Source organism: Siphateles boraxobius, unplaced genomic scaffold, assembly GCF_051911475.1.
Source record: "Siphateles boraxobius isolate OS27281-9 unplaced genomic scaffold, OSU_SipBor_1 3, whole genome shotgun sequence".
Taxonomy (NCBI): Eukaryota; Metazoa; Chordata; class Actinopteri; order Cypriniformes; family Leuciscidae; genus Siphateles; species Siphateles boraxobius.
In genome coordinates, this window is record NW_027508919.1 from 3,354,389 (window position 1) to 3,471,091 (window position 116,703).

Genomic DNA, 116,703 nt, shown 5'->3' on the forward strand with positions numbered 1-116,703 from the left:
TTGTTACTTTGTTACAATTTTTCCGCTTGATTTACATTTTTGTGCTCATATTAACTTTGTCAGCATGAAATTACCAAACAGAACTTCTCTTAGAACTGATTTTCCTACAATAGTGAGTCCGGGGGAAAAAAATAAAAAGAAAGACATAGATTTGATCTCTTAAAATACAAGAGTAAACATGATGAAATATTCAGAGACTGAAATATGAGATATTTAAGATGTGAGGCATTCTTGCTCACTTTAACAGATTCATGACTGACGGCAGATAGTTTGAAGTTGTAGTCCCACTCAACATCATTAGAAGAAAAGTTTCATAAATCGCAAAGGTCACAAATGCATCTGTTCAGAACAGCAGCATGAATATCTGCAGTATTAGGCCATATCCAATTGTGGTTATGAAATTCTGTTTTAAGGCCCATTATTATCTCTTTTATTAATAGAAGAACCCTGAATTACATGTATGCACATGCTTTCTCCTTCCTGCTTTCTGTCAAGCACCTTCACAGAAGACACACACACATGTAGCCTTATACTGTATCTGAACAGAAACAAGTGTATTCTTATCTCCTTAGACAGACCTCCTCGTTCTTAGTGGATTGTGCAAGACCCCCGCTGTTGGGGATTAGATCTTTTATGAGTATTGCATTCTGATGCACTTCCTGTCTAGCGTTAGCCGTCCTCTGGGATACAGGAGCAGCTTCACACTGCGCTCACAGTTGCGCCGCTGCGAGGTTAAGATGTTAAGAGAGCATGTGCTGCTGAAGGGAATCTTTGGCATTAAGCCCATAAAACCAATGTGAAGATGGACAACAGATAAAGATGGATCAATGTAATCTCACCTGTTGTGTCGCTCTTCTGCTTCTGGAAATGGATTGTAGGAACACGTGGGCTTGACAACTTTCTGAGAAGTTTGTAGAGATTCACAGTGTATGATTAGAGAAATCTCCTTTAAATTTGGAAAGGCTTGTAGATCCTGCAGGAAATTAATGATTATGACGGGATGCCCCACAAGATAATCTTGTGCAACTATGAAGGAGAGTAGGCTACAAACCAAATGTAGACTTCATTAAACTTAACCATATTTTTCCTTAGTACAGACCAAGCTGGTACAAATAACTTTTCAGTTAATAAGTGTGAATATTGAATTGGCAACCTCACAGGATGTTGAATTGGGATGACAGGAAGAGGATTTTGTTATGCGCTATCACTTCTGCATTTAGCCGGAGATGTGCTGCATCCCAATTCGCCCACTTATGCTATGCCCTAAAATTATGCAGGCTACTGTTTTTGTGTAAAAAAAGTACATACTCTTAAGTATGTAGCAGAAGAGTATGCAAGCTTTGGGACATAGGCCTACTACTTCGTCATAATTGCGTCTTTAATGGACAACTCTGTCGTTTGTTTACGTGCATCCTGTCACTGTTTAAACTGCCCTGTCAATCATCTTGTCACAATTAAAATCCTCCACATTCAGTTTAATTTAATTTCGCACCGTTCTGGAGAGAAATGTAGTAGCACGTTAATCTGCCACGCGTGGATCTTTCATGCAGAGACTCTCCTCTCGTGTTTGCAATTTGCATAATGATGCATTTAAAAGTTAATGACCAAATGTATCTTTACAAAAGTTCACAATGCTATTGCAGATTAAATATAATGTGGTTATATTGAATAAATATCTTTTCTTAAGGTTAGATACTGATAAATAGGGTTGGGAATTGATAAGAATTTAACGATTCCGATTCCATTATCGATATTGCCTATCGATTCGATTCCTTATCGATTCTCATTGGGTGAGGGAATAAGTACAAATGTGTTTGTTTGTATTAACTCGCTTTAATATCTGATCAGAAGACACAGCACAGAGTAGCCTATTAGTGGTTTGAACCTACACTGGTCTCATGGTTCGGTTCGATTACGATTATCATGTCATCGATTCAGTTCAATTCGATATCTCGATGCATTACGATGCACTGAATCCAATTTTCAATTTAACTTCAAAAGTGATGTGTGCGTGCCCACGCGTTTGTGTGTGTGTGTGTGTGTGTGTGTGTGTGTGTGTGTGTGTGTGTGTGTGTGTGTGTGTGTGTGTGTGTGTGTGTGTGTATATGTATGTGTTCGCCTGTTCGGGAAGTCGCACTGACAGAAACAGTGATTCCAGTTAAAGTTTCAAGAGACTAAAGTCTGTTTATGCCATTAAGAAAATGAAATTCTGTCAAATCAGTTTTGTTTTAAAGAAATGTTCATTTAAAAGCAGCGCTCATTCATCAGTGTATAATGTTACCCTGAGACGCACGCATCCGTCAACAAGTCCGTTGTTGAAGACGATCATCCATTTATAATCACGCGTAACAACACAGAATACTTGTAATGTGACCATCGGGTGCGGATACCTAAATCACATAACATTAGGGCGGGTGGATGATTTGTTTTCAAATCAGGTTGTTCATAAAAGTCGAAATGTGCCCAGATGTAGGCTTAAAGTAGTTGGAGCATTTTTAATTACTCACACTCGCGTCAAATGAATTGCAGGCTGTGTGGCCAAATGTTTCTGCATAATGGAGGTATGTTCCCTTTGACGAAATTGAAATTTTACAAGTGTTGCAAGTCACCGTATTTTCGTCTTTTCGCGTGAAATATAACCAAAACAACGTAGCGCGGGTGTGACGTCATGACACATTTGCAACGAGCGGAACCGATAACAGGAATCGTTAAGCAAGCATGCTAACGGTTCCAAGGAATCGGTTCACTGGGCACCGGTTCTGAAGAAGAACCGGTTCTCGATTCCCATCCCTACTGATAAATAATACCTCAAACCCCTTTATCTAAACCTCTCTACTTAACTGTCGGACTCACACATCGCCGTGTTCGTTTTTTATATTTATTCGTGTTTGTAGTTCTAATCGAATCCTCACGCGCAATGGGTTGAGGGCAATATTAGCCATTAGGGTGTGCATGAATCTGCACTTCAGATTCTATTGAATTTCGTTCAGAGTTGTGTGAAAGTTAATCACATTTTGCTTGTGTTTGTCTCTGCAGGTTACATCGTTACGCCAGTAGGTGGCGACAATTGACAAATCTTTATGAATAAAAGCCTTTATTCAATTGATTCAAGTTCAAAATGGTGATCCGTTCAGATTAGAAATGTGACTGTTTTTATGAGTGAGTCATTGCATCATTCATTCAGCCGATTTGTTCAACAATACTGATTCATTTAGGAACAAAACATATATACTGTGTGTGTGCTGCTGCTTGGAGACACAACGCTTGATCCTGCTTTGGCTTCATTCGAAATTATTGTCATTAGTAAAAATAGAAAAAGTAGACCTAACTAGCCACATAGTCTCTAAACTTCTTATTTATCAAACTGTTTTATAAAAACAAGTAGCTTAATATCTAATTTCCAGTCGTGCTGTTGTTTTATTGTCAAACACCACTTCTGCTCACGTGATACAGATTGATTATCGTATTAACTTCAATAATGTCAAAACAGTGTAAAAAAAAAAGCAATTTTGACTTTGCAATACTGTACAGCACTGCCAAATATCTACCACATTGTTCAGAATACTTTTTTATATATATATTGGCATGTGAATCGATTGATTGAATCGAGCTATAACCACATAAGTGGACTAACAATAAACATAATAATATCAGAAAATACATAGTCCATATGTTCTTTACGTTTTTCTGGAATGAAATGAAACTTTCTAGAATCCATTACACAGCAGAAGTTACATAAGGATCTTTGAATTTCACTGGATTTTAATTCTGCTTCTTTAAAATCAAATTTTAAAATTGCAAAATATAATATACATAAACCTTAATTGCACTGTAAATCACTTTGGATAACAGCATCTTTCAAAAGCATTAATGTAAATGCATCCTGTTTGCTACTTCCATTCAAATTCCGGAATTGGAATTTAAATTGAATTGGATTGGAATTTAAAAAAGTATTTGTTTGAATTCTGAATGGTCAAGAATAGACACATCACATCGAGCCTCATACCTGCCTTTTAACGACACTGAAAGAAAGACTTTCTCCTGTGACTGAGAAATGGTTACAAATTACGATTGATCAAACTCAAAGCCCTCCATTTTCTAACCTATTGAGTTTGATTTGCATCGCTCAGCTTTCACCCACAGCTGTGACCCATGTGGAAATGAGGGGATCAGCGATTAGCCAAGCGTCCACAGGATGTGGCCAGCAGGCACCGCAGAGAGGATGCTACGGCCGGGATTTTGGGTTTGTTCAATCCATTGCCATTCATCAGCTCTCATTACGGGGCCTAGCGGCTGGTGACCCAGCGATTCAGTGCCACAGTTACAGAACTCTTCATCCACCCCCATCTGTTCCAGTCCATTAGCTCCTGAGATGGGCCTGAGCCTGCGGTAAATGCTTTCCAGAACATTCTAATCCCACTCATCTCTGTGTCTCTCGTTTCATCGTACCAACACCACCACAGAGAGCCATTCCATCCCCATGACAACAGCGACAACAACCCCGCTGTCCAGTTCTAAATTCTTTTCACACAGAATTATGAATGGGGAGTTTTAAAATACAGTATGTATCAACAATTTGAAAGTCAATTGATTCAGCTTTATCCTGGCTGTGTGCAAAATATCCAGCCCGCTCTCATCCTTTGGCGTCATACATGTGACGCTTTGTACATTTCGTTGAAATCTTACGCACATGGCATCCTTTAGCATAAATATGAGACGCAGAACCCAAGGCGTCATACAGGTGACGCTCGTCTAAATCCAACGCACATGGCATCTTTAGCGTGAATATGAGACGCAGATCCCACGGCGTCATAACCGTAACCCTACCCCAGACCTAAACCTACCCAATTGTGTTTTCGAGGCAAGCATTGTTATTTCTGTTGCTCATACTTTGGTGCATAATTTTTCCTGCACAATATTTTTGCGACAGACATGACTAACTCGAATCAAACATTCAGACTTAAAACCTGAAGGTATAGTACATCTGGCAATTATAACTAATTATTTTAATAATTTAGCACAGTAATATATTTAAAAATGTTGATGTTTTTTTTTATTTGCCAATGACATAGGTTTAGTCCTCTTCCTTTTCCGAAGAATTATACAATGTCAAAAAGGTTAAAAAAATAAATAAAGTGAAAATTAAAAAGATAGAGTAGTTAAGATTTTTCTAAATAACAGTATTTCTGGCATGACATATGGTAATGGATTTGACAATGTTAAAATGTTTGGTCTTGGTGGAATAGATCTGCTGCGCTTCTGCTGCTCTTGATTAATGCTGCTGTTATTGATCCTGCTCTTGATTAATGCTGCTGTTATTGATCCTGATCTTGATTAACGCTGCTGTTATTGATCCTGATCTTGATTAAAGCTGCTGCTGTTATTGATCCTGATCTTGATTAATGCTGCTGTTATTGATCCTGATCTTGATTAAAGCTGCTGCTGTTATTGATCCTGATCTTGATTAATGGTGCTGTTATTGATCCTCCTGATCTTGATTAACGCTGCTGTTATTGATCCTGATCTTGATTAATGCTGCTGTTATTGATCCTGATCTTGATTAATGCAGCTGTTATTGATCCTGATCTTGATTAATGCTGCTGTTATTGATCCTGATCTTGATTAAAGCTGCTGCTGTTATTGATCCTGATCTTGATTAAAGCTGCTGCTGTTATTGATCCTGATCTTGATTAATGCTGCTGTTATTGATCCTGCTCTTGATTAACGCTGCTGTTATTGATCCTGCTCTTGATTAATGCTGCTGTTATTGATCCTGCTCTTGATTAATGCTGCTGTTATTGATCCTGCTCTTGATTAATGCTGCTGTTATTGATCCTGATCTTGATTAATGCTGCTGTTATTAATCCTCCTGATCTTGATTAATGCTGCTGTTATTAATCCTCCTGATCTTGATTAATGCTGCTGTTATTGATCCTCCTGATCTTGATTAATGCTGCTGGTATTGATCCTGCTCTTGATTAATGCTGCTGTTATTGATCCTGATCTTGATTAATGCTGCTGTTATTGATCCTGCTCTTGATTAATGCTGCTGTTATTGATCCTGCTCTTGATTAACGCTGCTGTTATTGATCCTGCTCTTGATTAATGCTGCTGTTATTGATCCTGATCTTGATTAATGCTGCTGTTATTGATCCTGATCTTGATTAACGCTGCTGTTATTGATCCTGATCTTGATTAATGCTGCTGTTATTGATCCTCCTGATCTTGATTAATGCTGCTGTTATTGATCCTGCTCTTGATTAATGCTGCTGTTATTGATCCTGCTCTTGATTAATGCTGCTGTTATTGATCCTGCTCTTGATTAATGCTGCTGTTATTGATCCTCCTGATCTTGATTAATGCTGCTGTTATTAATCTTCCTGATCTTGATTAATGCTGCTGTTATTAATCCTCCTGATCTTGATTAATGCTGCTGTTATTGATCCTCCTGATCTTGATTAATGCTGCTGTTATTGATCCTGATCTTGATTAATGCTGCTGTTATTGATCCTGATCTTGATTAACGCTGCTGTTATTAATCCTCCTGATCTTGATTAATGCTGCTGTTATTGATCCTCCTGATCTTGATTAATGCTGCTGTTATTGATCCTGCTCTTGATTAATGCTGCTGTTATTGATCCTGCTCTTGATTAATGCTGCTGTTATTGATCCTCCTGATCTTGATTAATGCTGCTGTTATTAATCCTCCTGATCTTGATTAATGCTGCTGTTATTGATCCTCCTGATCTTGATTAATGCTGCTGTTATTGATCCTGATCTTGATTAATGCTGCTGTTATTGATCCTGATCTTGATTAACGCTGCTGTTATTAATCCTCCTGATCTTGATTAATGCTGCTGTTATTGATCCTCCTGATCTTGATTAATGCTGCTGTTATTGATCCTGCTCTTGATTAATGCTGCTGTTATTGATCCTGATCTTGATTAATGCTGCTGTTATTGATCCTGATCTTGATTAATGCTGCTGTTATTGATCCTGATCTTGATTAATGCTGCTGTTATTGATCCTGATCTTGATTAACGCTGCTGTTATTGATCCTGATCTTGATTAATGCTGCTGTTATTGATCCTCCTGATCTTGATTAATGCTGCTGTTATTGATCCTGATCTTGATTAATGCTGCTGTTATTGATCCTGATCTTGATTAACGCTGCTGTTATTGATCCTGATCTTGATTAATGCTGCTGTTATTGATCCTCCTGATCTTGATTAACGCTGCTGTTATTGATCCTGATCTTGATTAATGCTGCTGTTATTGATCCTCCTGATCTTGATTAATGCTGCTGTTATTGATCCTGATCTTGATTAATGCTGCTGTTATTGATCCTCCTGATCTTGATTAATGCTGCTGTAATTGATCCTCCTGATCTTGATTAATGCTGCTGTTATTGATCCTGCTCTTGATTAATGCTGCTTTTATTGATCCTGCTCTTGATTAATGCTGCTGCTGTTATTGATCCTGATCTTGATTAATGCTGCTGTTATTGATCCTCCTGATCTTGATTAATGCTGCTGTTATTGATCCTGCTCTTGATTAATGCTGCTGCTGTTATTGATCCTCCTGATCTTGATTAACGCTGCTGTTATTGATCCTGCTCTTGATTAATGCTGCTGTTATTGATCCTGCTCTTGATTAATGCTGCTTTTATTGATCCTGCTCTTGATTAATGCTGCTGTTATTGATCCTGATCTTGATTAATGCTGCTGTTATTGATCCTCCTGATCTTGATTAATGCTGCTGTTATTGATCCTGCTCTTGATTAATGCTGCTGCTGTTATTGATCCTGCTCTTGATTAATGCTGCTGTTATTGATCCTGATCTTGATTAACGCTGCTGTTATTGATCCTGCTCTTGATTAATGCTGCTGTTATTGATCCTCCTGATCTTGATTAATGCTGCTGTTATTGATCCTGCTCTTGATTAACGCTGCTGTTATTGATCCTGCTCTTAATTAATGCTGCTGTTATTGATCCTCCTGATCTTGATTAATGCTGCTGTTATTGATCCTGCTCTTGATTAATGCTGCTGTTATTGCTGCTGCTGTTATTGCTGCTGCTGTTGATTATTGCTGCTGATATTGTGCCTGCTGTTGATTATTGTTTGCTGTTATTGCTGCTGCTGTTATTGCTGCTGTTGCTGTTGATTATTGCTGCTGTTAATTATTGCTGCTGTCATTGTGGCTGCTGTTGATTATTGCTGCGGTTGATTATTGCCACTGTTATTGCTGCTCCTGCTGATGATTATTGTTGTTATTGCTGCTGTTTTTATGGTTGTTGATTATTGCTGCTATTATTGCAGCTGCTATTTATTATTGCTGTTATTGCTGCTGCTGCTGTTGATTATTGCTTCTGTTATTGCAGCTGCTATTGATTATTGCTGTTATTGCTGCTGCTGCTGTTGATTATTGCTGCTATTATTGCAGCTGCTATTGATTATTGCTGTTATTGCTGCTGCTGCTGTTGATTATTAGGCTGTTATTGCAGCTGCTATTGATTATTGCTGTTATTGCTGCTGCTGCTATTGATTATTGCTGCTGTTATTGCAGCTGCTATTTATTATTGCTGTTATTGCTGCTGCTGCTGCTGTTGATTATTGCTGCTATTATTGCAGCTGCTATTGATTATTGCTGCTGTTATTGCAGCTGCTATTTATTATTGCTGTTATTGCTGCTGCTGCTGCTGTTGATTATTGCTGCTATTATTGCAGCTGCTATTGATTATTGCTGTTATTGCTGCTGTTGATTATTGCTGCTGTTATTGCAGCTGCTATTGATTATTGCTGTTATTGCTGCTGCTGCTGCTGTTGATTATTGCTGCTATTATTGCAGCTGCTGTTGATTATTGCTGTTATTGCTGCTGCTGCTGCTGTCGACTTGCTACTGCCAATACATACATAAACACGATGCTGTGAGCAAGTAAGACATGCTGCTACTGTACTAGATAATGTACTGCACATGAATGACCCCTTAGCAGATCCATACAGGTGGAGCTGGGGAAGGTGGAGAGTTTCTGAAAGTGCACTGCAACTGCTGCGTTGATGATGACCAAGTATTTGATAGTTGAGCAGCGACCTCATTGGCTACTGATACATCAGGAACCAATCAGCTGTTCTCTATAGAGAATTATGTGATTGCAAGCAGATTGAGTTAAGAACCTATCAGCCTGCGCCATCTAGAGTTTCATGACAGAACTTTGTATACTAAAATAAATATGAATATGATTTAAATAAAAATAAAAGTGACCATAACAAGTGTGTGGATTATGGATAAAATAAATAATGCTGCATATACTGTAAAGGGTTCAAAGGGATAGTTCCCCTGCAGTCAGGCCAGGAGGCTCAAGTGGAGTGCTGGAAGGGCCGGCAGCCGTGGCGTTTTGGTAGATATTCCCATTCGTCAGTCTAGACTTACTCGTAGTGACTGACGAAGGGGAACGTCTCAGTTACGTATGGTAACCCTCGTTCCCAGAGGAGGGAACAGAGACGTAAGTCCCCTCGCCACAGTTGCTGAGCTTCCGCTGTACGGCCAAGTCACAGGTCCAGCTCCTCAGCTGAAAAACAAGGACGCGAGGCACCTGCTGCTCATTATATGCTTACGCCGCGATGCACAGCAGCTGGTGGAATTATCGCATGCCTATGGCTCGTTTAGTTTCACTCGAAGTAGTTAGGCTCTCGCAAGCGACCCCCATTCGTCAGTCTAGACTTACGTCTCCGTTCCCTCCTCGGGGAACAAGGGTTACCATACATAACCAAGATGTTATTTACTGTAAATTGTTAAGTTATTTAGTCATTTATTTAACAAGTAAGATAAAAAAAAGTTAGCTCAAATAAATTCCGTCTCTTCCACTGAAGAGTATGCTGGATGATTAATCTCCCCTCATGTAAGGCAAATTCCTCAAATACATTCACACGCTTTTATCTATTAACAGAGAGCAGGTTTGGCATTTTCAATAGGCTGTGGCCATTAATGACACCATTAAGACAGCAAATCTGCACAGCCCACACTAATTTATTCATGAGCACACCAGAACCTCATCCTTTGAAATGTGCAATTGACCTTTCCACTGGCTTTCAGTACTAAAACAGCCGTTGTTCGACCACGGTAAGGCTTATTACATGTTTTAACACATTGGCTGCTGTTGTTAGGAAAGTATTCATTCATTATGTGACTGAACCCTAACCAGCAATGTAAATGGATCACAGTGTTTGAAGTGGAAGTGGGAAAGAAAATAATCTGTATTATCTGGCTGCAGGCATACAGATGAACTTTTTGAACAATGAACAGATGAACAAAGCAGCATCTGCCCTAATGATGCTTTCAGATTGGGTTTGTGAGCAGAATACTTCCACTCAGCCGCCCTCTCTCTTCCTGTTTAATCAGGGAGCCAAGTGAGGTGTGTGCTTGCCTTTTTAATCTGCCTTCTACTCCAGATAACTCATTTTGTCTCCCTGCAGACCTTACACAAGAGCACTGAGAGCAGATTGAGCACATGGTCCCAGCTGGGTAAATGTGTGTTGGGTTCTATTAAAATAGTGTATTGATCATTTAGAAGCAACTTCCCATTTTTTGTTTATCTAGACACTGTTTTAAATCACTCTTCCAAAATTACTTAGAGAAATATGGAAGAATGTGGTATTGTAATTTAAAAAACATAATAACTTTAGATTAGAATTAGGTAATGCGTAATGGTGCATTGCATTTGTTTGAGATTAGTTGTCCTTTATATCGCTAAAAATAGATAAAAAATGACTGCTTCATTTTATGCTCAATTTAATCAGGACCGTGTGTGTTTTTTATTAGGTAAAAATAATTAGTGGTGAATATAAAAAATTTAAAAAATGCACGCTCCTGGACTTGAATAATTTATTTCAATGAACAGTGTTATTCCAAAGGTGAACAAATGTTTCGCCATTTGTAATTTTTAATTGAAAATGTCCTGAATTGCTCTAAATTGACTATCCTTTTTGTGTGACATCAGCACAGCATTAGTGGAAAAAACAGTGCAACATGTTTCAGCTACTCCCCTTCAAACTCCTGCCGTGAGCTGTGACCGCCACATGGAGGTGCGTATTTGGCTGTTTTTCCTCCAAAAAACCCTGTAGAGGACGCATAAATATCAGAGGTTGCAGTTGTGTGAGAGGAATTTCAAATTATAGAAGGAGTGAAGAAACACAAAATGCAGTGTGCTGAAGCTCTGTTCTTAAAGTCAACATGAAATCAAAATGCAATGCACACCCTTGTTCTTATTGTTCATCATTCATTGGTGCATGATATTCCAAATAGAAAAAATTATAATCTTTGTAATCTTTTTTCAAAATATAATAACTTGCTCTGCCTCTCAAATGAATTTCATTTTTGCCCTCTTACTTTTTGTGATCCAAATCAATTCTCAGTGTCCTGTCCAACATTCTTTTGTCAAATCATATTTATTACTCAGAAATATGTCAGATTATGAAAGTAAAATGGGTTGCAAATGTTTTATTTATTTATATATATATACACATCCTTTTAAGGGATAATATTTTACATTTTATAAATATATGCTATGATTTGTATGTTGAATTTAACATTTACAATATATATATGCTTTTATATATATATAATTCAAAATAGCACCGACCTGCCGAGGCATGGACTCTACAAGAGCCCTGAAGGTGTCCTGTGGTTTCTGGCACTAAGTTGTTAGCAGCAGATCCTTCAAATCCTAGGTTGCGAGGTGGAGACACTGTGAATCAAACTTGTTGGTCCAGCACATCTGACAGATGCTCAATTGGATTGAGATCTGGGGAGTTTGGAAGCCAGATCAACACCTTAAACTCTTCATCATGTTCCTCAATTCCATTCCTGAACATTGTGTGCAGTGTGGCTGGGTGCATTATAGATCCACTTCCACTAGGGAACACCATTGTCATGAAGGGGTGAACCTAGTCTGCAACAATGTTTAGGTAGGTGGAACGTGTCAAGTTTACTTCCACGGGAATGGCCGGACCCAGGGTTTCCCAGCAGAACATTGCTCAGAGCGTCACACTCCCTCCACGGGCTTGTCGTTGTCCCATAGTGTTGAGGTAAATGGTGCACATGTACGCGGCCGTCAATGTGATGTAAAAGACAACGGGACTCACCAGTTCCGACGCTTACATGCCCTTTGTAGGCGATTTCGATGGTGAACATGGGTCATCAGGGGCAATCGCAGCCTCACGCAGCAGAGATGCACTGTGTGTTGTGACACATTCCTCCCATAACCATCATTAAAAAGTAGACCTTCTGTTGGCTCAGAGCAGACATCGTTGCCCTCGTGCATCAACACCCTGTAATTACATGAATTACCTGTAGCAGAACTATACAGGTCAACACATAAGCCTTGCCGTTTCAGAGATACTCGGTCCAGTCGCCTTGCCACAAAAAGTAGCTCAGATTTTGATTCCTGCCATTTCCCTGCATTCACCATGTTAATTACGAGAACTGATTTTTGCCTACCATCTAGTCTCCTAATCTACTATCTCTCTAATCTGTTATATGTGTTATATGGTTTGTGTGTTATATGCATATAATTATTTATTATATATATGTACAATTGCAAATATAGAAAGGTAGATTACCCATTATGAAATATGAATGGAATTTTGAAATGAAACATGAAACACTCACCTATCACATATATATTGGAAATGTTGTACAGTGTTCTAATAATACATATTTTATCATTTTAGCAACAAAAAAAAACAATTATTCATTTTTAAAGGTCTGCTTTTGAATCAGTTTAGTCAGAATCTCACTATATCAGACAGTGTAATCAAGCAACACATTTCATATTAGAAATGATGCTGAATTCCATTTGCGCTATAAGAGAGCAAAATGGATTAGCATGTGCTAATGAGTGTGTATGAGCCAAACAGAGAGAATTTAGGCCAAATCATTTGTGCTTGGCATTGGACATGGACGGCAAGCACTAAAAATCAGAGGCATCTTTCTAAAACAAGAACAAACAGGCAGTTAGGCCATCAGAACTACTAGAGAGCCGAAGAGACAAACACAGAGGACCCTATAAAATAATAAGTGCTACATCAGTAAAGTACAAGCCGCAAAATAATATCATTATCTCCTCTTCAAGGTTGTAGTGCAACTTTTGAAGGAGTCCAAATCACTCACTCGCTCAGACTGTAAAATAAGCTCGTCTATAGGACGACTTCTGAAGGATCAGATGAGAGACAGTCCTTCTGGGTTTGAATGAAGAGCGCAAGAGAGAGAGCAATCTGCCCCACCGCTAGTATCAAATGACCTTCACCGCGCAAACATATCCATCTGTTGTGTCTGCAAAGACAATGACAGACAGCCAAATAGTGCCTTATAATTAAGTAAAAATGAAGCCGACATCAAACACTTAACGATCCGTCTCCATTAATGCCTGTGCCGGCATTTACAGGATTTTACTAGCAAAAGCTCTGAAGGACAGACAACCAACCCTACATCTTTGAGCATTAATAATGCATTGACTGTTTAAAAAAAAAAAAAGACAAGGTGCAGGGTAATGTTTATAATGATAAATTTGCCATATTTACTATTCAGAAATGATGAATACAGTAATTATTTGGCATTTCAGCTGACAGTCATAAGATACTCTTTTTCAATAAACGAGTTTGACAGATGATTTCTGTAAACAGAAATTCAACACATTTACAAGCTGTCTGTCAAAGTTTAATACAAAGTAAATAGTCTTGGCATGCAAGCTCGAAAAGTCTTTTTTTACTTTCACTAATTGGCAAACATATTTCTACAGCATGCATTGGCTGATTGAAGTATTCATATGCTTTTACACAACGATAAAAACACCAAAGTGGACAAAAGAACAAGAACAATCGGCAGTAATTGCCAGGAAAATGAAAGCCATTCTCATCTAAATGTTGTCATGAAAGCTTTGGCTGTCATCAGGCGACCGTGATGGATGCCCCAGTCAGTGTTGGCACAGCATTTTATGAAACATGACATATGACCTTTAAACGGGAGCGTGTATTAATCAGAGGCTGAATGAATGCATGCAAACTCATTAACAACATTTGGCCTTAGCTACATATCTGATCCCTGAGCAATTTTTTCACATATCCATAGGGGCGATTTGAACACATTACAAGAATAAATTTGTATAATTAATAAAAATGTAGAACTGTAGAATTTAAAGTAGATTATAAAGCACAGCGTTTGAGCATGCAAAACTCTCAGCGTGGTTGCTATATTGTGTTTTGCTGTTGCTAAGGTGTTCTGGATGTTTTTTCTTAAGTGGCTGCTACAGTGTTCTGAGTGTTTGCTTAAAAGGTTAAAAGAGCCCACCCAAGTCTCTATGTTATTCCGGTCAATTTAAGTCTATGGCAGTGGTTCTTCTCAGCCAAGGGGACTTCAAGATGACTTAAAGGGTTAGTTCACCCAAATGAAAATTCTGTCATTAATTACTCGCCCTCATGTCGTTCCAAACCTTTAAGACTTTCGTTCATCTTCAGAACACAAATTAATATCTTTTTTACTAAATCTGAGAGCTTTCTGTCCCTCCATTGGCAGCTACACAACTACCACTTTGACGCTTCAAAAAGTTTGTAAAGAGATTTTAAAACTAATCCATATGAATTGATTGGTTTAGTCAAATTAGTTAATTTGAGATTACCTGCAAGAACCAATGAGGTTCATTCTCGTGTTACGCAGCACTTCAAGCAGTTTTGGTTTACCTTCTATGTTAAAAAAAACTTAATTCAATCTGTTCATCATATAAAGCATTCGAGTCTCTTCATACATTTTTTACTAAACCGCCCAATTCATATGGATTAGTTTTACGATCTCTTTATGACCTTTTTGAAGCATCAAAGTGGTAGTTGCGTAGCTTTTTAAATATATTATTTACTAAATTTAAATCATTTAAAAAATCCCTGTGATCATGAACAACTAGAAATGTAATGAAAAGTGTAAATCCTGAAAACCATTCAGTTATTGAAACTTCTGTAATTATGGATTTTAATTACGTAAATTGTCTTTATTTTATTATTATTCTCTATTTTTTCATTATTTTAAGATATTGCCATTTCTAGTTTATGTATATTAAAAAAAAATGTCATTATAGCAGAAATGTTATGGTGGCTTTGAATATTGTCTTCTTCAATCGGGGACCTTGGAGTAAAAAAGGTTGAGAACTCTCCATTTATAATTTTTTTTTCCTTTGGGTGTAAATCATAAGTCAAACCACTTTGAAAAGTAATAGCAGACCTCTTCTCAAAAAAACTGCACCATATGAGGTAACATTCAATTTGACATGCAGACATTTAAGTCAGTGGGGTTTAAACATCATTGGACACCACTGAATTTCATTATATTGAGGATAAAAACTCAGAGACACTTATTTTAAAACCATCTTCTTTTGTGTTTCACAGGTTCGGAATGACATGAAGGTGAACATGGTGAATTTCCATTTGGGTGAAGTATCCTTTTAATATTAATATTGTTTTAATACTAGTTCAGATACAGAAAAAACAACAATTTCATAGATAATACTGCATGTATCTTGCTTTGTTAATTTTGAAATGGTCTTCCTGATGCTATGCTATGAAATGTTTTTTGTATTAATGGGGACCGAGCTGCTTCGCTCAACACTGATCCAGGATGATTGACAGCTGTGTTAGCACTGCCCACCCATCATTTACATTTTTTTTCCACTGCCATTATGCATGCCTGTCACTATGCATCAGGCTACAATCAATGCTGTGTGTGTGCGTGTTTGTTTGTGAGTAAGATTATTGTGTGCAAGTATGCGTGCCATGCATGCATTGGAGTATGAGAGGGTGAGTGTGCACACATAGACCCTTTATCATTGATCAAAACAGCAACAATAATTCATCATTCAGTTTGGATGACCCAAGCCTCGCTATGATGTCATCCACCTGCAGGTGGGAGGTAGTGTGTCACTCTTTGGGGCTGTAGATTCACGTCATTGCTTGTTCTTGTCATTAATCCAGCACGGTGCACTGAGCCAAGCTTGAAAAGGCAGTGTGCAAACGCATGTGTGCCTTTGTCTGACTGTTTGAATCAGAGCATGTGAGTGTGTCTGAATTTTAGCGAGACCATTCTCGTCGGCAGATGGCCACCCGGAAGGGCTTCATCTCTGGCCTCATTGGCTGCTCACATCACAGGCATGCTGGAAAATAAACACACCTGAGCCAAGTTTCTCTCCCACAGACAGCAGCGAGAGCAATTGTTGTTCTGTAAACCACGTTATTGTGTCAGCATTAGTAACAATATGTGCGCTTTATAGAATAACAGCAAATAAACCCAGTAATCCTGTAAGATTTCTCCGTCTGAGGTTCGTGCAAGTAATAAGCTCTAATCACAGATCAGTAGGATAAATAAAAAAAAAATAGAAATATCCAGGCATATGGTGTTTATTAGACTGGATCTGCTTGCTTATGATTCTCCTGCAGTTTACACCACCTTTTTTGCCTTCCAGACTTATTGTTGAGTAGGAAAGCCTGGTGACACCTGGTCTGGGTGTTTGCTTGCTATAGGGCAAAAATAATCAGCATGTTGTCAGGCTGGAACTCAGCAGAATCTTTGGTGTCAGACGGGTGACGAGACACATGCTGTTCCTTTTAATTTCCTTTGTCAAGGCGTTTTCTTGGTCTGGGAATCAAAAAAAAAGTGTATTCTCATATATGCATTTCTTTTAAGGAGAAAGAACATGATCGGATGCAATGCATTATCGGATGCAATGCAGTCTTTTATGCTCATAAAGGCTTCATTTATTTGATCAAAGATACAGTAAAAACATTAATAGTGTGTAGTATTCTTTTAAATTAACTATTTCCTATTGTAATAAATTGTAAAATGTAATTTATTCCTGTGATCAAAGCTGAATTTTAAGCATCATTACTCCAGTCTTCAGTGTCACATGATCCTTCAGAAATCATTCTAATATGCTGATCTGATGCTCAAGAAACATTTCTTCAAATCATTGATTTGAAAAATCAATGACAGTTGTGCTGCTTGATATTTTTGTAAAAACTGTGATTCTTTTTTTAGGATTCTTTGATGAATAAATTGTATGAAATGTATTAAAATACATTTAAAACATAATATTTAAAACATAATTCATTTATTGACTGTCACTTTTATCAATGTAATGCATCCTGAAAGTATTTATTTCTTGCAACAAAAAAAAACAACAACAACAAAAAAAAACATTTTACTGACCCCAAACTTTTGAAAGGTAATGTACATAAATAAATTTGTGCACACCTTACCTTAAAATAGATAATCAAAATGTGAATCCTACATCAACTCTTTGGGCTTTCCATTGAATACCTTTTTATTTAAATACCCTAGTTAATATATTATATATTTAAATACAATTTAATTATGTAGTTGTAAATATGATTTTAATAGCACACTTGTGAGTCTACTAAAGAGTGTTTTTGAATTTTTCAAAATATTTAAAGGTTAAAGTATTTTTTCTATGCCATCTTAACATGCAGTTTATACAAATATAATCAGTGCAGTGTTATCAACAACATTGTTTTGTTTGTTTGAGAATCGTGATGATCCACCAATTGTGTGAGTTTGGGGCGGGACTATTTGTTTGACTGACCAATGGCAGACTGGAGGGAGTGTTTGAGGAAACTTGTTTGAAATCGGTATTTTTGCAATTCTGTTTGGAGCCATTAGTGTCAGAAACACAAAACACACCTCAGCTACAGAATACTCCTGTTGAAAGTCCTTTGGTGGGAGAGCAACTGAAGGTTGTTAAAAAAGTCCATGTAAGGTCTTCTGAAAACGACCTGAAAAGAAATTGCCAGCCAGATTCAAAAATAATCAGAAATTGCACAATTACCTCCTTAGCCCAGAAACATACTCTGTGCAAGTACATGAACGCAAATGCTTCTAGCTATGCAAGCTCAATTTCATGCACCATTGAGTTCTGAAATGTGTCAGAATGGAGTTTATAATGCAACACAAGTAGGCTACACGTTGTATTCACAGCATTGCCTCAAAGGCTGCAATAGCGGGCATTAGCGTAAACTGTCTGTTTATGGTCAGTTTTCTCTTTCACGTTGTGGCAGAGCAGATAGTCTTGTTGAGCAAGATAAAGTTAGCTAAACTGTCAATGTACTGTATACAGCCTGCTACATCTGGTTTAATGGAACAGCCATTTAAAACTAAATCTATCTTTTTGTTTGTTTTTTTTATCCAATTTTTGTATCTATATTTGACATTGTTGAAGCAGCTCTCTTCTCAGTCTCTCAGTAACGCTCTGTTTAGTTCCAGTCTCAATGAAGCCACTAGTTCTGAAAAGTACTCTGACTGGTCGGCTGGACTCGTGAGTTGTGATTGGTCAACCGCTTCGAGTGTTTTTTTTGGAAATGACCTCTATTTTTACAGTCTATGGAAATGACTCAACAGCTCACGCAACTCAATCAGGCCTCGCCCCCTTTTTTTGCATATATCTTGGGCGGAATCATTTAGAGGAATGTTTCCCTTCTTACAGTGTCCTTAAAGTGCAAAAAGTGATAAAGATATGGGATTATGAAATGCAGTGGATTCAGAACAGTGAGTGAACAAATCAAATTACATCATAACTAAGTGATCAGACTTGGTGTCAGAATATAATGTTTTGCAATGATTTGCACACACATACAGTATCCCCCAATATCACAATAGTGCAGCTGTCAGACAAGGGCTGGTTAATATAGTGTAAGGACATGAGAGAGAGAATGATAGAGAGAGATTATGAGGCGTGGTAAAGAGAGTAGAGGTCACTGATGGCTTTATTACTGTATTGTAATAAGAAATCACCCGAATGGAAAGAGGACATCTGCCATGGTGTCGTATAAAACCTTCATATGCGCTCCCTAAACACATTAGAGGATAAGCTTTTGCCCAACTAGATCCAATACAATGTTGCTGGAAATAACTTTTGAACAGATTATATTCTCTTTAATTTAAAGAGCCAATCAAATTGGAGTTTTGTGGCTTGAGGTCATGTACTGTATGCTAGTGTACTGCTCAAAATTGACCAAATTTACATGACTTGAAAATTCACCCTATCTATTTTTCAAATGCATGTTATAGAACAAATTTTGAATGATTCATTCATGCATATGTTTTTTTAGTAGGCTACACTGTGGCGAGCAGGACGAGGTCGAGGGCCGTGAGAGAGCGGGGCGAGGCCGGTGGCGTTACTACTGATTACTGGGGCGGAGCAGGGAACGGGGGGACTCGCTGCCGGCTGCCCTCGCCTGGAGGAGCCATCTCCGTCCGCTAGGAGGCGGAGGAGCGTCGAGCCGTCCCCCAACGGATGTCCAGTGCCATCGCATGGCACCGCGAGTGAGTCTCTCAGCTGGTTGAGGACCGAGCGGCAGTGTGTCCGATAACCGGACCAAGATTTTTTTCTCTCTCCTCTCTCTCTCGTCTCTGTCGCTCCTCATGCTTCCGTCTCCTTTTCTCTCGCCTCGTCTGTCCATAACCCCAGGAACCGCAGCCGCCGTGTCCGTTCCCCCCGGAGGAGGGGTGGGGGGGGAGTAGAGTGCAGTCTCGGGTGTCCCCCCGGCCTGCGAGGGGCTATGGGGATATGTGGCGAGCAGGACGAGGTCGAAGGCCGTAGGAGGACGGTGGCGTGATTATTGATGAGCGAAAGCATAAAAGGAGGAGCGACGACAGTGGAGATCGAGAGAGGATTAGGCCTGGTCTTATGTTGTGTTATGTTTTATTATATGTGACAGCTGTTGTCCGTTTAGTTTTGTATTTGTTTATTTATTTATTAAAGTTTGTTGAATGTTCTCGCCTCCTCCTTCCCATAACAACGAACTGTGTTACATACACTCAATCAGGTGTCGGGCATTTTTAGTGGTGTCCGAAGTGAACATCATTCCCTAAGTTTGTTCACTCTTTTTCACTCACAGTGCACTCTGATTTCGAGTGTACATTCAATGCGAGACGGTGATAGTGCGCAAATGAAATTAAAGATGGTGGATGGCAACACCGGAGCCGGCAAGCTTTACAAATGTTGGTGTACGTTTTTGCTAATTAAGTACATCTGTATGAAGATACTGTGAGGAGAAATAATACAGAGTTATTGATTTACAATTTTGCAAAATTGTCCTCGACAGAGTCCTCTCTGACGCAAGATATTTCCGTCAGTGTCTGAATTTGCTCACTTATTTTCATACCTTCTTCCCATACAGGACTCAAACATCGTTTTCTAGGGAGTGATTTCAGGCACAGCTAAAGACTTCTCTCTGGTGACAAGACATCTCTAATAATTTATCCTGCTTTAACCACTAAAAGCTCGCATTTATCTGCCTCCATTTTTTAGTGCGATCCCCACATCTCAAATTCCAATCAACAACCGATGCATTGATAGAACCAAGTCCCGCCCTGCGAGAAAAAGTTTGATTTCGTCCTTCAGAAATTGATTGGATCATAGGAAGTTATTGCTAGCTAAATGAAGGCAGATCTGAATGCCAGTTTGCAGTCAGTTGTGGAGGATATTAGTTCCACCTCCCGCCGAGACACGTGTCAGGAAGAGAACAGATGTCGTTACAAGGGGGAGGGGAGGGTAACGTTTTTGATTAAATATTACTAATATGAATTTAAAAAATATTAATAATGTGCATGGATAAATCATTTATAATAAGCACTGCAATATTCTATAAAAAAAACGGAATCGTCAATTTTGATTTCATGGGGACTTTAATGACTTTCAAGTGAATGGATGGCTAACATATGGCTATTTGTAACATCTGAGTGCGTCGAGGGTGAGACCAAACGGTAGGCATGCTTTGGGTCAAAAGAGTTAAGACCGATAACAGACACCTGTCAATCAAAGGTTTAGATCCACATGTGCAGAGAACACCTGCAGCCACTACCCTTCAGTTCACCTGTGACTGCAGCAACTGAAGCAGAACTGGCTCTGTTCCAAAACCTAGTCAGCTGCCTTGCTGTCTAATGCTTATATAGGCATAAGGCAACATCCTAATTGAAATGGAACCTCATAAGTGACCGATTTTGAATGCTCTACAAATCCACAGGACAATCAACTTTTTTTCAATCAACGCAATTAGAGTACTGCGTTGTTAGCAACATGGTAAGACCAAACTCTATTGAAATTAGTTTGGTTTTAACATGTTGTAAAATATAATGCAACACTATAGACATGTTTAAAGTTAGCATGAAACTGAAAACACGGTAGTCTTTACTTATGGTCAAGTGAAACGGGTTCTTGAACAAACAAAAAGTAGGAAGTTAAGCTTTTGATTAAAAAAGGCACATTATGATTTGCATGGATAAATCATTTATAGTAAACACAAAAATGTTCCATTAAAAAAGTAATGTTCATGCTGACATTTAGTTTTTTCAATGAACTTGTTGCACTGTATGATGGGGTTGGCTTTTTCATAATGCAAGTCACCATGAAATCAAAATAGCGAATTCCTATTTTTTAATGTAACATTGCAATATTTATTATAAATGATTAATTCTTGCACATCATTATTTTTGTATAATTCATGTGGCCCGTAATCTTTAATCAAAATAACTCTCTCTCGCAGTGACATCTCTTCTCTTCTCTGATGACATATTTACTGCCGTGAGGGCGGTGCAACGTGTCACTCACATGAGATCCACCAATAGCAATCCACAACCATCCAATCAATTCTCCATGGACAAAATCAAGTCCCGCCCTAATTTTTTTCTTGTTCCAGAAGATGTTTCACTCGGATATACGTCACAAAGGGGAATAAAAGACTTACAAATATTATCTTAATATTGTAATATTATCCTTAGAGCACAAGTTTTTGCTGTAATTGCTGTGGCTGTGTTGGCTTAACTGAATACATGAAGTTAACTAACCACATAATATAATTTAATGTATATGGACATTACTTTGAAACACTCATCTCTGGCCGATAACAGAATTCTTCCTAAACTGTAACATTAAAGGGTCATTCCACCGGTGGAGACATGAATATATGTAGTAGAATAGTATCATAAATTTCTAATGTGGGACATTCTTGGCCGATAAAGGCAGAAAATTACTTTTTAGTGCTTGTGGACTGTAGACTACAATCCCCATAGTGCATTGCAATGCTCAGTAGGCCACTCCCACTACTCCGTGCCGCCACAGTAGCTAGCATAACTGCAAGATATTTGTGCAGTGAATCTGCCACGTTAGTGGGGGAGAGAAATTCTTCGGTTTTGTTGTGGGGGGGAGGAGATATTGTTCGGTTTTGTTGACGTTGGTTTTGTACATGCGCTTCATAAGTCACACACGCACATTTACACACACACGCAAGGTCTCTCCCTCTCTGCCGAGCGCGCGCTACACGGTTTGGAGCTCGCAAGCTCGAGATTCCGGGAGATTTAAACTAATTTGCGGGCATCAGGGAGCCGCTATCAAAATGCGGGAGACTCCCGGAGCTTCCGGGAGACTTGGGATGTCTGCAATCTGCCCCAGCTCGAGCCATTGCGGGCTCCTCGTCCTCGTCTCGTCGGCTGTGGTGGCAGCAGCTTCAGCCGCCTCCTGTTCCTCCATAGCCCTCAGCTGCTCGTCGCTATACTGTGGCTCAAAGGTAGCCACGAACATCCGTTTCTACAATAACTTCGTCAAAATCCAGATCCTCCGTAATGCATCCGTCTGCGTATTCAGTACCTTCGTCCATATTTTCAAAAAGTTTCTGCCGGTGAAATCAAACGCACTGGCACTGATCTGTGATAGGTCTGTTAGCGCATTAGGTCCAACCTCCTATGGGCGGGTTTGAAAGGGTGGGAACTAGTGCTTGTAGTCTTCACAGAAATCCCCCCCTTTTACACTTCTTCCTACAATGACGTAAAATGACGATTTTTGCGTCATTGTAGGAGGAAGTGAAAAAGGTAAATAGAGGATTTCTCTCGTCTCAGGGGAAAATGAAAGGGTGTTGCACGACCATTCAATAGTATGACTGGATTTCTAACAATGGAAAGCTTAATGCAAATGGCTGGAGTGTCCCTTTAAAACAAGCATTTTCTGTAAAGCTTTGAGAAAAAAAAAAAATATAGTGAAAAGCGCTTTACAAATAAACCTTGAATTGCATTGAACTGAATTAACAGCCACAGTGCAGGTGTACATTATAGCTTTACATACTAGGGGTGTATATGATTTGCAAATGAGTCATACCAGCATGAGGGAAGGAGGAGGAGGGGATGAAGAAGTCTCCTCTACAGTCTACAGCTTCCTTTTTCATTTTTACAAATTCAATTCCGATTAAAGGAGTCATGCTTTAAATTTTCACTTCATCTCCCTTTGTCAATCCATCAGAACAAAAGCACCGTTCCACTTGGTGGAACAATTTTATTCACCTGCAAGATCCTTTTTTCAATATGTATGTAGGCCAGCAGTCTTTCTTTGGCAGGTCATTTGAAATTATCCACAGAATCTTTATCATCTCCTGCTCTTTCTCTGGCACGTGAAAACTCAACCTGAATGTGGCACCTTTTCAAGTAGAGCTCATTTTAGAGAAAAATACTTGTTTTGGGATTACATAAAGGAATAAAAGAAATGGCATATGAATAAAGCCATTCAGACATTTGATACCAGTGTTGATTCTACTAATTAACTACTAGACTTTTACATTTTCTGAAGGAAATGTAAGTGTTTGCACATGCTAAACTCACATGCACAATGCTTGAGTGTTGCTAGGGCATTGCTTTGTGATTTCTAAGGTGGTTGCTAGGTAATTATTTACCGTTCCCAAGTCAAAAGAGCCCATTTTATGTCTCAATGTGGCTTGGGTTTCTTCTTCAATAGAAAACATCACTAATATATTGCATTTGCTATAATTATTATCAACACTATTTTAATAATACCAAAATAAACACATAATTTTCAGTAAATATCACCATCTCTTAATGAAACCGGATTACTGTAAAATAGATTTTACTAAAAGGATGTTTGACGCCATCTATTGGAAGGAGAGACACATTACAAAAATACACAGGGGGACACAGCCCTAAACTTACAGTACAAGTAGGGTTGTAAACAAGATAGCCTGTTTATTTATGTTTTTACTTTGGTGTGCAAAACTTGTTAACCTCATATAAGAGTGCAATAGTCAACTGTGACAACCCCAAGCTCTAACCTCATAATAACAGATAGCTGATTGTCTGTAATTTGTGCATTTATTGAAACCTTTTGTTGCCTCACATTGTCCCGAGCTACTGTGCTTTTGAAGCTGCATGTGTCTTGTGTGCATCCAATGGATTTGTGGTTGTATATCCAGCAATGCAAAGCAGTTACATGACTAATGTGATTCTCACAAACTGACAACTGTTTATGCTTGGTTTAATAGCTGTCACATGCATTCTGTTTGAGGTCATCAAGATACACATAATCATAGATAAAAGGATTTGTCTTGGATATATTTCATACCCCTTGTATTTCCTAACAGCACTCCTTGTCCTTTGCCTCACATGCTGGTCATGAGTCCCAGCGTCGTCCCACTGGACTCCAGCTGTTCGTCGAACTGTCCGTTTTTTTCCAGGAACCGCGGTGTCACAGTCCATTTACTTCTGAAACATTTATTAGAAAGAGCTTGTTCGTTGATTCAGAATATTTTAAATAAATCCAAGTCAGACGTCAGAGCTTCAAGGTCAGAGGAAAAGAACCCGAAAGTGAGAACATGAGGTGGTGGTGAGAAATGGGCAGCGTTTTTTCTGAGTAATGAGGGAGGTTCTGGTATGTTATTTTGTAGATAGTCAAACATTAAGCAGCGAAAACCGTGAAAGACAGCTTAAACCGAAAGTGAAGAGGAAGTTGTTAGGTAAGAGATATTTGAGATAGCAACGCAACAACACTGGAAGAAATAAATCTCAGTAAACATGCACCCCAGTATGGAGGAGTTCAGTTCAGAGGATTCTGGTGTTCAAGATGTGGGACCTCAGCTCAACGGGCTGGTGGTCCGGATCCTGGAGACGATGTCAGTGCTGCTGGTGCGGGTCAGACAGAAGGTTCTGGAAATAGCTGTTCTGATCTGTGTGCTTCTGCTGTTGTTCTGGGTGGCTTTATTCCTCTACGGCAGTTTCTATTATACCTTTATGCCCACAGCCAATTTCATCACACCTGTCCACTTCTTCTACAGGTGAGATGTTAACAGTTACCTAGCAGGATACACTACCTTAAATCATTTTCTTAATCAGGTTTTCGTCTTGTTTTTCAGATTCGTATAAATGCAATAAGTTTGTTTTAGAATATACCCTATTAAATTATAATACACTCTTAAAAATGTAGGTTCCAAAAGGTTTTTTTTTACAGCAATCCCATAGAAGAACCATTTTTGGTTCCCCAAAGAACCTGTCAATGAACAGTTCTTTAAATAAGTTTTTTTTTTCTTAGTGTGAAGAATGTAATCCAAAGAAACTTTTGTACAATTGAAAGGTTCCATGGATGTTAAATGTTCTTCATGGAACCATTAATGCCAATTAAAGAACCTTTATTTTTGAGAGTGTAGATATCTTCTTAAAAGAAAAGATTTTTTCTTGCACAAAAGAAATTGTGTGTGTGGGGGGGGGGGGGGGTTGAATTGTATTATGTTTATAAAACATAACACAATTCAATAGAAAGAAAGATGATCGAGAGATTCTTCAAAAGTATCATATTTGATACTGTACATTTTAACAGGATGTTTGTTAAAGGATTAAGTATACGATGCACAACTTGAAAAATTTCTCACGGAGCACGGTATAAAAGTTATTCTTATTTACTTTATTAAAATTAGTAAATATTCGACAGCAAAAAAAAGACATGTGAATCGCGAGCTGAAGGGGAACGTTTTTAGAATGACACTAAAAGGCCTTTTACTTGCTAAAAAATTATAAACTATCAATCAGACGACAGAAGGCATGTAGTGGATTGTGTACAACATTTTTCAGTAAAGTTTTGATATGTTGATCATTTAAAGGCCTTAGAAATTTGCCTACTTAGAAAGTAGGCTTTCTAAGGTTAACTTGATACTTAAATATTGGGACAAATGTCACAGAATCAGCCTACATTCATCAGAGGGTTGACTGTAGTAGTTGTTTATGTCTATCATCTGTTTGTTCATGTCAAATGTGTTTCTGGTCAGCAGGACTGATTGTCCATCTCCTCATCACCCCATGTGTTCTTTCCCTGTGGCTAATGTCTCTTTACTGAAAAACGGAAAGCATCAGGTGACCATCCTTGATCTAATCCTTGTTTAAGTTTTTAATTTGAACATTGTAATATCCTTGCAAACTAATGACATAGGCCTATTACTATTCTTTATTATGTGAAACTGTGCAAAGTATGCAATAAGTATTTAAAAACACCAGCATGCTGCATTGTCGTCACACCTCATTGCATTTTTATCTCAGTGGTGTTTAGTTATGTTAAAAATAAATACATATTTTATTTTAGCATCTTAATCTAAATTTGGGGAAAATATTACTTTTTTTGGTGTTTTGATGAAATAATTAAGAAAGACATATGCTCAAAATCATCAGACATCACTTTTGGTTTATTCAGTCACAGTGCTCTACAGTGGGCTCAGTTTGTATACTGCACATATTCTGCAGTCATCGGGAGATTCCATGCATACATAATATTTGCATACTGTGCACAGTGGACATATTTCCAAAATAGTTTGATTGGTATGATATTTCATATATACCCCATGCTGTTTTTTGCTTTTCTCTTTGCTGCCTACAGGTAATGACGTACGGCCAGCCCTATCAGATCGCACTAGAACTGGAAATGCCAGAGTCTCCAGCCAATCAGGAGCTGGGAATGTTCCTAGTGAAAATCTCTCCTTATTCTAAAGCTAGTCAGATTGTTGACATATCAACACGTTCTGTAAGTGCACAAACTAGGAGGCAGTGAAACACTTGAAAATGTATTTGTCAAACAAGTAAATTGACTGCATTGAATTATTCAAAAATAATGCACACCCGAGGTGTTAATGCGGCCACAACGCGAAGCGGGTGTGCATTATTTTCGAATAATTCAATGGACTGTAGTCAATTATTCAGCTTATATATGATTATCACACTTCAAGACATTGTTCATATATTATTATATTTAATAACAGAATGTCGGTAACCAAACAGTTGATAGACAACATTGACTTCAATAGTATGGAAAAAAATACTATGGAAGTCAATGGGGCCCATTAACTGTTTTGCAACAGCAACTGTTGCAAAATATAGGTTCTCCAAGATGAGCTTTGTGAGCTTTCTGACCCCATTTAGAAGATCCTGTTTCACAATGCTCCAGCTGTGGTTTCATCTTTCTCTCTATCTCTCAGGCGATGCTCCATTATCGCTCCTCTCTTCTTCAGGCTCTGGGCACAATGGTCTTCTCCCCCATGCTGTTAACAGGAGCATCTGAGCAGAAGCAGTCAATCATAGTGGAACTGTACTCTGAATTCAAAGATAATTCTGTGAGTGATGATTCTGAAAACCCTAGCAACTGCATAGCAACTTACTAAAACCAACTTACTTACCAGAACACCCTAGCAACGCACTGGGAACCACCCACAACACTGTGCCGCAGATTTTAGTATACACAAGAGCTGTGTCTGAAACCGCTCCCTATCGACTATATAGTGCACTCAAATTCCATACACTATAGGGATTAGTGAATAAGTGAACGAGTGAGCAGTTTCGGACACAGATAAGAACTTCACATTTTCTTTACAAAGTAAAAAAAAAAGTTATATTAAGAGTGGAAATAAATCTACAATACGAGCTGTGGAACAAACCCAGTACTCAGTACAGTTGTCTCTTTTCTCTGTTTAGTACAAACCCATTGTTGGAGCTGTCATTGAGATCCATTCCCAGAATGTTCAGATCTACAGGGCGCGTCTGTACATCTTCGCTCACTTTACAGGCATTAGGTGTGTGTATTCCTGTATATTTACTTAGTTGCTTCAATAAAATCCTAACATTCTTCATCCAGGCGCGTCTCTCTGATCTTCACAGGTACCTGCTGTATCACTTCCCCCTGACATCAGCACTGATCGGAGTGATGAGTAACTTTACTTTCCTCAGTTTGATCACCGTTCTCAGTTTCCTGCAGTTTAATCTGGGTAGTCGCAGGATACCTGGAAAGGTGCGACGCTCTAAAATATCTATCTATCTATCTATCTATCTATCTATATATATATCAATCTATCTATCTATCTATCCATCCATTCAAGCATTCCATTCATTCATCCATGCTCTCTTATCTATCCATTTATCCAAATCATTCATCCACCCATGCCCTCTATCGTATCCATCCATCCAACCGATCTATCCATCCATTCAGGCTATCCATCCTTCCAATCAATTTATCTAGGTTATCCATCCATCCATTTTTCACACAGTGTTTTCTTTGCTTCAGACTGATATGCAACAAGAGGAAATGAATGAACAAGATGACCTGGATGATCAGTTTGAACCACAGGATGAAAGAAATGCACCAGGTGAGGTGGAGGTCATGTACTGTTTCAAACCAATTGTAACTGCTGTAATAAAGAAGGGTAAAATCCTAAAATGTAAAAATGAATTTTAAAAAATGAATTTTATACATATAATTATATACATAAAGTCATTTTAATGGATAGTTAAGCCCCGTTCACACAGACAGCGACATGCAGCGACAAAGCCATACGACTCCATTCATTTAAATGGAGCGCTGGAGATTTCCGGTGACAAGAGCGACGGTGACCGTTGGCGACAGAATGTGGGCGTGTCAAACGACGTGAGACACGGAGACACCAAGGGGGTAAGGGTACACCACCAAGGGTACACCATCAGCCGGAAACTGAAGCCTCGTGGGGGCCGCCATTGTAGCAGAACTTAACCTGCTGTTAGCATTCCATTGACTCCCATTCATTTTGGCGTCACATTGAACGCGAATAACTTTACATCTGAGGTGTCCAAAGACTTCATTTGTCCATTATTTATTTCTAAAGAAACACGACACTGTATAAAAGGCCCCATTACTTTTTATCTTACGTTATGGCCCCGTAGAAGCCGTTTTTGTAAAAATAGACTAACGATTGCATCATAACCACGCGACTTTCTTAACGTATAAAGAGGAGGAGAAGCTCGCAGGCAATCTTTTACTGTCTATGAGGCAATCGGGGGGACATAGAGGCATAAAGTCAAGGGAGAAGCCCATAGATAGAGAGTCCATAAAAGCAACAGGACAAAATATTTCAACAACGTTTTTGAAGAATTAGGTGATTCAGATTTGTCTTGGCACAGCTACTAGAAGATTTACAACTGTCAGTTGTAGAAAAGTTCAGAAATTTCAACTTTATGCAAATGAGAAGTGATTTTCGTGAGCGACAACGAATCGGAAAGAAGACGGAGCTCACGTCACCGGCTCGAGTGCAGGCGAATAGTATTTTATCAGTAATTTATCTACAGTTTATTTTCCATGAATCATGCATTATATCCATGTAGCCTATGTGGGTACAGACAAATCATATAACAGTTTTATATGATTTGACTGTAACCACATAGGCTATGGATATAATGAGATGATGCATGGAAAATAAACTGTCCACAGTCTCAGTGAGTTTAACGTTAATTCATACATTTATAGTTCGAGTGTTGTAATTGTATGATGCAAGTTTAGGACTGCTGCAGTTCATTTTACAGTTTCCCCTGCATTATGGTGACTAATGGAGACATGGAAATTTATTATTTGTCAAATTCGAATGACGTTTTAGTGATTTATGACAGTATGAGTGAGTTTAATTTGATTGATCGATCTAGTAAATGATTTAATCCACCGAACACTGGTAAAAACACTCTCCCAGGATACATACTTTTAATTATTTTGAGCCCAATTCCTAGTCAAATTAAAATGATAGGCTATATAGTTGCACTTGTGATGGTATTTTGTATATGGCCAGACGTGCAGTCTTCACATAACCAGTCCTTCCAGTAAAATGCGGAGTTTTTTGTGATTGTTGCGGGCAAAAATCCTTGATTAGGCCTATATTATAAACGCATAAACGCGTTTTTCTGGAGGGACAGCACTACGAACGCCCACGCGACTCGCAGTACAGAGACTAGTGTGTGAACGGAGCTTAAATCTATAGATTAAAATAACTCCGAGTAAATGGAAAATAAATTTGATCAGTGCACATTCAAATAAAGATAGCATCTAAATATGAAAGGCTAGTAGATAAACGTGGTTCATTCATGCCATTTCAAACCTTTCTTGATGTGCGTTGATCTAATTCTGTGAACAGCTACTACAACAGACTTGTTGGATTCCCCCATTTTTATGGAAAATGTTGACACCATGGAGTGCAATTCCGTGGAGTTGGAAGAATCCATTCCAGACAAGGGGGCGGAGGAGAGTGAAGACTCCAGTGAACTTGCTGAAGATGAACACATCTGTGAGGCTGGGGATGGAGAAATGATTTTGAGGCACAGGCATTTATCACAGGGCATGATACAAACTTCTCAAGTATTAACAGACACCATAGATAAAAATTACTCTCGTGTTGGTGTCTGTACAAGCTTCTAGAGAAGGAATAGAGCCATCTTCCAAATGAGAGTAAAGGTTATGAAAAGCAAAGGCCACCAAATTGACTTCATATATTTGGTAAGAATTTCCTCGTTTAAAATATATTAACTTTATGCTAGCCTGAAATAATCGCTTGTATGCCTGTGATTATTTCAAAAGTACCGGTAATCAAGACAAGCACAATTATATTACCACCATTTATTTTTACTCAAGTATTGACATAACCTATATCCAAACTAACCGTTCCAGAAGTATCCTTTGTTGTGGAAAATAATATAATATAATAATAACAACAACAACAACTACAGCACTGAAAATAGTGAGACTATAGTGAATAGTGTCAATAAATAGCCCAAGGGGGAAGAATGGCATTTGGTTGTGGCGTATGTCTGGAAAATGACATTATTAATTTGCATTAATTTACATGCATTTCTCTTGGAAACACAAAGACAACCAGAGAAATATCTATTGGTTGTGACAGTAGAAAGTGCTGAGGATATTACTTTACTGAAGGTTGTTTGTGGACATGTGACATTTATAATTATGAAAAAAAAACATACATTTTAATGTGAAAAAAGACTTTAATTTTAATGTAAAAAAAATAAAATGTTGAAGGATTTGTACATCATGTGTATACTGTCTTTAATTTACACTGATTTTACATATAAAAATAAATACTGTATTAAAATAGAGAATTTAATGAGAATTACAAAACTCAAAATGACAATTTGGAGCAAGATGTACAAAACAAGTAATAGAATCTATAGTTTATGGTAGATGATAGACAGAGCATGGTGCCAACTACACCAAAGTCATGTGTTCAATTCCCAGAAAATGTGCATCCATGACGCGGTTGCAAGAGTCAGTCACTGCTCAACAACAAGTGTGGGTCAGGCCTCGGCACTACCTCCAAAAGAGCTCATTGCCAAAAATGTTGTGGAAAACCGTGATGTCACATTATGCAAATCACTGCTGGAAAACGTTGACAGCAAGACTTTGAACTGGCATTGAGTCTTTGATGCTGTACTGCTGGATGGTTCAACTTAACACACAGGAGTGATGAAAGATTGGCAAATCGGGTACGTGGGAGTTGGTGCCTTTTTTTCCCCTACAAGTAATTGTTTTGAACATTGTTCCACTTAGTATATGTGGGCTATTTCCTGGGCAGATAAAGCTTGGTCTAGTATATTGTAGACCAAGGCTTCATATATGTCCAGGAAATTTTCACATGATGTGCCTCTTTAAACAACAATAGTTTATTGATTAGATGAATATTGTAATTTGTTATCTGTCTATTCATCTGTCTTCTTTAGGTATTTCTATTATGATTTATCAAATAATGTTTTTGTTGATCCCCCCCCAGATTCTCTTTCTCTAGAGCTCAAGATAACAAATCACGAGTTTCGTCTGTTTCTGATGAGAATTTCCATCTTAACGGCTTCATGAAAGACTTAGATTCTACTCCAGAAAGAATGAGCACATTGTCAGAAAAGAAAAGCTCTAGAAGGGATGGGGAGAGCATGAGAGATGCCGTAGAAGACCAGATGTTTGATTTCTCACCATCCCTGAACAATCAAAGTCATCATAACAAGAACACAGTCTTCAGAGCCAGACCTAAACTGGCTGCTGCTCACGCCGTCCTTTCTTCCAAGCTAGAAGAGTCAACTGGAACTCAGATAAATGCATATGAGGAAACAGAAGACACGAAACCAGAACCTCTGGAATATGTATGTGTGGATCTCCCACCAATACCTGGTGGAGAAATGACCAAGGACGAGGACGTGAAAGAGCAGAGAGTGAAAGAGAGGGTAATGGCTAGTGAAAATCTTGTTGAAGAGGGTTCAAAAGTGGCACTGAATGCAGCAACTAGGAAAAGCCTGTGGAGAGGCGAGATGGTTCTGAAGGAAAGGGTGCGGGAAAGGCTGGGAGGAGGACTGGAGAGTATCGATGAGAGTAACGAGGGAGAATTAAACAACAAACGAGTGCACAGGAAGAAGAGTTGGGGCTTAAAACAGAGAAACACACAAACGTTTGGGTCATCACGGGATAGAGATCCTTATATGCAGGGAAGCATGAAGAGAGATGGTGAGGAAGAATTAGTTCCCCACCCTGTTCTCTCTCGGGTTCTCCTTCACTCCTCTGCTTCATCCTCCTCTTCATTCAACAACTCCTCAGCAGAAAGTGATGAAGTCTTCAGCGAGAGTGAGGATACAGCCGCCAGGAGGCAGACAATGAAGAAGGTGAGTGGAATTCTGGGAAAGCTTAGAAAGCACAAAGTAATTTATCTTGATTCTGCAGAATCTCTCAGGATCAGTTAAACTGGTGTCAGGTTGAACTGCGGACCAACTGAAAAGGACTCTATTTTTTGGGTGCACTGAAATGTGTTAGACAATTTGCATGTACCATAACACAGCGTATTTGAATAAGTTATTTGCATAGTGCTGTAGACAGAAAGTAGCAAGTTACTGTCACATTTGAAATATTCCCAAAACAAATTCTTTTAATGTCATGAGTAACATGCAATATACTCCATAATGCATCAAGTAGGCTACTAAGTAACATCTTTGGGTTTGAACTGTTTCACCATTGGTAGGGTACAACAATAAACCCTTCAAGGTTAAAAAAGCATGCCATTTTATGAACAATGTTAGAAAATGAAACACAGAAAATTGTTTTTAGGGTACTGTCACTAAATGACCACGTTTTTCCCAGTGTCGATCTTGGAGAACATTTTTGACCATGATGCAGTGGTCCAAACGTACACAAAGCTCATGGATCCAGCTAGCTGGTCACCAAGGTACGTAGTTCAGGCTTTTCTAAAGGACACAGCATTTTGACCCTCACCATACCTTCACCATTTTCTATCAAATAACATCATGTTAAATTTAAAATGGGTTTGAACAATATTTTTGAACCAAGCAATATTTTGTAGACAAAATGTGTTTTGTGTGGTTTCTCTAGGTAATGTAAGGCTGAGTGAGGGTGGGGAGGTGCTGAAGAGGTTTTGCAAGGTGGAAGATGTCTGTCTTCAGGCCCTCATGTCTGACGTACTCTGTCAGTTTGTGCCTCATTATTTTGGGCACATCAGTCAGGACGGAGAGAGATACATTCGTCTAGAGGACCTGCTTAGTGGGCTCAAACATCCTGTCATCATGGACTGCAAAATGGGTGTCCGGTAGGAAGGGAACTAACATTAATTTGTTCACAATGTATAGTTTAGTACATCAAAGTGAGAGACAATACTTTAAAATAATTTTATTTTTGGGTATATTTTATAAAATACTGATACATTTGCCTGCAAGACTGAAAATCAATGTTGCACAAAAGTTCTGATTAGTGATGCACTGACATTTCAGCAAGTAAAACTATTCAGCAACTGGATCAGTAAAGAAATTTACAGTACTGTGCAAAAGTCTTAGGCACGTTAGTATTTTCACCCCCCAAAAAATGGTTTTAAACCAGTTATTGACAACTTTTGCTGTATGTCAGAAATATCAGTACTCCATGTGGAGCATAGCGGCTCATTGTGCATACAAAAAAAGAAAAGAAAAATTGGAAATGAAAATGTAAACTGATATTTCCTACTGGCACACTACAGCAAATGACATACATAACTGGTTTAAAACAGTAACGTGCCTAAGACTTTTGCACAGTACAGTATATCTTTTCAGTTATGGCTGAAATAGTTTTGGAGGGCCAAAACATTGAGCGAAACTGTGTCATTTAATTAGACCTTCTCTGATGATTTGTTTTGACCATGCCATACACTTAACGTGGAAAAGCTACAAAAGGGTAAACATGTCAGAAGTGAGGACACACTTCATTTGGACCAAAAAGGATGCCAAAGTAGCAATATGTAAAAACATTTAGGCTGCAATATCGAGAGACGTCTTGTTAAAAAACTGTACTAAGACTGGTTTAATGTATTACCTAAAAACACTACACCCTGAACAGAATACCAACTTCAGTTACCCGATTATACAAATGTAACTTTATATTTAGTTTTGGTTTTCAGCAAAATACCATTTTAGTTTGCTACTCTACTCTTCATTGACCATATAATCACACAATATTTGAACAATAATACATTACCAAATAGAATCTATGGCATTACTTGCAGGACATACCAAGAGGAGGAGATCATTAAGGCCAGAACCAACGCCAGCGTACGCTCTGATATGTATCAAAAGATGGTGAAAGTGGATTCGGCAGCTCCCACTGCAGAAGAACACGCACAGAGAGGAGTAACAAAGCTGCGTTACTTACAGTGGAGGGATGACAGCAGTTCCACCTCATCACTGGGCTTCCGCATAGAAGGCATCGTGGTATGAAACATGAGGCTAAAATAGTTACAAGAGAGACACTGTATGGTCATTTATTTAAATATTTTACTGTTTTTCTCTGTTTCTTTTTTTCAGATTGGGAATGGTAAAGTGTTACGAGACTTTTACAAAACACGCACAGAAGCTCAAGTGACAGAAACCCTGCTATCCTTCACCAAAAGCCAGGTTCACATTCTAGTGAGTGGACATAAAAACTCACACACAAATATAAACAAGTAAACATTCACTTGCTTCATTTCTGAAACGACTTTCTTTTCTGGCTGACATCAACAAGCCCTCTTATTTTAACAATAAATTAAACACTTATTAGTTCGAAAAAACGAATCACACCTAACATTTTATGTTCACATATCTTTCACTCCAATTACTTTCAAGAGTAAATTGGGTTGTGAATGGGGATTCATGTTGAATTTAAGCACAGTTTTAGTACTGTATGTTTTTGTCCCATATAACTTTTTTTCTATTATTCTACACCAAATATGCCTACTTGACAATATAATTGAAATATATATATATATATATATATATATATATATATATATAATTGCAGTTCATCTCAAATATATCAAAATATTCTTCATTTGTCACTTTGTGTATCTCAGGAGGCCTACGAATCCAGATTACAGGCACTGAGCGAAGCACTAAAGGAGTCAACCTTTTTCTACAAACACGAGGTTATTGCAAAACGTTAAACTTGTCTTGGTTTTCTTATACACTACATTATAGAGCTGTTCACTTTGAAGCTTTAAAAACCAGAAGAGAATTGGCATTTCAAGCCATGGACTTTCTTGTTGGTTTTAAAATGGCAAATTTCGATTCATGAGTAAAAAAAGTCGTATCGAGAGACTTTCACGTTTTGTTCTACAACATAAATTGGACCCAATTATACCTCAAGCATGAAATATAAATCTGCATTTAAAAAAACAAAAAGTTTTTAAATGGCCAAATATTTGGGAAAGGATGTGGGTTTCATGTGTTTGACGGATCACAGCTAATTTCACTCAATTGGAACCAAAGTTTGGCCTACGAATTACCTCACAACCGAACAGCTCCATTTTTCATCTCAGAACACAATTTATGGGAATTTTGTTACCTCTCTGCCTCTGAATAAACATCTCAACTTCTCACAGATCATAGGCAGCTCTTTACTTTTCGTCCACGACTGCAGCGGCAAAGCAAACATATGGATGATAGATTTTGGAAAGACCATCCCAACCCCAGAGGATGTCCAGCTGAGGCATGATGTTCCATGGGTGGAGGGAAACAGGGAGGACGGGTACCTTATCGGATTGACCTCCCTCATCTCTCTGCTGAAGGAAGCCATCAAGCAAGCAGGGGAGCAAAGCCAAGAGGAAGCACTTTGATAGTGACCTCACATAAACTCCAGTAAATGACACCAAAAAGACAAAATGATTTCACCTTGGATCCAACAATAGACAACCAAACTGTCAGGTCTATAAAGCTTTAAACAATTATAGGGACAACGTTTACTCACCTTCAAGTTGTTTTAAACCTGTTTGAGTTTCTTTCATCTGCTGGACACAGAAGAAGATATTTTTGAAGAATGTCAGTAACCAGACAGTTGACGGTAGCCATTGACTTCCATAGTAGAAAAAAAATACTAAGCAATGGGGAACAGAAACTATTTGATTACGAACATTCTTCAAAATATCATCTTTTGTGTTCAACAGAAAAAAGAAACTCATACAGGGTTGGAACAACCTGAGGGTGAGTAAATGATAACAGAATCTTCATTTTTTGTCAACTGTCCCTTTAATAGTATTAATAAAGCACTTCAGTTGCAAATGTTCTTGTGTAAAGCATGTTACTGTTTCTTTTTTAAATATTAGTCTATTAAATGTTTTATTTACTATAGTTGGTTCTACTTGTGTATTGCTTTGGTTTGATTCACATCTAATGGCTGTTTTATGAAACATCACTTTATTGCTCATATGTCACATGGTGGTTGAAAAAATATGGTTCAAAGCTTATGCGTTCCCCCAAGAAACGTTGTGTCTCGCCAAACTTTTGGATTCTTATGCAAACTTTGCATTCTCTCGGAAAACTTGTTGTGAGTTCGGACAAACACTTTCAATTAACTGTCCAGCTGAGAAAATATTCTTTGTGAGAGAACGCAAAAGTTTTGAGAGAGAACACAAAGCTTTCAAAAGTGTTACCTTGCCACATATGGACATCCTTAATATCTTAAAAATTGTTGTTGAGGAGAGATGAGTTATTAATTTTCCAAGCAATTAGGCTTACGATTTTCACAAGCATATGCGGCTCTTTACTTTGAAAGAGAGACCAGAGCCATATCTACAGAGAATTACACAGAGACTTGCATAGAGACTCTTTTGACTTGGATAAGCAACCACCAGCACCACCTTAGCAACTGCATAGTAACACTAATTACTAGTGCTAATGCCACAAAAACACTCAGAACACCTTAGCAATAGCCCACAACACAATCACATTTTCTTAAAATAAAAAAAAACTAGTAAAAAAAAATGAAACCCTTTTTAAAAAATCTCAAAGCGTAAAACTGATGGTTATTTTATTAACTCAGCTGAGAATAAAGTATGCATTTTAGATATTTTAAAATATCTAATTTATAGAATGGTTAAAGGTTGCAACTATATTTTATGCTTATAGATCCGTGCAAGACGATATATTTTTTGCTCTTGCCTGTTAAATATGCACGCTGACACGCACATGTTTTCGAAGCAAGATGAAGCTGCACATTTGCACAGAGTCCACGTGCATCAAACAGAGCAGTGCACGCGGTCGCGCGCAATTATACGAAATTGAGTCGGTTCACGATGACTCGGTATCGGGAATTGTACCCCAACCTGTCTGTGATGATAACACGGGTTTGCTCCAGTTCCTCAGGTAACAAAATTATCATGATTTAAGTCTTTATATGAACCGATATGATTTGGTGTCTTGTTAAACTATAGTACCGAATTGAAGTGGCACTCTGCATGATATTGATTGAGGCAGTGATTGACAGGTTTGAGCATGGTCTTCTGCTCATCTTTACATTTCTATCGCGTTTTCTAACTTTAACACGTTGACGTTGGTTATTTGGTGCAGCACCTCATTAAGAGGCCTTAACGTTACTGTTATTTGCAAATCCTTCACATTCATTGTGAATCTGGGTCAAATTAACCCAGTCTTTTGAACAGGATAGTCTACATGTGCTGGTTTTAAACGGTTAAAGTTAGATTACTTGTAGGACCGCGTGTAACGTGTTTCTGGACATGTATGTAGTTGCTTTTTACACCACTCAGCATCAACATTTTTTATAGTTCTTATATGTTCTTATTGTTAATGTTTAATTGTTAATTAAAAAAAAATCTTCCATTAATATAACATGTATTTGTATGTATAATATATTGATATAATTGTATGGTATGAATTATATTTAAATATTACAATCATATAAGTTTATTAATAATGTACTGTTGAGAAATTAATTGACGCTGAGAAATGTGAATGTTGGGAATAGTATTTTTCATTAACTTTTAAAACGAAATGATGTCTTTTAGATGCAATTATTTGTATTCTACTGTTCGTTTTTAGCTCTTTGCATATTCCCTATGTTTTTTTCTTTAAATAATAATATTATTCTCATTAAACACAGTTGTTTTGTAGTTTTATTATATAAGAAGCTGCTCATGCACACAACAGTAAGTTAAGTTCATGAACAACAACAACAATCTGCCTCTGCTTGAATCTTTCCCTCCAATTCCCTTAGATTCGAGTGGCTCTGCTGTGATGAGAGAGGTGTGGAACACTGACAGCTCATTTACAGGTAAAACTGAACCTGCTGCTATTTAGAGCTGAACTGAATATGCATTTGGACCCATATAGTTATTTTGAGTATTTAAAATATACTTACTTTAAAGGGATGGTTATTTCACCCAAAAATAAAAATTCTGTCATTAATACTCACCCTCATGTCGTTCCAAACCAATAAGACTTTCATCATCTTCGTAACACAAATATAGATCTTTTTGATTAAATCTGAGAGCTTTCTGTCCCTCCATTGACAGCTACACAACTACCAATTTGACGCTTCAAAAAGTTAATAAAGAGATTGTACAACTAATCCATACTGTATGAATTAAGTGGTTTAGTCCACATTTTCTGAAGAAACTTGATCACTTAATAGGATGAACAGATTGAATTTAGGCTTTTATTTTATATTTATTTTTTAACATTCATCTACTCAGTTGTGGTAAACGGAAGCTCAAGCATGCTTGCCTGACGAGCGAGAACCAATGAGGTTCATTCCCATGTGTTACGCAGCAAATTGGAGCCTCTGCAAGAACCAATGAGGTTTGTTCTCGTGCATCAAGATTCAAGCAGGTTCGGTTGAGCTTCTGTTTATGTTCGCTGATCAATGCTTATATGTGAATAAAAGCCTAAATTCAATCTGTTCATCATTTAAAGCAATAATTTTGGGGGAAAAAACGCTCAATTCAAACAACCTCTTTTTATGAACTTTTTAAAGCGTCAAAGTGTAATTGCGTAGCTGCCAATGGAGGGTGTGGTAGATTTTTCTTCTTCTGCACCTGACTCCTAATTACCTGTGGCGTCTCCAATCGACACCCAAGCGTCTACAGTCGACACTTAATAATATTTATACTCTAGCACTGTCTACAGTCGACAACTGGCTTCGAGTTGGACGACGTCTCGTCCCTTTTACTATAACACTTTCAAAGTGTCTAGTAAGCTTCCCTAACTAACTTGCTGCGCAGCATTAACTAGACAGACTCCAGACAATGGCTTCGAATATGCTTTAATCACGGCCGGAGAATCTCAGCAAAAAGAATACAAAAGTTTTTATAAAATGGGAGCATGGTGAAAATGACATGATACATTACATAATTTCCCTACAATTTTATTGGTTCTTCATAGGCAAACCCTTCTATTACTAAGTAGAATCAAACTCTGTTTTCTTGATTACTTCATTGTTAATCACAAGTTTTCAAACCTAGACATCTGTCTAGTTTAATTTCCCCTATTTGTTATTTATACACTCACACACTCAAAGTCACAAGTTTTCGACCAAATGGTTTGGAAACATTTAAGATTCAAAAGCATATGAATGTTGTTCCTGCAAGAAAAATAAATGTTAGTTATGATTCATTAAAAAATCCAACACAACGGACAGAAATCGTTCATATCATCAAAAAGATCTTAATTTGTGGTTACGAAGATGAACGAAATCTTTTGTGTTTGGAACGACATGAGGGTGAGTAATAATGACAGCATTTTCATTTTTGGGTGAACTAACCCTTTAAATTGATGTATTTATTTATTTCAGGTTTATTTAACAGGGACAATGCACACTAATAATACATAAATAAATGTATAGTGTGCCAGAATTAGCCAAAAGGCTAATTTTACATCTGCTGTCCCTGGACAGATCTAAATATGTCACACCTAAAAAAAAGTTTTTAAAAAAAGGATTGAAATAGTACATACAGGTTAAAGGGGTGGTTGATTGCGATTTCACTTTTTTCATTTTAAATAGTGTGTAATGTTGCTGTTGGTCTACATGTTCTACGATAATGAACATGTATAACATCCGATTATCAGTCTCTCAGCAAACAAACCAGCCTATAATCAACTAAAATTCACATACATTAATTACTTCTTGATTTGTCTAAGTTTAAATCTTTTAAACTTAGGATGATGTGAGAAGATACATGATAGATTTTTTTGTCACTCTCTCTTGAAGCTAATCCTCACTGTCCCCGTGCGTATTTGTCCCATGCGTATTTTGCGCTGCAACTGTGAGGTTTTTTTCCACTGCAACTTTCCTGGCTGTGCTAAACTGTGTGGTTACAAAGTATATTACAATGGCATCGAAAACAGCTCAGCCAATAATAATCAAGAACCGAAAGTGTCCGTTTTTATAACATGTGTTTTGACACTTTTGTCTGGCTATAGCATGAGAAAAAATGTAGCATTATGTTGCCATCAAGGCAACGTCTTTTTAAGAGACATCAAGACTCATTCTGCGCATGTTACAACAGTATGGCTTCATAGTAAAAGAGTTCAGGTACTAGACTGGCCTGCCTGCAGTCTAGACTTGTCTCCTATTGAAAATGTCTGGTGCATTATGAAGCAAAAAATACAACAACAGGGACCACAGACTGTTGAGTACTTTTAATTTACCAATAAGAAAGAAACTTTAACTTCAACAAATAGTGTCAGTTCCAAATCACTTACTGAGTGTTGTTAGAAGAAAAGGTGATGTATCACACTGAATGTATTTTTTACAAAAAAAAATAAAGTTTATCTCTTTGAACATTGAAAAAAAAAAATCCCCATTGCGGAACTAAATGGTAAATGGGCTGCATTTAAATAGCGCATTCAACAGACCCATGGTCACCAAAGCGCTTTAAATATTGCCTCACATTCACCCATTCATTCACTCATTCATACACCGACGGCCGTGTCATCCAGCTCGTTGGGAGCAGCTGGGGTTAGTTGTCTTCCTCATGGACACCTCGACACTTGGTCAGGTGGAACCGGGGATGGAACCACCAACCTTCCGGTTTGTAGTAGGGCTGCTGATTATGGAAAAAATCATAATCACGATTAATTTGGTCAGTATTGAAATCACGATTATGTAACACGATTATTTCACATGACTTTGGGAACGTGTTGCATTTATTAAAAGACACCTTTCAACAATTCTTAAATTGAAATCAGAACATTTATTGTACTTTTTGAACAAGTAAACAGACCTGCAAACTCACAAGTGGTGAAAAAGGTGACATGTTTACAAAGTAATTTGTTGTAGGGGGTTACCAGGGTGTTATGTACCTTTATAAAGGACAATTTATTAAACCTTACTAAATATGATTTATGTCAAATTCTTACATTTGATCAAATTCGCTTTTAATAAAAAGGGCGCAGTGGATAAGACACATGCCTTTGGTGTGAGAGACCCGGGTTCGAATCCACTGTGAGACACCAATGTGTCCCTGAGCAAGACACTTAACTCCTAGTTGCTCCAGAGGCGTGCGACCTCTGAAATATAGCAATTGTAAGTCGCTTTGGATAAAAGCGTCAGCTAAATGAATAAATGTAAAGGTGGCGGCAAGTGACCGTCTTAATAAATTAACCGAGTCATTTATTAAAACGATTCATTCAAAATAATGAATCATTCAGTAAAAAAACAGAGCTTAGTGTTACTTTTTCTTTTGTAACTATTTTCGTTGGTGAAATAGAACATAATCAGTCAATATTGCGTCTAAAATGTAAGTTTCTACATATAAACTAGGCTAACGTTACTTGTTTATTAAACTTTAAATTCAATGTAACATTTGCAATCGTGATATTATAGAACAGCCCTTAGTCGTGTTATGTTAACTATATCATATATTATAAATAAAAAACCTCAACATTTCTACCTCAGTATGTTTCTTCTGTGAGTTTTTGTGTGAGCTGTTAGGCTCATTTGTTTTGATTTCTCCACTAATGTCTCTCTCACAAACCATACACTCTCCCATACACATAGGTATACAGTTACTTCAATACAAAACAAAATCCTTCAAATGGCCCGGAGGTCTATGAACTCTCCCAGTCCTACTCATGATCCGTTCAGACCCTGTAACTGAACATGGTGAATCAGACAAAGCACTCAGATATTTCTGGGGAGCAACGCATTCCTTTCCACCATAATCTCCTGACTCCAGGGAAAGAGACTCAGGCTGTGAGTCCGAAATATTGCACAATGTCTGGTTCTTTGACCCAAGAGAAACAGGCAATGTGTAAGGCCGCACCCTATTGTAATGCACGACCTGCGCCGTCTCACCAGAGTCAAAAGGATCTACAATCCGGAAGGTCAGTCCCTGTTCCCCACATGAATCCATGACTTGGACTACTTTATACGGTCCCTTCCAATGGGGTGCCAGTTTCATGCGGCTCTCCACTGGGTTGTGGAGCCACACCATGGCACCTACATCATAGGGCTGGTGACGCAATCCAACATCATGGTACAGTTTTTGACGGTCGTGAGCTGCCTCACCGTGCATCCGTGCACTGCTAAAGGCAGAGTTCAGGTTTGACAGCAATTTGGAAACAAACTCAGCATGTGATGTTGACATCTGAGAGACAAGTGCATGGGTGGGTAACAGTAAATCAGCAGGGACTCGTGCTTCCCGACCGTTGGTCAAGAAGTAAGGTGTGAAACGAGTACTGGAGTGAGTCGTTGTGTTGTAAGCAAAAGCCACATGCTTCACATAATCCACCCATTCCCCTCCATAAGTCAAAAGAGTCTTAGCCAGTTGATCAATCAGGGTCCGATTAAATCGTTCAACCATACCGTCCGACTGCACATGGTAGGCAGTGGTGCGTGTCTTTTTAATGCCCAGCAGATGACAGAGATTCTGAACCACCTCTGACTCAAACTGACGACCCTGATCTGGATGCAAAGACTCTGGAACACCATGAATCAGAACATAGTCCTCAAACAGACAACGTGCTACTGTCTGTGCTGACTGATTAAGCAAAGCTTACAGGTTGAAAAATTTGGTGAAGTAGTCCTCGACAACCAGCACATACCGGTTTCCTTTCGAAGTCAGTGGCAGCTCTAAGATGTCCATAGCCACTCTTTCAAATGGCCGTACTGAATAGGACCCAGACATAGGTGCACAGTGGGCTGGAAACGGGCCGCGCCGTGTCTGACATGCCTTGCACTGCTCACACCATGCTTTGATGTCCCTGTACATAGAAGGCCAGTAACAAAATTGTCTTGCCCGTTCCCACACACGCTCTGAAGAGAAATGGGCAGAAGCTGGGGCCCCATGCAGCTGCAAAAGAATATCCGATATTAGAGTAGAGGGTACAACCATTTGGACTACAGGGCCACTTGTGAGGGGACAAAAAACTGAGCGGCAATACAGTCCATCAATTATAGAAAGAGGGTTGAATTCAGTCCAAAGCTTCCGTAAGCACTGAGAAGATTCTTGTAGTTTTCTCCTGGATGGTCTTTGGCAATTGCATCACCCAGCTCAACACAGTCTTAATATCAGGGACAGCATGCTGCATTGACCTAATGTCTGATAAGCTGTGTGACAAAACATTTATGGAAGACATGCAGTCTGAATTGTCATGTGAGTTGACAGCAGTCGCATCTCCTGCCGAATTAGTGACTTCAGAGGAACATGGAATGTTATCTGTTTGACTAGAACTCACCACATTCACTTCCAGTACCTCTTTAACACTGGCCTCTGCCTCGCTAGGGCCAGGTGTCTCAGGCCTGCGAGGAAGCGCGTCCGCATTCTGATGTTTTTTCCCATCTTTGTGTACAATGACCCAATTTAATGGATCGAGCTCCAGAATCCACCTCCCTCTTCTTCCTGTTGGATCATCATCAATGCAATGGACATACGCCGAAGCGCCAAGAGTGGTCGATGGTCTGTGATAATGGTAAATGAGGCAAGTCCAATGTAATGCTTGAATTCCCTTACTGCCCACACGATAGCCCACAACTCACGATCAAAGGTGGACCAACGCCTTTGCGTGGAATTCAATGCCCGGCTGGCGTATGCGATCACATGTTTGAGTCCATCTCTGTCCTGGGCAAGAACTGCACCGACGGCCAGGTTGGATGCATCAGTGTAGATATTAAAAGGCACACTGAAGTCAGGCAATACGACTACAGGACCGCATGACAACACACTTTTCAAAAGGTTAAACAATTTGTCACACTCAGCGTTCCACACAAAGGGCACATTTTTCCGACGAGATGGTTTAGTGGAGCAGCAAGTTTAGAAAAATCCTTGACGAAACGTCTGTAATAGGAACACAGTCCCACAAAGGCTCTCACCTCAGAAGGAGAACAGGGAATTGGCCAGTTCAAGACTATCTCTGTGTTCTTTGGATCAGGATGAAGACCTTTTCGAGAAACGACATGGCCAAGAAAGACCACGTGATCTCTGGCAAGGTGATATTTGCCTGGATTTAGTCTCAAACCAGCAGATTGTATTCTTGAAAACACCTCTTTCAGGCTAGACAGGTGTTCTTCAAAAGTTTTGTTATAAATTAAAATGTCATCAAGATATACCGTACAGATGTGCCACGGGAGCCCTCTGAGGACAAGCTCCATTAAGCGTTGAAATAGGCCCATTGGCATGGACCGCCACTGATAGAGGCCCTGTCCTGTGGTAAAGGCCATCTTTTCTCTGTCCTCTTCAGCAACTTCCACCTGCCAGTAACCATTAGAGAAATCTAGCGTGCTGAACCACACTGCGCTCGATAACGCATCCAGTGTGTCATCCACACGGGGTAGAGGATGAGAGTCTTTAATAGTCGAACTATTTAATCGCCTGTAGTCTACACAAAAACGCCATGTGCCACACTTCTTTTTCACCAGAACAACTGGTGACGCCCAGGGACTACAGCTCTCCTCAATGACGCCATCTTCTAACAGACCAGCCACTTGTTTCTCGATCTCAGCACGTTTTTCAGGGGATGCACAATATGCACGCTATTTGATAGGCGTCTACTCACCAGTTCTGATGCAATGTTTTACTATTGTACACCTACTGGAATTCCGTTTGGAGGAGCTAAAGATGTCATTGTATTCCAACAGCAATGCTGAAATCGCAGCTCTCTCAGATTCAGAAATAGGTGACTCATCCAACGACACAGGAGGCACAACCCTGGAAAAGGTTGCTGCAGCTACGTCAACCGGAGCATGAAACAGATGAACATCTGAGTCATCAACTGTTTAAAACTCACCCAGGTGCATACCCTGTTTCAATGAAATGTCCTGTCCAGTAGGATTTAAAATCCGAGCTTTTTTCAGTCCGTTGTGAACCATGGCAACTGTGTGAGCAACCACTAGACCGGAAGAATCCGCCACATTGGGTCCCAGATAGCCAACAAAGTCACTCACCAAATGGACTGCGTTGGGTGTACACACTTTAACTGCCACAACTGACTCACTGAGTGGTGGTAAGTTCATAGCGGTGGCCAGTGGCACGTTGCAGCACAGTGGAACAAAATCTTTGCTGGTAAGGAGAGGAACTGAGATGTCCCACAGTTGTAGCTTAGCACGGCCGAGATCCAGTAAAGCATGGTTCCTCAACAAAAAGTCCCAGCCCAGCAACACAGTCTGTGTGGTTTCTCTTAGCACATGAAATACATGCTGCCTAGACTCAGTTCCCAGCTGAAATGTTATTGTGATGGTGCCGAGTTTATCAAGCATTTGTCCATTCACAGCACGGGCTGACACATAGTCCTTTTTCAATGGCCGATTACGAAGAGTTGGAATTGACATTCGAAAATCGCTACTCATGAGAGATACACTGGAACCAGAGTCCACTTACATCTGAACCTCCACACCTTCAATTACACCTCTCACATACGACACCAGCTCCTGGCTAGCATCCACAATCACATTGATGTCTCTTGAAATAGTCACCATCATCAACATTGTCCATTACAAGGCCCACAGGCAGCATAGCTGGTGTTTGGGCCGCAACATCAGCTAAAGTCCGTTTCCCGGCCCATTGCGGCGCTCCACTCTGCCAGGAGACATGAAACGCACTCCCCGCTTTCTCGAGTCATCCTCATAGCTGTTCAATCTGCGAAGACCGGGGCTAGGGCTGCGTCTCGCAGGGGACTGAGTGGAGCACGAGGGTGGGCTGATAAACTGGCTCTGAAGCGATCCATAAACTGTCTCTGCCCGAAAGCCTCCTTAAGTCTTTCCTTTACAGCTGTATAGTCAGCCTGAACAGTTGTAGGAAGGCTGTCCCACAGAAGAAATGCTGCGTTTCTTAAACGTGTCGGCAGAATCCTCACTAGCTCATAATTAACCGACGCAGGGCCATCCCCCTCTGTGACTGCTCCGACGGCGACCTCGAACTGCCGCGCCCAGCACAGAAAGCTCTGCTTCTCGTCACCAGAGTACGGCGGGGGTAGCTCGATTTTCACGTGTCTGTTGATCTTGTCGCGGTCCCGTCTCGAATAGAAATCATCATCGCCTTTACACCACATGATGGCCGCGTCGACGTTGAACCCCCGCGTGCTAACTCAGCTAAAAACTTTCCACTGTAAACTAACTAGTTAAACACCCGTCGTAACACTGGACCACGTAAACGCAAATAAATCAAAACAACACCGCTGCCACCAATGTGACCGAGCGTCCATACAGGGTTCGCCTGACACTCAGAAATAAGAAAACAATAAACGATAGCAGTTTGAACACTTCTCCACTTTATTATATATCTCCTCAGATCACTACTTCTCAGAAAACAAAAACCCCGCGACCCTCTAGTACCAATTGCGCATGACCAATGCCTATCTACGGCAAGCCCCGAGGGGAAAAATACATTTCATACACATATACAACGAGCGCCAGTACATCCAGAATTAGTACATCATAACAGGATCCAACAAAGTCTGTTACGCTATCTATTACCGATCTCTGTTTACACTGAGTGTTTAAGATCAAAACCATCTCTTGTTTCGATCGGTCGGGCAAGTTAAACTCTTTCACTTGAAACTTAAAAATCCCCTTTTCCCGGACAAGCAGACAAGTGTTAATGTCGTTCCCTGTGTTCATTCTCGATTTGTTTCGTGCTGTAAAGCGGAACAGATGATCAGGTCATGTGCGCTCGCACTGCCGTTCGCTTGAACTGAGGCAATACAGTGATAGAGCAGAAAGAGATCGCGACAGCTCGAGAGACGTCTATGGTCTCAATCCAGTCTATATTAAATTAGCCAATTGTTATTGTGAAGTTTATTGTGCTTGCAATTTATGACTGTATAGGCTGAGAGGGTTTATGGCTTTGGGAGGGGTGGATGTGCGTGTGCGCGAGTCATTCAGAACACATGACAAAATAGCAAAACAGAACATGGCAAAATAATCGTTTTTACTCGATTGTATTATTTTGGAGATCGTTGGGAGCCGAAATTGAAATCGAAATTCGAATAATTGCACAGCCCTAGTTTGTAGACAACCTACATGAACCACTGAGCCACAAATATATAATAATAGATTATTATATTATTAAATGTCTGATCCTTAAACTGTAATCAATTAAATATAGCCTAGGTTGAAAAGTGTTTGCAAGTCTCATTGCATTGGTTTGAGACTAAATGAAGGCCCCAAAGACGTTCCTTCTACTATCATTTGCAGAGATAAAGAGCTGGCAAATCTCTCCTGTGTCAATTTGATCAAGTTTGTCTTGGTGGATATAGCAGACGCCAACACTGTTGACTCATTGTGGAGCGGAGTCGTGTTTTGAGGCTTCTTAAGGCACTGAAACTCCGTTCGGCTTCAGCTGAGGAGCATGGCACTTCAAGAAGAAGTCTAACCAAAGACTCTACTTGAGTGAAGAGAGCACGGACTTCTGGCAGCATAGCTCTGAGATTGTTTACTGCATCAGTGATGGTGCTAGATGGATATTGAAGTTTAAACATTGCCATCTGTACATCCAGGGAGTGGTGGTTAATTTCTGGGTAAAGACTGACAATATCTTCCATCTTTCCTTCGACTAGCACACTTTCCAACTTGTTAAGGGTAGCGAAGCTGCTCTGGTCAAGGCGCATGGTCAACTGTTCATCAACAGCATCTAATGCTTTGAAGTATTCCACTCTATACGCTGATTTCACGCAGCTATGGCTGGGCGGTATATCAAGTTTGTACAATATATCGATATTTTTTTCCCCACGATATGGAATGAGGCAATACCGTTTATATCGATACAGTAGTTTGATATGAGAACATCTGAAAAATAGGAGTACGCAGTGTGAGCTCCTGCAGTGAAAGAACAGTACAATTTGTCCTAAACATGACACAAGCTTATTAAGCGCTTCAAAATAACTGGTAAGATAGTTAACAAGTTTAAAGCAGCTTGCCCTATCAGATGCTCGGACAGATAGCCTACTGTTAGTGACTGAAAGATAAATAATGGCGCTGTTTAATGCGTTTGAGACGTGGTGCTTTCCTCAGTGCTTAACTTACATTTCACAGGTATATTCTCCATCTGTTAATGTTCAAACAAATCCAACAAATGTGTCCATTTCACTGTCAGGAGAGGACGAGCTTCTGCAAATGAATCTCCGCTAAAATTCAAGCTTCCATGAATGAGCGCCGCCGCGCGCCAAACAGACGAGCACAATAGAACAGTAGCGCAATAATTCTGACTAAAATACATATTACTAAAATATTTGGTGTTGGAGACAATAAATGTGCCATATGTGGAATTTTAAACCTACAAGTATATTTTTATGAAAGTGACCATTATAATGGGGTAATCAAATGCAGGCTAATATAATTGGTTTGTGCTTTTGTTTTTATTTTCATTTTTAGTTTAGCCTTTAGTCATTTTTGAAAACAAAAGCATTATTTTTGTTTTTAGTTTGTAATGTTACAATGTTAGAATGCAATGTGATTTTAACCACCTTTTTGCACATAATATATTGCATAGCCTACATTACATTCCCTATTTGTTTCCATATCCTTCAATATCAACATTGTTTGGATATCATTGAGCAGGATGTGAAATAAATTTTTTTTTTTTAAATAAATACATTTTCTTTATCCAAATAGAAAAACGTAGAAAGTACCGAGATATATATCGTATATCGCCATTTAACCAAAAAATTACCGAGAAATGAATTTTTGGCCATATCGCCCAGCCCTACACGCAGCCGCCATTTTGAAATCGACAGTGAGGCTCCGGTGGGAAGAACCCGGAAGTAAAGATAAACAACAATGCCTTGGACTACCAACCTGAAGCTGCTGCCGCGATTTACACTATTGGATGTTAATATCCAATATAGGATGCGTAGTTCGTTCCTGCTTCTTTTTTTACTTTCTGAATTATATATAAAAAAAATATTTTATTTATAAATTAATTTCACTGTATATAGTCTAAAGTATGAAAGACATGTATGTACAGTTTTAGAATAACTCATTTCTACATTAAACACAACAATACACCATCGCATTCGCGATCTCCTGTGATTAAAGGCGACACTTCCGGTTTTCTTCCCACCGGAGCCTCGCTTTCGATTTCAAAGTAACGGCTGCGTGAAATAAGCGTATAGTGCTCTTCGGTGGACGCTGATGTGAATTCTGCTGTAGGTCTCCTGATATGCGGCATCTGGATGGTCTCAATGCCAAACTCAATGATCATGTTACAGGCCATTGCATAAATCTGATGGAAGCTTTCTTCAGACCTCACTGTGTGTGCCTGCCTATCTCTTTGTGTACTACTGCTACTTGTTGTCTCCTGCTCTGCTGCCTAATGACAAATGCAACATTTCCATTATAGCATATTTCTCTTATTTCTTGTGGACATTTTATTATTTTCAATTTAATTCTTTGAGATAATAGGCTATAGGGTTCTTACTTTGTGTTTCAGTGCACTAAAAATGTCCTGATGTCTGTCTTTCTTTTTTCTGCCATGATGGTTGGCTGGCTGGCTGGCTACACACACACACACACACAGTGTTCAGGTTATTTACAGAAGGCGAAGGACTTTGTTCTACGTACAACACAGAAGCACTACGTGAACTCACTCAAGGCCCACAGAGAAGAAAACGAATAGTTGAATATAGTCGTTATTTTTGTTTTTTTAACGCACAAAAAGTATTCTCGTCGCTTGATAAACTTAAGATTGAGCCACTGTAGTCACTTGGACTATTTTAACAATGTCTAATAACTTTTCTGGGCCGGCAAGTTTCAATCCCTTAGAAGCCTATGGAGGAGTGATCCAGCTCTCAGATTTAATCAAAAATATCTTTATTTGTGTTCCGAAGATGAACGAAGGTCTTACTCAGTTGGAAAAACATGAGGGTGAGTAATTACTGACAGAATTTTCATTTTTGGGTGAACTATCCCTTTAACTCAAGCATATAAAATGCAATACATGATAATTCTCAAATACAGTAATCCTAGATACTATTTACCATGTACTTTATTAGTTCAGAATAACAGTAAGATAATTTAAATAAAAACATAACTAGGCTAGCTTCTACAGAAATATGGCTTGAATAATATTCCATTCTTCCTGATAAACATCATAAGTTGTTTGGCGTGGCTTGAGTGTATGTTTTTCATATCTTTTCAACTTTGTGTTATGTGTGTTTCAGATCATGGCGGCCGCTGGTTGGGGGTCCATCAAAATTGGGGGTCCGTCAAGGCTAGTTTCCACAATGATCCAGTTCACTTGCAGCATCGTGGTGGAGCCCCTGGACCGCCTTGGCCGGGACCCCGCAGCAGGTTTCAGAACGGATGTGTTGATGTGTCTGTGATGGGTAGTCAGTATAGGGTGTCCAAACAGAGATTGTAAGTGTTGTTGCAAATGATTCAGCTTCATAAATAAGGATTGGATGTATGTAATTTTTGCATGTAACTCTCTGCCCATGTTATGCTTTTCCTGCAGTATTCCATATGGACGTCCCAGTTGCAAAGGAGAGAGGCGAATAGACAGGATCGGAAATGCACACAGATTGGGAGCAGAGGATAAAGGGAGAGAAGAAAAAACATGGTTCAAAATGACAGTAAGAGTTCAGCAATAGTTCACCCGACATCATAATTTTTCCTAAATAAACCCCATATAATTTTGCTAATGATCTCTTTTTGTGTTTCACAAAGAAATAAAGTAGAATTGGATTGGAATGACATGATGGTGTGTAAAGGATGAGTAAACTAGTCCTTTAACATCATTGTTTACTACATCACAATAGAGTTAACATCATATTAACCAGTAGTAAATTAATTAGGTATTAAGCTCAGCAGCAGACAGATTTATTCGCAATAAGGTATTAAACCTAACAAGCAAAAGCCATTATTTTATCTGGACTCCTGATGCCTGTGTTGTTCATACTTTTGTTTCACAGATCCCAAATGGAAAAAAGTATGATAAAAGATGGCTGCTAACATCACTACAGAATCTCTGTCCCATCGCGTTTACTCCATTACACGTAAGTGATCGTAATGAAGTGAAGGTGTAACTGTATGTCCACTAGAGGTCAGTGGAGCTGTTTGTAATTCAGTTGTGTTTTACTGTATTGGTAAATGTTGAACATTTTAGTGTGTAATGTTGCTGTTTGAGCATGATAAATGTATGCAAAGTTAAAAGTCTACTCCAAAAGGGAGTTATTCTGTATATAGAGAATAACTCGCTTTTGGAGTATACTTGTAACTTTGCAAGTGTGCGCACTGTTTCTGAACTCCCCGAAACACCTCCATTGTAGTCTTGAGTTTTCTTCCAGGGACGTACGTGTCACAATATCCCTCATTTAAATAATTCCAACCCAAAGCATATGCAAATAAAGGGGGCGAGGCCTGATTGGAGATCCATTAGTAGTGGAGGGGCTCCATAGATACAGGAACTAAACAGAGCGTTACTGACAGACTGGGAAGAGAGGAGCTGCAACAATGTCATTGAACATTCAAGCATGAATATCTATTCTTGTAGACCACAAAATCAAGACTTTGAAAAAGGGCATAATCAGTGTTGGGGAAAGTTACTTTTAAAAGTAATGCATTACAATATTTTGTTACTTTAAAAAAGTAACTTATTCCGTTAATTAGTTACTTTTCATGGAAATTAATGAATTACATTATATAAATATATATATTTTTGGCAAATGTAAAGCCCCTTTCACACTAAAAGTGAACTAAATAAGCCTCAGGCTGAAAGAAATGCAAATAGACGCCTGTACACTAAAGGGTGCAATAAAAAATAAAATAAAAATTCAGCTGTTTAGCCTTTCTGGATTGAAGAAGAATAGGATGCAAGAGAAGAAGAATAAGATGCAAGAGAAGAAAGTTCAACACTTACTTCAGCCTTAAATAATTTTAAAAATGTGACAGAAATGTGGTGTTTATCTAAAGTAAATTTTGTTTCTTGTTATGGTTGAAGTGGATCTCTGAAGGTCAGCAGCAAAGGCATTGATTAATAAAGTGAGATTAAATACTAGGGGTGTAACAATATATCGTTTCACAATATATCGCAATACAAAAATGCAACAATATGTCTCATAGATAGTTCACCCATTAGGGTTCCAGACTGCGACCAAAAGAAAGTGTGTGATGAGAATGTGCGAGTTAAAATTTTATGTGGTCGCGTTTGTGCGAGTGCATGGTCATTTACTTCTCAGTTAAATTCACGCATGCACAACAGAACGTAGTTGTATCAGCAGCTGCTGCAGTCCGTAACTTATGTTAAAAATGAACGAGTACATCATGAATCCATTTTCCAAACCGTGTCTTTGACTTATCCTGAATCACTACAGTACGCCTATAAAAAAGTGTTTATATTCTGACTATTTTATCCTGGGGTCGGCTCAGCTGCGGAGTTGCCCAGTGCCTGTGTGACTCGCCATACACATTAACGGAGAGAAGTAGCTCCGGCTACAATGTTACTCGTCACGCGCATTGCACACTGATGGTGTAACGTGCCAATTAGGAATTCAGGAATTAAGGCATATAAAAATGAAAAGGTCAATTGCTGAATACTTTAAAAAACAAAGTGTGGAGGTCAAGGATGCTGGTGGAAAGGACGAGCCAACGAGCCAGCACACAGACACAACTGATGACGAGAGCACAGGTGCGGACAGGGAGGAACCGAGTGAGCAAAGTTTTTTGATTTGATAGTTAAAAGATTAAAACATTTTGCTAACATGAGGTCTTGTGTCATTGTCAGTTTTTTACATCAGTGCAAGACTAGGGTATGCAGATTAAGACTACTACTTAAGACACTATTCATCAGCGTGCATTGATTAATCCCATGGCATGTAGCAAAAAAAAAAAAAAAGTGCGACCAAATCATATGCTGGTGCGACCATCTGAGAAAGTTGGTAGCACCAGTGCAACCAGTGGAAAAGTTAGTCTGGAGCCCTGCCCATAATGAAAATTTTGAGTTTTCGTGTCAGTACTACATTAAACTCCTATATATAATGTTGAATATAATGTATAATAATGCAATGGGGTAATGTTTGTGGGTCCTGATAATGCCAAATGTCTGATGTTACCATGTAAAAGTGGCCTACATTATTCAAAATATATCTAGTCAGTGAAAGAGTGCAAGCATATTCATCTAAAATAATTCTGTATTTTCAGCTTCAGAATCATTAATATTTTTATTCTGGTGTCTTTATTGTCCTGTGCATTGGGTTTCCAACACCAAATCCAAGCCCTATTCATTCACACCCCCAATATATAATACCAAATTTAGCATTTTAATCAACAGTTCATTTTTTGTTAACCTTTAAGACATCATATGTCTTTAGACTATCGCAATAATATCGTATCGTGATATGTATCAAAACGTGACATGAGGGTATCGTTACACACCTATTAAATACATTAAGTATATTTGTGTAATTTAATATATTTAACTATTCCAGGTTGCGTAATATTCTGAGATTGCATTTCACTGTTTCTATTAATTATGTAATACTAAATCTGAGTGAGATGAGTAAATGGCTGCTCACATTTATTCTAAAACTACAATAGCCATCATGTTTACACAGCAAACACAATGCCTGTGAACTAACGATTTCTCTCAACATGAGGACAGGAGAGCTGCCAGTCAATAAATGGAAAAACAAAGTAACTTTACGTTACTTATTTGAAAAAGTAACTCCGACAATTTGTTGTAAATTAATAAAGTAATTTGTTACTTTACTAGTTACTTGGAAAAAAAGTAATCTAATAACGTAACTCAAGTTACTTGTAATGCGCTACCCCTAACACTGGGCATAATAGGTCCCCTTTAAATCACCAAATTACCAATACTTTGTTTTCAGTTGATGCGTCATATCTTTGTTTGTCTGGTTGTGTCTCTCTGTGTTTTTGTCTAGTATTCCACAGAGGGACAAACAGTTCATTTCTATCTGGAGGATGCTGCCACTGCCAGCGCTCTGTGCAAACTCTCACGCAGAGTTACAGACAGTGAAGGGCAGAGGGTACTGTACTGCTTCATGTATTCTTAAAAACATTCATCTTGTACTAATGGATCCTGAATTCCATGTTTCTTGTTTTCCAGGTGGTCGTGCTTATGAGCCATTGTTCCAGTCTCGCCTTCCTCCAAAGTGAGCTGAAACCACAAGATTTGGAACATCTAAAGGTCTGACCTACAGCTGCTTCTTGCTACGGTATCATTTGTGGCCTACAGGTGGCAGCTGTTCCATTCAGAGTCAACATGAAATGGAAATTGCAATAGTCTTTTCTTCCCTATTGTGACGTAAATCCAAGTGAAACAGCTTCTCGAAAAAAATGTTGAGTGGGACTTGATTTTGTCCATGGGGAATTGGATGGTTGTGGTTTGCTATTGGAGGATCTCATGTGAGTGACAGGCTGTCCCGCCCTCATGCCAGTAAACAAATCATCAGAGAAGAGAAGTCGAAGTTTTAATCTTTGATTAAAGATTATGACGGCACGTGAATTGAAAAAAAAAATGATGTGCACGGTTAAATTATTTATAATAAATGCTGCAATATTCCATGAAAACAAGAATTGTCAATTTTGATTTCATGGCGACTTTAACTGTTGCTATTCTTTTCTGCAGCTTTGCATGTCCAAACGCTTCGATAGTTCCCAGAAGTCTCTCAACCTGAGCAGCATCTGCACTGATCCAGGTAAAACTATATTGAGGGTTTGAGTGCTCAAAACCCTGACACTGCACAAAAAAGTTCAATAGATTCCCAAAGTCAAGATTAACACAGTTATCCATTTGTCAGAAATGAGTTGTGAGCTTTTCAAAATGAGAAATTAGATCTTTACTTTTCTTTTTTTCAACAGACTTGGTTTCTCATAATATTGAGATAATCTTAAACCGAAAAAACTGCATGCAATCTGTGATCAAAATCATACAGGAGAATATCCCAGAGGTAAGAATTGGTGTTTTGGGTTTGTTCAAATTATTAACCAGAAATATAAGAAATAGTAATACTCATGCTAGCCTTAGCAAATACCACTGATTATTCTCTTTTAAAGTGCATTCAACTGGGTAATGTTGGTGACAGAGTAGCTTTAAGATCCTCTACATTCACCATGATGTTTCGAGAAGTGTGTCAAAGGCCTGGTGTTCATTACTTCATAACCTGTTTCCTTCATCTAACCACCGTGAAGTATAAATATAGTAACTATATCTAATCCAGCCAAGCTCAGCCATAGTGTCTAGACAAAAATAGGAAATCAAAACATCCAGCTGGTGGAAACGTTGAACTATGCGGTTATATTTCTAGGGTAAACAGCTGTGGGTACGTCACGCTCAGATACTTATTCCAGGTGTCTCAGAGTGATATGGGGTCAGAGCTTATTAGCACATGCATGATAGTAGGGCCTGCCCAATACCAACACTTGTGGTCTTGGCCTCTTGACAGCGTGTACATGTGACAGGAAGTAAGTGCGCAAGAATGTCCCAGGTCGGAATAATGCTCAAAACTCATTGCCCTTCTCTATCTCTAATACCGCTTCAGAGCTATTTAAATTTTAACGTATGCCATTATTCATCATATTCAGGAACCCAATTTGGGAAACCCTGCTTTCATGTAAACAAACGTGTAGAGTTTGAAGGAACATTTTATTTCTGTCCCAATCTCTCTTTGATCCTTTACAGATGTTGTGCTTGAACCTGAGCAACAACAAGCTGTACAAGTTGGATGACATCGCAGAACTTGTGAACAAAACCCCCAACCTGCAGTCACTGAACCTGTCTCATAACGAGGTGAGAGACACTCAGGCCACTGCTATTACGCTCTTCTATTTACATCGATAGTGAGATACATTTGTTATATTATTAGCCCACTTAATTCTTTAGCTTCAATTTACTCAACTGCAAGCTACAAAGAATTTACTTCCAGTGTCTGTTTTACCTCATTCCCTGTCTGTCTGTAGCTGAAGTCAGAGCAAGAGCTGGATGTGGTGAAGGGTTTCAGGCTGGTGGAGCTGTGGCTGGACAGGAACCCTCTGTGTGATCACTTCAAAGATCAGACGTCATACATCAGGTCAGTACCAGTGAGCTGGGACAGACACTGTGAGGTTAAAGGTCAAGGTGTATATGATTAGCTGACAGATATACTAAATCTCGGTTCCTTATGAGACATAACAGCAGACCTGTTGGTTAAGTAACTATCGGGATGAATTCCTTCACAGGTTTTTCTTTGGACATCCAAGGTTACCGTGGTCTTGAAAAACTTGAATGTCTAATTTTAAAAGTGTGATTTTATAGAACTGTCATGTTAATTAATCAAATCTTAAAACACCATGGGAAAATTAAAATGAATATAATTTTTTTTATGCCAATCTCCAAAAAAGTTATCCGAGTAAATTATTACTTGCATGTATATATATATATAATTTTTTTTTTTTTTTTTTTTATATTACAATTATTATTTTATATCTGAAAGACATCCATGATGATCCACCTAATTTTTCAACATGGCAGTAAGCCATTTTCTGTGAATAATTCATTAGCTGCTATAGGGAAATAACTAGAAGAATAACAATGTGCAGTAAACGTTTATGACTATGATGATAAAAATAGTATGATAGAAAATATCAGTTTGCAATATCAAGCATCATAACTGACTTCTTTGTATAGGTAAAAAAAAACTGAACGCAAATGACAACTGAAACCAGACACATTCAAGTCACAAATGGCCGTGAACACTCTTACGCTAAAACTAAGGTGGATACTCTCATTTAGGATTGTGGTACAGATTTATAGCCTCATACAGTCCCCATTGAGGCCCACACTGTCTTATTGTACTTAATATGCCTGGCACATACCTGGCATTGCAGATGTTAATACATGAACACACATTCATAATTCATTGCTTGTGGTTGAATTCATCCGATTGGGAGTATCTAACATTTGGTGACTGTGGTTGAGAACAAATTATGAGTTTGTCTGAATAAATGAAGGCATGTCTGTCTTGTATGGCACTCTGTTCATCTGCTACCTGTATATGCGCATTCACATGTGCAAGTGTATGACAGACTGACAATCTCTCATTTCTGTTGGATTTTCTTTCTTCTCTCCAAATCACAGCAGCAGCATCCTATGTTGTTTCTGGGGATTTCTAAATCATTCCTCTATTTTGTCCCTCCACAGAGACATTTACTCTTCAGCAGCATCTGTTATACTTGAAGTTTATCCCAACCTTCATAAGAGAGAACTAAATTACTCGTTAATATAAAGAAAGAAAATATAATGAAGAGGTGTTAGTGAGGCCAATAGGGGCGCTCACCCTGTGGTCTGTATGGGTCCTAATGCCCTAGTACAGTGACTGGGACACTATACTGTTAAAGAGCACCGTCCTTCGGATGAGACGTTAAACCGAGGTCCTGACTCTCTGTGGTCATTAAAAATCTCTCTATGGGATACACATCAATAAAACCACAGCATCCGTCACAAATTGACAAGTTTGTTTTGGTTGTTTGGGCGCTTACATGGCTTTCATTTACAAAGTCATTTGAGAACTTGTCTGTCTGTTAAAGTAAAAATACGTTCTCCTCTTCTAGTTTAATGTTCATAGACAGCTGCAAATAATTAGTTTTTAGGTGAAAGCATTGCATGCTGAAAGTTATAGTCCTTTTTACTTTCAATAATAGTGTTTTTTTACACGTTGGGGTGTAGGTGGGTGAAAGCTACAGGTACTGTAAGTGATATTTGGGTTTAAAACTCTAAAAACTGAACCAATCCATGCAGAGAGTGTTGAAAATAGGGTTAAAACTATTTTGTCGGTGCTGATCTTGGTGCAATATTGTTTCTAAATATTTTATTTCATGAGTCTCTTGATCAAACACATTTAGGCAAATATTCATTGTATTTGCATAAAGAATAAACATAAATAAATTAGGAGAAATTACTTGAGTGCACAGGTGATTTTGGTGTGTCTGCTGTAATAATGAGGTGCATCACTGTTTTCCTTTTGTCTCCCGTGACAGTGCTGTTCGAGAGCGATTTCCCAGGCTTCACAGACTGGTGAGCTTTTTTTTTATTTGTCAGTAATGTTTTGAACTTACAGGACTGAATGTACGGTGCAGTTATTAGTGTTTGTCAGATATTAAGTCAGTCAATCATTGATTGCTCAAGGACAGGATGCTTGATTCCAGACTGGCTGCTAAAAGGAACACACACAGATTAAGTGTTATCAGACACTCTCCTGACTGGAATAAAGTAAACTTGAAATCAAAAATGTGCATGATTCATCGGATTATTAATTTGAACATTGTTTTTTCTTTGTAAAAATGTGAACTATCATCAAAATGTAGTCCCTAACAGTTGCATGATGTTAATAAAACATGCAGTTTTCTTTGTAATGTTGTTATTTCCATAGGACGGTCATGTGCTTCCACTTCCGATCTGCTTTGACGTGGAAACACTAACAAACATCCCTCCTTGCAAGGTAGCCTAGAAATCTGCACTGATATATTGACCTGAAGCATGTCGCTGAAGTTTTTGACTGGATGTGTCTGTAAAACCAATTCAGGGCAGCTGCTTTGTCTCCAGTGAAATCCAGGGTCTCATTCAGCGTTTTCTGCAACAGTAAGTGCTTGTGTGGAAATATTTTACTAGAGGTTTCTCTTAATGTTTTCTACTATAAGCATGCTTTTATCAGCAGTGATGTGTGTTTGTGTTTGTTTTGTGGAAGTTATTACTGTGTGTATGACTCTGGGGATAGACAGCGACTGCTGGAGGCGTATCATGATGGTGCCTGCTTCTCTCTCAGTCTGCCGCCCACAAATAATCCCTCCAGGTATAGTGTGAGCTCTATGTCCTTAAAAAACTACTCGTCGAGATTTGTTTTTAATATGCCATTTATCTGATGTATTACAAAATCTAACATAAACAGGTTAATATTCATTTCAAAATGAAAAGAAATAAATTACATTAAAATTGTGTGTATATATATATACATTTATATATATATATATATATATATATACATACATTGATTCATATTAAAGCTATAAAAGGTTATTCAGTCAAGACCCGTGAGGGATTTTCTTTTTTTCTTTTGTTGTTTGACAGACACTGTATTGTATGAGGCTTCTGGCACATTAAGACCCAATGCATGAATCCTATTGACACATAACCGATTTCTTTCCCAACTGTTTACGTTAACTTAAGTCTTAAGACATAACTGACTGTTAACATGAATACTCTCCAAGACAGGCATTTTGACATAACTGTGTATCTGACTGTTTGAGTGCAAAAGGCCGTGAAAGAGATTTACATTTACATGTATTCATTTAGCTGACGCTTTTATCCAAAGGGACTTCCAATTGCTATATTTCAGAGGTCGCACGCCTCTGGAGCAACTAGGGGTTAAGTGTCTTGCTCAGGGACACATTGGTGTCTCACAGTGGATTCGAACCCAGGTCTCTCACACCAAAGGCATGTGTCTTATCCACTGCGCCATCACCACCCCCACGTTAAATTCGGTATCGTATGCTGTCACGGGCGTGTTTTTTTTTTTGTGTGCACTTGACAGCGTGAGAACCACAATGAGTTGTTTTCTGCTGCTTATTGAGCTTAATAACTCTTTTTATCTCTAACTTTCGCAACTTTTTGAAGTAAAATATATAGTTTTTAATATATATTGTTTCATTATTTATTTTGGGGGTGAAATGTGACCCAGACTTTTGTTAGATGCATCCAAATTGTACACTTCTATTAGTGGGGAAGTAAATTTAAATTTTTACATTTAAAAACAAACATTTTTAATGTTTGTAAATGTGCAAAATTGTACAGTTTATTTGTGATCTCATTTCTTTTTCCTATAATTTTGCAGGTGCAGGTTGAAAGAATATCATAAACACAGCCGCAATATCAAGAAGATCAAAGATCCCTGTATGTTTCAGGAGAAACAAGCAATTTAGAGTTTACAATGTTAAAAACCATTTTATATTTGTCAACATCTTCTTCTTTACAGCCGGTCGGTTTCGCTTGCTAAAACGCACTCGCCTGACTCTGGTCGCCTTCCTCAGTGAGCTCCCAAAGACCCAGCATGACATGAATTTAATCAATGTTGATGTCAACACATACACAGTAAGTTCTTCAATGATTTTAACACTGTTATCACTGGAGCTATTTACAATTTTTGACATCTTGCTGTTTTCCTGTCTTTTCCATAGAGCACTTTATTAGTGTTCACAGTGAGTGGAGTGTTCAAAGAGGGTGAGTCTTGCTTGAACACAGTTACATGTCAAAATGACAGTGTGTTCATCTCAAAATGTTGATTTTCTTCTATTCAGTTGATGACAAATCAAGAGACTCTGTCAGGGCGTTCTCTAGGGTCTTCATCACAGTTCCAGCTCGGAATTCTGGGTAGGAAAAGCCAACAGCAAATCAAAATCGTGACTAGATAAAAACACTGTCTGCTTCTGTTTTGCTTTACCTATTGCTTAATATCTTATTCATTTACTGGCTTCTCCCTGTGGAGCTGTTAGGTGAATTTCACAGATTGAATGTTAACTGTCCAACAGCCAATTAAAAGAATCACTATTAATCACTTGAGCAAATATCCTCTTAATAAAACAGTTGATTTGATGCTATCTGTTGCATCTTGCAGCCTGTGTATTGTGAATGACCAGCTCTTTGTGAGGAACGCCACCTCTGTGGAGATCCGCTGTGCGTTTGCAGCACCAGCCCCAACCCTCTCGAGTAGCCCAGTGCCCACCATCTCTGCATCACAGCAGGAAATGCTCTCCGCCTTCTCTCAGAAGTCTGAAATGAACCTGGAATGGTCTCAAAAGTGAGCAGTGAGGAAAAACCATGCCCTTACACTTGTAGGTCTTAAAGTGCCCCTATTATGCTTTTTAGTTTATTAGCTTGCATTAAGTGTGATATAGCTGTTTGTGAATGTAAAAGGGCTGCAAAGTTTTAAAGATCAAAGTCCATGGTAAATGTAGGTATTTTCTCCCAAAAGAAAGAACCGATTCTGAACTGCCTGAAACGAGTCGTCAGTCTTTCTTCCTGCACAAACCTACCGGTATGTAGTTTGTAATTTGCATAATGCCAGCCTATGGTCTTCATTTGCTGCCCGTGAACAACCACTATATCGACCCTCAAACACTGTAGTTGTGGCTGGGGTCTGGAAGAGTTTGGTTCAACTTCCACTTTGATGCACTTCTAAAGGATGAGGACTTGCTGGAATTGATGCGGTGAAATGTATGCATCATTATTTATATCACTGTGTATCAAGTGCCGAGGAACCCTCCAGAGTTGAAATTCAGATGTGGTAATGAGCGTTTGGTTGTCTGACTGGCGCTGTAAGTGGTCATCCAATCACAACAGACTGGGCCATCTGACCAATCAGTGCAGAGGAAGCTCTCGGAAAGGAGGGGCTTAGAGAGACCTAATCCTTTATCAAATCGTTTCAAACACAGTGAGAAAAGAGCTGATGCTGCAATGTGTATTATGAAAAAGTGTTTTTTTATTTATTTATTTTTTTACTTTAGATGCATGTAAACCTGTTGTATGAGACCTCTAGAACAAAATTAGGAACCCTTAAAATAGCATAATAGGGGCACTTTGATTCTAGAACTAAATATGAATGTTTCTATGGATGATGTGGGAAATAGTAGAGCTGGGTGATATCAAAATCTCTGCTTTTGTGAATAGCATCATATTTTTTTGTTTCCGAGGATGTTGGGTTGTAAGTTATACTACAGTAGATATATTTGTGCAGTTATTAGTAGGACTGCTTTACATTATTTACAGGGGAGAGTCCCAAAAAATTAAGTACTTTCTATTTGAAAAATATTTAATTTAGAAACAGGCATTATCACATGGTTATTTAGGATATAATTTTTTTTCATTGATTTTCCAGTGAAAATACTATACTATACTATACTGTTACTTCGTATTTGCATCTACTTTAAAAAACGTACTAATATAAGATTTTGGTCATACCGCCCAGCCCTAGTCAATATTATCCCGATTCTGTTGGTAAAGCTTGTGTATTGCTGTTAGATGTCTGCAGGATAACGCGTGGGATTTTCACCGAGCAGCTCAGATTTTCACGGAACTAAAGGTATGAATTTGCTTGGCCGATAACAGAAATGACCGTTTTTAGTAAATGGTATGTAATATGTCCTCATTTCATTTCAGCAGTTCTGTGCTGTCAATAAACCATTTTTTTAAATGCATTAACTATTGAAAACCTATCTAGTTTAAAATTTTCCAAAAGCTGTCATGTTAACCATCTCTAAACTTGATGTCTGTCTTTGAATAGTCATGCTGAAAATTTTATTTGAATTCCCTCTTTGAGATCAGGTGATTTGTGAACATGTTGTAAATCATTACAGTTAATATATGTTGGTTACAGTGATCAGATATATAGTTTGAGGTGGACCGTGTATTATTGAAATCTTGTCACATCCATTTGAGACTTAAAAGCTAGTCATTCATCGTAATATTTTATTCTCTTTTAGGCTCAAGGAAAGATCCCAGAAGCTGCTTTCATAAAATGAAAACAACAAACAAACAGAAATATACATGAATACCTGTTTGCATGTACATAGTTTTATTTGTTGTTTAACAGGCACTTCATTTATGATGTCAAACTGAAATTAAACAAAATCTTGTTTTATATTAATTGTATAATTTCCTTAAAAGGGGTTATACATCAGGTTTGTACGTACTACAGCACTGTTTCTGTATTAATTTAAAAAAGCACATTTCTGTTTTAATTGTGATGTCTAAAATATGTGCTGCGCTTTTGTTGGTGTTGAACTAAATTTTCGCAGGAATAAAGTTTGTTTATTCAAGCTATTCTCAGCAAGATAATAATAAATCAATACCTAATTAAGTCTTCGCTATATTAAAGAAAGATCATTTAGATTATTGCTAAATATAACTCTGCAATCATGACAGAGCACAGGAGGAATATTTGGTCTTTAGGAATTCCAGATACCTTTGGGAACATGTGACTGAATTTATGTTGGAGCCAACAAGTGCATCACACATCCGACAGTGGCTAGTTGTATAAACTTTGCCTCTGTTAAGACTGTCTTAACTAATTTTACCAACTAAAAATCACTCAATGTAATCAATCTTACTTTTCTGATTCAAATTAGAACAATCTAACTTTTTATGCAATTGACTTGAAAAAATTAGGACCAGTCTTCAAGAAAAAAATTAGATGACTAACTTTTAAGACTAATCTAAGCATCTTATGCAACATGATGAACTCCTTAAATACTGTTAAAACATTTTGATTTGTTTGACATAATGGTCACAAAATCACATAATGATTTTTTTCATAGTTTAAGTCCCACTATAAAATGTGAGCATTGTAACAATACAAAATGAGTAGGAGTGCCCAAATGTTTTAATGATAGTGTAAGCGCTATTTTGTTATAGTACAGTGATGACATATAGCATACATACACTTGCATTATTACATAGTGTTTATTACATAACGCTATACACAGTAAAATATAAATAATATCATAAATCTACATAATATTTGGTACAAGAAGTTTGATTATTTGTATGACTGTTTCTTTTACTGTCTATGGTATGACTGGATGAGGTGTTGACCGTCCCAACATGGCGAACTGACGCCTCCAACTTCTGGCATCTTCAGTGCGCGCCTAGGTTACGTCATCACGCACTTTCGTTCAGTCTTGAGTATGAAAACAATAAACAACCCGTTGACCAGAGGAACCGTAGAGGACCTGTCGCATATTTGAGTGACATATATTATTAAAGACAGAACCGGAGTGATCATTTTCAACACAAAGAATCTCTTGTAAACTCTGCTGTGGACAAACCTACGTCCAAAAACGAAGAACCGGGGGATTTTGGTGTCAAAAGACAGGAAGTTATTTAACCCGCTTTTGTCCATCCTAGTAGGCTTGTATTCTTGTATTCTCACTTTCACACACTACCGAGGGGGGTTTAAGTCTGTTATGCAGGACTGGTCTCTTGTTCCACCACCTCTCAGCTCCCTCTCCCCGTCTGCTCTGGCCCTATGTCTCGGTGGCTCTTCCCCTGGTCGGGCTCAATAAAGAAACGGGCCTGTCGGTACCTCCTGCAGCACTATCTGGGCCACTTTTTGGAGGAGAGACTCAGTTTGGACCAGCTGAGCTTGGACCTGTACAATGGCAGCGGGGTCATTAGTGAAATTAACCTGGATGTGTGGGTAAGTGTGGGGTAAGACATGCCCAGGCCGGTTTCCTTGTCCCCTTATTGCCAGTGTTTCGCAATATCTGGACTTGAGTTTGAGATCAACACATCTAGTTGAAAGAGCACTCGTGTTTCCAAAGTTTTGATGACTTGTGCAGAAAAGACTGCATCTTAGTAAACCTTTGTCAATGTGTCTCGAGACCAGGAAGAGAATCTAAGTTTTGCTTTCACATTTTGAGTCTGCACACATCTGGGGCTTGGTGGAAAAGTTGAGAGAAAAACGGATTTTATTTATTAAAAAAAAAAAAGATTATAATAGATAATAACAAATTGATAAATTAACAAATCTAACATTATGGTAATTTATTTTAAATATAAATAGATTGTACACATTTATAATATAAAATTTTCCAGTGTATAAATTGTGTTTAAAAGTTATACAAATCAGTCAATATACTACTACCGGTATTTAGGCTAAGTAGTTAAAATTGTCATTCATATCAATTCATGTATCACCTATTTTCATCATAATGTATAGGACTGGCCTACAGGAAAGAACAGTTTGTTTAGTCTAATATTGTGTTGGTCTCATTATACAATGATTCATTGCTTGTCTTTGTTGAATAATACAGAAGATAAACAAATAATCGTTAATTAAATTACAATATTGGTTTAAAAAAATGCAATTAGATTATTTTCCAAATTCGTTCAGCCCTACTTTATAAATACAAATATATTTAATCATTTAAAATTTTAAAATAGGGGTCAATTGAACAAGGATTATCATATTTGGGGGCATGTTTCATGAATTAACACAACATCCTTCTCCTGTTTCACGGTCATTTTTACATCTTCTGTTCTTACATGTGATCATTTGACCTTCAGATTCACTAACTATACTCTTTTCAGGCAGTGAACGAGTTGTTGGAGTCGTTGGGAGCTCCGCTGGAGATTGTTGAAGGTTTTGTGAACACTATCGCAGTGACTATTCCCTGGGCAGCACTTGTGACAGAACACTGCACCCTTGAAGTCACTGGATTGCAAATAACATGCAGACCCAAATACAGAACCAGTGAGTTCTGTTGACCATTCTTTGTGGACTCGTTTGGTTTGATGCATATAGCCATATTTTATACAGGATTGAGTTACTGTTCAATTATTTGTTTTCTGATCTTTGTTAGACGGAAACTGGGATTCCCAAGGGTGGTCGTCATGCATGACGTCCAGCATGCAGCTGGCCCAGGAGTGCCTGAAGGACCCGCCCGAGGCGTCAGAAGAGCCGCCTGCTCCACTGGAGGGGCTGGAAATGTTTGCACAGACCATCGAGACAGGTGTGTGTCAGCTCTTGTGTCTAGTACATTTGTATATTTATTCATGAAGTAAAACTCTCCTAAACTTTCCTTGATCTTTGACATTTGTCCCAGGCTGTGGATTTTCATCCATATCTCTTATTGTTTTAGTTATAACATAATTTGTATGTATTTATTTCTATTTTTATTTAGTTTATATATTTAATTTAATATATATTTTTATTATTCATTTAAAACAACAAATATGTACATGTATTTATTTATATGGTTGGCATGGATAATATACTCTCAGCCAGTAATTATTACTAAATAAGCCTTACAGGGTGATTGAGATCCTGATGTGTGGCAGACAACCAGCTATTTATCAATTTATCACATGAACGTGTGTGTGTTTGCAGTCCTACGTCGAATAAAAGTCACCTTCCTGGACACTATAGTGCGAGTAGAACACCATTCCCTGGACGCTGAAGCCGGGGTTGCCTTAGAGATGCGCATTAAACGGTGAGGCCATGAACTCCATCCTGATGCATCTAGTGATGTATTTTGTTTTTGTCTATTTATTTATAAAGTATGATGAATTAATAGTGTGCTAGCTAATATATAAATGGGTCAGTATGATGTTTTAATGTTTTTGAGAAGAAGTTCCTCACCAAGGCTGCATTTATTTGGGGGGGATACAGTAATATTATGAAATATTTTTACACTTCAAAATAACTGTTTTCTATTTCAATATATTTTAAAATGTAATTTAATCCTGTGATGTCAAAGCTGAATTTTCAGCATCATTACTCCAGAGTCGCATGATCCTTTAGAAATCATTCTTATATGCTGATTTGCTGCTCAAGAACCATTTCTTCTTATTACTATCAATATTGGGAGCAGTTTTACTGCTTTATATTCTTGTGGAAACTGCTACATTTTTTTGTTAGGATTCTTTGATGAACAGAAACTTCAAAAGAATATTTTTTTGTAACATTCTAAGATCTGGTTTCACCAACAGTGCTTGGATTAAGCCCGGATTAGGCCTTAGTTCAAATAGGACATTTAATTCGCTTTTATAAACATGCCTTAGAAAAAAACTGGTGTGCATCTTGAGACAAAACAATGGCAGTGACAAATTTTAAGATATCTCAGTGCAAGTTGCTTTCAGTTAAAACAGCTCTAACATGCGTTTTTGTCTGGGACTAGTTTAATCATTGTCTGTGAAACCGGGGTAGATGTCTTAACTGTCACTTTTGATCAATTGATCAATTTAATCTAAACAAAAGTATTGTACTATGTTATTGTAAAAACATTTTTTTTCCAGTCAAAATACTTTGAAAAATTTTTTTTACATGATTTGAATCGATTTACAGGTTAAGCTAAAAATACTCATTGGCTCATGTGCAATCCATTGTTTGTGACCAAGCTGTTTTGTCCCCGGTGGTGGTGTGTGGTACTACAGGGTGGATTATTGTGATGAGGCTGTGAGAGACTCAAACCAGACAGTGCCTGTAGACATCCACCAGCCACCAGCCTTCCTGCACAAGATCCTTCAGCTCAACTCCGTACAGCTGCTCTACGAGACCCTGGGAGGATCACCGGTGAGGAAACTATAGACCCCTTTTGCGCTGACGTCACAATTACGTCACGGCGTTAGCTGGAGGCAAAACAAAGTGAAAACTGGAGGCGGCCAATACAAACCAGCACAGATTCGGCTACATAATAAGGATCTTAAATAGCTATTTTATTAAATGTCATCTTGTTGTGTTTCTGGATGCAAGAATCACCTACAGGATCCAATTTGAAATTTTATCGCATGATGTTTTCTAAATTATTGTGATTATTGGTGAATCATCTATGATTGTATACATTGTTGTGATTGATTGTGATAGACTTTTAAAAGATCCTGGTAAGAAAGAATAATCAAATATATAGTTAATTAATATAATTTTAATACATAAAAAATATTTTTATTTTTAGAAAATATTCACATCATTAAAATTGCACTGTAATGTCACTCTTTACATTGTCGTCTTCTGGCCTTGGCGCTGGGAAGGACCACGCAATGTAACGTTGCCACAAGTCAAGACCATTCATCACATAGTTATAGTCATCTAAAGATCTATATGGCCCTCAGTTTGTCTTTACGCTCGGTTTCTCTGTCAGGTAGGTGTAGAAGTCAGGCCACTAAACCGAGGTAACGTTAATCCTGTCAGATCGTCCATCCATTGACTGAGCGTGTATGGGTCGGCCAATCTGGTTCCGTCCGTTAAAATTAACTTTTACAAATAACAATCGCGGTCCTGGACAGTGAGTGACCTTGCACATTAAGATAAAATCTGGTTTTCTCCTGTCATTGTTAAAAAACAAGCCAACAAATCTTGCAAACTAGCATTAGTGAAGCGGCCAGAGGGATCGTTCTGCCTCCACCTAAGCTCTGCCCACACCGTCATCATGTTTACCAACTGAAAAGGGGTCTATACAACCTGTTAGTAAGTGGTGTTTACATTTAGTATGACTCCCCTTTTTTCTGCATTTCTGTTCTAGCTTGTGTACTAATCTAACTTTTACTTTAAACTTAAATACTGTGTACCACAAATATTGTTGGCTATTTTGATAAATCGCTTCTGATGTTCCTTATTTTGAAGGCGGTTTGGTTAAAAGCATCTGCTAAACGCATAAATATAAATGTTGCAATGGCAAGCATACTTTTCTGTAATGGACATTGTCATTCAACTCATCCATTTAGGGGCTGATTCATTCTGATGTCATGGTGAGCAGCAGGGAGACGGATAAGACAGATGAAAATGAAGAAGATGATGATGCCTCCGATGCCCCTCAATCATTGCATCCCACCCAGAAGCCCCCTGAGCCTCTGCTGATTGGACAATGCTCTGGATTCATAGAGACAACAGTCAAAATCAAACAAAATGAAATGCTGCCGGGGCCCAAGGTTTGTGTGCACAATAAGAAATAATAAAGCCTTTTGCCATGTTTGTTGTTAGATGTATGATGTTAACTAACCAAATAAAATGTATAATATTATAGCTGTATATTACTGCCATATGGATACACTCCATTTCGTTGATACACTCATGTCTGGCAGATAACAGAATACTTCCTAATTGTATAATTTAAACAAAGCAATTTTACAGAAAATGCTTCAAACTACTATATGTATTGTAAAAGGTGCTATACAAACTTAAAATACTGAATTGAATAGGAATTGTTATGTGAGATGGACAGTCATGTTTCTTTTGAATCAGATTAAATGATTAGATCATTGCTTGAGCATGCATGTAAGATTTTTATTAGTTCAATCCAAAAGATACATCTTTGTTTCATTGTTCACACATTTCTTTTTCCTCTTAGTTTGAGTTGGATGGGAAAGTAGGGTGTCTCCACCTGCTGCTGTCCCCCAGTCAGATCACTCAGCTGACAGACCTCCTGTCCTCCCTCTGCATCGAGACATCAGGTAACATGAGCACTCAGTTGTGTGTTTGGTCATCGTCTTTTAACGCGTTATAATTCACTGTCCCTTTTTAAATGTCTTAAAGTATAGTACAAATGAGACAAATCAACAATCATCATGTGGCTGTTTGCACCAGCATGAATTTAGCCATTTTCTTCAGTCATTGACAGTGTCCAGTGCTCTTTCTCTCTCTGTTTGTCAGACGGCAGTGGTGGTGTTGGTCTGTCTGGTGGGGGTGTTTCTAGGCCTCTGGGTTCTGATGATCTGCGATTGATTGAAGAGGATCTTAATAAGCAGCTGAACACAGAAATGTATGACAGAGACCTGGAGTTGGACTCAGAGCCCTATATCAGCACCATGGTGAACGGAGGTGAGGATAATCAATATTTTGTTGAGGTTATTATTGATGACTGATTATAATTGTGGGTATGTTCAGAATGGCATACTACTAGATGACTATTTTTGCAGTAAACTACTGGTCTAAAGTTTGGAATAATTATGATTTTTTTCTTTTCTTCAATGTTTGCGAAAAAAGTCTCTTATGCTCACCAAGGCTGTTCATTTGATCAATAGTACAGTAAAAACAGTAGTGTTGTAAATGTATTATTACAATTTAAGAGAACTGTTCTCTATTTGAATATATTTTTAAATATAATATATTCCTGTGATGGCATGGCAAAGCTCAATTTTCAGCATCATTACTCCAGTCTTCAGTGTCACATGATCCGTCAGAAATCATTCTAATGATGATTTGCTGCTCAAGAAACATTTATTATTATCAATGATAAAAACCTCTGGAACTATTTCTAGTTCTGTATTTTGCTAGAATTGCTTAATTTTTGTTTGTTATTCTGTGTTTTGATCTTGACCATTCTTCTGTCTCAGACATGTTTTATTCAATGGGTCCTGGCTATATGACCAGCAGTGTGCTGTCGACACGCTCTGGGAGTGAATTATCTGACAGCGATATGGAGTCGTCCATTCATAGCCAGAGCAGCCTGGCTCAAACAAACCCTCTGTCTACACAGGTCAGTGCTTATATGTGCAAAGGTGTTTTCTCATCAAGTTCAGAATGATTCATTCAGGTCTCCGAACTTTCTTTCAGAGAATGACAAAAAAAAATTGTTTTGTTACAAAAACATTTATACTTTTCTCTCGTTAAGTCGCATTAGATTTGCTCTATTGTATTTTGCTGTATTAAAAACAATTATCTAATACTTTAGTATAATTCATGCAACCTTTCAGACCACATATTAATTCAGAGACTACTTTTTTTAAATTCAGTTGCATAAGTAAATGGCACTAACAGCGCCAAGGTCATTGGTTTTATTCCCAGGTAATGCATGAACTGATAAACAGTATACCTTTATACAAGTCACTTTGGTTAAAAGCATCTGCCAAATGCATAAACGTATAATATACGGGGTTTAAGATAACAAACTTTCACTTGTACATACAAATAAATGTTTTAACTTAATATATTGATGTTGATCAAGTCCATGGACCTGTTCTGCATCAGCTACCGATGCCTGTATGTGTATGATTGGCCTGCTCTTTATGATGTGTCTCTTACAGGGTATGCTCAACTGTCCTCGTCGTTATCCTGTACCAGGATCCTTATCTAGTTTGCCTCAATGTAGCAGACCTCCAAGTATGTATCTAAACCTGTTTTAAACACACGTTGTGTATGTCACTGCATTCCATTAACTTTTTATTTTGCAATCCGTCAACTGTGTTTTCATTTTGTCCCCCAATAGAACGGTCGTCTCGAGACGGCCAATCAGAGCCGATGAAACCAGATTCGTTGCTTCGCCTCTCACTGGGCGGAGTCACCCTGACTCTTTTAGAGCAGGACCCACCTCCTGGGCCGGATGGGCTCTCCTCATTGGCTGAGGTGTCAAAGTTGTTTTTCCGTGAGCTTGCGTTCTTTAAGGACAGTATGTTCAGCGAGAGAGACTTTCAGAACCTGAGAGGAAGCTTTGCTAAAGCATGTGCCCACTCCCACATCAGGTACGACAGGAATCAACTGCTATGCTCACTGATTGTATATGTACGTGCTCGCACTTCTTTTGACTCCCTCTGACCTCTGGTCTTCAGGGTGACCGGTGCAGCAGTGCAACTGGCATGTGAGATGCGTAGCGCAGGGCGACACATCCGAGCCACGACCTCCGACCTCTCCTTCAGCAGGCTGGAACTGCTGGAGTGCCTGTGGGACTCGGGCGGTCCACAGTACACAGAAGTAAACAGCACATCTTCAGACTCTTACACCCAAATGCTATTATCTATCAGGCTTTCTGGGTTGGGTGATGGGTTCACATTTTAGGTGTTTTTAATTTTCATCTGAAGTCCACTCTTTTTTTTTACCAAAATCTGTCCTTATTTATATATTTGTTAATCTTTACTATAAAGTTCAGCAACAATCTTCCCAAACTTTTCATGAAAAATGCTTAAAAACCAGTTGTTGTCAAAAAAGAGACGTTTTAAAGCATTTCACAACTCTACCCATCAGTGTCAGCTTTCCTGCAGAGTTATGTTCTAATCCTAATTTAATCAAGGTTAAAGCTAAACTGCAGGAATGTGGACCTCGAGGGACCGAGTTGAGAATCCCTTGCTTTATAGACTTCCTGCATTTTTCTGCCAAAATAAAATAAATGTTGGATGTTTATCATTTTAGAATGAAGAAATTAAACAGTCATAAATAGTATTGTAAAATAAATTTAAATAAATGTTTACAGTTAAATATAACAATAGTTATTTTGCTTCATATTTTTCTTTAGAAGTAGTAGTAGTAATAATAATAATAACCATTAATAATAATAATTAAAATCAATTAAATGTAACTCATTAACTAATGTTAACGAATTGAGCAATATTGTAAAGTGTTACCATTTTATATGACCATTTTTCTCCCCTCTCTCTAAACCCTTAAAATTATAAAAAGCTTAGAATTAAATAGCTGCCATTTTAAGACTACATGTAAATGACTTATGATTATCATTGGCTGGCCACATACTGATCTAATCTTTGACTAATATTTGAACTCTTATTTCATGTAAAGTGCAGTAATGTCCTGTTTTTCATTAGATGTCCTCTTGAAACTCATTTGCTAAATCATTTTGTAGAAATATTTAGTTTAATTGTTTTCTTTTTTTTTTCTGTTGCACTCTGGAATACAATCTGGATGGTCAAAACATCCAAACGGCCTTATTACCAGAAATTTACAAGTTGTTCGCCAGATTATTACAGTGGTGTAATGGTTTAATATAGTTACAGCTCAGTAGCTTTGCCAACTGCTCAAGGATAATCATAAACAGATGTGAATACAGTTTGAGTTATGACAAGTCAGACTTGCAAATCCCCAGCGGGAAACATCTTGCAGGCTGATGAAGGTTCTGGAAGAGTTCTTTTGAAATGCATGTGTGTTTCTTTTCCCAGCTTTTGCAGTTCCAGTCAGCCGGTGTCTTCACGATGGGCACCACTGCCAGACCCTGTGCCCAGTTCCACCACAGTCTATCTGAGAAGCACATGCGTAAAGTACTGCAGCTTGACAGAGTCTTGTGGCATTGACTTGTGAGAAGTTTTCTTGTCTTTAATACTTTCGCTATAGGTCTATGTTAAAGTGTTCTTGCTGTTTTCTGTCGTGTAGAGTGGAAGCAGGCGGCGTGTGGTGCGCAGAGACAGCTCGCTGCGGGTCGAGCTCGGGGAGCTCAGCTCTGAGTTGGACCTTGACATTCTGGGCCGACTGGAGGACATCCTGCAGGCCCTGAGCCACTGTCCATCGCCACCACAAAGAAACACAGCACATGCTGCAGAGGTCACTAGATGCTCCTGTTCAAAAATAATAACCCATTCCTCACCAAAAAGGAATTCACAATGAAACTGGTTGTAATGTATAGTTTATTCCTCTCTCTTTTTCTTTACAGTCTCATTTGTTGGAGCTTCACTCTTCTCTCCAACTTCAATCTCCTTACGCCGTCCTGAAGGTCCGTTTCCCCATCCCTGACCTTCGACCCCTGGGGCTGAGGCGGCCTTTAAGCCAGCGGGCAGTGCGAAGTGAGATCTTGAGTCTGCAGATCTCTAATCTGGAGCTGAAGTCTCAGCAGGGGCCAGACGTTCAGCAGGATGGCCCCTGCAACCCAGGAGCCAAACTTACCAAACTACTAGAGGCCTGTTTCACCGATCTGCATGGTAAAGCATCCAAAGATCATTTATTCTATTCAGTTATCACATACACTACAATGAATACTTTTATTCAGCAAGTAGTGTGTCTCTAATGCCTAAGCCTCATATGCTGGGCTAAATGTCTTTTTTATTTTATTATTATTTTATTTTTTTAAATTCAATTCCCATTTACATTTTTTTATATATATATAAATGATGCTAGTCAGTGCACATTTTTCTAAAAGTAAAATATATATTTGCTGTTAGTTTCTTTTAGATTTTGTTTCTGTTTCACTCTGTTTATATTCTTTCTACGGTCTAGTGTTTAGAAATCAATGTTGTTTTCTTTATAAAATTTGATGTGTGTTTTAGGAGTGTATGAAGGCTGGGAGGGAGAAGCATTTCCCTGTATCCGTGTGCAGAAGAGCCCAGATCCGCAGAACCCTGATGGCATTCCCAGGTGAGTCAGTGAGTGTATGTGTGTCTGAGATTATGCTTTGGGTGAAATATAACACAATATGTTATACAAATCTTTATAATCTTAGCTCCCTCTCTTTTCCACCTGTAGGATTCAGGTGCGAGTGAATGAGGGAGCGGGATCTGACGGTGTGGGTGTGTGTGAAGGGGTGAACAGGGATCTGGGGCTGGGCTCCATGTCTCTGGAGAACCCATGTGAACTAAGAGAGAAAAACAGCTCTCCCTTCTCTTCCAATCGCACCATGTTTGAGACGGAAGAGGTATGTCCAGTCTGCCCTTCTGTCTGTCTTTCATTCATTCTTAAACTTCACTCATTCTCTGTCTCTTTCTCAGATGGTGATCCCAGCTGACCCAGAGGAGATGGAAGAGTTTCAGTCTCAGTGTATATGTCAGTGTCAGTATGTGGTTGATATCACGTTTCCTGTAGCTTACATCCTTCTGCCCAGTAAAGAGGCTTTTCTGAGCATCTATAACAGGTATCGCTCAATTCTTACACATTCAAAAGAACATTGATTTCAAATACCCTTTTCAGCATAAAATAACATTTTAGATTACATGCATGTTGTGTCAGGTATAAAATTAATTTTTTTCTATCTTTTTTTGTCAGCCAATCCTTTGTATTTTTCAAAATAAAATAGAAAAAAACTCTTTAACTCTTTCTCCCCAGGATTAATAATGATCTGTTGATGTGGGAGCCTCCTCCACCTCCTCCGTCCCCTCCTCCTGCTCCTCCTTCTTCTTTTCAAAGCTCTCGTAGTCCCTCGCACCAGCACAGGCCTGAAGAGGATGAATTTTACCTCTGTAAATCTGCATTCAGGCTGGGTCAGTCTTGATCATCTGTTTCATATTTCAAATTATTAACATTTTGGCTCAGGGTTATTTTACTATTACTACTATACTATTATATTGTACACTCACCTAAAGGATTATTAGGAACACCTGTTCAATTTCTCATTAATTCAATTATCTAATCAACCAATCACATGGCAGTTGCTTCAATGCATTTAGGGGTGTGGTCCTGGTCAAGACAATCTCCTGAACTCCAAACTGAATGTCAGAATGGGATAGAAAGGTGATTTAAGCAATTATGAGCGTGGCATGGTTGTTGGTGCCAGACGGGCCGGTCTGAGTATTTCACAATCTGCTCAGTTACTGGGATTTTCACGCACAGCCATTTCTAGGGTTTACAAAGAATTGTGTGAAAAGGGAAAAACATCCAGTATGTGGCAGTCCTGTGGGCGAAAATGCCTTGTTGATGCAAGAGTTCAGAGGAGAATGGGCCGACTGATTCAAGCTGATAGAAGAGCAACTTTGACTGAAATAACCACTCGTTACAACCGAGGTATGCAGCACAGCATTTGTGAAGCCACAACACGCACAACCTTCAGGCGGATGGTCTACAACAGCAGTAGACCCCACCGGGTACCACTCATCTCCACTACAAATAGGAAAAAGAGGCTACAATTTGCAAGAGCTCACCAAAATTGGACAGTTGAAGACTGGAAAAATGTTGCCTGGTCTGACTAGTCTCGATTTCTGTTGAGACATTCAGATGGGAGAGTCAGAATCTGGCGTATGAGAACATGGATCCATCATGCCTTGTTACCACTGTGCAGGCTGGTGATGGTGGTGTAATGGTGTGGGGGATGTTTTCTTGGCACACTTTAGGCCCCTTAGTCCCAATTGGGCCTCGTTTAAATGCCACGGCCTACCTGAGCATTGTTTCTGACCATGTCCATCCCTTTATGACCACCATGTACCCATCCTCTGATGGCTACTTCCAGCAGGATAATGCACCATGTCACAAAGCTTGAATCATTTCAAATTGGTTTCTGGAACATGACAATGAGTTCACTGTACTAAAACGGCCCCCACAGTCACCAGATCTCAACCCAATACAGCGTCTTTGGGATGTGGTGGAACGGGAGCTTCGTGCCCTGGATGTGCATCCCACAAATCTCCATCAACTGCAAGATGCTATCCTATCAATATGGGCCAACATTTGTAAAGAATGCTTTCAGCACCTTGTTGAATCAATGCCACGTAGAATTAAGGCAGTTCTGAAGGTGAAAGGGTGTCAAACACAGTATTAGTATGGTCATGGTGTTCCTAATAATCCTTTAGGTGAGTGTATATTCATATTTTGAATTTCAACTAATTTCAATTAATTGTCGTGGCAAGTTTAAAAAAAATTTCATTCAATATTAAAATTTTGTTTTAATAGTTTTAGTTAATAACTGTTCTGAATTGTGCTGTGTTGAAAATCCGTTACCTAATCCTTTACCTAATCATTAAAAAAAGATCCCCATTTGAAATTGCTGGTAAGCATCTCATTATGCTAAATTATCATCAAATATTGGATTCAATATTTTTGTCACCTTGCTTTCTTTTAATTAGCACAAGAGCTGACTGATCATAGGCCTCATTGATCTCAGCTTGATCTTGATTTCTTTGAGTGAAAAAAGTACACAAGCTTATTCACCTAAAAAAAACTGAGGTGCATAAGCTCAGATCAATAAAGTTACAAGGTGGGGAATATTTAAAATAAAATAAAAAGTTTTTATACACTGTGTGAGCAAAGTAAGTAAATTTAGTCCAATGCATTAACATTAACTAGCATTTTCAGAAAAAAAAAATCCTCTCTGGGTCAAAATGACTGAAATACAACATGAGAGTTAAAAATTCATTCCTAGTCTTTTCACTTATGCCAGAATCTGACTCTGAGGAAGAGGAGCCTCAGTTCTACTCAGCCAAGCAATCAAAAAGAAGGAAACACTTAGAGCCTCAGTCCAGCCACGCACTGAGCCTGCTCTGTTTAACAGTGCTGATTGGAAAAGGCCGGCTTCAAGCCATGACAGACAGCAAGGTAAATTAAATGAAACATTGCATGATACATTGGTATGGCTTTGGTGTAGAGTTTGAAAGCCCAAAATTTCAGAAGTAAACACAAATACCAGTAAAATTTAACTTTTCCAATTCAATTCACATTTCACAAATCCAATTTTGATACCATTTTAAGAATGAAGCTGGGCGTAAAGTGGACCTCTGTCATGGAGAACTAATTTTGGACTTGAAAGGGGGAAAGATTTTTAGTGTGACACGACACCAGAACAATCCCAATCTCAACTTCCTGACCATAGAGAGTAAAAGAGTGGAGCTGTATCATAAAGGTGAGCTGTTAAACCTGTTAGAACTCTTCCTGTAGTTTTTGCATGGGGGAAACTGTTCTGAAATGACAAATGATTTGTGTGTCTTTGGCTCTTTATACAGCGGAGGTGCCAGACTCCCCTATTCCTGTGAAACTGGAAATGCCCAGATTCACTTCCCCAGGTCATCTGGACCCTACCATTTACCCCACAGAGGTGGGGGTGAGCAGCGTCGGTGGCCGAGAAACCGGCGTTCAGATGCTGTCAACTGCCATTAAAATCACATTAGATCTTGAAAGGAATGTCAAGGTTAGTGCGTTTACTTTATCAGCATACATACAGCATACTTACAAAATGTAAACTATATTACCGCACAACTCTGATTTGCTTAAAGGTGGGGTATGTGATTTGGAAAACGACCGGCAGATTTTGAAAATACACAATTCAAATGGTCCTACCTTCTTTCCAACAATGCTGGCTCTGACTCCACCCATTCGAAGAACATGGACGCGCAATCATGCACGAGTGAAAACTCAGATGTGTGAGAGATTGTAATGACGATTTACTACTAATCATGGAACAGGCTTTACTGACGAGATGCGCATGCGTCACGAACTTTGAGTATGTGCACGAAGGGGCTCACGCGCGCTGGGGGGAGGGGGGTGTGGTACGAACATTTGATTGACAAACTTATTGTGCAATGATTCCAGGTGGTCTTGGAAATGATTGGCTGGAGTTTTTTGAGTCCTGCCCATTCCACAGACGATAAAATTGCTTAATTTTTATTTCAATGCTTCTAACTCAGTGGCTGTAAGTGGGTTAGGAATAGGATTTCAAGTTATTTTGAAAAAAGGGTATCACATACCCCACCTTTAATGTGACTATTAGGCATTAAGATATTATAAGCATTAGCCGCTTTTTAACATTTGTAAAGCTGCTTTGTCCTGTGTACTGTGAAAAGTATTATTTCATCTCCTTTTTGCCTGTCGGTTCTGTTAATAATAGTTGTTTGTTTTTTGTTTGCCACCCTTATTTTTTCATCTGATTTCTCTGTAGGAGTTTGTGGTTGCGCTGCGACTCCATGGTGCTACTTTACGACATCACATGGCGTTGACCAATCACAGCTGGCATGAGCAGGTACCTGTTGGGAACTAGATTAGATACGTACTTTAAACAGGCGTCTGGATCTGTCATGAACGTCTGGCTGATGTGTCTCTCTTCATTCTCTATTCAGATTGTTGATTTCCTTGATGTCATCGATGATGACATTTTAGGCTACACCCCGCCTGCCGTCATAACAGTTCTTCACACACACCTGGCCACCTGTGCAGTGGACTACAGGTATTATAGTAACACTGAATGTTTGGAGAAGTCTGACAAATGCTCTTTGTTCTTTCTGTCAACTTTCTTTGTCTTTTCTCCCTCCAGGCCTCTTTATCTTCCTCTGCGAGTTTTGTTTACAGCTGAGTCCTTTTCTTTATCCAGCAACATCATTGTGGACACCGCAACCTTTCACCTCAGGTACTGGTGACTGTAGTGTGATCCTAAACACTTGCACGAAAATTAATTGATTAGATCTAACCACTCTGATATCTACTTTTAGGTTTATCTTAGATGACTCTGCATTGTACCTGTCTGATCAATGTGAAAGTGATACTGTGGATTTGAGGCGAGGTACAGAACAAGCAGAGCTTTTAAAATCTGAATTTGCATTAATGTGGGTCACCTCTAATCATACTTTTTTTTTTAATGTGTCTCAGACTATGTGTGTGTATTAGACATTGATCTGCTGGAACTGGCCATAACGACTTGGAAAGGAACTGACTCAAGTAAACTGGTTAGTTTCATGCTAATCTTCACCGGCTTGAAGATTTCATAGCATTTGACTTATATTAGTTCATATAATAGTGACTTACAGTGCATTTTTTTGTAAAATAATTTAAATATGACCAGAAACATCACCAGTAAACATCAATATTTTAGGTTATTTATTTATGTAAAATAATATAATAATAATATTGCAGGACTTCAGCTGCTGCGTAAAATTTAATGTCAACTTCTCACAAATGCTTGTTTTTTTGTTTTTTTATCTTCCATTTTGTTAATAACTATCTGTCTGTCTGTCTTTATGAATATTTCCAGACTCAGCCGCTGTTTGAGCTTCGTTGTTCTAATAATGTAGTTCAAGTACACACCTGTGCGGACTCGTGCGCTGCTCTAGTTAACATGCTCCAGTACCTGGTCTCCCAGGGCGATCTACACCCGCCCCCTCGCCACACATCCCCCACGGAGATCGCCGGACAGAAACTTCTGGTGAGATTTGTCTTTTAAAGTTGTACTATAGCTTCTTTCCCCCTGCTTGTTTTCAACTCAAAAATGTCTGTCTTTTAGCTGTCAGAAAGTCCCGCATCCCTTCCGTCCTGCCCACCAGCAGAGACAGCAGAGATTAACCAATGCGACCTCACAGATGCCTTGATTGACACTGAGAGAATCCTTCAGGAAGAGACGCAAGATTCTGGTGAGACTTTCAGTTGTTTATATAGATCTAATAAATATCTAGAAAAGAACATGTAGAAATCAGTTAAAGGGACATTGTGTAGGAATTTCTCCCATCTAGCGGTGATATTGTATTTTGCATTCAAACGAATTGTGCTCTCCAGCGCCTCGCTTTTTCAAATGCGTGTTGCATCTACGGTAGCTGTTATGTACCAAAAAGCTATGACAGGATGTCTTCTAATAGCACTTCGTCGAGTTTTCCTTTCGGGTGAACCGGTTTGTTATTCAGGCCTGATAGCGCTCCGGCGCCACGCCGGATTTCCGGCGTACAGACGTGTCTGCAAAAAAAATAAAAAAAGCAACAGCAAAAGAAGCGGAGTTCGAACTTCGACCAATCATAGCGGTGGGTTCATTCCCCAAATAGCAAGCGGGTATGATTAACAGATGCGTAAGGCCTACCATTAAAAAGAGACTGAAAATCAACAGCAATAAAGAATCCCGCTCGATCCCGCTTCCACTCCCGCGGCCGCCTCTGACTGAGTTCATGAGCGAGGACAGTAGGCAACAGTAGTCACGGTACTTCTGACTCCTGAAGGTAAACGGGCTGGGGTGGATGTGGAAAGTTGAAGTATTGTATTGAGTTAACTTAATCTGGATTCTATTATCACACGGAGTGATCGCAATCGCATGGGTTATCTTAAAATACTCCGTCATTCATGTCACTCATATAAGATGAAGACATCATACAGCCATGCAAATTATAAAATGCTTAAGTTTTGATGAACAATAAATCTAAATAAAATTAAAATCGCTATGGCTTACTGATTATGAAAGTGCTGTGATTTGTGGATTAATTTACTGATAAGCGCGAGTCTGCAAACAGGTGTTTATTTATTCATTCTCAGTGTTGAGAAACGAAGCCTGCATTTGTTACGTTATTGTGTTATAATAACTAAAGTAGCCTACCTAATTATGTTACATAATAATTTTGTATGAAAACTAGCGCGTTATGGATGAGAAACCGTTGTATCAGTGCTGCGCGAGCTCTCTCTCTCACAAACACAGACCGCGCGCACAGAGAGAGATGATAATTGTAAAATGAAAATTGACGAAATGTTTTATTCTTGGTTGTGTTTTTGTTTCCTGTCAAAATGGCAGAAAGCATTTTTTATTATCCATCCCGTGTTTTTAAAATTCGTTAAATGACGGACGTTTTACTATTAACACAGCCCTATGTCAGATTCTTCTAACATATACTTGATATTCTTTTTAGAATAAGTGATTAGTGGTGCTTGCCAAAGGCAAGGCATCACTATTGTTATTGTGCATACTTATTATTAGTGTGAATGCTTTCAAGCATTCACACTATTGAAATCCAAATCTTTATTATTATTATTCCGTATTCTTCTGTGGTCGCTTTCAACTCCTCTCTACTTTGTGCTACAAAAACCATTCAAGTATCAAAATGTTCAGCTTTTCAAGGACATGTGTGCTATTATTTTTCTTTTTTATAACTTTTATACTTTTTAAATTATTAATCTTTTTGTGCATTTTTTTTAACATGTAAGTCAATGGAGAATTCTTCAAATCCTGCTTTATGCTCCTTCTGCTTTCAAAGCCCACTACTTCTGCATACTTTCAGCTATTTTTGTCATTTCAACTTTAAAATGTTGAGAAATCTTTAAGCTATTAACGTTGTATTCAACTTTTTGAAATCTTTTATACTTTTTTCACAATCTCTACTTTAGTCTTATGAAGTTTTTCAATCCGTTTCTCAGATTTTAATGGAAGCGGATGAGAGAGACTGTTCAGAGCTAGAGCACGTGATGTCATCTGCTAGAGTGAGCCAGCTTGAAAACTAATCGTAAAAAATAATTTTTAAATCGCTGGCCTGGCCACAATTTTAACTCTTCGGGCATGTAATTATACTTGAAACGTAGGTATTTTTGTTGTGCTTCCTCATGTGTGTTTAGTAAATCCCTCGGACTTACAGTTTTTCCTCTGTGTCCTTCCAAAGGACAAGAGTGACAGACAATCCTCCATTGGCAGCAATTATAAATTCAGGTCAAACTTTGGTCCGTAATGCTCTGATCACTAGTTTTTCAACTTGCCAAAGTGGTCTCTTTTTTCAACTCTATCCACACAAAAAATACATCACATCGTTCACAAAGGCCTTGTCTCGCTTACGGTCAGGTCATTTCGCCGATACAACCTATAGTTTTGTCTCTAGGGAGGTTTGTTCGAGGCCCAGTATCAGCGATTTTGCCCTCTGTCTAAATAGGAAAGCTGATTGCACAGGTGATGTTGATTAGCACAGATCAAAGGGGCACAGATCAAAGGGAGACACATAATTGGTCCTGTGTTCTGATTGGTGCACAGTCACTGAGCTCTTTTCTGAAGGAACTTTACAGGTTTTTGTTGCATTTATGCTTCTGCTTCTCCTGTTCTCCCTCCCTCTTTCTTTCTCTTTGTAACTAATCTATCTTTCTTTCTTTCTTTCTACCTAATCCTTATTTCTTTCTTTCTACCTAATCTTTCTTTCTTTCTAACTAATCCATCTTTCTTTCTTTCTAACTAATCCTTCTTTCTTTCTCTTTCTTTCTTTCTTTCTTTCTTTCTTTCTTTCTCTCTTTCTTTCTTTCTTTCTTTCTTTCTTTCTTTCTTTCTACCTAATCTTTCTTTCTTTCTTTCTACCTAATCTTTCTTTCTTTCTAACTAATCCATCTTTCTTTCTTTCTAACTAATCCTTCTTTCTTTTTCTTTCTTTCTTTCTTTCTTTCTTTCTTTCTTTCTTTTTTTTTCTACCTAATCTTTCTTTCTTTCTTTCTACCTAATCTTTCTTTCTTTCTTTCTACCTAATCTCCTTCTTTCTAACTAATCCATCTTTCTTTCTTTCTAACTAATCCTTCTTTCTTTTTCTTTCTTTCTTTCTTTCTTTTTTTCTTTCTTTCTTTCTTTCTACCTAATCTTTCTTTCTTTGTAACTAATCCATATTTCTTTCTTTCTAACTAATCCATCTTTCTTTCTTTCTAACTAATCCTTCTTTCTTTTTCTTTCTTTCTTTCTTTCTTTCTTTCTTTCTTTCTTTCTTTCTTTCTTTCTTTCTTTCTTTCTTTCTTTCTTTCTTTCTTTCTTTCTTTCTTTCTTTCTTTCTTTCTTTCTTTCTTTCTTTCTTTCTTTCTTTCTACCTAATCTTTCTTTCTTTCTTTCTACCTAATCTTTCTTTCTTTGTAACTAATCCATCTTTCTTTCTTTCTAACTAATCCATCTTTCTTTCTTTCTTTCTTTCTTTCTTTCTTTCTTTCTTTCTTTCTTTCTTTGCATTTCAGTTAAGCATTTTAAGCATTCACACGCATGTTCCGCAGGAAATGCTCTGTTTCTAGTTAGTGGTGCTTGCCTATGGCAAAGCAACACTATTGTTATCTCACATACTTATTAGTGGTGCTTGCCTATGGCAAAGCAACACTATTGTTATCTCACATACTTATTAGTGGTGCTTGCCTATGGCAAAGCAACACTATTGTTATCTCACATACTTATTATTAAGTTGGCTTGTGAGAGCCAACTTACTGATATTGTACTTAAACTTATTATTATTATTATTATTATTATTATTCTGTCAAAAATTTACAACTCTATCTCCTCCTAGAGCTTTAACTCCACATACTCCAAACTCGGCACAGACACTCAGACTGTTCTGACTCGGTATGCTATATCTTTTCTAACTGATCGGACTTACGGTTTTCCTAAAAATGACGATCAAAGTCGGAAAAAACTCCCATTGACTTAACATGGCGGAATGTTCAGATTTTCAAACTCCCCAACTGTCAAAAATTCAAATCTAAATACCTTGAAGCCCTAGACTGAATCAAACTGCCATTCTATATACTATATGAGCCATTGAGACTCATTTAAACTAATAAACTCATATATCTATGACACTTATCTATCTACACTTAAACTCTTAAACTCATAAACTCATACACTTATAAACTCATACACTTATAAACTCATGAATTCAAACTCTTATGAACTCAAACTCATAAATTAATAAACTCTGAACTCTTACTCATTTAAACTTATAAACTCTAAACTCATAAACTCGTACACTTATAAACTCATGAATTCATACACTTATGAACTCATGAATTCATAAACTTATAAACTCATACACTTATGAACTCATGAATTCATACAATTATGAACACAATCATTCTATCTCTCTTTCTTTCTTTCTCTCTTTCTTTCTAAATAATCTTTCTATATTTCTTTCTTTCTAACTAATCTTTCTATCTTTCTTTCTTTCTTTCTTTCTTTCTAACTAATTTTACTTTCTATCTTTCTTTCTTTCTAACTAATCTTTCTTTCTTTCTAACTAATCTTTCTATCTTTCTTTCTATCTCTTTTTCTAATCTTTCTTTCTAACTAATCTTTCTTTCTTTCTTTCTTTTCTAACTAATCTATTTCTTTCTAACTAATCTTTCTTTCTTTCTTTCTAACTAATCTTTCAATCTTTCTTTTTTTAATCTTTCTTTCTTTCTAACTAATCTTTCTATCTCTCTTTCTTTCTTTCTCTCTTTCTTTCTAACTAATCTTTCTATCTATCTTTATTTCTTTCTAATCTTTCTTTCAATCTTTCTTTCTTTTTAGCAACCACCCAAAATACCTTAAAACACCCTAGCAACACCATAGCAACCACCCAAAATGCTCTAGAACACCCTAGCAACCACCCAGAACACCCTAGCAACCACCCAAAATACCTTAAATCACCCTAGCAACACCATAGCAACCACCCAAAATACCCTAGAACACCCTAGCAACACCCTAGCAACCACCAGAACACCCTAGCAATTGCCTAGCAACCACCCAGAACACCCTAGCAACCACCCAAAATACCTTAAATCACCCTAGCAACACCATAGCAACCACCCAAAATACCCTAGCAACACCCTAGCAACCACCAGAACACCCTAGCAACTGCATAGCAACCACCCAGAACACCCTAGCAACCACCCAAAATACCTTAAATCACCCTAGCAACACCATAGCAACCACCCAAAATACCCTAGAACACCCTAGCAACCACCAGAACACCCTAGCAACTGCCTAGCAACCACCCAGAACACCCTAGCAACCACCCAAAATACCTTAAATCACCCTAGCAACACCATAGCAACCACCCAAAATACCCTAGAACACCCTAGCAACACCCTAGCAACCACCAGAACACCCTAGCAACTGCCTAGCAACCCCAGAACACCCTAGCAACTGCCTAGCAACCACCCAGAACACCATAGCAACCACCCAAAATACCTTACAACACCTTAGCAACACCATAGCAACCACCCAGAACACCATGGCAACCATCCAAAATACCTTAAAACACCCTAGCAACACCATAGCAACCACCCAAAATACCGTAGAACACCCAAGCAACACCATAGCAACCATCCAAAACACCCTAGCAACCACCTAAAATACCTTAGCAACCGCCAGGCAACCACCCAGAACACCTTAGCAACCCACTAGAAACACCCTAGCAACTTTAAATTACTTCAAACTATACTTCAAACTTTAAACTACTTTAAACTTTAAACCATTAAAACTTTAAACTTTAAACTTTAAACTACTTTAAACTTTAAACTAATTTCAACTTCAAACTACTTTAAAATTTAAACTAATTTAAACTTTAAACTAATTTAAACTTCTTCAAACTTATTGGTCCAAACTTTCACAAGCCAACTTAAAGTTTGTCTCGACGAACTTTTTCTAGTTCTTATTCTTCTTATTCTTATTCTTCTGGCCACTTTTTGACGCGCTACTCCTCCCGCAGTTTTTGTCACAGACCCACGAATGAGGCGTCAAAACGTGCGGCCTGTTCGGGAATGGTGTGCTATGACTTTTATAAGGGATCGGGGGTACGATGTTCGCCCCAGGGGCGAAAAACCGGCCGAAAAATCCCATAGACTTAACATTGCGTCAAACTTTGACGAGTCGTAGCTCGGAACGAGGATGTCGCAGAAACGTGTAATTTACCACATTTGAAGAGGCTGACAGACTCTGTAAGAACATACCACACAATGGGGTAAAAGTTGCACCCCTGGGGGGCAGGAGCTGCCCAAAGTTTCCCCATTGACTTACTATGGGCATTTCATGGGCCGTCCTACACCATAGAAACCGCTTTTATATTGAACATAACTCTGGATCACAGTGTCGTAGAGACAAAGGGGCGGGCTCATTTTACTCAGACAACCAATCAGTCTCTCAGGATCATTGTGAAGCTATCAAGCCACGCCCTAGCAACCATTTAGAGCACCTTAGCAACAACTCCCATAGACTTCCATTGAAAGAGATCGAAGGGATATCTCTGGACTGAATTGTCATAGAAACATGAGGGTGGTCTCGTTTGACTCGGGGCAGCAAACAGCCAATCATGAATCACCTCAACACTTCCTAGCCACGCCCTAGCAACCATTGTCGAGCACCTTAGCAACCAAAATCCAAAGAGGGATATCTTCCATTCTGAATGTCACAGAGGCATGGGAGTTGGTTTATATCATTCATACTGACAAGCAGCCTTTGGAGTTTCATGATTGGCAGCTGCCAAGCCACTCCCTAGCAACCAAACAGAGTACCCTAGCAACCATTTTGCAAGACCTATATCTCTGCATCAAAACATCGTATAGAGATGGGGGTTGGTTTATACATTCACATTGACTTTGGAGCTTCATGATTGGCAGCTGCCAAGCCACTCCCTAGCAACCAAACATAGTACCCTAGCAACCGTTTTGCAAGACCTATATCTCTGCATCAAAACATCGTATAGAGATGGGGGTTGGCTCTTTTTACTCATGCTAGCAAACAGGACTTGCTACATGCTAAACATGCTAGCAGTGAATAGCTACATGCTAATATTGATTAGCTAAGTGCTAAATCATGCCAATAAAATGCTACAAACTCAACAGTAACCATCTTTGACAACTACCAACCACCTAGTAACACCATAGCAACCACCCAAATTACCCTAGCAACACCCTAGCAACCACCCAGAACACCCTAGCAACTGCCTAGCAACGCCCTAGCAACCACCCAGAACACCCTAGCAACCGCCTAGCAACCACCCAGGATACCCTAGCAACCGCCTAGCAACACCCTAGCAACCACTCAGAACACTCTAGCAACCACCTAGCAACACCCTAGCAACCACCCAAAACACCCTAGCAACCGCCTAGCAACACCCTGGCAACCATCCAGAATACCCTAGCAACCGCCTAGCAACACCCAGGCAACCACCCAGAACACCCTAGCAACCGCCTAGCAACGCCCTAGCAACCACCCAGAATACCCTAGCAACCGCCTAGCAACGCCCTAGCAACCACCCAGAATACCCTAGCAACCGCCTAGCAACACCATAGCAACCACCCAGAACACCCTAGCAACCACCTAGCAACCACCCAGAACACCCTAGCAATGCCCTAGCAACCACCCAAAATACCCTAGCAACCAACCAGAACACCCTAGCAACCACCCAGAATACCCTAGCAACCACCCAAAACACCCTAGCAACCACTCAGAACACCTTAGCAATGCCCTAGCAACCACCTGAACAACATGAATAAGCCATATCTCAGCACCAGAACATAGTACAGACATGTTTGTTGCCTAGTATGCAATCATGTACCACACCCTAGCAACCGAGTGGCGAGTTTTGCCACTGCAAGCACCACTTCACATTTTCTTCTGGAAATGTACATTCTAGTTCTTCTTCTTATTAATCTGGAAAAAGTTTGGCGCGTAACTCGTCCCGCAAATTTTGTCACAGACCCCTGAGTGAGGCGTCAAATCGTGCGGCTCATTGAGGAGAGGTGTGCTATGACTTTTCTAAGCGATCGGGTGTACGATGTTTGCACCGCGGACGAAAAAGCGGCCAAAAAAATCCCATTGACTTAACATTGCGGAATGTTCAGAATTTCAAATCCCAACCGACTTTTTCACACACACAGACACAAAGGGCCTGACACCCCTGCATTTCTCTCCCTCTCTCTCTCCCTCAGAGGATTTATATTATCTAGCAGCCAATAAGTAATGGTCTAAAATCTTCATAGCCTCAATCTAGGCAACAATTACAGCACCCTAGCAACCGTAGGCCATAGGCACGAGGCCATACCAAAGGCACTTTTTAATAAAGATTTTAAGAACTCTATAATAACTCTATAGTAACTATCTTTTACTATGTTATAATAAATACATGCTGACATCACAGACCCCTGAGAAAGGCGTCAAATCGTGCGGCTTATTGAGGAGAGGTGTGCTACATCTTTTCTTAGAGATCGGGAGTACGGTAATTGCCCCTGGGGCAAAAAAGCGCCCAAAAAAATCCCATAGACTTAACATTGCAACAAACTTTGACGAGTCATAGCTCAGAAATCAGATTTCACAGAAACGTGTGATTTGCCACATTTGAAGAGGCTGACAGGCTCTGTAAGAACATACCTCACAATGGGGTAAAAGTTGCACCCCTGGGGGCAGGAGCTGCTCAAAGTTGCCCCATTGACTTACTATGGTGTAGGACGGCCCATGAAATGGGCCGTTCTACACATTGCATAGGGATTTTGTATTGAACATAGCTCTGGATCACAGTGTCATAGAGACAAGGGGACGGGCTCATTTTACTCAGATGACCAATCAGTCTCTCAGGATCATTGTGAAGCTATTAAGCCACGCCCTAGCAACCATTTAGAGCACCTTAGCAACAAGTTCCATAGACTTCTATTGAAAGAGATCAAAAGGATATCTCCGGATAGAAGTGTCATAGAAACACAAGGGTGGACTTGTTTGACTCGGGGCAGTAAACAACCAATAATGAATCACCTCAACACTACGTAGCCCCTCCCTAGCAACCATTGTCGAGCACCTTAGCAACCAAAATCCATAGAGGGATATCTTCCATTCTGAATATCACAGAGGCATGGGAGTTGGTTTATATCATTCACACTGACAATCAGCCTTTTCAGTTTCATGACTGGCAGCTACCAAGCCACTCCCTAGCAACCAAACAGAGCACCCTAGCAACCATTTTGCAAGACCTATATCTCTGCATCAGAACATTGTATAGAGATGGGGGTTGGTTCTTTTGACTCATGCTAGCAAACAGGACTTCCAACATGCTACACATGCTAGCTGTGAATAGCTACATGCTAATAGCAATTAGGTAAGTGCTAAATCATGCGAAGAAAATGCTAAGAACTCCAATAGTAACCATCTGTGACAACTACCAACCACCTAGTAACATCATAGCAACCACCTAGAATACCTTAGCAACTGCCCAGAACACCCTAGCAACCACCCAAAATACCCTAGCAACTTCCTAGCAACACCATAGCAACCACCCAGAACACCCTAGCAACCGCCTAGCAACCACCCAGATCACCCTAGCAACCACCTAGCAACCTCATAGTAACCACCCAGAACACCCTAGCAACACCCTAGCAACCACCCAGAATACCCTAGCAACCGCTTAGCAACACCATAACAACCACTCAAAACACCCTAGCAACCGCCTAGCAACCACCCAGAACGCCCTAGCAACCACCCAGAATACCCTAGCAACCACCCAAAACACCCTAGCAACCACCTAGCAACCACCTGAACAACATGAATAAGCCATATCTCAGCACCAGAACATAGTACAGACATGTTTGTTGGCTCGTATGCAATCATGTACCACACCCTAGCAACCGAGTGGCGAGTTTTGCAAATGCAAGCACCACTTCACATTTTCTTCTGGAAATATACATTCTAGTTCGTTTTGCTATTATTGGTCCTGTGACAGGACTCCTGTCTATTCATTGTCAACTATTTTCTATAAGTATGTTTGTATTGGCTAACGTTTATTCAGCTAATGCGTGTCCTGTTTAAAATGTGCAATGTTCAGATGCAAAGAGAGCACGGCACAAATAAAAGCCCTTTTTTCTTTTCTTTTTATGAAGTAGGCTATCATATTTGGATATTTGAATAACAAATTAAGTAGAACTATCTTAAATGTACAAATGTTTTTTTTTTTTTTTTACTGTTTTCTAGGGGTTTCTTAATTTTAGACTAGTAGACCAGGACACATTATTTTGCAATGCAATATTAATCATGAAAAAAATACATTGCAGTGCAGTGCAAGTGAAATTTAGGATTTGGGTCGAATTCAAAAAACTTTAGAAGTCAAGAATTATGAAGATATGCATGTGTTTGTGTGTGTCTTGCATTCTCAAAAAATATATGACAACAATATAAGAAGAGTAGAAGAACAATCGCTCATCACTTTGTGTCAGAAATTAGCGGAGGATAAACTCGCCCTTATGCATCTGTCCCAGGGAAAAAAGTTCAGGCTCAGGATTTTTTTCTACTATCACCCCTGGTTATTTCAAACAAACTGCATCTTGACAACGAACAAACGAATGTTACAGTATGAATAATTACAGTGCAATGCAGCCTTTTAAACTTGCCGGGGCAGTGAAGTGCCTCTCACTGCTCTGCTCCTCCGTTTCTGCTGCTTTCTGTCACGTGGCGCTGGCTCTGAACGAAAACGCGTTGGCCTAGTACCTTTTGACCCTCTCTGCTATTAGTTTTTCAAGATGGCAGAACTACATGGAAGCCTCCGTGGACCTACCCGTCACATGTATATAAAGATAATAAATTCTTCGTTTACGAGGATAAGTCAGATAATTGGCAGAGGTATTTGTAGACTATTGAGGACATATTTATGAATAAAAATATTGATTTAATGTCAAATAAAATACCTAAAAAACTACACATTGTCCCTTTAATGTTTTGTTTTTTGACTAATATTTTATAGATTTGAAAATATATAATTTTAGAATATATAAAGAGTTGAAAATATATCATTTTAGAATATATGAAGAGTTTGTGGTCGGTAATATGTTTATGAAAGAAGTCTCTAATGCTCACCAAGGCTGCATTTTTATGATGATAAATACAGTAAAAACAGAAATATTGTCAAATATTTTCACTTCTGTTAATTATAGGATGATTGTTGTTTGTTTGTCACCTGTAAGTATTCATCTAATTTTCTCTGTAGGAGTTTCTGGTCGCACTGCGACTAAATTATAGTTATATTATTATATAATATATAATATATATATATATATATATATATATATATATATATATATATATATATATATACAGAATTAACTATAATTAATTATAGTTATTATACTAGTTTGTGGTCGGTAATATGTTTATGAAAGAAGTTTCTAATGCTCACCAAGGCTGAATTTTTATGATAAAAAATACATTAAAAACAGCAATGTTGTAAAAAATTATCAAATATCATTTTCATGATTAAAAAATACAATAAAAACAGCAATATTGTGAAATATTATTACTATTTAAAATAACTGTTTTCTATTGTAATATATTTTAAAATGGAATTTATTAATGTTATGGCAAAGCTGAATGTTCAGCATCATTACTCCAGTCTACAGTGTCACATGATTCTTCAGAAACCATTCTAATATGATGATTTGCTGCTCAAAAACATTTATTATTATTATTATCGATGTTGTAAACAGTTGTGCTGCTTCATATCAAATGACTATACGGTCACTTTTGATCAATTTAATACATCCTTCCTGAATACAAATATTAATTTCTTGACCTTTGAATGGTATAGATTAATGGTTATTCAAATGTGTTTATTTGCCCAGCAGGTTCTCCTTCCATCCGGCGAGCCTCACCTGTCTCAGTCTATCTGTTCCCGGGAGAAGCCCCTAAGCTCCGCCCCTCTGTTCTAGAAGGGGAGGAGTCTGATATTGATGGACTGGTCACCACAGCTTTGGAAGCTCATGCTGATATTATGTCAGAGGAAGGCTCAGAGGGTTCCACCGACAACGATGATTTCTGCATCCTAGAGGCTCCTGGGATGGGCATCCCAGTATGTACCCTCATTTTTATTGTCCTTTTAAGTTGCTTATAAAAAATTTTTTTTTTTTATAAGAAAGACTGAAATAATATTTACTTTTTAATTACAACCTATTTTTTACACCTTATTTCTTTCTTGTCCTGATCTCTCTGATAGCCTAGAGACGGTGAGCCTGTGGTGACCGTGCTCTCCCAGGGTCTTATAAAGGTGCGGGATGGATACTACTCTCGGCCACGGGGCAGTTCAGATCTGCTTCGCGCCCCAGCCCGTTTCCCAGTGCCTCAGAACAGAGTGGTGCTCCGAGAAGTGTCCGTTGTCTGGCACCTGTACGGTGGCAAAGACTTTGGCGGCAAACCCAGCTCAGCCCATACACCACACAGCCATAAGTAAGTCTAGCAGAAGGTCTGAGAAGAGAGAATTTTTGGGTGCTTGGTTTGATTAGCTGGTCCGAACCTGTGTTCGATTGCTCCCCCCTCCCGCTGGATTGTGTTCACACTGTATTGTTTGATTTTGAACCACGGTACTTTTGCGTCATCAAAGCAGCAGCTGTTTACCCCAGTTGCTTGGCAATGATGCAGGAGAAGGTGGCAGAATGCATACTAGTGTTGCTCACCTCACTTTTATATTTTAGTTTTTAAACATTTGGTTTTGTTTCCAAAGCGTCAACACATAACAGCAATTGCGTCTATCTTCCGCAAATTTACTGCAAATGTTCTTACGGGAGTCGCATTTTTGCTGAAGGTGAGCAGAAATGAGAAATACATTCTCTCTGCTTGCAGTGTGTCATTCATGCTTGTCAGGAAAGTGAGTGAGAACACACACAAACCTACTGTTTCATCGAATCATACGTCATCAATAGCGGTTCACAATTTCGTGCAATTGCGTTCATTATCAGCAGCGAACCATACCAGAGTTTACATGAACCGTACCGCAGACAATGGACTTTATGGGGACTCAGGTACGGTTCTCAGATTCGCAGCCAAGTTCAGAAAACAGTGTTCACATCATCAAACGATTCAAACTCTGACCCGGGTGCGCACCAAAAGTGCCAGCATTAAAGCACCTTTCATGAATGCATGGAAACGCATGGAGCATTTTCAGACCTGTTAATTGTTAGCTTTTATTGAAAACAGGGATTTAAATTGTCGCAGTGTTGCATTGTCTTAAATCGGTTCGCTTTCACAAGGCAGCATTTCAAAGCGTACCAAAATGTGTTGATGAAAGTCTTATGAGGAAAACTTGTTTCAGAGATGAGCAATTACACAACATTTCAAAATGAAGAGGCTCATTGGTTCTCAACTGTGATAACTGATGTGCTCACCCACAGAATCTGACACTGCTGCTTTTTCTTCTAACGCATTTCCCATTATGAATTTTGAGTGCTTTCTCATCCCCAAACTGCTCCAGAGTACGTTTACAATCGGGCCAAGATTAGGCCTCCCTGATCAGGCGATCTCGATCTGATCGTTTTAGTGCGGATCCAAGTGTGCTTGCAGTATTCATATTTGCCGAACCGAACTAAGAGTCCAGGCGCTGAAACAAATGCTCTAAATGAGCCAGGTGAGAAAATTCCTCAAGGTTGTTTGTGTCTTTCAGGGTTCGCTCAGCTGCTCCCGGAGCCCGTGGGTCTCCCTCTCGTTCAGCAGTGCCCTCACGGCCCCAGAACTCTTGGCGGTGGGTTGGAGGAAGTGGGCGGCAGCACACACTGCTTATGGAAATACAACTGACAAAGGTATATTGTACTGAAATAAGCCATTTGAAGATTCAGAAAGCCTTGTTTCTAACTTCTTTCTCTCTCTTCAGGTCAGTTTCCAGCATGAGACGTACCAAGTGGTGACGCCCCCTGCTGCAGGACTGGATGCTGAAGGACCAGGACTTGGGGAGCAGCCTGTTTCCCGACAGGTGTTTATCGTCCAGGAACTTGAGGTGCGAGACCGTCTGGCTTCCTCTCAAATCAACAAGTTCCTGTACCAGTACACCAGTGAGAGCATGCCGCGCAGAGCCCACTCCAACATGGTGAGTTAAAGAGAGGAATAGGAAGAAATAAGGTCCTGTTTGTGCTTGTGTTCTCACCTGTCCCACTCGCTGCTGTAGTTGACAGTGAAAGCGCTACAGGTGATGCCTGAATCAGGTCTAGGCGGACAGGAGTGCTGTCTGAGAGTCAGTCTGTTACCGCTGCGTCTCAATATCGACCAGGTACACATTACTCATTGTATAAAAAAGTTTCAGCAAAGAGCAAATAATGTATTATGTCAGGTTTGGTAAAAGCCACATACAGATTTGTTTTCATTTCCCAGGATGCACTTTTCTTCTTGAAGGACTTTTTCAGTAGCATGGCCGCAGGAGTTAATCCTTACTTACCCGTTGACCCTGCAGCTGAGGGTAAGTCCGCCCCCTTTTTTATATTACTATTTAGGTTTAATTTATTTCAATTTCAGTTTTAGTTTTTAGTTTAGTTAAGTTTTTTTATTTCCAGTTAGTAATTTTTAGTGCTTCAACATTTCTAATTTTCTTTTAGTTTAAGTTTGTCATCTAATATTTACATTTTTATTTCAGTGAACAAAAAAAATGTTTTATTTAAATAAAATCCCTGATATGCATTTAAATTTATAATTTTAATTGCACCCATTTGTTTTTTTGTGTGTAATTTTACATTTATTTGTGTATTGTTGCCATTTGTGTGATCTTTATTTGTGATTTTCTGATGCCAGTGAGGACTGACGCTCCTCAGAAGGCTTCAGACGACACAGATCCTGCCTCTGGATTGGGCCATGATCTTGCTGCTTCTGTAGAAACAACCTTTAGTGAGCAGAGTTCCTCCTCCGCTGGCTCCTCGTCCTCCTCTGACCAACCCATCTACTTCAGGTAGAAGATCAATGTCCAGTGTAGCAAATGTCTAAATCAGAATGAATGTCTGTTCACGCTCTTTCTCTTTTAGAGAGTTTCGTTTTACCTCTGAAGTTCCCATCTGGCTGGACTATCAAGGAAAGCATGTAGTTATTGAGCAGGTTGGTGATCACCTATATAAAATAACCGATTCTTTATGTTCATGTGGTCATAAAGCCAGTTTATCTGTGTAGTTTGAGTGCTGAACCTTAAAACAACAACATAAGCTGTCCCACTTTTTCTGAATAATATCAGTGGTTTGTTTAGTTTAACTGCTTTTATAATTATGTACATCATCTCTGGTTTCATAGGGAACATTTGCAGGCATTCTTATTGGTCTGGCCCAGCTGAACTGCTCTGAACTGAAGCTGAAGAGATTGTGCTGTAGACATGGGTAAATGCTTTCGTTCACAAACACATCTTCGTCTTTACTTTTTGCTTGCATTACTATTTTAATCTAGATCTGAAAAGTGAGTTGTTGTTTTGTCTCAGGCTGCTGGGTGTTGATAAGGTGATTCAGTATGCAGTGAATGAGTGGCTTACTGACATCAGGAAGAACCAGCTGCCGGGGATTCTGGGAGGTGTAGGTCCCATGCATTCTGTTGTACAGCTCTGTGAGTATGATATGTCTTATTTCTGTGTAGTACTGTCTCGTCTCAAGTGCTCTGGCTTTTTTTTCCAGTGATGTTGGAATTGAATGGCCATGAGATTAACCTTGAATATTCAGATTGAATGCAATCAAGTTTCCTGTCCTCTGCAGTCCATGGTGTACGTGATCTGTTCTGGATGCCCATTGAGCAGTATCGAAAGGACGGACGCATTATCCGAGGTCTCCAGAGGGGGGCGGCATCATTCGGCACCTCAACAGCCTCTGCTGCCCTAGAGCTCAGCAACAGACTAGTGCAGGCCATTCAGGTAAATACACACATATAACCAATCATACTCAAACTACTGTTTATAAATATATAAATGTAATTAGGGCTGGGAAAAGATTAATCACGATTAATCGCATCCAAAATAAAAGTTAGTGTTTACATAATATATGTGTGTGCACTGTGTATAATTATTTTGTATATATAAATACACACACATGCATGTATACATATTAGGGGTGTCCCCGACTAAGGATTTTCATAGTCGAATCAGAATCGTCAAGTCTTTCCTATAGTCGACTAACAGTCGAATTGTGTGTGGGGTTGGGGAGGGGGCGGGGCTTTAACATTTTAAAGCCGCAATGTACAGAACATCACACAAAGATATAGAAGAAAATGTATAAAAACACAATAAAACTAAGAAATAACTTAAATAACTGCAGAAAGGCCACACTGCAGACAGAATAAATCGGCTAAATTGCCTGTACGAGCAGGCTCTAAGTACAGAGCGCAAGATCCATGCACCGAAAAATAATCAACAATTCATTTACAGAATTAAATTAGAACAGAATATACCTTTCTAATAAATAAAAATACAAAACGAAATAAGTCTGAATCAAGTCACAAGATCCAGAAAGTGCCTAAAGTGCAGGGTAACATATATTCAAAACACAAGCCACTAATAGTTAGATTAGATAACCCTGAGTGATCAATAAATACAATTAAAATAAAGAAATTCTTAAAATAATGAAAGTATAGCCAGAATTGTCAACTTTGTCTTTTTAACTGCAGAAACAACATTAAACACTAAACTCGATTGACAGTTTAGCTAAAACTGTTCACAGCATCCAAATATCAAATTAGAACCGGCTGAAATGTTTGTACCCTACCTGATCGAGAGAAAGAAAATCTAGTCTTTCAATCTGTCTGTGTTTCTGTGTCCGTTTTTTCAAATTGTGAGCACGGATAAAATACATTCTAAAACGCTTAACATGAAAAACGTTTAACGGCTTAATGTCATAAGACAGTTATATATTAAAAGATCAAATTCTGTATACACACCTTATTAATAAAGCATACTGTATAGCCTACAAAAAAGCAGATGAGCCCATAATATGAACGCAATGCGTTTAATTAAACGTTAATTTTCCTCCCATTGAAAACAGTTATAGAAAACGCTTTCCGTGACTTTCTACACATTGCGTTCATATTCTGGGTTCATCTGCTCATCTGCACATGGTTTCTCAATAAGATATGTACTACATAGGCCTACATTAAGCCACGTAAAAGTAGCCTACCTTTTAAGCGTTTTAAAAGCTTCTTTCACATTAAGCGTTTTAGAATGTCCCGAAGAAAAAAAACAACTTGTTAACGTTGGCCTGCAGAAGTGCGATCATGGTTTTCCTTATGCTAAATCCAGCCTTGGACAATATCCTTTCTGTTGGTGTGCATCCACACTTTAGATTTTCTTATCCCAGACATTTTTAAAGATTTAAATCCCTGCCGCAAAAACGCTCCTCTCTCGGTCACGGATCGAAAGTGAAACTTAAATCTGTCACGGGGTGTTTGGATTTATTCACGCACGTTAAAAATATTCATTAAAAGCTTCTTCCTTTGCACATTTGTATTTACAGCATTATTATAATAGGCTCCTATATTAACGTATTGACAGAAAACCGTTAGTTCTATGTGAAATCAGACATTGAGCACCATTATAACCTCTGCGAAGATTCGACCATGAGATTGGTAGTCGAATCAGGCTCCTCCTATCGATGCATCGAATCTTCGACTATTCGGGGTCACCCCTAATACATATAAGAATTTTTTTTTTTATATATATATATATAAAATATTTATATATAATATAAATTATAAATAAATATATACAGTATATACATGCAAATATTTCTTAAATATATACATGCATGCGTGTATATATATATATATATATATATATATATATATATATATACAAAATAATTATACACAGTGCACACACATATATTATGTACATACACTTTTATTTTGGATGCGATTAATCGCGATTAATCTTTTCCAAGCCCTAAATGTAATATAATTTTTATGAAAGTTGAATGTTTCTGTTTACCATGTTACTAGATATTTTTATTAGATTTTTCTTTTTGAAAAATTATATTTATATATTTTTATTAATTATATTTAATTATTTTATATTTTAAATGACAATTAATTATATTTTAATTATGTATATTTTATAATATTACTTGCTGGTTTTCCATGTTACTAGATATTTTTTATTTTATTTTTTATTATTTGATAGATTCTTCAAAATTACATTTATTTAATTTTATATTATATTTATGTGCATCATTTGTATATCATATTATATTTACCATGTTACTAGATGCACTGAATTCAGGTTTTTTCTTTATAGATATTTTTTAATTAAATTATTTATTATATTGGTATGTATCATTTGTATATCATTTATGTTTTTATTTGTGTAAAACATTTATAATTATATTTATTATATTACATAATTGTATTTTTATGTTAATTATTATATTTGTTGCTGGTTTACCATGTTACTAAATATTTTGCTAAATCTTTATTTCTAATATATTTATATGTATCATTTTGTATATCACATATATTTTGTTTTGTTACATGTTTATAGTTAAAAAAATGTATATATTTATATTCATCCTTTTCTTTTGCCGTTTACCTTTTTGCTAGATATTTTTAATTTAATATTTATCCGTCGCACCACACAGTTAAAAAAAACCAGCATAATAATATTAACCTAATGTATAGACCTTATGTAGCAACGCCCCTTTTCAGCGCTGTGCTCGTTGTCTTTGGTCTTCCGGTCTGTATTTTACAACGATCCTGCATATTTATAAATGAACGGCTTGTTTTAAAATCTTCCCTGTCTACTGACATTTGTTAAGTTATCTGCTTTGAACATTACAATCCTCATGATAACTTTCGTTAAGTTTACATGAAGTAAATCCACTTCAAAAGCTAATTACTCCTGGACAGCAATGCCATAGAAATAAACAGAGCGACCGCAAAAACGGAAGTTCAAAGACAATATTCTAAAGATGGCGGAGCCCTCGTTTCTCTGGCGCATAAGGTCTGTAAGAAGCCTATTTCCTGTGTATTTCTAGGCAACCGCTGAGACCGTGTATGACATCTTATCTCCAACCCCACCTCTGACACGTTACATCACTGAGGGACGCCCCACTCCCCGTCCCAGACGCACCCCTCAACCAGCTGACCTCAGAGAGGGTGTGGCCAAGGCCTATGACACTGTCAGAGAGGTACATGCCTATATCAGTACAAACATGTTCATCTCTGCGACTATTACATTTAATAAAAGTATAATATAAAGTGTTTTTGGCTATTTCAACTCCTCTTATTCAATTTGACATGCCGTCTTTGCTTTCCCAGGGTGTGATTGACACCGCTCAGACTCTATGTGATGTTGCGTCTCGTGGACATGAGCAGAAAGGTCTTCCTGGAGCAGTGGGCGGGGTTTTGCGCCAGATCCCGCCCACTGTGGTCCGTCCACTTATAGTTGCCTCAGAGGCCACTTCAAACCTACTGGGAGGAATGCGGAACCAAATTAAACCAGATGCGCGGAAAGAGGACTTCTTAAAATGGCGCACCGAAGTTGGCCAAGAATGAGATTGACAGGCGTTATTTGAGTCTGATTTTTGTTAGTATGAATGTGAAAGTGTGATTGTGAGTTCATCTGTGAGTATCAATGCAAAAACAAAGGAGAAAAAAAAAGATTATTGAACCATTTTTAGTGGCTTCCACATAGTTGCACACTTTGTTTCATGCAATGCAAATGTATTCCACTTGCACTTTTGCCAGAAGCGAGCGCTCTAGACCGTCAAGTGCAGCTCAGTCTCTTGTCGTATTGAAACGTATGCAATCATATCAGTCTGTAATTGTACCTGTGAGCTCAAGACCGGAAGTTTCCCCTCTCTGAAATACGCATTTAACATCTGATTGAATTGATACTCTCCCTCTGAAGTATTTCAAACATAATGTTGAATTTCTTATTTAGGTATGGTGAAAGGCTCATTAAATACATTGAGGTGGCCTTACCATACTTTTCACTTAACACTAGGAAAGTGATTCTTCTAGTCCTCTATCTTGATGTCTTTGTGCCATAATTGTACTGCATTGGCCTTTATAAAGATCTTATTTTAAACTGTCCTGTTTAACTCTTTCTTAAAGCCTAAACTAATGCAATGATTATTTGAGTGGTGCAATCAGTCCCAGAGTCTCTGTACGGGAATGATCACTCTCGTTTTCTCTTCATCCTCTCTTCTTTCAGAATGTGATGGAGAATTGTTGTCTCGTCTTTTTTCTTGGTGAATCTTGCAAAATGTCCAGGGCTGGGTTTCTCAAAAGCATTGTGAGTAAAATTGCTTCCACAATCTACTTATGCTTATGATGCTTTTGGGAAACAAAACCCAGGTCATATTTCACCTAAAAAAAAAAAACATATGTAATTTATTTAGTAATTCGATTTTACATAAAGAAAATGAAGCCTGTTTTAGAATTTCTTACATTGTGACATTATTTTCTTGGCAATTTGCATCTATTGTACATTTAATTCTCCTGATTCTCATTTTCAATGGTGATTTTCATTTCTGTTTTTAAATCAGCATAAAGGCAGTGCAACAAACACCCTTGTTATATATAAATACTTAATATATCATTATTTTTTCACACCAATTTTACATGCCAATAATGAGAATTGTAAAGAGAAATGTGCTAAATTGTCAATAAAATAATGTCACATTGCAAACTTTATTTTCTAAAATAGAATTTTCTTTCCTTTATTTTCGCAGTGAAATATGCCCAGATGTGATCTTGACAGATTCAGCCTTTTACCTTCTTATTTACTCCTAAATCAAAAATGCTTGCTTTCATCTCATTAGTTGCCTTCCTACATGTTTTAAATATTTTATTTCATATTTGTGATAATGGCTAATGAAATGTAAAAACATGATGTTGAGCATTTGATGTACTTGATATGCATGAAAAAGCGGTGGGCAGTTGGTCGGTTGACAAAGGGTGTGTGGGTAATGTTACATTCACTTATTTGTTTTTTGTTAATGGCATAACTGTGTAAGGGAAGTGAGTTTTTGCCGTGTGTTTTCATGTGTGTCTAAACAGTGTGTGTTTGGGTGAGTGTGTAAGGACATGCATGTTTGTGTATTGATGGTTGACTGGCCGGCTATGCGATTCATAGCTATCAGTGAGTTTCTTCTGTAATTACAACTATATCATACGCTGTAAGAATTACCTGTATAGTACCAAGACAATGTGTAAACAAATTAATACAAAAAAAAAAGGAATAAAAATGTGCATTTGAAAAATATTGTAATTGACTGTTGTAAATGTTGTATACACAGAGGCAATAATGGGATTAAAAAATCATTTCATATAGCTTGATAGGGCAGATTTCCATTTTACATATATGGCTCACAGTAAATAAATTAAAATGGGGTAAAATTATTTGGAGTCTGCCACTAAATATCCGATTATTTAAAAAAAAAGTCATAAAACAGTTATAAAATACAATTCATAATCAAACTTGTTATACAATGATATAAAATCACTGTTTTATACATCTTGTCCCTGCCTGACAGTCTGCCTTCATAATTCTGTTGATTCCTGCCTGTAAGTGTGCTAGTGTAGGTTTTTTGTGTTTACTTGTTACCCAACAGCTATTACAAAAATTATTTTTAATTTTAGTTAGGAGGACAGAATTCACAAACATGATAATTTAACAGTTTTGAACAAGAAGTTTGGATTAATTCTTCAGATCCACCAGATAAACGAGTTTGTGTAATTGTGCTTCGAACTCAACAACTCAGTCACTAATATATAGTCATATCATTACCGATTTTTATTCAACATAAAAACGTGTTTTTAAAAAATCTAGTCAGCTCTGAAATCACACCACATGCGGAACCAAATACACCGCACTTTGTTGCTCGGGGAGTTTGTTTTAGGGGTTGCACACAGTCATCGCGAAAAACGCATGTGGTTGTTATGCTTATGTTTGTAATTCAACGCTTCTATAATCATCAAACTTTCGTGCTTTGGTCCTGAAATATATCGCCACATACCGCCGAAATGAAGCTGTTAACGCATAACATGTTAACATCGCACGTGAAAGGCGTGGTTAAAGGATATCCACTTGTTATCAAGGTGAGATTGACGTACATTGTTTTCATTACTGGTTATTTGTCAGATAGGCATTTACACATCAATACAACATGCAGTAGTAATTTAATAGCACTTAAATGCTTTTTCTGCGGACTCAAAAATCAAAGTTAAAGAGAAGCTACATTTACATGTCAATGTATTTTTTTTTAAGCTTGCAGGTAACTAACGTTAATCTAAATCTTGACTGATCGCTTTTTTGAAGTAGTCCTGCAATCTGATAAATACATTACATGATGTCTCTGAATTACTATGACCTCGTAACAACTGTTTAAATGAATCAAATGGATAAAACATTTTTTTACAATAGTTTTAGAGCATGTCACACAACTGTCAATGATTGAAATGTCAACTGCCCAAATAAAGATATATCACACTGATAAACATGTCCCACTACCAAAATCCCTCTTTATGTTAAAATAAAGAAATTCATCAAAATTAAAATTTATATATATGGTTAAGTTTATGACAAATCTGAGTCTTGTTCTGTCTTGGCTATGAATGAAGGCAACCGAAGTGAAAGTGAATGAGTTGGAGTTCAATGCTCAGTTTGTGAGCCGGATGATCCCTAAGCTGGAGTGGAGCGCCTTGATCCAGGCAGCAGAATGGGTGAGTGAAGATACAATTCATACCAATTTAATTATAATGCATTAAGAAGGGTGAATTTGCACAACTTTACGGTAAGTACTGTTTAGAAAGCATGAGATCTTTGTCTGTGCGTGTCCCATTGCACCATTAAGCTGATGGGTGTTTTTAACAGCTGGGACAATCTCAGGACCTGCCCAGCACACTCATACCAAACTATGAAAATGATGAGGAGTTTCTGCGCAAAGTTCACAGAATTCTTCTAGAGGTGAGATGAACAGCCTTTTTGAAAGAACCTAATTTATTACACTCATAGAATAGAAAGTCATAAATATCATAATGTAGTTTCCTATGGATCATTTTCACATTTCTGAGGTTCTCAAAAGCAGAAGTCATAGTTCAGGAAACTACAACAAATATAATTTGGCCATTTCCATATCAAGAAATTGATTAAATAAATATTAATTTTGAGTCACTCCATCCTTCGTATTAGAAACAATCATGCAGCAGTGTTAACTAGTTTTCAGAAATGTTAATGTCAAGGTAAGTAAACAAAGTATATTGTTATTTTGTCATGGTCAATAATTCACAAAGTTTGCTGCTTCAGTTGTTGTAGTGTTGATTCACATTGTTTCTACATTATTGTGCCGAGTGACTAGATGCATTTGAAATAATTGCAAAAGGCTTCATTGGCAATTTTTTATATATATATATTAACATAAATATTAAATATTTGATTTAATGAACTTTGTTTTAGTGATTTAGTGCTAATAGCAGTGTTCTCTCCTCGCAGGTTGAGGTTATAGAGGGATGTTTACAGTGTCCTGAATCTGGCAGAGAGTTCCCCATCTCCAAAGGGGTTCCCAACATGTTACTTGATGAAGGCGAGTAGATCAAGCTGCTGCACCCATCCCAGAAGAGAAGATCTTCTAGACTGTTTATTGGAGCCAAATGTTTCTTTTAGATATCTGGATATCTGGGGTGGCGTTTTCTTCAAAGAAGGAGGGAGAAAAACACCATAATTCACTAGTTATTCTGATTTACACAGACATGTTTAACTACTTTCTCATTGAATTTGGTTACTATGAGAATTTACATGATGTCGTTTCTGTTATTTGTGCTTTGTAAAATATTAAATAAATTTGAGAGTTAAATTAAGAGTATTAATTTACTCTTAACTCTTAATTTTACACTTAATTAAATGTACGACCTGTTGTTGCGACCTCCTAATAATAATAATAATCTTTATTTTTATCTTTAATATTCTATTATATATATATATATATATATATATATATATATGGAGAGAGAGAGAGAGAATTCAAGTTTAAACATTTTATTATATATGGAGAGAGAGAGAGGGAGAGAATTCAAGTTTAAACATTTTATTATAATATTTGTTTAAATATTTGCTTGTCATTTCAAGTTATGGAAATTGAGATGAAATAATGCTGATTTGTCTCCAAATTGTGAGGTTTTTATATATGCCTTATGTTTTATATTCACATTTAATCAGTGTCTTAAAAAATACCATAGTTTTTTTTGAACATGAAGATACTAATATTATTAATATATTATTCTGTACCATGGAATAACAGCTACCTAATGAAACTGCTGTAGTTTTATCAACTGTGCTCTTGCTTGAGATTATCTAGGTCAGCTGTAGGTGAATCGTGAAACAAACGGTGCCAAAGACTTTAATATCGCACAGAAAGCTCTGTGAGAGCAAGATGACGTGGCAAGGCAGGGACTATATTTAGGTTTAGGGAGGTTGAAGGAAAGAAACAGCATAAGTTGTTTTCGAGGTCTCTATTTTTAGATCTTATATTGCAATACCGCAACTAACCACCAGAGCGGCCTTTCATCACCCGCGGCCGCCTGATGGCGCTCGAGACTCCGCGTCAGATTATTCCACGTCTCCTCAGATTCAGTATCAGATCAGACGTTGAATTCATGTTTGAACAAGAAAATATCTGGAATGATGAAAAATTCCAGCCCTCTGGTGTCTTTTTCAGGGGGTATCTGATGTCGTTTCTCAAGGCTTTTGGTGTTTTATACCTTCTGCCTTCACTTGAAGTTCAATTACAGCCTTCTTGGCCAAACTATAATAAAGTCATAATGGAGAGGTGGAGAGAGCAGCTACAAAGCTGTTTTTGACAGATTAACGATCATGTAGCTGGTGAACTGTAATTAAAAATGAGAAGAAAGATAGGGAGTGGAAGTAAAGTAAGGAAGGGTGTACCTAAAATGAAAGGATATGAAAGCTTAGATTGAGGCCTTGGATATCTATCATTTCTATCCAGGAAACAAAATAGAAGGTGAAATTAATATCCAGTAAATCTATTTTAAATGTGCCCAGAGGTTCTTTTTTTAAATGGCTCTGTTAAATGCATGATGGAAAAGATTGGATTATAAAAGCACATTGTCTTATTTCCAAGGTAAATAAATTAAGAAACAGTTGGTCTGTAATTTCATCCTGCAGTGGTGGATATTTGACTATTTGTAAAGATTTTTGTTAAACGTCTGACTGCTGCTTGGAAACACTTGGAAAGGAAAGATTCCAAAAAAGTGTCACCATTGTTATGCAATAAAGGCATCTGGAAAATGCCGTCTGTGAGAAATACTGAGATTACTTTTCACAGGAAAACTGTTAAATAGACTCCTGCAGCTTTGTTTTGGTGACTTTTTATTACAACGCTGCCAAACATTATTACTTTATTATATTATTAATATAATACTTAACATGGTTATCTAAAATGTTCAAACAAATAAATAAAAATAACAAACCCCTTTTCTATGAAGAACATGTTTTATATTTCTGGATCAGTTAATTAGGATACTTTTGTGTGGATAGCTAGTTAAAATAAAATCTCGTTAAAATTCATGGAAATGAAAATGTTTGTATATAAGTTTGGAATATTTCATTACTATTTCTTACACAATAAACAGGAAGGTGATTCAGTTTTAAAATAATGTTTTAAAAACCTTTGACTAAAAGTCAGTTTGGCATAACCAACATGCATGAAGCCATTTTGTTGCGTGAAAATAATAAAACAGAGATATTGAACATATCTTGTCCTTTAAAAAAAAAGGTCATTATCAAAACTAATAATTAATGTCTCAAAAATATAATAATAAAATATTATTTAACTTTTAATTTAAGTTAATATTATTTAACTTAAAATGTGTTAAAGTTGTGTACACCTCAAATGTATTCAATGTGCAAAGAGTGTTAGAACTTTTACTCAGTGTTTATACCAGTTGACTTGAGTTGTTAATCAAATGGTTTGTTATGTTTCTAAGAGCTTGACGCATTTAACCTTATGTTGTGTTCGGGTCATTTTGATGTTATCCAAAAATGTTACTTAATGTTATCGCATTGGACTAAACCCTACAGCATAGCTCACACAGGGTTTAACTATTTCCCAAATTCTTTTGGTTCATTTTTGTACTTTTTTTTCACCTTGTTACACTTGTTAGTCAGTGAGGCCTAATCAATCACTTCCAAAAAGAAATGCGAAATCTGTCCTAATTGAAAGAAAACAATTTGACAAAAAGATTGAACCAATATTTTGTTATAATATAGCATAATGAGAGATTCACAAGCTAATTTTTGTAGACCAGTAATTTCTGACCTGGAAAACCACAAGTGTGACTTTGTTCCATTAAATAAAAAGCATTTCAAAACAAACTACCTGGTTAAACATTAAAGCACACTAGTGTGATAAATAGTGCAGATAAAGTTATCCATAAATAATGCTTTTTCACTCAAAAACTGAGATGAATAAGCTCAGATCAATGAGGCCATTGTGGCAATCAATCATTTCCAAAAAGAAACACGAAACCAGTCCTACTTGAAAGAAAACAAGTTGACAAAAAGATTGAATCCAATATTTGGTGTTAATATAGCATTACAAGCACTTTTTAAAAGGCCGGTGATTTTTCACCAGGAACATCAAGGGCGTTACAAGGCGTTCAACTCAGAATAAGGATTAAAACTAGATTTCTGCTTTTTATCATCTCAGACATCTTATTTTGTCATTCACCCTTGTAGTTCTCTCTCTCTCTCTCTCTCTCTCTCTCTCTCTCTCTCTCTCTCTCTCTCTCTCTCTCTCTCTCTCTCTCTCTCTCACACACACACACACACAGCTGCTCTGTTTTTTTGTTCCTCTCAAAACTCCAGCAAACTTTAAGGACTTGTTTTGTGGAAAAGATGTTTTTAGTAGCTCTGAAACCCAAAGAGGGTTGTGTTTTTAATTATAGCCGGGTAGTTAAGTTCACACCTTCAAAGACAGACTTCTGACGTTTTTGTTGCTGGTTTTGTCGTTTTTTCCCCCCTCTCTCCTTTGAAACGGATTATTCGTCGCAAAAGATGTATTCTGGTAGGCCAAGCCTATACTAGCTTTTGCTAATTTTGTTTATATTAAATCCAGTTCAACTTTATGCTTCTGGAGACAGTCTGTCTTTGTCATGGGATAATATCATTTTCCTTAAGCAACTTAAAGGGCTTGATTGAACATTTGGATGGCAGATCTGCATCTTGACTCGAGGCTGTGAGAAAAGAAAAATAAAATCTGACCTGATCTCTTATAGTTATCATGGGAAAGGAGCTGGAGAGTCACTTTAAAAGAAATACTAGCGGTCCTCGCTAAAGCTCCAAGACAAACCACAAGAATTCAAAACAGCACTTGGAGTTTCTCTCTGAATCATTGGATACCAGACGAGCATGAGGATCTGTACTGTTTATTACCTTACCGGTAAATACTTAAAATCCTGGGAAGCATGATGGAAAGGCTGTGTTTATAAACTCCATAGAGACTAATATAATTGGGATTGTCTGTAATAATGGACAAATGTAGTATGCTTGTCATTACAGCATGCACAGAAATCAGGCCAATATTTCACATTTGCTTTACCTGAGGTATCTCTTGGGTTTTTGGGAGGTTTTGAACCATAAAAAAGTCAAAACAAACAGTTGGGGGTCTTAGAAAGTACTTACAACCCTGCTAAACTGTTTAAATTTAACATGTTTTCAGAAGAAAAGGCTTCTCAAAAATTTTAGTGTTCACAAAGCCTAGCTGTAGCGCCCAAAAAGACTCTCACAAACAGAAATAGTTGCCACCTGAGAAGGTTATACACTGTAAAAAAAAATAAAAAAAAAAATCTTATGATCAGTAAGTTATGACAGCATGTTTTTGCGTTGTTTTAACTCATCAAAACAAGCAATTTTCAACTATGTTATACAAGATTCAACTAAATTTTTTAAGTCCGTTTAATGTAATTTAATTTGAAATTAAAATTGAAAGCTAAAATAGTTTTAGTTAGCCTATGAAATACGTACCTTATATATGCTCGAAAAAATACTTTTAAGATAAAACTGACCTCCTTGAAATTGCTTTAAATTCTCACAGTGAGCTCAGCTAGTGTCCTCTGCGCAATCTTCTCTGTTGATATTGACCAGAAATAGATTATACGAGTACACAAATTATATGTCAGGCAGTGTATGGGGAGGTAAAAGCACGTATCTGTCAGCAGAGGAGCTCATTCACCTGGTGAACAACACAGAGCGCGCGAGCAGCGCAGCCTACGCACTTTGGGTTTGTCCCATTGCAAGAGACGCGCTCAGTGCGCGCGCTCCCCGAGGACATCCAGTGACCGGGCGTTATAGAAGAGCGCTTCCGACCCTCTCATCTGTCAATCAACCATGTGGTTCATCAATCTAACTTTGCTCGTTCTCAAACTGTCCGTGTCTGCGGAAGGATTCTCCACGTGCCATTCCTACAACTTGGATGACCACAAATCCAAAAGGATCGAGGCGGTGCGCGGACAGATTCTGAGCAAGCTACGCATCCGCAGTCCACCGGACCCAGAAGCCAGACCGCAACCATCGGTGCCGGTGGAGGTGATGTTACTTTACAACAGCACGAAGGAGCTGCTGAAGGAGCGCGCGCGCCAGGCCGAAAGCGCGTGCGAGCGGGAGAGCAGCGAGGAGGACTATTACGCTAAAGAGGTGCAGCGGGTCAATATGATGCCACTGCGCACAGATACGAGTGAGTGTAAGCGTTTTATCTGAGATGGCGCTTTAATGCACCATTTAAGAATACATTGCCATTGGGTTCTGGATGTGAAGTTAAACCTTCATTCTAGTGCATAATTTAGTTTGGCCATCCGATTTTGTTGTGTTTAAAGAAGACAATTCATTAGAATGACTGAACATGTCATGAAACATTGTCAAGGAACATTCCTAGGTTATTTTTCACCCCAAATCAAAAGTAAGAAAATAATTTCAATACATATATTTTATTATTTTCATGTCAGTACTCTAAAATAATATTTTGATAATGTTTACCAACATAATAATATTACTATATATAGATAGATAGAGATACATACATACACCCTTTTTATGACAAATATGATGCACATTATTTTTATGTCCAATAACCGATATGCAGAACCAATTCAGCTTTTGTTCATTTCTGTTTTTTTTTCTTCTGTTTTTTGACTCCGTAATAACTACATGATCATTAGATAACAACAATGTTGAAAGGTTAGATGTTATGGGAAGATTCAAAGACTTTAATAAATGTAAAATAAACAAACACAAAATGAAAGTAAAGACAGCAGCCTGTCACATATAACAAAGCACATCAACATAAATCCAGGCCTGTTCCTCTCTCGATCTCCCCTGTCGTCGCTCCTTTTATGCTTCCGCTCCTCCGTGAGAGATCGAGACCGGTGCGTCTCTCACCACAAACAGTATTTATTATGCCATTATATTTAAGCAAATTTGTTTTGCGATCTAAATGGTCACAAACTTATTTTCGTGTATGTTTGAATACATTTAGCTATTTTTCTTGTGAATACTTTTTGTAAATTTTGTACCATGAAAAAAGAAAACTGAATATCTCTATAAAATATTAATCAAACAGATCATCGGTTTCTCTCTAGTTATTTATTGTTTTATATTATAGTAAAAATACAACTGTAATGCAACATTTAAAAAAAAAATTAATAAGCACATATTGCTGTGTTACAGAAATGATCATCTGAGGAGAAACACCATTCAAATGAATGGGAATTACAAAAAAACACTAAGTACATTACTGATCATTTGGAAATAAAATGTGCTTAATCTAACAGCTATCAAATAGTGTACCTATAATGTACAGCTTTGTTACTTATAATAAGTCAGCTAAAGTTCAATGAGGCCTCTGAGAGGCTGAAAGGGGTTAGTCATTGCATCTGCTGTTTTGGCACTAAAGCAAATTTTATTTCCTTGAGGTTGACCGTCTGAAAACCCACGCTCAGACCACAAAGTGTAAATAAGGCCAAAGTGAATCCTGCTTTTGTTCCACAGACTCAATCAACCCGGTTCCTCAGAGCGCGTACTTCAGGATAGTGGGCTTCGACGTCACCAACGTGGAGCGAAATTCCAGTACTTTGGTCAAAGCAGAATTTCGCATCTTCAGAGCTCCAAACCCACAGGCTCGCACCACTGAGCAGCGTGTGGAAATATACCAGGTAATGTGGTTTTTCCAGTCAAAAGCCTTGAGTTGTTCCAAAGATGAGCAGTGAGTCTGTACTGTAGTGACTGCGTCTGCAAAGGTTTGTTTCATCACATTTGCTTGATGTATTTTCATACATATGTACAGTGCAAGAAATAGAACAGTAGATGAATGAATGGGTAAGTCAAATAAGCTTGTGGTTTGTTTCCCTTCACACCCACAGATTCTCAAATCTGAGGACGTGACGGCCCCGTCCCAGAGGTACATCGACTCTAGAACGGTAGAGCCTCGTGCCAAGGGGGCGTGGCTTTCTGTCGATGTCACGGAGACCGTGAAGGAGTGGATGGCGTTCAGAGGTCAGTGAGTTCATCCAGAAGTTTCAACATATATTTACTTCTTGATGAAGCAGAGGAGGTTGTGAAGCATTTCCTTCTTTAGGAAAAATAATCTCTTTTTCTCTCTTAGAGAGAAATCTTGGGCTCAAGATCAGCGTTCACTGTCCCTGCTGTACGTTCGTCCCCTCCACAAACAATATTGTCCCTAACAAGAGTGAAGAGTTGGAAGCCAGATTTGCAGGTCATTTTCTTATGAATCTAAATGTTTTGTTTGATTTATTTGTCTTATGCAAATTACAGAGTTATAGAAATAATGCTTAAGTTACAGTTAAAAAGTATAAATATTTTTGCATTAGATTAAAAAAAAAAATCCAAACCAAGTGGCATTTATTTCAAAGAAACACAGCACAAGAAAGTTTTTCATCACAAAGAAAGTTGTTTAAAATGAAGATGAAAAGTGATACTTTTTGGTTGTCAAACGTTAGTGAAACAGTAGGAAAAACTCTGGGATCATTTGTTGTTATTGACATGTTTAATCGGTTCCTTCCCAGGCATTGATGACGACCTTATAAAGCAGAACAGAAGGCCAGGTGTGACTAAAGGACAGATTGAATTTAGCACAAAAACCCCACATTTGATACTAACCCTGCTGCCCACCGACCGCCTGGACAACCCTACCAAGAAGAACCGCAAGAAGAGATCAGCAGCTGACACTTCCATATGCTCACGGTACAGAGAGAGCTCAAGCGTGTGTATGTGTGTGTTTGAAGATGTTTTTTATTATTACTCTCTATAGAATACTTCATTCTGATTAAGAATCAGATATTTTTGTACAATGATCACTAAACTGTATGAAAAACTAGCACTGAGAAAAAAAAGGTAATTTCGACTTTTTATCTCACAATTCGGACTTTTGTTTCTCAAAATTGTCAAATATAAACTCGGAATTGCAAGGAAAAAATATGGATAGTGAGATTTAAACTCGCAATTATGAGTTGTAAAGTCTGAATTGTGAGATATATATGGAAGCTGGTTTCCACCACAGAATAAAGAATATATATTATTGCGACTTTTTAATATTAGAATTCTGACTTTTTTTATTAATCACAATTGAGAGTTATAATGTCAGAATTGTAAGATATAAAATTGCAACTCTGACTTTTTTTCTCTGAATTACAGCACACAATTGCGACTTTGTCACGCAATTCTGACTTTATAACTCGTAACTGCGAGTTTATATCACGGAGTTTATATCACAAGCTTCCATAGATATAAACTCAGTTATAAAGTTTTAATTGTGAGCTCACAATTCTGACTTTTTTCTTACAATTATGTTTCTCACAATTCTTAAAGTTCCAATTACCTTTTTTATTTATTTTTTTATTCCATGGCGGAAACAAGCTTCTATAGTATGTTCCTTAAAAAAATAGTATAAATGGCTTTGAAGGGTTTCAGTATTAAGCATAATATTCAATATTTGGTAAGCATAAACCTTTGATAGATTTCTCCCAGTTAATGCAAGAAAACAAAACATTGCTTGAAAAACAAAAAAACAATAAGAGACACATAGAGCCAGATAAGATCGATCCTAATGTGTGTGCATGTAAAATAAATTGTACTGCATCACACACCCACAGAACGCATGCAGCGACTCGCCCAGGGAGTGTCACGTCTGATATGCAGGATTCATCTCATCTGTTCTGGAAGTAAATACTCTTTTAATGAGTGTTTGTTATGTGGAGTGCTTCCTCTGTGCTAAGCAACATAGAAATGGTCATTAGAGCCACATTTATGTCAAATCAGAGTTTGTTGAAGGAGTCAGTCAAGTAGACAGCAACTATTAAAAGGGATGGTTCACCCAAAAGTGAAAATTCTGTCATCATTTACTCATGTCGTTTCAAACTGCTAACTTTCTTTTACAGAGCACAACAAAAGAAGAAGAAAGATTTTTTTTTTCTGAATAACGACTTCAATTTTAGTCTGTTGCTCACATAAAGCCTATTGCAAGACTTCGGAAGACTTGGAATATAGCACAAAAGTCATCAGGTCTACTTTTATGGTGCTTTTTGCCTTCTTTTGCCCAGTCGTTGTATTTGTATAAAAAAACAGCAACCAGAGCATTATTCAATTTGTTCTTCATTAGGAATAAAGTCATGTATGTTTGGAATGACATGAGTGTGAGTGTAAATGATGACCAAATCTTCCTTTTTAGGTAAACTGCTCTTTTAACACACCATAATGCACTGCAACAAATCCTTCTACCTCCTCCAGGACTGATCAGGGCTGCTGTCTGAGGTCTCTGTATATTGATTTCCGCCGGGACTTGAACTGGAAGTGGATCCACGAACCCAAAGGCTACAAAGCAAATTTCTGTGCGGGGAACTGTCCTTACTTATGGAGCGCAGACAACCACTACAACATGGTAAATATTAATCAGGCTGAGAATGCTTAGAGAAAAATAAAGACAGTTAAGGGTTTCATTTTAAAAGGATCAGAAGTGCCATCTCAAAAGATTATAGGTATATGCCAAACAGGTTACTTACAAACAAACTTGTGCACTGTAAGTACAGATTCATTAAGTTCAGATTCATTCTGAAACGTTGCATTTCGATGTTGTTTTCGGTGTCTATTTACAGTGTTTCTCTATCTGTCTTCCTTTCAGATTCTCCCTCTGTATAATAAAATGAATCCAGAAGCATCAGCGTCTCCGTGTTGTGTTCCCCAGGACCTGGAGCCCCTCACCATCGTTTATTTCCTAGGCCGAACGCCCCGTGTGGAACAGCTCTCCAACATGGTGGTCCGGTCCTGCAAGTGCCGTTGATTCAGTGGAGAGAGAGAAGACAGAGATCTCAGAGGGAGGACAAATAACAGGGGGATTTAGAGGAGAGCAAACACATATAACTCACATCTTAAAGGGATAGTCCACCCAAAAATGAAAATTCAATCTTCATTTACTGACCCTCATGTCGTTCCAAACGTGTATGCGTTTCTTTCTTCTGCAGAACACAAACGATATTTTGAAGAATGTTGGAAACCAAACAACATTGGAGCCCATTGACTTTCATTGTATAGACACAAAAACTCTAAGACATTTCTAAAATGATCTTCTTTTATGTTCCACAGAAGAAAGAAAGTCATACAGAATTTACATTTTTGGGTGAACTATTCCTACAAACTTGTACAGATGAGAAATAGCATAGAATTATTCATCAAGCATCTTGAATAGAACAAGGCAACACAACCAGCATTAACCGTCTCCTGCATTGGTCATAGTCTGATAAATACGCTTTTTTGACTAGTATCTCCTCGCATTCTTAGTATCACAACAGTGATGCACACAATATACGCCAGCAGGGTATCCTTTTTAGATTTTGTATGAAGTTCACTGTAGATCGGTTTATATTTTTGGAATTTGCAAGTGTAAATAGTTTTTTTGTGTGTGATGTTTATATGTGTTTATATGCTAAATACAATAAATTTTGATTATATAATAATATTTTGTGGCTTTTTGATTCATATTCAGCATGTTTATAGAACTTTCTCAAAGCTGTCCATTTATATTTATTTATCACACGGCCTAGAGAGTGGCCTACTCTTTTTTTTTTTTTCCTTCACTCGCTGAAAATGCAGATCTGACTAGTGGCCTCACGAGCCAGATGCGGTTCGAGGTTAGAAAATCTCCGACGTAAACAGGATGTGAACAATTTCCAGACACCGACCACTCACGGAACGCCAAATTTAAACGCTTGGGTTCAGGGTTTGTGGTGACATGGCAGAAAGAACAGTGGGCGAAAAGCAGGCCGTCCCGCTGTGGCGAAATTGCCTGCAGGATGCGTTTTAAATGCACCATGTGATCGCTTTGATTTGTATAATCTTGTAGTGCCCCTTCACACCCTATAATGCAGAGTGATATAATTTTGTCTGATCTGTGGGAAGTCGGAAGGAATTTTGGCCTACATATATCGCCTGTTTGTTTTCTTTCTGCCTATGAAGCCTCAGGGTGCCCTTTAAAAACCTATAGCTGCTGGCATGGCGTTAAAAGTTTGTTATTGAGTGAAAAACTTTGCTTACATGTTTATCTGTGGCCAGTGAGAATGATCTATAGGGAATGACAGGGTTTTTCTAAAACAAGCGAATTCCTCTCTCTTGCTCAGTGAAAACAACTTTTATAACTTGAATGAAAAGGGGATGCAAAAGGGAGAGAGTTAGAAGCAAATTGTTACATAACAGTCCCTATAATGAATCAACAAAAATAGTTCTTGTTGCTTACGCAATGTTGACTCAGCATTCTCCGCAAGAGCAGATTTGGGAGTGCAAATATGAAACCTTAGGGCATTAAAGGGGACAATCAGCCGTCTCAGGGCCGTGTGGTTTGGGAAGAGCGGCCTGGGTATAAGAGTAGCTTGGGACACATGGTTTCATGGGGTGTGAATGGGAACATGTGTCGTGAGAGTTGCTTATTAGACTCGACTGTGATCTCAGTTGCTCAATGAACAATCAGCCACCGGTTGAATCCTCTCTGATACTGTAGATTAACACTTTTAAGAGTTTTAACTACATTCCTGTAGCTCAAACCTGAACGCAATCTAAGTCGCTTTGGATAAAAGTGTCTGCCAGAATTCATAAATGAGAAACAGTTCTAAATTAGGGTTATTATAACTAAAATGTTTGCGTTTTGGTAAAAATGTTATACAAGCCTCAAAGTATACCTGTAATGTTATTAGTTCAATAAATGCTACAGTTTAAAAATATTCATGTGCAAGTAGTTTGTGGCCATAAATATAAATTAATTTAATATTATCCTAATTTTTCAGGTAAGTTGTCATCCCAGTATCTGAGAGCAGTTCTGGTTCTTTGCACATCCAAATTTCACAAAGACATATATACTAAAGATTGCCTTGGAAATATGCAAACTGCAGCACAAAATTGTGTGCAAGGAAGCCATTTACTAAATGTGATAGTCTAGACATTGTGTGTGTGTGTGTGTGTGTGTGTGTGTGTGTGTGTGTGTGTGTGTCTCTGTGTGTGTCTCTGTGTGTGTGTGTGTGTGTGTCTCTGTGTCTGTGTGTGTGTGTGTGTGTGTGTGTGTGTGTGTGTGTGTGTGTGTGTGTGTGTGTGTGTGTGTGTGTGTGTGTGTGTGTGTGTGTGTGTGTGTGTGTGTCTCTGTGTGTGTGTGTGTGTGTCTCTGTGTCTGTGTGTGTCTCTGTGTGTGTGTGTGTCTCTGTGTCTGTGTGTGTCTCTGTGTGTGTGTGTGTCTCTGTGTCTGTGTGTGTGTGTCAGTCTTACAACAAACTCAACAAAATGATATACACTTTTATAGGGAGGATGTCAAACAAATTCTTTACTGCATTACAAATATTTCACAATGCCCTAATAATTATAAAAATAAATGCTAAATTGTAACCTCCACTACAGCAGTTACTAAATTACTTGTGAATGCATACATGAATATAAAAATAACTTATTTATAGTTTTGTTTATATAGGGCACTAACCCTATAGTGTTGGGAGATGAGGCCGAATGTTGCTTCACACCTGCATTCCTATATATAAAGTTAATGTAAAGCTTTAGCTTTCCACCGATATTGCTCAAAATAGGGCTTGAAGTTATTAAAGATAAACTATGTAACTTTTATTGTTCAAAATGAACAAGAATCAACATTGTCTTGGCTTTTCAGAGGTGGTGAGAACTGAGGGGTTTGAAATGTTGTTTCGTGAGTTTGTTTGGCCATATAATCTTTAAGCTATTAAGGTTAAACGTATTTGTCTTGCTCTACTAATGCTTGGAAGACAAGTATGGTAGCGAGATGCCTAAATTATGTTGTTGAAGTTGCGGAAGTGAAGGGATGCCAAAAAAAATGTATAGGAAATTCCGTGTCTATTAATGGGTAAAGCTTCAGCAAGTAGCTACAGTCATGCAGACCCGAAGCACAACCCAAACTATGTTCCTCTACAAACTGCTTTTTTAATTATACATTATATAATCGTTTAGCAAACGCAATAGTTTTTCATACAGCACAAAATCCATGGTAGAAAGGTGGTCAGAGTTGTGAGATATAAACTTGCAATTGTGAGATAAAAAGTTGCATTACCTTTTTTCGGTGGCGGAAACAAGCTTCCACAGATTTGTGCATCTCACGCTTTTAGTAAAGGACATCATATTTGTGGAATGTGCCTAAATATTACTGCCAATGGGGGAAATTCAGAAAGAGAAGAACTGAGAAAGTATTTAGAGAGGCTAGAACTGATTTAAATT

At 38.2% G+C, this 116,703-nt stretch overlaps 6 protein-coding genes across 7 annotated transcripts; all 6 read left to right on the forward strand.

Moving 5' to 3' along the window:
• The first annotated feature begins 24,010 nt into the window (after positions 1–24,010).
• bscl2l (BSCL2 lipid droplet biogenesis associated, seipin, like) lies at positions 24,011–31,189 on the forward strand. The gene is made up of 8 exons (XM_077247381.1): positions 24,011–25,158; positions 26,146–26,227; positions 26,745–26,888; positions 27,340–27,474; positions 27,833–27,930; positions 28,016–28,145; positions 28,419–28,500; positions 30,286–31,189. The coding sequence occupies exons 1-8, from the start codon at positions 24,899–24,901 to the stop codon at positions 30,564–30,566; spliced, it is 1,212 nt and encodes a 403-aa protein (XP_077103496.1). The 5' UTR covers positions 24,011–24,898; the 3' UTR covers positions 30,567–31,189.
• LOC143756725 (inositol-trisphosphate 3-kinase B) lies at positions 30,389–36,784 on the forward strand. Its single transcript, XM_077247380.1, has 9 exons — positions 30,389–30,644; positions 31,398–31,645; positions 31,930–32,806; positions 33,279–33,363; positions 33,528–33,741; positions 34,687–34,891; positions 34,985–35,086; positions 35,512–35,583; positions 36,040–36,784. The coding sequence occupies exons 2-9, from the start codon at positions 31,626–31,628 to the stop codon at positions 36,271–36,273; spliced, it is 1,809 nt and encodes a 602-aa protein (XP_077103495.1). The 5' UTR covers positions 30,389–30,644; positions 31,398–31,625; the 3' UTR covers positions 36,274–36,784.
• Positions 36,785–37,644: 860 nt separating this feature from the next.
• On the forward strand, positions 37,645–63,685 carry nxf1a (nuclear RNA export factor 1a). The gene is made up of 22 exons (XM_077247382.1): positions 37,645–37,798; positions 38,667–38,723; positions 51,044–51,239; positions 51,337–51,454; positions 51,794–51,877; positions 54,764–54,868; positions 54,949–55,029; positions 55,471–55,540; positions 55,704–55,792; positions 56,524–56,631; positions 56,802–56,911; positions 58,857–58,893; positions 59,249–59,317; positions 59,402–59,457; positions 59,564–59,668; positions 60,707–60,765; positions 60,848–60,963; positions 61,050–61,092; positions 61,170–61,242; positions 61,487–61,669; positions 62,890–62,950; positions 63,351–63,685. Exons 1-22 carry the CDS (start codon positions 37,729–37,731, stop codon positions 63,387–63,389), a joined length of 1,929 nt encoding a protein of 642 aa, XP_077103497.1. The 5' UTR covers positions 37,645–37,728; the 3' UTR covers positions 63,390–63,685.
• An 820-nt stretch (positions 63,686–64,505) lies between these two features.
• Positions 64,506–101,167, forward strand: atg2a (autophagy related 2A). 2 transcript variants are annotated; one of them, XM_077247384.1, is made up of 42 exons: positions 64,506–65,065; positions 65,959–66,121; positions 66,231–66,380; positions 66,758–66,860; positions 67,804–67,942; positions 69,091–69,294; positions 69,714–69,816; positions 70,016–70,183; positions 70,699–70,841; positions 71,389–71,464; positions 71,571–71,823; positions 71,911–72,052; positions 73,249–73,347; positions 73,460–73,627; positions 73,737–74,001; positions 74,347–74,434; positions 74,543–74,711; positions 74,785–74,927; positions 75,119–75,273; positions 77,163–77,317; positions 77,471–77,621; positions 77,722–77,906; positions 78,654–78,734; positions 78,832–78,938; positions 79,026–79,118; positions 79,201–79,271; positions 79,358–79,434; positions 79,740–79,910; positions 79,989–80,115; positions 91,817–92,040; positions 92,185–92,414; positions 93,625–93,760; positions 93,832–94,044; positions 94,123–94,224; positions 94,326–94,410; positions 94,740–94,893; positions 94,967–95,036; positions 95,226–95,308; positions 95,407–95,528; positions 95,675–95,829; positions 98,936–99,088; positions 99,219–101,167. In XM_077247384.1, the coding sequence occupies exons 1-42, from the start codon at positions 64,895–64,897 to the stop codon at positions 99,453–99,455; spliced, it is 6,084 nt and encodes a 2,027-aa protein (XP_077103499.1). In that variant the 5' UTR covers positions 64,506–64,894; the 3' UTR covers positions 99,456–101,167. The 2 variants fall into 2 exon arrangements, with proteins under 2 accessions (XP_077103499.1, XP_077103498.1); XM_077247383.1 differs by having other exon boundaries at positions 64,534–65,065; positions 91,814–92,040.
• Positions 101,168–101,793: 626 nt separating this feature from the next.
• Positions 101,794–103,802, forward strand: trmt112 (tRNA methyltransferase activator subunit 11-2). Its single transcript, XM_077247401.1, has 4 exons — positions 101,794–102,005; positions 102,528–102,629; positions 102,781–102,873; positions 103,399–103,802. The coding sequence occupies exons 1-4, from the start codon at positions 101,931–101,933 to the stop codon at positions 103,495–103,497; spliced, it is 369 nt and encodes a 122-aa protein (XP_077103516.1). The 5' UTR covers positions 101,794–101,930; the 3' UTR covers positions 103,498–103,802.
• Positions 103,803–106,750: 2,948 nt separating this feature from the next.
• tgfb5 (transforming growth factor, beta 5) lies at positions 106,751–113,942 on the forward strand. Its single transcript, XM_077247402.1, has 7 exons — positions 106,751–108,655; positions 109,966–110,129; positions 110,337–110,469; positions 110,579–110,689; positions 111,000–111,177; positions 112,720–112,870; positions 113,111–113,942. The coding sequence occupies exons 1-7, from the start codon at positions 108,310–108,312 to the stop codon at positions 113,267–113,269; spliced, it is 1,242 nt and encodes a 413-aa protein (XP_077103517.1). The 5' UTR covers positions 106,751–108,309; the 3' UTR covers positions 113,270–113,942.
• Positions 113,943–116,703: the final 2,761 nt, after the last annotated feature.

Bases quoted from the DNA above. Each gene is read 5' to 3' on its own strand.
- bscl2l (XM_077247381.1), top strand. From the start codon at position 24,899: ATGCACCCCAGTATGGAGGAGTTCAGTTCAGAGGATTCTGGTGTTCAA. The intron at 25,159-26,145 runs GTGAGATGTTAA...TCTGGTCAGCAG, and splicing joins CCTGTCCACTTCTTCTACAG to GACTGATTGTCCATCTCCTC. The intron at 28,501-30,285 runs GTGAGGTGGAGG...TTCTGTGAACAG, and splicing joins GGATGAAAGAAATGCACCAG to CTACTACAACAGACTTGTTG.
- LOC143756725 (XM_077247380.1), top strand. From the start codon at position 31,626: ATGAAAGATTGGCAAATCGG. The intron at 34,892-34,984 runs GTATGAAACATG...TCTTTTTTTCAG, and splicing joins TCCGCATAGAAGGCATCGTG to ATTGGGAATGGTAAAGTGTT. The intron at 35,087-35,511 runs GTGAGTGGACAT...TGTGTATCTCAG, and splicing joins AAAGCCAGGTTCACATTCTA to GAGGCCTACGAATCCAGATT.
- nxf1a (XM_077247382.1), top strand. From the start codon at position 37,729: ATGACTCGGTATCGGGAATTGTACCCCAACCTGTCTGTGATGATAACA. The intron at 51,878-54,763 runs GTAAGTGATCGT...GTTTTTGTCTAG, and splicing joins TCGCGTTTACTCCATTACAC to TATTCCACAGAGGGACAAAC. The intron at 55,030-55,470 runs GTCTGACCTACA...TCTTTTCTGCAG, and splicing joins AAGATTTGGAACATCTAAAG to CTTTGCATGTCCAAACGCTT.
- atg2a (XM_077247383.1), top strand. From the start codon at position 64,895: ATGTCTCGGTGGCTCTTCCCCTGGTCGGGCTCAATAAAGAAACGGGCC. The intron at 71,465-71,570 runs GTATGTATCTAA...GTCCCCCAATAG, and splicing joins TCAATGTAGCAGACCTCCAA to AACGGTCGTCTCGAGACGGC. The intron at 95,037-95,225 runs GTTGGTGATCAC...CTGGTTTCATAG, and splicing joins AGCATGTAGTTATTGAGCAG to GGAACATTTGCAGGCATTCT.
- trmt112 (XM_077247401.1), top strand. From the start codon at position 101,931: ATGAAGCTGTTAACGCATAACATGTTAACATCGCACGTGAAAGGCGTG. The intron at 102,006-102,527 runs GTGAGATTGACG...CTATGAATGAAG, and splicing joins GATATCCACTTGTTATCAAG to GCAACCGAAGTGAAAGTGAA. The intron at 102,630-102,780 runs GTGAGTGAAGAT...TGTTTTTAACAG, and splicing joins TGATCCAGGCAGCAGAATGG to CTGGGACAATCTCAGGACCT.
- tgfb5 (XM_077247402.1), top strand. From the start codon at position 108,310: ATGTGGTTCATCAATCTAACTTTGCTCGTTCTCAAACTGTCCGTGTCT. The intron at 108,656-109,965 runs GTGAGTGTAAGC...TTTGTTCCACAG, and splicing joins GCCACTGCGCACAGATACGA to ACTCAATCAACCCGGTTCCT. The intron at 110,470-110,578 runs GTCAGTGAGTTC...TTTCTCTCTTAG, and splicing joins GGAGTGGATGGCGTTCAGAG to AGAGAAATCTTGGGCTCAAG.